The 144,179-nt window shown below is 33.1% G+C and overlaps 1 long non-coding RNA gene and 1 pseudogene across 2 annotated transcripts; one reads left to right on the top strand and one right to left on the bottom strand.

Annotated features, from left to right (window-relative positions):
- Positions 1-47,155: 47,155 nt before the first annotated feature.
- LOC309628741 lies at positions 47,156-130,400 on the bottom strand. The gene is made up of 3 exons (XR_014244689.1): positions 129,493-130,400; positions 110,000-110,091; positions 47,156-47,166 (listed from the first exon to the last, which is right to left on the bottom strand). It is a non-coding gene; the product is annotated as an uncharacterized lncRNA (long non-coding RNA).
- Positions 130,401-130,503: 103 nt separating this feature from the next.
- On the top strand, positions 130,504-134,706 carry LOC309628701 (serine/threonine/tyrosine-interacting protein pseudogene; annotated as a pseudogene). Its single transcript has one exon. The product of its transcript is annotated as a serine/threonine/tyrosine-interacting protein pseudogene (transcript).
- The last annotated feature ends 9,473 nt before the right edge of the window (positions 134,707-144,179 follow it).

Genomic DNA, 144,179 nt, shown 5'->3' with positions numbered 1-144,179 from the left:
TAAGGCATGCTGATGCATAGATAGTGGTGCATAGATAGTGGTGCATAGATAGTGGTGCATAGATAGTGATGCATAGATAGTGGCGCATAGATAATGGCGCATAGATAGTGGCGCATAGATAGTGGCGACAGAATTATGTGGAAATACAAGGTTTGCTGATTTGTTGTCTGGTATTCGTTCCGTACTAAACCTATATATACATTCATGCTCTTTGAATAAACTAGCCTTGCAACCATCAGTTGTCTTGGCCCTTCTGACCCCATACTGGTGCTTTTCAGTTCCTTACCCCTCACCGCCAGGAACTTCTAGCTTTCTGCAGCCGGTCTGCGGCACAAAACTTTTTATAGCATTCATGTGTAGTACATGTGTTTACCAAAGTATGGAAAGTGCCCTATAAGAAGTGTCACCATCTTCATGACAGTGGTTAATTCTAGGGACTCAGCAAGAGGAATGACAGTTTGAATAGAGATCACAGGAGTCCAAACTTATATATAATATTGTATAAATATATATATATATATAAATTATATTGTATAATATTGTATTTATTATGGAAAGTTGCATGCAGATATGACATTAACAATTATCTACTCCATATGGTAGAAAGTCAAGTGATCTCTTGTTTCTCTGTACTGTGTATTATATTTATCTTTGAATATTAGTCTATAATGTCCATAAACGTTGAGAGTTCCTGGAATAACTATATAAATAGATTGTAATAGGGTCCAAGTATTAATTTGGTTCAGTTTTCTAAAAGTCTCATAATTACTAGGAACAACTTTTCACATTTCTCAAAATTATCTTAAATAGTGGAATAAACATTCAAAATCTATTGAATTTTCATTTTAAATGTCTCATTGATGATTTTTTAGCAAAATTGAAAGGAATTACTGGTAGTCTGAAAGGGATGAATTACCTCAAAAAAAATAATGGATTGATGGATTACAGAATAACTTATTTTTAATACTGTAGGGAATCGGCTCTCTTAACGGCTGTGAAAAGTTATTCAATTTGTTTTATAAATAGTATCTGACTTTATCCAGTTCAAAATATAGACAAGAATTCAAAAAAAATTACTTTTAAAAGTCATCAATTATTTTGTCATATTAATGTAAAATTAGTGTGATACTCTAATTAAATGCTCTATGTCAAATCAGAAAATCTGACAAGACAAACTTAAATGTATCTTTGATTGGCATGGTTGAAAAACATTAGTACCACAGCTGGTTTCAAGATAAGAGAGAGAGGGAGAGAGGAAAAATATAGTGATGAACAGGAGCGAAGAACACAGAAGTAGGAGCTCTTTTACAAGAACTGGAATCATTACTGTCTGTGACAATACCTGAAACAGTGAGTAGGAGTGAACTCATTGACTGATTCCTTGTCTCTGCCATTCAGTCTCCCAATCAGACCTCCCATGGACTAAATTTCATCAAAAGTCTGATGGATAGAAGGCTTAAGAAAGAAAGAGAAGGATAGGAGAGGGAATGAAACATATCAGAAAGCAAAAAGGCAAGTAATTACAACAGAAGTAATAATAATAAACCCTGATATTAGAGAATAATGTCAGAAGATTGAAAATAATAATAAACAATTATAAAATACAGTGTAAACAACAAAAAAGATTATTTACAAAGAAACAAAATTCAGAATGACATCAACAACACTGGAAACAAGAAGACAAGGAAATAATAATATCAAAATATTGATGGGGAATTATTTGAAGCTAGAAACTCTTACACATTAAAATCATATTGAAGACTGTTGCTTTTGCTCATGACAGAATAACTGATGCTGAACTTGCCCTCACACTTTACACTAGAAACCTGGGGAAAAAAATGAGTCAATTGTTTTCAGACAGCGTTGGAGAGTGATCAACAAGAGAAAGGAAACAAATGAGTTGAGCACTATGATCACCCTGGCTTTCAGTCTCAAAGCACTTTCCAGGATGAAGAACAAGGAGGGGAACCCAAAAAAATCATAGCAGTCTCACTGATTTGTGGGGAAAGATGGGAGTCAGGCTGAGATGGCTAGAAGCTGTGGGGCATGGTACCGAAGAGAAGAGAAATCTGCAGATGGAGAGACATACAAATCTGTACAGGGCTCCTTGAGTTTTTACAGAATGCTAAATTGCACATGCAAATGGGAATCTCATGAGGCAAAGAAGTAACCACTACTAAGGCACCATAAGGTGAATAAATCCCAGAGCTCACGCAGAGTGGGGAAACATCCTAGTTCCAACTGATGTGAGTGGAAAGACTTTACTGAATACCTCAGGCATTCAGCAAGGACTCCATAAGTATCCTGCTTTAATACCAAGGGACAATGTTGATCTGCCAAATAAAGCTTAAAAAGGAGGTCCCAAAAGAATCAACATGATCTGCAAGTAACTCTAGTGCATAGCAAATGATAATAATAATTATTATTATTATTATAGTTATAATAACTTTATTTTAAAAAACCACAAAGTCTAGACATTCAAAAATATAACAATCAAAATACCCAGCATCAAACAAAAATTACCATAAGTGCAAGGAATCAGAAAAATGTGCCCCATAATGAGGAGGAATATCATTCAACAGAAACAAACCCAGAAATGACAAGAGATAGTGTAATTAGAAAGCAAGAACTCTAATATCACCATTATAAATATGATCGATAATTTAAAGGAAAGGATGAATATAATGAGGAGAGAAAAGTTAGATATGAAAAAGAATCAAGTAAGACCTCTTGTGTTGAAAAACAATACTGTAATTCTCAAATAAAAAGATCCATAGCATTGGAAAACTTTAACAGTAGATTAGACAAAGCAGAAGAAAAATCAGTGAACTTGGAAACATGACAACAGGAACTATCTAAACTCTAAAGAAAGACTCACGAAGAAGGAATGATTATTGTGGAATTCTTCCCAGGTTCATAAATGTTAATATGTGGGGGAAAATGTGTGTGTTACAATTGATGAAAGAAGGTTAAAAGGGACTGGATGGTGAAAGTGTGGTTAAAAAGCTAGATTTTATTTATAGACAATTGACTGAGTATCCTTGAGCGGGGAGTACTGTGATCAGAGCTGAGCTTTATGTCTTACAACATCTTTCTTCCTCCAGGAATGGAAAAGTCAGTGCAAAAGACAGGCTGGCTGGATTTAGGAATGATACTGCTAAAACATAAACTGTATAAAAACATAAACACATCTATTTAAGTAATCCACAGTATTTTGCCCAGTTACTATTCAGCTATTCACTTCTCCAATAAATATTAACTCCCAGTCAAAGTGCTATGTTAATAGCCCCCCACTGTAATATACACATTGGGACAAAACTGAGACATTTTCAGAAAACAAACATTAAGGAGATCTTGAAACCATGAATTTCAAAGCTCAAGATCATTATCTCGTCTCATAGTGTGCTGTTCCATGGATTTGCTTGTATTCTGGACCCAAAGATTGAATAATGAATATAATTATGCCAATAGGGAATCTGACAAGACAATCAGAAACAAGCTCACAATTAGGGATATTAGTTGAACAGAGTGACAGTTACTTACCTACAAACAAAAAGATGTATTTCTAAAAATGAGTTTCCTGCTTCAGGAAAACCTGGAAGAATCATTTAAATTAGAATTTTCTGTTTGTTGCAACTGAATTTGTTGAGTGCTTAAAATTAGGAAGGTGAAAAGACCCAGTTTATAGGGGGTAATTCTGTTTTATTCCTATTGTTTTTGCTTAATTATTAATACTACACCTTTTCACTCTCAAAACTGCCCTTGATGGAGTTTGAAAACACTTGTTTAATTAACATGTTGTAAAAGGACAGTTGGGTGTTTGTATCACATTAATTCCAATAAAAATATAAGGGGAGAGACGTTTAAGATTTGTTTTTCACACAATAGCTTTCAAATTTTCCTTTATTAGTTCTCATAATTCACATATAGCATAAGTTCCTCTTAATAGTTTTACTTGCCTGATTGGATGAGGAAATATGGGATGCTGCAGAATTCTCTGCAGCATTTGAAGAAGTACATAACCACTACCAATATAGACTAGTTAGGACTATGGACTCTGCAGCCTGGGTGTAAACTCTGGTTCTGCCAAGAACTTCCTGAATGACCTTGGAGAGGTCCCTTAAACTCTATAGGGTTGTAGTCTTATTATCTGCAAAAGAAGGTCAAATGGTTAATGCAGGGATTAAATGAGTGAATAGTTGTAAAGGTAGCAGATAATAGTTGGCACATTGTCAGAACTATGTAATTGTTTACTGCTATAAGATACTCTTTAGAAAATTAAAAAAAGATTTTTTAAAATTTATATTTGTTACCAAACTCCCAATCAAGCATAAATTCTGTTGGGAGGAAAAGGTGGATAGAGCTGGGTTCTCATACATGCTGGGAGGAATGTGTAAAAATTCTAAAACTATCCTTTACCAAGTGTCAGTTAATTGATCTTTAACCTCTTCAGGACTAAAGACATAGCAAAAAAAAAAAAAAAAAAAATGGAGATAATTTGTAAGAATGCAATATCAGGCACTACTGCACAAAGAGAGTATTGCAAAAAAGAGCTGACTACTGGAAAAATTATGTATGATCATAAGGCTTTAAGTTGATAGTACTGTTTGGCTAATCATATACCTATTCCAAAATTCTGTGTTGTCTGTCTATCTGAAAGAGTTTAAGTGCCTTTTTTTTTTTTTTAGTTTCCACAATGTAGCAGATGCAAACAATGAAATTTACACAGAAATTTCCTGGGGTGGGGGACAAATTTCTTAGAAAAACTTCTGTTTCTTTTCACTTTTTCCTGCTTTGAAAGAGAAAGTGAAGTCCAGAACTTCAGTAGAAATTCTTCAACCATGCAAATGATAGGCCAGTCTACTAAATATGTACAGTGGAAAAGAAAGAAAGAAGGGTATTGCTGAACCATTGCACAAGTCTTAGCTGTTACCTCTTGATTTCTTGGTATGTGAAGAAAAAAAAAAATCTACTCACTGAAGCTATTATCAGTTGGGTTTTCTGAATTTTTTGCCCTTCAAATGCATTTCCAAATGATTCAGGAACTTATGAGGGCAACAGCTCTACTCTAGACATCATACTGGGTTTTGTATTTATTAATGCTCTTTCAATTTTATAGTAGCTTTGGAGAGGAGTTTGCTTCTACTCCAAGTACTGCATAAAGGAAACTTATAAGGAATGCAAAGAAGGGCCATCAAGTACAACTGATTGGATACTAAACATTATAAGTAGGCAATTTAAAAAAATCTTTAAGAAACCATAGCTAACAAACAGTACAATTCCAAACACAGTGTCAGAATGCATTATGCTTTAAACATGTCTGTTACTCTTTTCCATTGCAATGTGAGAGGAATCCAATTGTCAGTAGGAATGTCATACCCTATTGCCTATATAAAATAAAGAGTAAGCACATAGGTGGATATAGTTGGTTTTTCACTAAAGTATCATCTTGAAGAAAGAAGCAATTTTATTTCAGTGAAACTTTACCTGTACGCACAGAACCCTGAGTGGAGCTCAAGTTATAGAGACCTTAAAATTAAATTCAGATAAATTTAGGTATATTTATGAAACCACTAGGTGGCGTTTTGGGGGGCTCCGAGGAGCTCCAGTTCTGTAAGTCTCAGAAAGAATTCAGTGAGAGGGAAAATGATAGATAAGAAGTGATTTATTAGTATAGGACACTTGTGAGGCTTACAACTGGGCAGGTGAATGAGAGGGTGCCACACCCCAAGAACTTAGTGGGCTATAGTTTTATAATCAAGGAAAAGTGGGGAAAAGGAAAAGACCACCTTCTTCCTCATTCTTGAGTAGGCATCAAGTTTCCATCATCAGGTCCTCCTCCAGGTTGGGCAGGGGAGTTTTCTTGTCCCTACATGGTCAAGCTAGGACTGTCATGGAACTATGGAAAAATTATTTCTGGTCTCACTACAATGAGGGTCTTTCACTTTGAAATGTCACCTTTCCATAAATTATTGTTTCTTTATGTGTGCAAAGAGCATGTCCTAGGGGTCATTAACTTACTGAGCTCACTGGGCAGAATGTGGGTCTCATGCCACCATTGTTTTATTGTTTTGGGGCATGTCTCATTTGTCTGTTGCATGGTTTTGTTGCTAAGCAAGCCTGCTTGGTTTTGTGGTTAACCAAACCTGCTTTCTGTTTTTTTGTGATCATTAACTTACAGGGGTCTCCCATACTTTTTTTCTTTACTTACAGTCCCCTAGTGGGACTAACTATTTAATTACCTATTTTGTCCCTTTACTCTGTCCCTATCATTTATATCTACTTTACAAAATAGATGTAGGGCCTACTCAAATAAAAATACAAACACAAAATATTGAGAGAAATTTTTAAAAAGTCACAGTAATATAGAAGGTTAGAACATATTTGTTGATTGGAACAATTAGCATAATAAAGATTTCATTTTTCCCCAAATCCATACCTAGATTCAATGCAGTCGTTTCCAAAATTGCAGAAGTCTTTTTGTTTGGGGGTAAGAGGGGTTGATACATTGACTCACTGATAGTCAAGAAAACATGAAAGAATATAAGAACAAAGTAGGAGGATATATTCTACTAAATATTTTGACTTACTATAAAGATATATTAATTAAGATGGTGTACAATTTGTGAAAGAGAAGTAGACAATGGAATAGAAGGGACTGTCCAGAAACCCTACTAAACTTACCAGTGCTTTAGAAGGTTTCCTGTTGCTATCATTTTCAGAATAGCAGCACTGGAAAAAATATCCAGTGTCATCGAATCCAATATGTCAAATATTTTGGTTCCACTTTGTTCTCCTGCCTATTATGGCCATCGTGCCCAACTTGTCACTAGTGGTTCAATGGCCTCTGCCACTCCAGGATCCCATCACCTACACTAATAACTGGGAGCTCAGGCAGAAGCCCCCATCCCGTATTTAACTAATGTTATGTGTCAATGTTTTTGTAAAGGACATGCACTTTGGGACCTCTTGAAATATATAGGGGCAGGAAGGAATAAATGTGAAGTTCTCATCTGATTAATTCAATCTAATATTCTTACATTTTTGAATACCTTCGTTTACATGATACCAAGGGAGTTATAACATCTTATCCTCCCTGAGAGCAGGCCAAGTTGAATTAAATTTTAGTCAGTCAACCAATCAAACTACTAGAGCCCAATTCCACTGGCTCGAGCTAACACAAGCAGCAGGAACAAAGTTGGAAATATTTTCGTCTGTGGAACATTTTCTTCACTTGGATTTCCTTTACTGATTCCCTCATATCCTCTAATTCCTAATATTGTGCTATCATTGGTTTCAGCTATCAGGTATCTTTATCTAGACATACTCCCTTTGGTCTTCTCATAGTTTTAAGACTTTATTTTTCTTCATATTATTTATGATTCTCTATCATCTCTATTATTCTTTTTTTAATAATTCCATCTCCCAAATTTATATTCCTAGTCTAAATATCTTCTGGTCATCTCCCCCCAGCCATTGTATCTGCCCCAGTTTTATTATCATTCCAGTTGCTCAAGGCAAAACAACATGGTGTCATTCTTGTATTTTCTTTTTCTTACTTCATATCATATCTGTTTGCAAATCCTGTTTGTTTTTTCATTAAAACAAAACAAAACACATATCCAGCTGCACCAACTTCTCACACCTTTCACCTCTTCCACGCTGGCCCAAGTCTCTATCAACTCTCACTAGAGTTATTTCAAAAACCTTCCAACTTATCTCATTATTCTGACTTTTCCTTCCTTCCCTTTTTTCTCTCCCAGCAGCAAGAATGATCCAGTTAACACTTAAGGTCAATTTCATCACTCAGATCACTCTAGTAATTTCCCATTTCACTCAGAGTAAATTTGTTATAATGAACTGCAAGGTGCTACAAGGTGCTACCTGACCTAACTCTGGAACTTCTTTGCCTCTAATATTCTTTTTTTTTTTTTTTTTTTTTAATTTTTTAATTTATTATTTATTTATTATTTTTATTTTTGGCTGTGTTGGGTCTTCGTTTCTGTGCGAGGGCTTTCTCCAGTTGCGGCGAGTGGGGGCCACTCTTCATCACGGTGCATGGGCCTCTCACTATCGCGGCCTCTCTTGTTGCGGAGCACAGCCTCCAGACGCGCAGGCTCAGTAGTTGTGGCTCACGGGCCCAGTTGCTCCGCGGCATGTGGGATCCTCCCAGACCAGGGCTCGAACCCGTGTCCCCTGCATTGGCAGGCAGATTCTCAACCACTGCGCCACCAGGGAAGCCCTCTAATATTCTTTTTTTCCTCTTAGCCCACCGAAATTGTCCTTGTCTCCATGTTATCACATAAAGCCAACAAACACGTCTTTCTCAAGACTGTTACCCTTGCTGTACCCTCTGACTGAAATATCTTTCCCAAGATAGTCAAATGCCTTTCATGCATTTGCTCAAAAACTCCATGACCATCCTATTTAAAATTTACCTGCTTAACACTCTATTAACTCCCTATTCACATTTCCCACAAATGAAAATTAAACTACCCTCTCTTTCATATTTGATAAATTTGATGTGTTACATTTTGTAAATTTAAGGTGCTCAGGGTATTACTTTGATAGATTTAATATTGTAATATGATTGCCATTGAAGCAATATTTATCAGATTACATTATTATAGTACAGTATTTTTGTCTATATTCATTATACTGTGCATTAGATCTCCATGGCTTATTTTTGGTTTTGTTTTTTGTGCTTTTGGCATTACTCTCAAAAATATTATTGCCAAGACCAATATGGATACACTTCTTCCCTATGTTTTCTTTTAGAGGTTTTATGGTATCAGGTCTTACATTTAGTCTGATCCATTTGGAGTTAATTTTTGAGAGTGATATGAATCAAGGGTGTAATTTCATTGTTCTGTATGTTCTTCTCCAGTTTTCCCAGAACCATTTGTTAAAGAGACTCTCCTTCCCCCATTGAGTATTCATGGCTCCTTGTTAAATATTAGTTGACCTGACATGCTAAATTTATTTCTGGGCTCTCTATTTTGTTCCAATTGTCTAGTGTCTATTTTTGTTCCAGTATCGCACTATTTTCATTACTATAGCTTTGTAGTGTAGTTTGAAGTCAGGAAATGTGGTGCCTCTGGATTTGTTCTTTTTTTCTCAGGATTGCTTTGGCAATTCAAGGTTTTCTGAGATTCCACACATATTTTGTAATTATTTCTTCTTTTTCTGTGAAGAATGACATTGATGTTTTGATGGGGACTGTGTTGAATCTGTAGATGGTTTTGGGTAGTACGGCCATCTTAACAATACTTAAAGACACAGATATCTTTCCATTTGTTTGTGTCTTCTTTGATTTCCTTCATCAAAGTCTTGTAGTTTTTATTGTACAGATCTTTCATTTCCCTGGTTAAATTTAATTCCCAGGTATTTTATTATGTTTCATGCTATTGTGGTTGTGACAGTTTTATTTATTTCTCTTTTTGATGCTTCATCATTAGGGTAAAGGAATGCCACAGATTTCTGTAAGTTGATTTTTTAACCTGCCACTTTACTGAAATTATTTATTAATTCCAACAGTGTTTTGATCGCCTCTTTTGGATTTTCTGTGTATAAGATCATATCATCAGCGAATAGTGACACTTTTACTTCTTACTTCCTAATTTGGAGGCCTTTTATTTCTTTGTCTTACCTAATTGCTTTACCTAGGACTTCCAATACTATATTAATAGGAGTGGTGAGAGTGGGCAACTGTGTTTTATTTCTGATTTCAGAGGAAACCCTTTTCTTTTTTCTCTGCCAAGTATAATGTTGGCTGTGAATTTGTTGTATATGTTATTAAATTGAAGTATGTTCCTTCTAATCCCAATTTATTAAGAGTTTTTAATCATGAAAGGATGTTGTATTTTTTCAAATGCTTTTTCTGCATCTATTAAAATAATCATGTGATTTTTACCTTTCATTTTATTGATGAGGTGAATTGCATGTATTGATTTACATATGTTGAATCATGGAGCTAGCTACTTTTTGATATACAAATATAGCCTATATATCTTAAGAATGTCAGTAGTGAATTGGCATAAGGGCCAGGTTCTCATTTCAAACTGATTTCTAGTATCAAATCTGTTTTCACTTAACTCATGGTGCTAAAATATAATGGCAGAAATATGGAAAACAGAATAGAAATGCCAATATTATCCTGGCATTTAATATATATTAGCACTTCTTCATAAGCTAATTATCATAAGAATAATGTGGGGGCGGTTCTATGTATCTTTATCAGTTCTTGACTAGTAAAATGCTTTGTTAACTGCTAGTGAAAAACAAGTAGTTAATTATAAAGTGACAGCCACTGAGCTGCAAATTTTAGTGCTGCAAATTTTAGCAACTGATTGTTATGATCTTAGAATCTTTAATGGCCCTGCAAGTCACAATCTGTAAAGCAAGTATAAAACATGTTTCCACTATTTTGATTGAGTATAAAAATGGTTGTCTGTTAAAATATTGTATTCATTATATCCAATTCAAATTTTTTTATCCACCAATGCTTCTAATGCAAGGATCTTCTTGCTTGCTGAGTACCCACTGATGGGAACAGGAATTGCCCAACAATGACAGTTTTTTTCCTGGGGACCTTTCACAAAGGACACCAACAATCCCTAAGCACGGTTTTATTCCTCCCAGAAAATTCTTTCTCCAAATACAGCTACTTAATGCCTTGATTTCACCTGCTAAATAAAAGGAAGGAAAAGACCTATATAAATCCATTAATTTTTACCTATTTTGGAATATATCAATTTTGGTTTTTTTGGCCTTCTGTATATTTTGGTGTTCTGTTTCCCTGGATAATTCTCACTATAAAAATGATTAGTGACTTGCTGTCTGAAACTATTATCAAACTACTAAGGGAAGTTGCTATGAAAAAATATCTTACAGGACGACAGTCAACCCTCCAGTGATAGCACCATGCATCAGTTGCTTTGATACTGAATTTTCTGTATTTGCATAAGATAAAAAGACACTGATAATGACATTTAAATGTTAACAACCATTTTAGAATGACCATTTCTATCTGTACAATTTAGAGGTTTTGTAACTTGTGCTTCTTTGTCTTAAAAGATTTCCATACAAATATATTATTCAACATCTACTCTGGTTAGAATATAAACAACTGAATGCAATCTGAATTCAACTACTTCATTCATCTTTCAGAACCATTCTCAGTGTTCTTTGATTCTAACTTTCTTCATTTCTGAAATGAAGTTCAATAAACCCAAGAAGCACTTTCTCTTCCAAAAGTGATATGTTCGAAAATTCCTCTGTTGGATTTAATTAGTTGAGATGTCTACAGGTGGGTAATTAGTTCATTCAGCAGATGAATTCAGAAATGTTTCTCAGAAGGCAGCTTTATTATATTTTAACCTTGAGGTAACAGGGAGGAACATTTATTAAAAAATAAGTACTTCTAATGAAAGTGTTCTATTTCCAAATTAACATCTCATCAGATAAAATGCATCATATTTTATCAGTAATTTAAGCTTCAATAAAAATTCTGTTATTGGAATTTTAAAAAAAACAGTTTTTAATAGAAGATACCTAATTTAAGTAGCTGTTACTTAGAAATAGCATATGTATACATATATATAATTTTACCTTAAGGAAGAATACTGAATAAATGACATTAGGCATATTTGTTAAGAGTGAATTTTGCTTGCTATCCTTATAGAGCTAATGTTTTTTCCCTTAAAAGTGTTTTAAATAATTACAGTAACTGGGGAATTTAATTCTCAGCATTTATTGCTGAGATTACTGAGATAGATCCACAGATTCCTATTACAACATGTATATTGTATCACTGAGAGATTAACTTGATATGTCTCAAATTAATCAGGCCACAAAGCAAACCCAATTCCATTGTAAATAATCAGCCATCTATATAATTGATCTAAATTCAATGTGTTCATAAACTTATGGAAGGGTTTATATCAATTTCAAATTTCCCACAGTGAGGCAAATAAATATTTTATTTTGTTTCTACATTCTAGATTAGTGTATTGCTCATAGAAAATGATTTCTGTAATTTGTATTTGCACAAAGGCATTTGAGACATGAGCCTTTGCTTTTCTTGAGATTTCACTGATACTACAAATCATGTAGTTTTCACTATAACAGATGATGTCCTTGTATGTTTATGGGTCTAATACAGGCAATGCATATTTGCAAATATTATTTTATATACTCAAGTGCATCTACAGTTCCATGTGATACCTACCCCATATAAAATATTTATTACACTTTTTAAAGCACAATTATACATTAGTATTTTTCACTAAATTATAAACAGAATTTTCACAAGCAAAACAGAATATTTTTCAATCTGGAAGAGAAAATTTCATGATGAAATATTTGTGTTTCCTTTATTTGGATAATATAACTTTCACTTCTTCACACATACACACACACACGTGCACACATACACCCACTTTTAAATAACTAAAACCATTCTTTATCACTCCATATGGTATCACTTTTCCTGGAAACAATTCAACTGAGAATTTACACTTACCACTCACAATATCCAGGTCTTGCTATGCTTATTCAATGGAGGTTGACTATCAGACACCCATTTTCATTCACAGTGTTGTTGCATAACCAAATTTGAAAATAACAATTTTGCTCTTCTAGATTTTTTTCTCCTAGATTTTTCATGCCTTGTCATTTAATTATAAGGAGAAGGGTCTATTATAAGCAATGAGGCAACTAGAATATATGTGTCAAATAGTTGTATTATCAAGGGGCTATTTAGTGTAGATAGGGGAGATTTTTCTAGATGTCTGTTTATTTCATTGAAGAGTACAGGGGTTACTTTTTGCAAGCTATTCTTGAGATATAGTATAAGCACTTGTTACAAATTAGAAATTAATTTGGTAAATGCACTGAACTAAGAAGCAGTTTACACTATGGATGATTATGAATATAATCACATCATCTATCAACATACACTATTTTTGTTTTCAATTTTAGTTCTTATACTTATAGGTCTATTATGTTTCCGTGTTGTGCTGGTTCAGTCTTCTAGTTCAACGCTTTATATGGAAGATAATGGTAGGCATACTTACCTCGTTCCTCAACTTAAAGGGGAATAAAAGTTTTACTATTATGTACAGCATTTGCTGTAGGTTTCCTGTCAATTGCTTTTAACAAGCTAGAGAGTCCCTTTCTATTCTTAATTTGCTGAGAGCTGTTATCGTGAATGGATAGTTCAATTTTATCAAATTTTTCCTGCATCAGTTTATCAATTTGATAATCATTTTATTATTTATTATCTCTTTATTTTATTTTTCACTTCTCCATATCTCACAAATATAATGTTCATGTTGCTGGTCCAAGGACAACACTTTGAGTACCACTGCTTAGATTTTGGTGATTTTTTCTTTTCTTTTTTTTGTGGTAAACTCATTTGAGTTTGCTTTACCTGAATATATTGCTGCTTTGCTCTCATTCTTGAATGACACATTCACTGGATTCACAATTCTGGGTTGACAGATGTTTCTTTCAGATCTTTGAGTGTATTATTTCATATACATCTGAATTCCATTAATGCTTCTATGTAAATGTCAGGCCAATCATGTTTTCTTTTTGAAAGCTGTCTTTTTTCCTCTGAATGTTTTCAGAAATATCTCTTTGTATGTGTATTAGTTTTCTTTTGCTGCTGTACCATATTACCACAAACTTAATGGCTTAAAACAACACGCATTGTCTTACACTTCTGTAGACTGGTCTACACAGGTCCAACACAGGTCTCACTCAACCAAAATCAAGGTCAGAAGGGCTGTTTTCTTTCTGAAGGCTCTATGGGAAGAGTCTATTTCTGTGCCTTTTCTACCTTCTAGAGGCCGTTTGCATTTCTTTGATCCTGAACTTCTTCCTTCATCTTCAGAGACAGAAATGTCACACATCTCTCTGATTGCAGACTGGAAATGTGTTCAGATTTTCAGGATTTATTTGATTAGATTGGGCACTCCTGGATAATCAAAAATAATGTATCCACGTCCAGGTTCTTAACATTAATCATATTTGCAAAGTACCTTTGTCACATAAGGGGATGTATTCACAGGTTCCAAGGATTAAGACATAGACAGCTTTGGGAAGGCCATTAGACTGCTTACCACAATACGGTTCTGCACTTTTGGTATGGATTTATTCTCATTTACCCTAATTGTGAATTTTGGACTCCTACAAATGATTATTTATATTGTTAGTTCAGTCTAGAAACTTCTCAATCAATTCTTTTTTTTTTTTTTTTTTTTAATTTTCCTATGGGGACTTCTCTGGTGGTCCAGTGGCTAAGACTTCATGCTCCCAATGCAGGGGGCCCGGGTTCGATCCCTGGTCAGGGAATTAGATCCCACATGCCACAACTAAGAGTTTGCATGTGGCAGCTAAAAGAGATCCCGCACGATACAATGAAGATCCCACACACTGTAACAAAGATCCCACGTGCCGCAACTAAGACCCTGTGCAGCCAAATAAATAAATAAACAAATATTGAAAAAATTCCCTATGGAATTCCATTCCAATTCTCAATTTTTTCTTCCATGTCTCTTACCCTCTCTTTAATATTTAATATTTCCTTTGTCTTCTTTTTTTGTTTTGGTATGTTCTGAATGTCTTTTTACCTTTCTTTTTGTTTCCTAATTCTCTCTTCTGCTGTACCTATTCTATTATTTAAACTGTTTATGCAGGTTTTTATAAATTTCAATTCATTTCCAGGTTTAAAATACTATTTTTTTAAATCTTTTTACTATTTTTGATTTCAAAAATAGCAATATTACTATCTTTAGAATATGAATTTTAACTTAATATTTGAAATCTCACTTTTAATTTCTTTAAACAGGTGAAATATTTATTTATTATTTAAAAAATAATCTTAATAAGTGGCATATTTTGGGGTCTGATTGACTTGGCTTCTGTTTCTACTGATTCTAACTCATAATGCCATCTGTGTGCACACATGTATGCCCGTGGTGCATGTCATGGGTTTTGTTTATTTTTTTTTTTACTAAGAGCTCATAAACCTTGACCTGTGGTTTGAAGGTATATTCAGCCAGAGGATTTAAATTTGCTTATCTCTGTGCTTGGCAGTGCTCTTAACACTGGACTACTTTAAAATATATTCTTCGGCTGGGTTTTTGTTTTGTTTAATTTGGTAAAGTTTGGTTTATCAATTTGGCAGCTATAAATTCAGCTATAAACCCAAATAAGATTTAGTTGTTAATAACAAAGTGTCAGAGGTGAGCTTTTTAACATATTTATTTATTTACTTACAGTTTCATACATACATAATAATGATCTAAGTTTTTGTTCCTCTGACTTTGTTAGGAACTGGCATCAGAATAATACTAGCTTCATTTTCTGCTTTAAGCTGCTTTCTGTAATGCAATTACATATTTTTTAAAGATTTAACAAAACTAGCTTAAAGACTGGGAATGCTAATACCTTCCCCCCTGGCGACTTTAAATTTCTTCAGCCAAAATTAGAACTCAAAATACCAATAATTCAAATAGTAAATCAGACAAATGCAAACTACTCTTTCAAATAAAAATAATGAATAATACTTAGTAACAACAAAAATAATTCAAAAATAATATATTAAAATTTACCCCAACTTCATTCTTGCCAATTTTAGTATGGAAATCAAGCTTTATAAGATTTTGACCAATCTAGCTGGTGTAGCCACTGGAGCCAGGGACCACAAGTTACCATTTGTAAAATCGTGAGGTTGAGAGAATACAGTATGGTTAGTAGATAATTATCTTAACAATGAAAGCAGTGACTCTATTGAGTTATATTTCTTTCCAGATTACATAGCAAAATCCAAAAGTGGGGAAAAAATCTACTTGACCTTATTCATATGTTGAGTTAGTGCTCAACATATGGAATCCATAAGGAATTGGATGCTCACTAATGTTAAATATTGCCTTTTAAATGTCTTTCAGATTATCTTAATATCCTCACAGCTATTCAAAGTAAAAATAGAAAATTATTTCTGCCCACATATTCTTTAGGTAATTTTATGCTTAGATGATCTGTTATATTTAGTACTTTTCTTCTTTAAATTAATGTTACAGTCATTTAAAATTAAATGTGTCATTTAAAATTAAATGGCCACTATGTGCCATTAATTACACCAGATTTATAACACTTGAAAATGTACAACTTAAGCTAATTTGATTTGTTTAATTAGATATGATATTTTATATATCTTAGAATATGTGTTTTGATTTCACTCTATGCTATTTTTAATCCATGTATATGTACGTAAGTAGAGGTGTTTTAGTGAGATGGGAGAAAGTCTTTTGCAGGAGCCGGCAAAAACAATTTCAATTCCTGACCCTCTCACTTACTAAATTTATGTGTCCTTTGGCAGGTCACTTAATCTCTTAATATATGTGTTTCATCTTTTTTTTGTAAACTGTATTTTTTTGTTCTTTGTGTTATTACAAATGTTCTATCACATAATATGTGCACTTTTTCTGAAAAGTTTTGAGCCCCTCTACATGTAATTATCACATCGAATTATTCCTGATAAAATATTCCTTTAGAATCACAGTACCTTCATTTTGTCTTCATTTAGATGAATGTAAAGAAAGAGCTTTCCCCTTACTAATTTATGCCCCAACTTTTTATAGTGAAGATAATTGTGCCATATGGAGACAATCCATAAAATAAAAATTAGGCTGCAACATAATATTTGCACTATTGATATGACTGGATATTTCCAGTCTATTCTATTCTGGTTTGGAAAAAGAAATGACGAAATTAGTTAACAAAGACAGATACTGTGTTTCAGTATGGCTCAATTGCTGAAACATTATAACAATAAAGGGAGTTGAGAGTAGGACTCTTTACCAATAGACTTTCTTTGCCCTTATATTTATGCTTTCCAGAAGGTATAAAGTCATTCAAATTTTATTCCGGACCTCAGATACATTTGCAACAATTTTATTATCTGTAACAGACAACAAGTAGTTTTAAATGGATAATATACAGGAAAAAACTTTTGAGGTAAAATTAAAAAAAAAAATTTAAATATATTGGGATGACCTTGGAAAGTTTCTAAATCCCATTTTTATCAACAATAAGTGAATATTGATTAAACTTATGTCAGAGTTAAATGAGTGTCTAGCACACTAATGAGCAGGGAAATTCTGACACCTGCCAGGTTCGGCTTCAGTTCACCTACGATTCCAGTCCTTCTGAAGGAAAGTCCCAGAATCTGGAAGATGCCAAGGATTTTATTTTTTTAGCAATGACACCCCCTGATACCTCATGGGTTTTTGTTTGTTTGTTTGAGTTCATGTTTCACTGTGATTTTATGCGCAATTTAACAACTTTCTTTCCTTAAATCCTGGATCTATAGTTGAACATTTCATTCTGTTTTACCAAATTTTTGGCAACCTTTATGTACTGGTTCTTTTTTTCTTTTTAGTTCTTTTTAACAGTTTTATGACTGCAAATTACATACATAAAATGAATCAATTTAAAGTAATTTAATAATATTTCTCTGAGGTTCTCTTCATTTTTCTTCATGTTTTCTTCTCTGTTCTTCAAAGTGTTCAATCTTTGTCAGTCTACCTTTAAGTCCACTGATACACTGTTTTGCCTGCTCAAGCTCAGGCTGAGCTCTCGTAGTGAATTTTCCATTTTGTCCTTGTACTTTTCAACTCCAGAATTTCCATTTAGTTCTTTTTTAAAATAATTTATTTATTTTCATTGGTACTTCCTATTTTATAAAACATTGTCTTTTGTACTTCCTTTATTTCTTAAATCATAAGTTCCTTTAGATCTTTGAATATATTTATAATAGCTACCACATTAGCTCTAATAGCTACTTTTTGTATTAATCCCAATATTTGGACTCCCTCATATAAATTTTTCTCTTGCTTGCTTTTTTTCCCTATGTATGGGTCACACTTTCCTGGTTTTTTGTATGTTTCATATATTTTTGTTGTAAACTGGATATTTTGGATATTATATTGTGACAACTCTGAATACTGAGCCCCAACCTCCTCTGCCACAGAAGTCTCAAGGGCTTGTTATTATTGTTGTCTCTTTATTGTCTGTTTGTTTAATTGTTGATCTCTCCATAGTTTTTGTCTCTGATATCCACTTCTCAGAAGGCACAGCATTGTGGTTCCATACAGTATCCTGACCACCCAAGATAACTAGGTTTTAACTGTCTTTTTTTTTTTTTTTTTAAACTCTCTCCTTCTCTTATCTCCTCCACTGAATTTGACTGGTTAGTCTCTTTTTCTACTACACCAGCTGTTAGCTTCCACTCATATTACCCCAGTGCTCTATTGTCTTTAAATAGCACTCTGGAGTATAAATCAATGTTCAGTCCTAAGTCCAACAAATAAGTCAAGCCCCTTGGCAAGAACCAAATGTCACTGTCTTTGAGGTTTTCTAGGACCCTCTCTTTGACAAAAATCCTGAGCTATGGAACAGGAGCAAGGTGATGAAGAAGGACTAGTTCTTCGTCGGCTGCTCTAACCAGTTCTTCCCAAAGGAGCAGGGCTTGGATCTGTGTGTAGAGAGAATGGGGTGAGAACTGTTTTTATCATCCGGTTGCTAACACTGTCCTATATGGATATTCTGTAGCCCAGAGCCAAAGATGATGGAATCATCTGTCAAGGTTCACTGCCTGACCAATCCATCTAGAATAAGTCTTCTTCTCTAGGAAGCTGGGGTTGATATGAGCCACCATTCATCGCCCACACCCACCAGAGAAGCTCTCCCTCAACACATATTTGTAGGAAAAGAGAGGACAGCTCTCTTCACAAAACCACCCACTTGCATCCTTCCTGTGTAGTAGGATTTGGGGGTGGGGTGGGAAGTGCGTACCACCTAGTTGACTTTAGCCACTCAATAAAAACCTTATACAGCACAAAGCTGTGAAAAATGTGTCTTGCCAATGTTCATAAGCTGCTGAGATCACATGAAGTAGCTCTTCTCTTAAGGATCTTGGAAAAATGCAAGCTGCTACTCATCTGCTGAGTCTACTGGGACAGCTTTTCAACAAGACTGAGTGGTAGGGGCGTGGGTGTAATCCTTAGCTCAAATGCTACAGCCTCCCAATTTTCTTACTGAGTTTTTATAATTTTGTTGAATAAATGTTTCTTAATTTGTTGTAAATCATTGATCAAACTCCAGAAACTTGGATACTTGTCTGTTCAAATTTTGCCCAGCTTAAAAGTATCTCTTTAGGAGAGAGGTTTCTCCAAGCTCCTCACGCCACCATTATTAAAAACAAACAAAGAAACAAAACACACACATACATACACACAAACTCTCCTTACATAAGCACAGGTTCTCAAGCTTTGAAGTGCATTAAAAGAACTGGAGTTGGTTATTAAAAGTGAAAATGACTAACCTCAACTCAGACCTCTGTAACAAAATCTCTAATGGTGATTCGTAGGCATCTGCAGTTTTAATAAACTCCCGCAGTTTATTCTCATACAAGAGCAAGTTTGAGAGCTATCTAGCTGAATGTATTACTGAACAATGCCACACATGAGCAGTTTTATCTCGCATATAGATTTTGAACATGACTTAAAATGTGTGGTCTCCCTTTCTCCAACTTCTACCAGAATCCTTTTTAAATCATCTAAAAAACTGAATAGTTTTAAAATACTAGCAGATTTAGTTTTTAAAGTTATCTTTATTTCATCATAGTCTTGTAATTACCCAATAATTCTTGAGTTAATTTCCTTTTTCTCATTATATAAGTTTTAAATATATATATTCAAGTATAAGAGATTGACTATCTTAGGCAATCAAGCCACAAATATCTTCTATTTTTCTAATGCTCTGTATTAGTCCTTAAAATATCAACTTTTTATTTCATCATCTTAATTTTTGTTTAATTTAGGTACTAACTCAATACCTATTATTCAATTTTTAAGAGATTTTTTGTATGCTGATATACATAAACACAAGCAAATACTTATCCACCAAGCATCACAAGCTGCATTCTTCCGTAACCACAATACTCCAAATCACCCTCCCTCTGAAGTTTTATAATATCAGGATTTCCTTTTCATCATGTTTTATTCAGAATGTCTCAGCACTTTCTGAAAGCTTGAGCAAGTCATCTTATAGCTTAGAAGTTAATGGGGTATAGAATGCAGTGAGATATTTTGCTGGTCTTCAGTGAATCTGGAGGTTTCCACCAGGGGGAGGAAAATGACAGTAATGAGAATGGATGGTGGTGCATGGGGATGCAGTGGGGTTGTTAATATTATTGTTATTAGTATTATGATTGTACTTAGTTTTAAAAGATAGGTGACTGATAATCTAGAAGTGACTTTAGGGAAAAAGGAAAACAGTGAGTGACTTCAACACCAGAAATTTGAATCACAGGAATGAATAATGATAAGAGGAATATAGGAAATCAGGCTGCTTGATGAACAGGTAGTTTCCAATCATGGCAAGCAATGGAAAAAAACTGAAAAAGTACTAAGGATAAAGAGTAATTTGCTGACTGGGAGTGCCTTAGTGTATACAGGGAAGCTTTGAGGAGATGAGTTGCCTTAGGTGAGGGGAATGACAGACCTCAATGGGGATCAAAGATAACTGAATATATTCAGCCAACATTCTACAAGGCAATGCAAACTAAACCAGACATGGAAGATAGACTGTACTTTGAAAATTGTCTGTCGCCACACTGATGACAACAAATATGGAATAACGTTGAGCAAGTACTGGTGGGGACTTGAGGGAATAGGGAAAAAGTAATATTTTTTCTAATTCTATGTTTTTTCTAGTTGCTAAGTTTTAAAGTGTGAGTATGTGTGTGTGTGTAATCCACCAGTATTCAATAAAAACAGAGACAATCATAAAGATCTTGCATGTTTTACATGATGTGCTTACATTTTTGGTATATGAGAAAGAAGGGGAAAAATCTGCTGTGAATAAGTATATATAGATGTATACATACGTGTATATATATATGTATATACATATATATAATGATTACATCAAAATACCAAATGAAGTTGCTTATACCTACAATAGTTTATATAAATTCACAATTGTGAATAATTAGATTAGTTAAAATCTCTGCAGTCTACTCTTTTCCAGTTGAAGTTGCTATATTGGCAATTTTGTAGGCAAGGTAAGTTAAAAAATTTCACACAATTAATTAATGATTTATGTACTTACAAATATAATGTTGTTTTAGTAAAACACACTTATAGACAAGTGCATACATACAGATGGAAATTACAGACAAAACCCTATCTGCAGATTACAACACTATCAATTTGTACATTGTTAAATAGTATATAAAAGTGACTAAAAGAGTTAGTGAATGTTACTTAGCAATATACTGACCATTTTTTTTCTATTCTTGAGAATGGGACAAAAATCCTCATGATGGATTAGAATAGTGCCACTTAGTGAATGGACACTTATGATCGTAATACAATGTTCTCTTGTAGAATACAGTACATATTAATTATCTATGATACAATAAAACTACAACAAACATAACATTGAAAATAATCACAATGCAGAGAAGGTAAATCTTAAAAATAATTTTGCTTTTATTTCAATATCAAATAAGCGCAAAACACAATGAAAAATGCTCTGGATCTAAAAGTTGTCTTGATTATTCTTTTAGAGAATAAATTAAATTGGTTATTACCAGCTTTATAGATAGTTCCTATTATTAATTATATTTTTCTGTTTGAACAATTGGTTGTCTCTATAATATAATAAACTGCTATATTTAACTTAAATTTTAAAGAAAGGTTATATGTGCAGGCAGACACAGAGAAAAAATAATAAAGTCTATTAAAGTAAATTCAACTAAACATATGTTTTCAAATGATTTAAATTAATAAAGTAGCAGAAAAGTCTCATTAAATTTCTTGATAATAATATATTTATTTATCTTTTACTAATTTACGACCGACTTTAGCTTTGCAATGCTAATTAATTCCTTTGGGGAAGTAATATACATAATCTTTCCTCACTTTATTTTTTCAGTAATTTTAAACAATAGATTTAAATTCAAAGATAATAAAAGAGCAAATAGTAAAACTGATAAGACATTTATCACCCTGAACTCTAATTATTTGTTTATTTTAGTTTGTCTCCCATTAGTCTGGAAAAACCTTAAAGGCTAGGGTCATAGTTATTCATCTTTGCATCCTTAATATATAATACAGTGTTGGAATAGCAGAAAAACTCTACAAATATTTGTGAAAAGAATAAACTAATAATGGGACATAATTTTAAAACGGAAACTTGTGATTTGGTATTTTCAAAGTACAAATGTCTTGATAAAAGGTGTATAGTTTAATCATTGCACCAATGTCCTTCTAATACTTTATAAGAATCTGAAGTGTTTTTAACATTGTTCAGACTAAGTTACCATCTGGCTTTCTACCCAAAATAGACAAGGACATGTGTTAAAATTCTTAAAGGATGCCTGTGTTTTACAAAAAAAGCATAAGCAAGTGGCCACACCGTCTAGAACTTTGCTCATTGATGCAAGTCACAACCTTAATTCCATCTATAAACTTAATTCTCTTTTTGTCTTGTAACAGAATATATTCACAAGTTCCCCAAATCAGTATTTGGACATTACTATTGTGTGTGTGTGTGGTGGAGTGGTGTAAAAAGGAACATTAGTTTGCTTATCCCAGTATCATATTCCTCATAGTACTTCTAATTTTAAAACTAATATTTAAAACAAAAATAGGCCTATTTCCATATATTTTTGCATAACTTTAGAAATATACTGTGACCATATGCCTGTTCCCAAGTGTTCCCAAAGCGTTCATGAAAATATGAATATCCCATTTAAATTTATTCTCCAAAAGAATAACCAGGAATGCATTACATCAAAAATTGTAAATTCAGAGGCCAGTTAACAACATCTTGAAAATGCTGTTTTTTCCCTACAGCAACCCCAAATACTCAATATTTTAAAAATAGCTAAAATTATGTCTTTTTCATGAAAATAATAGATTGAATTTATTAACCTTAAGGGAATTATCTGTATTTATACTCGACATTTGTGTAAGATAAAAATTAAAATTTCCATGTTATAAAATGGTGCTCAGTGATGGGTATTCTTTCAGCTGAGTCACAAAATTAACTATAAATCAATTATTATAGAAACAGAATATAGCTTATATTACTGAAAAAGCAAAAACAAACAAACAAAAGCTGAAAAAAAAATTACAAACCAGGCACTAAGTTAAAAGGAGAATACTAAGTAGACCTCTGCCTTTTGCAAATGTTAATTTCCAGTATCATATATAAATATAACATTTCTGGAGTTTGTCATTTTACTTTGGATTATACAATCTATTTTATTTTGAGAAAAATGATCTTCAAGATACAGGCAGTGAAGTTGAAAAGTTATCTTCTGGTCTAAGGCAATGTTTCAGAAAGTACTGTTGACCCTTGAAAAAAACAGATTTGAACTGTGCAGGTCCACTTACACATTGAATTTTTTCAATAAATACATTGGAAAAATTTTTGGAGATTTGTGACAGTTTGAAAAAACTCATGTATGTACCACATAGCCTAGATACATAAAGAAAATTAAGAAAAAAATATGTCATGAATGCATAAAATATATGTAGATACTTACATAGGCATAAGTGCTACTTAATCTAAAATTAATAATGTGTTAGTTTACCTTAAGCATGCCTCTCCCTCAGCCTATCATCACGGGTAACAATGTTTCCAATATTATGTTATGAATATGACTGTAGTACTGTATGCCACAACAATTTTATAATGATTTATTTATTAATGTATATGCTAGGCTACCATGAAACAATCATATTGATTGCACTAAGCTACCATAAAACAGTCATATTTCTGCTTCTTCATTATCAATACATTAATTATTATACTGGTAAGTAAATATGAATTTCTTTTTCACATCATCTTTCCATTTTTGATATCTAATGCTAGTAGCTAGTAATTTGTATAACATCTACAGTGTTTTGTATCAAATAAGACAATATTGATGTAGGTACTGACAGACATTTCATCTTGTAAACAGACAACATAAACTTACGGTATTGATAAATATAGTACAGTACTGTAACCGTATTTCCTCTTCCTTAAGATTTTCTTAGTAACATTTTCTTTATTGTCAGAATACAGTATATAATACATATATAAAGTATGTGTTAATTGACTATTTTTGTTGTTGGTAAGGCTTCTGGTTGACGGTAGGCTCTTAGTAGTTAAGTTTGGGGGAGGTCAAAAGTTATATGTGGTTTAGCACCCTAACCCCCTCCGTATTTATGGGTCAAATGTATTTCTGAACCAAAAGCATTAAGGTCACTTGAGAACTTGTTGGAAATGACAATATTCAGGCTCCACTCCAAACCTAGTACATCAGAAACACCTGGCGTAGGGCCCAGAAATCTGTTTAAAGTGTTCAAGGTGATTCTGGTGTTCTCTAAAGCTTGAGAATCATCCCCAAACACTCTGCGCAAAAGAAAAAAAGGCAGACTCTGAGCAGCAATTGTAATGGTAAAAGTTACAGTGTTAATAAAGAGAAAACATTTCATTCAGTCCATTTCTTCCATACAGTTGTGTGTGTGTGTGCATGTGAAAAAACTTTAGCAAGATTATTAACGTTGAGGTTTTGCCAAAATATGTAAGTACCTAACTGAAACTACAACTGATGACAGAGCACTAAAGGATAATGTGGTAGAAAAGAGAAATAAGAGATGCCTGCTTTTATTATTTAATCAAATCTAGCCAGAATTTCAATTTCTTGATGTCACATTACGAACTGTGCATTTTTACAGCATATGTTACCATAGAAGTTAAGCAACACATATCTTCAGAATATATACATGCATATTAGAGTACACCAAATACAATATATTTTTCAAACAGTTTTCTTTAAATTAACACAGTGGCCCCAGCTCAGCCATATTAAGAGCAATCTTTGCCCTGAGGGCCTGTTTGATAGATAATAAAAAATGTTATTTCCTTCTTCTTTATAAAATGAAATGCATTATCTTTCATTTAATTCACAGGACACTTCATTTTCATAAATATTCTTCATTCTGAATTACTTTTCTCTACCAATATACATGAGTAATTTTTGTAACTTGAGGGAACATATTTCTCTTTCAAATACATTTATTAAAAATGTCCAACCAGGAGAGAAAAATAATCTAATGACATTTAAAAGTAGATAAAGTTCAATAGATTTGTGGCAGCTCTACTAACTTACATGTGAGAGACAGTAATAATCAGCCAATTTTTATTCAGCATCAGCTATTTAAGAAAATTCTGTGGTGGATTTTAAGAATGAACAAGTGGGCTCTAATCATTCTCTTTGAGCAGAGTATCAGTTTGAAATATTTTTTCAGTACATTACCTTGAAACTGTAAGGGACTGGATTTTAGAATTTGATACACATTACTAAACCTCATTATAAAATAGTATCCTTAGTATTTGAGCAAGGATATCCTCTGCCTTATTTACTTCTAAAACTGTGCACTTATAACCACAAAGAACAGCATAGTAAATGTTCAATAACTATTTCTTGAATGGTGAATTCGCCCTTGCAGTAGTTTATGACATTTCTTAAAACACTAGATTGAACCATTAATTTGTCTTCTATATCTATAGTCAAAATTTATACTTCATAGTGGTCTACTTTTATTTAAAATTTGTTTTATTTAAAAGATACATACCCTCACTTGATGTGCTATTTGCCTTCAAAATTAATAACACCTAACATTCATTAATATGGACTAAATATAAAAATGGTTTAATTATTTAAATGGCAATATCTGTATTTTCACATATAATGCAACATAAAGTTACTGGTGATAAGAAACTATAATTTTGCTATGTACTCATTATAATTCATGTCTATAATTCTCTTTATATCAAATGCAAAGTCATACAGACTGAGTAGCCACATTTAAAAGCCTGAATTGTCAAACATCATGTAATTCAGCAGTTAAAAATACTTTTTCAAATGCCAACACTCACTGTAGGACTTGAGAAGAAATGCATGATATAATTATTTTTGGATTACCTAATGAAGCTAGTCAGACTTTCCCAGTGACATTGCTCTAGATCCTTGTATATCAGAGAGTATGTGAAACAGAAATTCAAGGTCAGTAAGCAGGTTCATTTGAGAGCCATAGCCTGCAAGTATTAGCATATAACATGTTGCTCTGATTGAGAAGGTTATTATATCATTTTGTTAGTCAAGACTTCCTTATTACTTTGAATCTAGATGGTTCATTTTTCTTGGCCCCTTTAGCTCCCTTCTCACTTTCTAGAAATTACTGCCCTAAACTAAAGGGTCAGCAAATATTTTCTGTATAGAGCTAGATAGTAAATATTTTAGGCTTTTGAGCAATGCCCTCTCTCATAACTACTAAAGTTGGCTATTGAAGTGGGAAAACAGCCATAGACAATATGTTAATGAATGATCATGCTGTGTTTCAGTAAAATTTTATTTACAAAGAGGTGATGGGCAGGTCTTAGGTAATGACAGCTATTCTAAACTAAATCCTCATATCACTTTTCTTAAGAAATCTTTAGAAACCCTTCTAAAGATGCAGAGCCCCCTTCTGCATACAAACTGGAGGAATATTTACTCACCTTGTACAGATGTGTTTGTTCTCATTTTCTCACACTAGAGCAATCCTTGTTCCCATGAAGCCCAGGGCAAGAGGGGGTAAATGCTCACTGAGTGAAGTGTGTAAACATGCTTTTCTATTATATGTAGCTATAAAATAATAGCAATAATGATGCATCTTTTGTTATATGGTTATAATTACAAATACATATAGATGACACTATATTATATGATCTTTTAGTAAACTTTGATAGATCAAAGTTATACTGATTGTTATACTTGCAAATTACACTAATATAAAAATAAGCTGAATGCCATTTTCATTCTTGTTTCCACACATATAAAAAATGGTTCCGGGATGGTTTTCTGAAGTATTTGTCCACAAAAAAATGAGGAAGGGTATACTCATTTTTCTTAAAAGAAAAAAATCTGTATCTCTTTTTAAAAAATAATATTTAAAAAGTTACTTCCTGTATCAATGCCTTCCTATATTTTCATACCACTTTTGCTATTTGAATGCATTTTCCTTTGGAAATTGACTACTACAAAGAACCATAGATTATCTGAAAAGATATATAATTTTCTTATTTATTTTATATATTTCCTCTAATTTCCAATAGACTATAAGGTGCTGTAGAGTAGGATTTTTTATCAGCTTTGTTAACTCTTTCATCTCCTGGCTAGAAGAGGCTTGGCTGATAGCAAATATGAATGCATAGTGGAATAGAATAATGTTAGCAATATTACTTGGATACAGATTGTTACATATTTAGCTTTTTAATCAAATTTTCATTTATTTTTTCTATTTTTAATAAGAAATTCACAAAAGTTTCATATAATTTTAGAAAATGTCCTTGATACTTGAGTGGGTAAGAAATAGAATTAACTAAGGAAGACAAGCTTATATTTGCCTTCTCGTTATTCTTATATATTATGTATATTATTTTACTGAATTTTTGTGTGTTATCTTACTAAATTTTTTAACAATCCTATGACAGGTGAATAGTATCCCCATTTTACTGAGGAGGAATCTGAGAATCTGAAATATTAAGTGATTTCTCCATAATTACATTGCTAATGTGTAATTGAGCTGAGGTTCAGACATGTAGTTCTGCCATCCCAATTCTCACTGTGCAACTCACTTCCACCAGGGACACTGTTCATGATCCCATTGCACATGGACATAGAGCAAAAGCCTGACTGACATCTACAGAACAGTTAACTTTGTCTACCTGGTAATTCAGATCGTCTCTGCTAAGGTGACTCTTCTTTGAGTTTCTGTGCAGTGTCTATACATATCTTTCCATTCTATGCTCATTCTAAATGTCTATTTGAATACCTCCTCATCCCCACAACCACTTGGCACCAATTTCCTAATCATGTTCTTTCCAAGGTCCTAACCACCCACCTAATCCATAAGCCAAAATCTAATATTCACTGTAGAACCTTATCTCTGACTCGTTCTAGGCAAAATTAATGGTCAGGTATACTGCAACTGCCTATTGAAAGGATTTTCCTTCACCAGAGCCTTCCTTCTGGGCAATGCCTGAGTGGGGCTATAGTGCAGCAATTGTCCACTTTCTGGTAGTACAAGCATATTACATATAGTATGCACAACTATCTGTAAATCAGGGCTAAAGTTTTGCTTTCTTTATCATCTGGTCATAGAGAAATCCCAAGAAGCCATAAATGTGGGTTGAGGGAGAGGAGATGGTATAGCAGGAATAAGATCCATGAGAGTCTAAGCATCTTGCTTATGGAACTTGCTTATTGTTTCAGGAGTTACTTGAGCTTGATCTTGTTTATACCACTACCATGTAGTGATGGAGTCCTTCTGTCACTGTGTACCTCAACTTTATAGAGTGATGGATCAGGAAAATCCTACTTCATGATGGAGAAATCAGGTCACATGGTAACTTGGTGGGCCTCCAGTCTCTACTAAGGTCAGTAGTAAGCTAGATGCTTTTTCTAAAAATGAAGTACTTACCTGCAGATGATGGAATTGACTTGTCCCCCAAACCTTGACATTTACATTGTATTTTACCAAAAGGGTCTGACAAAGACTCCATGTAGCATTACTATCTGCTACAGACACTCAACCATCATTGTATCTTTTCATAGAATCTCATTGGCAGAGTAACTTTCATGGCAGGCCAGACTTTAATGGGGTCTTACTTGCTCTAGACAAGTAAGACCTTTTAGACTAGTAGCCTTTTAGGTTAGTCAATAACTAGCATCTGGTGGTTCAAAACTGGTAGCCTTTTAGGTTAGTCAATAACTAGCATCTCAGATTAATTATACATTGTTTCCCAAATTCAAAGAGTTCTACTTATAGTGTTTCTTGTTGTTAGGAGAGGCCAGATGCAATAAAAAATTTCTCTGTCTTAGAAGAATAACCTTGAAATACTTCATATTTCTAAACAGCTAAAAATTTTATTGAACTTCACCAGTTCCTGAAATAGTTTTCCAGGTTTTTGTGTTATACATTCATGCCCAAATGCAATGCTTAATATTAATTATGCCCCTAATTTATTCCAGAAACTACAATATATTTTGGGTTTATAATAGTGCACAAAACAAATGAGATTCCTACCCTCACTGCAGATGTAAGTGCTACTCATAAGATGGGTATAAGATGTGTAATTAACTTGCAGCAAAACATAAATCAATTGCTGCTTCTTTCTTTGGAGAAGTCTTACCATGAAAAAAATAATAATATAATTTGAAATAAACAGTGCCTTTAAAAGACAGTTGATTTACATTCTGGTTCATTCTCCTAATCTCAGTGAGGATAGCACTCTGAGGAGCACTTGTTTAGTTTATATACAATATGAACTAGTAGTAAGATAACCACTGCTGTCAAAATTTTAATATCAGATAGAATTACAATGCAAATCTTCCTCTCACCTCAGTCTTTGCACATGTTGTTACTCTGCCTGTTTGTAACATCTTTTCAATTTCATCACTTTAGTTAAACTCCACTCATCTTTTAAGACCCACCTTTACAAGGGGTTCTCTCATAACATCATAGATGATGATGCCATGACCCTATTATGTTACAAAATCTCTTATCATTCAGCAACTGTCTTTCTGATCACATTTTATAAATTCATTTAAAAATGATAAAATGGATTATTTGTGGGATTATATAATTAAAGTTTTAATTGTTGATTATTAATTGTTCCAAAAGAATAATAACCAATATTTATAAAATAACAATACCATGTCTGACATTGTGATCAAATAGTTTATGAGTATGTGTATATATACCTATATATCGATATAATTTTCTCTATATATATACATACACACATACATTATATACATACAATCATATATAGCTATATTAATCTCTATATGCATAAACATACAAAACTATCATATACACATACATATGTACATATACATACCCATAATTTCATTTGATACAATAACATAACGTTAATGAATGGTGGATTTAGAGTTTTGAACAAGCCATAGAAAATCCAGAAACCACCAATCTACATTTCTGATGTTTGTTTCTCTCTTTGAAAACATGTGTTAACCCCTTCCCCCTGCCTGATGACTGTTAATGAGTCTAGAGGAAGAGAATAGGAGTATCATTTAGGGGCTCTTGATACTACATTAGAATATCTAATAATTCTCTATATTAATAGATCAAAAGACTTCAAAAAGCAACATGGTAATCTCAGTAGATTAAAAAAATATTGACTAAAATTTAATGCACAGGCAATTCTTTAAAAAAATTATGAACAATGAATATTGGAGATGATTCTTTCTTTTGCAAGCTTGAAAAAAATTATATTAGCAAAATCCTACATTAAACATCAAATTATGGGCAAAATGTGATAGGCATTTCCATTAAAGTCATAAATAAGCAAAATATCCATTATGAAATATACTGTTCATTATTCTAAAGCTCTGAACCAATGAAGTAAAAAAATGGATAAATCAGGTGCACAAGTTGGATACAAAGTGACAAATCCTTATTATTTTCAGACAATATTATTTTCCAGCTGAAAATTCTAAAGAACCAACTGGTGAATTGTAAGTACTAATAAAATATTTAGAAAGATCTATATATGATTTATTTAGTAACCCCAGAGCTTTTCCATATATCAGCATTACTCTATTAGAGAAATCATAAAATAATTTGAAAAAATTTTACAATATTATTAAATACATCTGGCAAGATATTTAAGAAATTGTTTTATAGGGCATCATCATAACTAACAATTATTGTGAGTTCATTTTGCATGATGCACTGTTGTATGTTTTACATAGCACATTTAACCCCTACTAAAACCGTACACATTTAGAAAAAGACTTAGTTACTGAAAAGTCAGAATTTGTAATAAAAGGATGACTTTGGGCCCATGTTTTTAACAAAATATGCTATGTTGCCTTGCAACATGGGAGACATAAAATTAATACTGAAATAACAGAAAAATAGAACTTGATTTTATTTTGGAAGATTCAGTCATGTAAAGATGCCGGTGCTTACAAAATCAATTTAAGATTTCAATACAGTCCCAGACAATCTGATTAGAATTTTTATTCTAAAACTTAAAATTCTTCTTAAAAATTCATACCAAAAAATAAATATGAAAAAATTACTAACAAATGTTAGAAAAAGAAAAATGTGCAGATATATTTCCTAAAATATTCAAATATGTTATAAAAGTGTGGTAATTATAGTGATAGTATGTCAGACAGAAATAAAAGGTAGATAAAAACAAGTAGATAGAAAGTCTGAAACCTAGAAAGAGCTATATTTATATATGAAAATATATTAATGAAGATGACAATTAATTATGGAAAACATTAACTAATTAATGAATAATGTTAGTTTGATTTTCCATTTTGAAAAAAGGTCATGCCTTATCTTACATATTCATACAAATGAGTTTCAAATTATTAAGGGCAAAAATATAAAACAAAATTTTAAAATGTTTTTAAGACCATACTAATATTCAGAAAGAATGAAACTGAATATGATTCATCCTTGATGTACAGAAGTCTTAAAAAATACTCAAAAAGCAAAATTCACAAATAAGATTGATAAATTTGGATATATTGAAATTTTAAATTATTTCTGTTAATAAACCCCATTGACCAAGGTTAAGACAAATAAAAGAGACTGCAGAAAATGTTTGTATTATATGTAAACAGTATTTACTACCCAAAAGTTATAATCCATCTTTATAAAGTGAGAATAGAGCAACCCAAAATAAAATAGATGAATTAATGAATATTATTTTCCCAGAAATATGAAGCCATTATTCATTTGAAGGGTATCTAATCTAACTAGTAATTAGGAAATATAAATCATATTAATAATAACTCATTTTTGACTCATTACAATAAAAAACATTAAATAGAATGATAGAATCAAATGCGGACTAGGATTTTTAATCATTTATGCAACATTAATCTGCAACAACTTTGAAGAGCATTTTGAAAGGTTCACGTAAATGTCAGAAGCACGTATCCTGTAACCCAACGATTCTACTTTCCTCATATTTGTAAGCAAATGAATGAAATAGGCACAAGGTGGATGTTTCTTGAATAATTATTTGTACTGATAAAAAAAAAGATTTAAAAAATCATTAACAAAAGGGAAAAGTTAATAAACTGAGGAAGCTTAATACCCTGATCTGAAATGCTATCGAAGAACTAAATAAATAAGGATACATTTTATGTTTATATAGGAATAATCAACATTGTCAAGATATCAGTTTCTTCCAACTTGATATATCCAGTGAAGGCAATCTCAGTCAAAAATCCAGCAAGATATTTTGTGGCTATATCACAAAGATTAACACAAATTGGAGCACAGCCCTAAATGTTAAATGCAAAAGTATAAAACTCAGAGAGCATAACACAGAAAACCTAGATGACTTTGGGTATGGTGATGCTCTTTTAGATACAACCTAAAGACACAATCTATAATAGAAATAATTGATAATGTGAACTTCATTAAACTTAAAACTTTCTGCTCTGTGAAAGACAGTGTCAGTACAATAAGAAAATAAGCTACAGACTGGGAGAAAATATTTGCCAAAGGCACATCTGATAAACTGTTATCCAAAATATGCAAGAACTCTTAAAACTCAGTAGTAAGAAACCAAACAACCTGATTAAAAATGAGCCAAAGAACTCAACAGATATCTCAACAAGAAGATATAGAGATGACAAATAAGAATATGAAAAGATGCTCTATAACATGTCATCAGGAAAATACAAATGAAAACAACGATGAGATACCATTATACACTTATTAGAATGAACAAAATGGGGAATACTGGTAACACCATATACTGACCAGGATGTGAGGCAACAGGGATTCTCATACATTGCTGGTGGGAGTTCAAAATCATTGAACCACTTTGGAAGACAGTTTGGCCACTTTTTCCAAAACTAAATATACCCTTACCATATGATTTGACAATTGCACTTCTTGGTATCTGTATCTATCTATCTAAAGGAGTTGAAAACTTATGTCCACATAAAGACCTTCAAGTGGATGTTTATAGAAACTTTATTCATAATTGCCAAAGCCTGGAAGTAACCAACATATCCTTCAGTAGATGAATGAATAAATGAACTGTGGTACATCCAGACAATAGAATATTGTTCAGTGTTAAAAAAATGGAGGTATCAAGCTATAAAAAGACATAGAGTAATCGTAAATGCATATTACCAAGTGAAAAAGGCCGATTTGATAAGGTTACATGCTGTATAATTCCAACTATATGCCATTATGTGAAAGTCAAAACTATGGAGAAAATAAAACAATCAGTGTTTGCTAGGGTTGGCAGCAGGGATCGGATGAATAGACAGAGAACAGGATTTCTAGGGCAGTGTTAATACTATTACACCATAATGATGAGGACATGCCATTATACATTTATCCAAACTCATAGAATGTGCAAGAGTGAACCCTAATGTAACGTATGAACTTAGGTGATTAAGATGTGTCAGTGAGGTTCATCCTTGTTAACAAAGGAAATATTTTGATGGGGGATGTTGATAATGGGGAAGATATGCATGATTGCGGTTAGAGGGTATATTGGAAAGCTCTGTACCTTCCTCTTAAATTGTTATAAACCTAAAACTGCTCTTAAAAAATAGTCTTAAAAAGCACACCAATATATATTGTTTTCATAATTAAATTGTTTTCATAATTCAAAATTAAAATGGAAAAATCCCTCAAATGTATTAGGTAAAGCATTCATTTTCTTACAAAATGTAATTTAATTTTATAAGAAAAATATTTCTACCTCTATATAGGTCATTTTGACAAAGTCAATGACATTAGTTTTTCGTTTTTTGTTTTTTTAGAAAACACAGTTTCAAGCATCTATTGAAAAAGTAGAAAAACCCCTAATTTTAAACAAAATAGGAGAAAATAGGACAGAAATCCTAGTCTAGTAAAATGAAATGAAAAGAAACAAAAATCCACCCTTCAACTCACAATTCCTGTTTCTACAATAACACTTTTATAGCCAGGTTCTTCCAAGTATATATGAATGAAAAATCTTTATGTTCTCTACAGAGATATTAATCATAGAAGACATAACTCACAAAAATTTGCATTTGTAATCTAACACCAATACCTAAAATTTACAAAAATAGTATAATAAAATGTAGAGAATGGCCTTTTTAAGTAAAATATGTGCAAAGCATGCTAAGGTAAACATAAGTAAAATATGTGTAAGCATGCTACACTGAGGTAAACATACGTTTAAAGACTAATCTACCTGACAAGTGGAATTTATTCTAGGAGTGGAAAGATGATTTACTATAAGAAAATATAAAAATAAAATAATTCCTTAATAAATTTAGTGAGGCCGAGCCCACTTTATAGTAGTGAAGCCTTCATTTTAATACAGGTACTAGAAACTCAACTGGTTAGCACAGTTGACTAAATTCAGACACCACTTGCTAGTGAGCATATTTTTTTGCCAGAATTATTTTTCACATATTTGTGATTTCATGGGAATAAGAATGGTGACTCTGGGTCTTTATAAAATGCATAAAGAAAGCAGAAACTGATATTTTGTGGGGAAATCAGAGAATTTAGAGTCAGTTAATATTTGTATATATCCTTTTGTAATAAAAAATTCCTTGTAGTCCACCTAGAAATTTCATGGATTAATCGATAACAAGCCATTTCATTACTTCATAATTCATTGGTATCTCAACAAAGAAATTAACATTTAAAGAAAGCTTTTAGAACCACTTGAAGAAACTCATAAATAGTCCATTCTGGAAGAAATCAAATCCAAATGTTAAATCCTAAAGTCAAATAAAATATCAATAGCAAGATAATTACTTATATAATAGCCTAGCTGGAGTCAAAATCCCTAGCAATTTAGAAAGGCTTTAGATGCATCATTTATATGTGATTTCTTCTTGGGACCTTTAGCGTACTCATAACACACTGGAAAATCTTACAGAAATAACAACAATCACCATCCAAATAAGTCTTTGTTCTGCTGCAGTCACAATCTTGTCTTTTAAGGAATATTATCTCAGAATTAATAAATAATTATTTGTCACATTTTATGGTGATAATAAAAAAGCTTGAACATAGAATTCTAAATTTAGATGGACTTTAAAGTATTTATTTTTTATTGAATTAATTTTTATTGAATAAATTTGATGTGTAACATTGCCGAAGTTTAAGGGGTACAATGTGTTACTTTGTACATTTATATATTGTAATATGACTGCCATTGTAGCAAGATTTATCACATTACATAATTACAGCATAATATTATTGTCCATATTGATTTTACCTTGAAGTACTTATTTTTTAGTCTTAATTTAGTGTACACCAAATACACAGTAAAACCTGTATACATTATTATTTTCTAGAAAGATAGAAAGAACTGCATGTTTTCAAATTTTGTATTAAAAATACAATCTAAATTTCTTAGCAGAATACATATATGTATATATATACAATTCTTTTCCAGCTATCCCCTGAAAAAACACTCCCCTCTATTCCAAGTCTATGATGCATTTCATTGTGACTCTTTGCAGATATTCAAAAGTGTATGAGGAAAAAAAAAAAAAAAAAGTGTATGAGGAATTAATTAATATTTGAAGAAAGGATTGACAGAGTACATTACTTTGGTCACCAAATGATTCAGATCAAACATCATTATCACTGAAAAAATATTGAGTTGTACAAGTTTACTACTATTATTTACTACTACTATTTTTAGTAATTTACTACTATATGTTAGTAATAAATATGTATTTATTATTGTTATTACTATTTTATTACTATTACTATTACTATTGTTATTACTATCATTGTTATAATATGTTAATTATTGTTATTTACCACTACTATTATTATAATTTACTACTATTATTAGTAATAAATATGTATTTATTGTTATTGCTATTTTAACAATAAAAAGAGATATAATCATCAAAGTTTAAAAATAATGATAGATAAAATAAATTATTTAAATATTGTAATATCCATAAATAAAATTGAATGAGCTGTGGTTACATATTCACATTCATCTTTAAAATTCTTAGTTTAAGACAATGAAATACTGATTTCAAGAGGTGGTTTTCATTTAAGATTATTTCAAAATTTGTTTTCTAAAAAAATTACAATAAAAAAATACCTCCCAAGTAAAACTATAAGTAAATGGAACAATAGCCTCTTTGGCTATGCTTGCTAAAAATGGTCTCATTCATCTTCCAGTTCCAATCAACTGCTTTACAAAAAGTTTAAAAATATTAGCTAGTATATTTAGTTTTTAAATATAAGCTAGTAAATTTCCACCTTTCCCAATGTCAGTTAGACATTTGGGGGAAAATTCTTACCCAAACTCTTATTTAATAAATTCCATTTATCGGATTAGAAATTACTATTTTGCATATTTAAACATTGAGACCTGAGAGTGTTTCCAAGTTTTACAATTTCTTTTCCATGGTACAACTAGTAAATTTCTGCGTGGTACATATTAATTTTAATCTCCTTCTCCATGTTTTTACATTGCATTTTAGATAGTCTACTATTTAAATGTCTTTTTAAAAACTAATATGACAACATCTATGTCAATCTGTAGCACAAAAACTGCAATGAATTGCAGTATCTGAAAATAGTATGCATCTGAGGGAGAGGATCTCAAGCTCTCCTGACTGTGGTGCTCTCATTTTTCCTTTATCACCTAACATACACATAAGTGAGGATAACAGTGTCAACTCTGAATTGTGATGCTTAATTTTTAAAACTATTGCTTAAAATGATATATTCTAGTACTTCCTTCCAGAGCTCAATGAGAGTTTTTGGAAGGATGTTTCCCAGTAGTAAACATGATTACCTCTGGGTAATGAATTTTTGCCAATAGTTTTGCTATTTTACTTATATAATGCCTAACACTGTAAGAATAGTATAATGCCTTTATAATTTAAAAAAAACCTACTTTCCTTTTGAACCTGAGACTTGGCTTTAATTATGTGAAATATTGCTGAAAGATTCAACAGATTTTAAAGCACTTTCATAAGCATTATTTCATTTAAATCTCACATTACAGAATGAAGTAAACTACATTGTATTTATCCAAAATTCATATAATTAGAAAATTACTGAACTACAAAGGGTTGTTATTGCCAGAGGTATTTGCATATCATTTCTTCTTTAGTTTAATAAGTTAGGGTACTCAAGAAATACATGGAGAGGTCATGGGCACTGATAGGACAAGAGCTAAAAATCCATCCTCCACGGAGTTGCCTTTTCCAGACTTTAACTCTGAACTCGTCGAAAGTTCTTTTTACTTCATCTTCCTTGATTTCCTACATTTGTTTTTAAGCACCATATCCTCAGACTAAATATGAGAAAACATAAATACAATTGGACTTTGTCTCAAAACTGTGAAAATTGGTTAAAATTGGTTTCAAACACTTTGGTGAGTGAAACATTAATTTGTAGAAGTGAAGTGTCCTTAACAAACTATATAAACTCAGGAAGTAAGCTTGAATTGAATGTGTAGAGATGAAGGCAATATAAATATTATAAAACAGTTAATTATTAAATTACTATGCAAACTCTTTTATTTAAGACAGTAAATGCCAAGTTTAACTAAATTAAAGATGGCATCTTTCCTATTTCAGAAAAACTAAAATGTGAATCTGTGATATACAGTAAAACATCTCACATTTCTGGCTTAATATATCATGTTGTTGTTGAACTCATATTTTATTATAAAGTAGTAAGTGTTGTGACAGCATTGGAGAATTAAATAAAATCTCAAACGCCTTCTCGTGGACTAATATCTCACTAGGGAGATGGCTTGGCTCTGAACTCTAGGATATCGTTGCCCAAAATGTATCCAGAAACTCAACAGCATTAGAATTCTTGAACACTTCTTAAGTTATTAATTAGTGTCCTGCCTCAGATCTAATGAATTGGAAACTTAGGGGATTTGAGGTCTAGAAACCTGAATTTTGAAAGAAACTTCCAAGTGATTTTTAAAACAACTAAATTTGAGATGTATTCATGACTTGTTGAATCAGTGCACCTTTTATCACAAACTTTTTTGAAGTAATCTTATATTAATTCAGAGTACATAACATTTGTATTTCTTGGTGAGCTTAGAGTTTGTTATCATAGGAAAACAACTTTTTATTAACTAGAATAATAGTAGGATTTAATTACCAGGCATTTGGGGAGAAATCATCACTCTGCCCAAATATTTACTTTTGTAGTTTTCATCAGACACTTCATAGTTCATACTTAGATTCAGGAAGAAAATTAAAGGCAATGCTAAGTTTCAATATAATCAATTTATAAAACCTATTTAATGACATTAAAGTCTTGAAAATGCTAAAGTAGTACCTCCAAGTTGTCAGACTAAATAACCTTTGTCACTGTTGAATTCAATATGTTCTACTTACCTCCCACTAAATTAATAATCTTAAAACACTCTTTCCATCATCACCTTCACCAAGCTTCAATGCTTAGATAGCAGTTTCATCTTTCTAATCATCTAATACAGGATCTTCCATATTCAGATAATATTTACCCAAATTTAACCTCATTATTGACAATATAAGTCACCATATGCAAGCAGGTATGATCTTGGCATAGTCATTCTCAAATTTAATCCTTTTGTTATGTCCTCTTCCAATTTTTCTCTTTTTGTGTTACTGTCTTGAAATTCCAGTCCAATTTTTAAAATTAGCATTTCTCCCCTTCATCTTTAAGAATCCTTTTCACTGATCTAGAAACATTTTTTCCTATTGTTTCTGGAATGTGTATCTTTTGTACTATTCAATTTTCTACTTAAATTTGCATTGAACATGTTTATTTTTAGTTAACTTATGAATACATACTGATGATGATAACATTATCAGCACAATGATAAGTGTTGGATCCATACTAAGTGGCAAATAATTGCTATGGCTTTTACCTACATTATATCATTTAATCATAATGACATTCTTTTAAGTGATATATTGTCTTGCAATATGATAATTTAATTTCAGGGCGGTTACTTGATGTCATAATTTACATACCTAGAATGAGCCAGAATGAAACCATAGGAATCTGGGGCTCCAAAATTCTTTCTATATCCCATCTACCAAGCTGCTTCCTTCAAAAATAATTGTAAGCTCTTGGCATCAGGAACTCTGTCAATTGTCATGTCTCCCAGTGAATATAAGGAGTAAAATCATATTGTTTTTCAAGAATTATAATTAAATTAACTTGACATGTATGAGGATGTAATGTACAACATGGCGACTATAGTTAATAATACTGCATTGCATATTTGAAAGTTCCTGAGAGAGTAGATCTTAAAGTTTTTCATCACAAGAAAAAAAGCTTTGTAACTGCGTATGGCGATGGATGTTTACTAGACTTATTGTGGTGATCATTTTGCAATTTTTACAAATATAAAATCATTATACTGTACACCTAAATTAACATCATAATGTTGTATGTCAATTGTAATTCAATTTAAAAATTAAACAACCTGGCAATCATATGATTTAGAATATTAAAAAATAAATAAAGGGAAAATAGTACAATGTGAATTTTTAATAAAATGCCATTTCTTAGACTCCAAGCTTGTCAACGCTTAAAATAATCTTATTTAAAGTAGATATCAGCCTCACAAAGGGCAGTTTGTATTGTTGGCCTGGATCAAACTTATTTACACATTTACTCAGTATTCTTATTGTATGGTGTAAGAAAATAAAAATAAGCCATAGAAATATATTGCATTGTCTGATCCACTTTAAAATGTAAAACAAACAAAACAAAACAAAACAAAACTCGTGTACACAGTCAAAATATGGATATCTTTGCACATGTAGCAATTGTTTTCACAAGTCTAATACATTTTTTAAAACTATTTGACATTTTATTAAAACAATTTTTAGTAAATATATTTTCTAAGTTATCATATTATACTCTGATATCTAAATTTTATAATTCATGCCTAGAAGAAAATTAGACTTTCATCATAAGGAAGAATATTTATCAGAGATATAAGAAAATACTTTTGGATTAAAGTGGATAAAGCAATAATTTTTGCTCTTTCATATATAAAATTTTCATAAAAGATGAGTGCATGTTATTGGGAACTTGAAAGCTATGTAGGATTTGTAACAAGAAGAGGAATGGCATTTGAGATTAAGAACACAGTGTAAGCAGAGATACAAAGAAGCTTGATACCTTTTGGCAGAATTTTTAATCTGGGAGGTGGAGCTTTGATAAAAAAGCAGGATAGCAGGATATTAAGTTGGACAAATTATTTATTCAATAATCCCTTCTTTCATACTAAAAGTCTTAATTTACTGTTCACCCCATGCCAAATATTTTGGTAGAGATTAAGAATGCACAGGTAAAGCCATTCAGTTCTGGGATTTTCTTTGTTAAGAGGTTTTAATTACAGGTTCAATCTCCGTACCAGGTATATATCTGTTTCAATTTTCTATTTATTCATAATTTATCTTTAGTAGGTTTATCATTTAAGGAATTTATCAATTTCTTCAAGGTTTTCCAATTTGTTGGCATAGTACTTTCTTATGATCCTTTTTACTTCTTTAATATCAGTTGTAATGTCTCCTTTTTCATTCCTGATTTTGAGTCCTGTCTTTTTTCTTTGTGTGGTTGATAATACTGTATTGTACACTTAAAAGTTTGTTTATGAGGGTAGATCTCATGTACATGTTCTTACCATGATAAAATATAACTAATAAAATATAAATATAGAAAAATAATGCACAAGTGAAACTAGCAACTGTGATTTTCCTTATTTAGATAAGGCAGTGAGAAAAGAATAAAAATAATGACTGCAGAAAAAATGATAAAGGATTATGAGTTAACTAGACTTAGTGATTGATTGAGGCAGTGCCTAGAGATGGAGTATGTTTGACGTATACAAAGAACGTCTTGGAGATCAGTCTGCTTGGAGCCAAGAAAGCAACGGGGGAGCAGTGGGAGAGAAAGTCAGAAAAGGCCATCGAAAGAACTTGACATTTAGTTTAAGAGAAATGCGGAGTCTTCCCAGAGATGCAAGCGGACTAACTGATATAATGACAAGTAGAAAAGGATCATATTTTGAGTCCTTTAGAAGGTGCGTCTAACAGAATTTTCCGCTGAATTGGATATAAAATGAAGCGGAGATGTAAAGTTTTCCTTTAACTAAGGTGGGGAATATTGCAGTGCAGCACCCAGTCAAATGGATTGTCTAGGACAAGTTTCATGAAAGAATTACCAAGTTTCTAATAGGGAAAACGTCCAACTTGCTTACTTCTCCTGAATTGCTCAAGTTTGTCTGTCATCCTGGAATTTACCAGTAATAGTGCTCCCTTTCAATTTCAAAGGTGAGTTGAATAGGGAAATACATTATGTGATCACCCTATTCATTGAGACCTATTGGATTGTATTAAATAGATCCTGGATGCCAGACATATACATACAAATGTCTTTTTAATAATGTAAACATCTTTATAATTTTCATTTTAAGATATTCAAAACTTAGATCCTGTGATCCCTCAAAAAAAAGAGAGACTCTGTTACATTTTCATATTTTGGTGACAACTAACTTAATACTTAGAGCATATGGAGATTTGGCCCCAAAATTTGCATTTTTAGCTAATTATCTGGGTAATTCTTTCTTAAAGTAAAATGTTAGAAACATTGGTCTGTGACATCCAGTAAATATCAGTCAAAATTTATATAGTAATTCAGATGTGTTGTCTATATAAGAATCTATATATGTAGAAATAGTTGGAAAGAAGTGTTCACTATCCCATTAGGAATTTTCAATAGAAATTGATAACCAAAATATATTTTGTCAACTATTGTTTACAGTATTTAATTTATATAATTTATTAGGTATGTATTTTATTTTCAAAAGTAAATTTAAGGTGACATAGACACAAAAAAGTGGAGATTAGGAAACAGTTCCATTGCAGGGAATAGGAGGGAAATATGCTAATCCTAAGAGTATGCAATACAGATATAGAAGATCAAATTTAGTTCTAAACTTTACAATAGCCAGAGAAATGGATATATTAAATATTTATCATTATCACAAATCATAAAATATGTAATCTTCATTGATAATTCTGATAATGTTGCATCTACTTGGACTTCAACTAAGCTATTTCATTGAATCAATTGTAGCTACACTTTTAAATTCATTAAAAACTTTAAGCTTGATTATTTAAACAAATAACTCATTGAGAAAAACATAGTTTATTGTTGGCTTACAATAAATGATGACAGTAATTATTTTAAATACCTCTCAAATGCAATGTTTTGTATAGAATAGAAATATATCAGACTTACAAAATCTATAATAAGGATTAAAAATGTATACTAAATTATCATTTATTGATGAATTAAATACAAACTAGGCTGGTCTAGGAATTCAAGTTTTATTTATTTTTTCATGATACAGTTTCAAACAATGTTTTTTTCTGGTGTGTGATTGAGTGTGAGTGTGTGTGAGTGTGTTTTAATATATAAAGATATATTAGAATCTATTGTTTGCACTGTGACTTTCCTTTTGCCTCTGGATTATTTTTACAAACCAAGTATTCCCTAGTCTCTTTGAGTTTATACTGTGATACATAGTATTCAGTGACTTGGAAAGCACCAACCTATTTCATAACGCTTTGGGGCAGAAACATTTAGAATAGGAAAAAATTATAATTACAAGTAATGTATAACAAAAGTAGGCCTTTTCATGCTTCATCTGATTCTATACACAAAGAAATATGTGAATTCAATTTGTAAACTACATAAGCAGTTTAATAAATTGTCCTTTGGCCTCATAATTTTCTAAATTGGTTGATCTCAGTCTCTTGATCTGCATTTAAGTTCTGTGCAAATATCCTTATTTAAGTTTAAATGTTCTTTGCCTGGGGAACCAAAATAAGGATTGTCAATTTTTCTTTCATAAAATAGGTGATAGAAAAGCAATTGCTATACATTAAACTTCTTAGTAATGAGTAATTCTTAATATAGGGAAAACACTGTAGGGAGGAAATTTGAGTTTACTCAAAGGATGAGTGATTTCTTTTTAATTGTATCACTGCAGATAATAGGTCTTCTGTCCTTTTAAAGTTGACATCATTTCAAGTTCACATTACAAAACAAGGACTTCAGAAAAAGAGAAGCACTTAAAATAATTGCTGAACACTCACACAACTTGAAAGCACAAAAGAAATTCAAGACCTTAAATTTTCATGTCTGTAATTCAAAATTAACATTGTAAATGATCATTTCTGGAAAATCATTTTGAATATTACAAAAAAGTTAATACAGTTACACTTATGTTCTTGACAAGATAGAGTTATACTATGTGAAAAATTCAACTCCTCACCAATAATTTTTTATTAAGCATCTGCATAAAGCCAAGTATGTTACTAATTAACAGTGGGCAACAAGAATGTGCCACGATAGTGATATTCATGAATACCTTGACAAAGAAACATCGAAAAGAGCCATAGACTAGTCTTAGTGGAGACAGGGGAAGAGAAGAGTCAGTTTGATGGCCCATTCTGAAGCGCAGAGTGGGTTTAAGCATACTCCTTGTATAGGATCTTTTAGAAATACCCCAAAACTGTAATTTTTTTATATTTGTCAAAAATTCATTTAAACTGTTTAAAAAATTTATTTTCATTAATTGTTTCCAAAGATATATGGTTAAAAAAAGAAAAAAACACCTAAGCAGTTAAGAATTGTAAATACAGCATAGGGAAAGGAAGTGCTGTAACATCAGAATCAAAAAAAAAAGAGACTCTTAGGCATAAAATGAAGTGACAGTACCTTAGCCACCACATCCTGTAAAGAAAATTTTTAGCATTTAGAGGGTAACAGGAAGAAAGGAGTGTCAGCAGAGTAGCTACATCATATCACCTTTTCCTCTTCATCTTAAAGAGAAGAAAGGCATATTAGAGCTGTAGAAAAGAGGCATTAACTAGAAATTGTGAGTTAATGAGAAATGAGTATCCAATCATAAGAAGTACCTCCCTGCCATCTGTGACTTTTAATCACAGAGCTAAAAATAACACCTAGTTGTGAAAAGAAGAGCTCAAGAGAGAAAAACTCTAGTATCTTTAAAAATAAAATTATGTTAATCCCCAAAATGTCTAATACAAACTATTAAACTGAACCTACAATCCTGAAGATGAAGATTAACAAAAATCTCAGGCCAGTAAGGGGGTGAGCAAAGTGTTATTCAAGAATTGGTGAAGCAGGACAAATAGCATCTTGCATTTATAGAAGGGGCCTATTTGAATTTTTCACATTGTTATCTCCTCCTTATCTCTAAAGTTATTTATATCTTATTGAGAGGAGTTAGTACTGATCAAAAGAAATATTTCTGAATAGCTAAAAAAAAGATAATTCAAGTATTGACATAGCTATAGATATTCAGAAGACCATGGATGGAGAATAGAAAGAGGTCAAAATTAGAAGTTATTCAAAATATCTAGCAGAAACTATTGAACCACTTGTATCAACTTTCTAACAAAAAAAATTAACCCCAAATTTGCTTTAGATATTTATATAAAATTTAATGTCCATTATTTTAATCCACTTACATCCCAATCCAGGAAATGATTACAGCCTAAGAAAACAAACAGCTTTACTCTTATTGTATAAGCATAAATACTGTATGTAATTAACTATATAATCATGTGATTGTATAGTCAAAAGAGCTCCTAGCTTTCTGAAAGCCAAGGCAGAAATGTAAAAATGGATGAGTTTAGTGGTCCACATAAGAAAGGAAGAGGCATAAACATTTTTAAAAACAATTAAGATAATCTCTGTTGATTCACAACTTAGAATTTGTCTGTATTTCTCACAGGCAACAGGAGAAAAACGATGTAGCTTAGTGAAAAGATTTTAGCAAGTTTAACCAATACTTTTACTTTGCATCTACTCTTAAACCTTGTCCTTTGATCCAGCCTTCTTATTTTCTCTTTCTTCTTTCCACCATCATCAAAACAATGCAAGGTTAGTGTTAACCTTCCTCTGAAAATGATGGAGGAAGTGATGCCTGAACCCTAATAGCCGAGCTTCTAAATCACGCTCAGCAGTGGGGATGGGGGCAGTGGGAGAGTGGGAAAATGGGTGAAGGTAGTCAAAGAATACAAACTTCCAGTTATAGGATGACTAAGTTCTCGGAATGTAATGCACAGCATGGTGATTTTAGTTAGCAATATTTTGTAGTATACTTGAAAGTTGCTAAGAGAATAAATTTTAAAAGTTCTCATCACAAAAAAAATAAATAAATGTGAGGTGATGGATGTGTTAACTAACTCTATGTGGTAATCATTTTGCAATATATACATGTATATCAAATAACCACCTTAAACTTATACAGTGTTACATGTAATTATATCTCAATAAAGGTGAAAAGACAAAGAAAGCATCCAGACCGGATGCATAGTATTGTGGTCTAATTGTGACCACTGGGCTTCATCTGATTGAACTGCTACCATTTTGCTGCAATTATGGGTTTCCTGACCTGAGTGTCTGGGTTCAAGAACTTCTGTGGGCCTTAATTTAAGAAACAAAGCTTAAAGTGCCTGCTGCTTCCTTGACTCTGCCAAATACCTAATCCCCTCCTAGCTTTGGATATTGTGCTATACTTATTTCCTGGTTGCTGTAATGTTGGTCTTCAATGTTAGCCTGAACCTGGGTTTCTACTGTTCATATATAGGACTAAAGGATCTCAAGGGCATCCTGCCTGGATGCCTAAATATGGGCTGCTCCATGTGCATCCCTGAATCTTGTTTTCTGCCTGCAAGTTGGTATCTGCTGCTGAATCAACTCGGCCCTTAAAGGTTTCTTGGGCTGTGATGTTAAAAGTGAGGCAACCTTGGACTCTAATATTCTTCATTTGGCTTCCAGCTGGATTCAGTCAACTGACTTTTATAGTTGATAAAGCTCTCATCTCTCCTGCCACATTTTAGTCCTTATTTTAGCTTAGGTAACCTATAGTATCTGATTGCCTGATCTTGAGACTTAAAAAACATTAAATAAGATGATAGGATGTTTTATAGATATTAAAGATCACTTGATTTTACAAGTATCTAGAGATCAATGAATAAATAAAAGAATAAATAATTGAATGTCATAGAGTCATCATAACATGTGTTTCATTAAAGATGTGAAGTACCATAAAATTGATTTAATATACCACTGTTCTCATACACTGAAGATGTAAAGACATGATTATATTTGTTTAAAAGAAGCAAAGCTTTTTCTTTTAAAATGTCATAGCTTAGATTTCAATAACATTATTCAACTTTGCACACAAAAGACTACATGCACACAAGCTTTTGTGTTCATTCTCAGAAGTAATTAAAGTATTTATATATGTTATATGTACATTTATATACATACACAGATACACACACATATATATAAATAACTTTCTAAAAATAAGTTTCTAAAAATAAAAATTATTTCTAACATTAGATAAAGGAAGGCTCATTCTAGGTAACATTCAATGCTTATGAGGAACGGAAAAAAAAGTGATCTAAAATAAGACCTAATATTTAGAGGAAATACAATCTTATATGCATTAATTTATTGCTTATTTAAAAAATATCATCATATAAATAATCTTTTTGGGAGAATTTTGTCATAGTTTGTGGTATAAATGGGATAATAAACAGGCACTAGTGAAGAATATATATTTTATTATCACAAAGATGTAATTCAACTTTCTGCACAAAGGTAGAGTCCAAGGGGGAGGGGCCAGCCTCCCTTACCTTATAGTCCCCAAAAAGACACCAGTGCTGTAGATAACAGTATTTTCAATGTAAAGATCATGGAAATCCTTCCAGAAACTCCACTTACCATTCTCAGGAGATATGTATATCCTCCTAGCACTCCCCAATTGTTCATAGACTGTGCCTCCATGTGTATTAGTCCAAGCAGAAGGCATCCCTTGTGTATTTTCTCCCAGAATGAATAAGCCCTAAGATAATTTCCCAGGTCTACCATCTTGCTAACAGACTCCAGCCACATGTCAGTCTGAGTTGCATTCCTAAATATGGGATAAATTAGGAACATACACATGTGCAAAAGCAAACATGAAAAGTGACCTATTCAGCCTTAAGAGAGTTCATTTATGAATGTGGAACTTCTTGGTTATTTGAATAAATAACTTTACTATGTAAGATATGTAAATTCAGAAGTAAATATAAAATGACTTAAAATCAACATTCAATCTTTTTTGAAAAATATTTCTTCCAGATTTACTGCTTACCAATAATAGAAGTAGAATGTGCCTATATGTATTGATTACCTTTTGCTGCTATAACACAGTCTCAGAAATCTAGTGACTTACAACAAAAGTTTATTCTCTTACAGTTCTGGAGGTCAGAAGTCCAAAATCACTGAGCTAAAGTCAAGGTGTCAGCAGGACTGTTTCCTTCTGTAAACTTGGGAGGGAGACTCTGTCTTCAAGCATTTTTGGTTTCTAGTGGTTGCCTATATTCTTTAGTTGGTGGTCTCTTCCTCCATCTTCAAAGGGCATTGCTCCAATCTCTGCTTCAGTCATCCGTTCCCCTTTCCCTTGACTCTGATTCCATGTGCATTGCTCTTATAAGTACCACTGTGATTCGTTGGACCAATCTGGATAATCTCTCCCGTCTTAATGTCCTTAATCTTATCTGCAAAGACAACTTTTGCATATTTGGTAACATTCACAGGTTTTAAGGATTAAGGCATTTTGGGGGGCTATTTTTCCTACCATGACAGTTGTATAGTTTATAATTATAAATGGACACCATGACATCAATAACAGCTCTACTCATAATATTTAAGAAAGTTAAATAGAATATGACTAAAAAGAAAATAATTTAAAAGTAATATTCACACTATTATCTGAGGAAACATATAAATGATATTATTTTCAGATCATAGTGATAACTTACTAAAATCCTAAAAGTATATCTATCTTACAACAAAATATCAAAATTGAGAAATTATAATATGGAGAAATTATCTAAATGATACTAATATCAGGTAATTACTTCTTAATTTTAGTATATTTCAATATAATTTGAAAGCAGATCCACAGGTTCTCCTTAATGAAAGCAACACAGTGAACCTACTAGACAGATGTTTTAAACTGACTAAAGTTCTTAAAGCTTGAGAAATGTGTTAATAGAAGTAATTATTAATTGAATTCTAGCATTTAGTTTCCCTAGCTCCCAATATTACATTCTAAGTGAGAGATTCTCACACGTCTTGATATTAAATTTAGCAGCTAAGACCCTGAAATATAATTTAGCTTATTAGAAAATTTGCCCTTTGAAAAAGTAGGGTAAGAAGGAAAGGGAGAGGGAGGTGGAGAGAGAGAGGGAACTTATTGATAAGGTAAAGTTTTAATCTTGCTAGGGATTTTGTATCTTCATATCAATGGCTCTTGGCCCAGATCCACTCAATAAATGAGTGAATTTATTTTTCTATAGCCATGAGTACAGATTTGTTTTTTCTTGTCTTGTTTCAATTTCAAGCAGAAAGAGTTAATAGAACACTATCTCAGGCTGTGTGTAAGTGTATCCTTGAGTGCTTATGAAGTACTGATTGTTTGAAATATTACTAATTAAATTGAATTGAAAAGGAGACCTAGTGCCTATTCTAACTGATTTTAAAAGTTATCAAATATATTTTTATATAGAATTGTTAGAATAAAGGTAAACTAAGAATATAAGTGCAACTTTTATTTAATTATTAATGTATCAATAGTGGAAAGCTGGTTAAAAAAATTTTGTTTAATAACAAAATAGTCAATTCTTGAATATGCTTGCTCTTTCACTGTCCTTCGTTTCTCCTTTTTAGAATATGCATCTGTTTAAGAGCTTATCCTTTAGATGTTACATTTTAGGAAAACGTTTGTAAAACAGATTGTGATGAAGAGTTAATTGTTATTCATGTAAAAGGGATATTTCTTGTTGTAAAGAGTGTTTACTACAACTGAATTATCAGATGATACCTGAAATGCTGTGTAGAGATATTTTTTAATATTTTAGGGAATCTAAAAGTTTTCACTGAAACTAGAAAGCTTAACCATCTTTGCAATACTCTTTCATTAGTCCTTTCCTCCAAAACAGGCCCCACAACATATTTCCTAATGTCTGAAACCTAATAACATGGCTACAAAAACCTTTCTAAAAGAACAACTCTAAATAACTATAAAAATAACTGGATTAACCTTCACCACTTCCACACTGTTACTCTGAGAGCTATAATTGCCTCCTATTCGTTGCCACTGCCTTAAATATTTTTGGAATATGACATGGAATAAAAATGCATCTGCATTCATATTCATGAGAAAATACCCACTAACTAAAACAATATATGTATGTAATATGACCCACTGCCAAGTTCTTTTCATTTAGGTGAGATTGATATTATTATGTGCATATTTGTAACCAGAATGTTCTGAGTGGTTCAGTGAAAACATGATTTTTCAGTCCTGAAGTCATTTTTTTCCATCCCTCTTGCCACCTCATAAATAACTAGTTCCTCTCTTTTTAATTTGAGGAGGTAGTATCCTTACCCTACACTCAGTCCCATAAATCAGGAAGTGAGGGTCAAACTTGCCTTCTTCTTCTCTCTCATTCCCTAGATTTAATTGGCTGCCAAATCTTATCATTTCCTTATCTTTAATATTTCTCTATTTCATCTACACCTGCTGGTACTCATTTAGTTTCATCCCTTATCATCTCTTACTGTTCTTCTTATTTTTTGATTAGACATCTACATGGTTTTGTTCTATTTCTGTATCTATTCCAAGTTATTGCTCTGTTGGTCTTCATGTTTTCACCTTGCTTTAAACACTTCTTTTGTTCTCAATCATATGTACTAGTATTATCTAAATTGCTGATTTTAGTCCAAAAGTGGATTATAAAATTTGTTTCGTGTTTCTCAACCAACTTTTTAATGAACTATAAAATAATAAAATTTAACAGAAGAGAAAAAGAAATAGAGTAAGAATAATTTTGTGAATACACACTTCCACATTCATCTGTTTAAACATGTAAAAAATATTTTTCAATGTGCTTACCATTCAAAAGTATTAAAGCCATGGACTTGTACCAATCATTAAAGCTTCTTACCACAACATAAAGACCCTTCATGGTGAAGCCTGTGACCAAATGCTCAACTTCATTTCTTGTAACTGTGCCTCCTTGTACTGTCCTGAAATCCTGTACTAATCATAATTCCTTAACCAATTGTGATTTATAGACTGATTCCATACTCTTTTTAATGTCTTAGCAAGGACACTATCTCTATCAAGATAATATTCTATGCATTGGTTTTCAAACTTGAGTCTGCATTAGAATTACTTAAAGTTTGTTCAAATGCAGATTATTGAGCCCAAATTCCCAGAAAGTTAAACTGAGTATATCTGAGGTTGGGCCTGAGAATTTGCAGGTGATGCTATCATTGCAGTTCCAGGCACCACAGTTTTAGTCTCACTGTTCTGTAGCCAACATCTTAGTCACGAAACAGGACAGGTGTCTCTTGTCTGGAGTCTGACTTTGAGCATGTTTTTATTATAGATATATCATGTTTCACAGAGTCATTTGTTATAGTGAAATTGTATTTATTTTTATGACTCCCTATAGATAGCAGAAATAAGATGAATTCTATTTTGGAGCAGGCAATATAAATTTTCCTTTATCTGGACCACCTAATTAATGCAGAGCATATAGTAGGTGCTAAAAGTTCTTTATTTAAAGAATGCCTTAATGAAAAACTTAATTTTGAAGGCTTTCACCATATTTATGTTTTTAAACTTTTACTTTTCATACATTTAAAATATTCAGCAGAAAAAAGTCATGATGGTATGCTGAATGCAGTTATAGTGTCCAAACATGTCAGGTAGTAATGAAATGTCTCAGAGATAAAGAGACATTTAACTCCGAGCACAGAGAATTATTTCTTGGTCCCATTACTTATATATTTATAATAATGAGAGATATCATTAAGACACTTTGAGAAGATACTCTGAAAGTCAGTTTAAATGTCAAACAAAATTTTTAAAAATCTAAGGTTAAAGAGGTGAAAACATATTTGTAATGAAATTTAAGTTAATGTCATAATACTTTTCAACAGTGTTACAAAGTTCAGTCAAATGTCTGTACAAATAATATTTTGAAAGAAAGAACAGTATGAATCAAGTATACTTTTAAGAAATTGAAAGGGGCTGTGTGTTTTACTTTTATAAATTGGACTTCATTGACAGATTCTTTGCAGTATGAACAAACCATCCTTGCCATTATATCTCCTACTATCATTATCATAACTTCAGATATGTAGCTACAGATCAAACGAAAGGTATAAAACATATGCAAAAACCATTTAGACCTCATCAACTCACACCTGTCAAAATGACTATCATCAAAAAGACAAGCAATAACAAGGGTTGGGGAAGATGTGGAGAAAAGGAAACCCTTGTGCACTATTAATCGGAATGTAAATTGGTGCAGCAAATGTGGAAAAGAGTATGCGGATCCTTCAAAAAACACTACCACACGATCCAGAAGTTCCACTCCTGGGTGTTTACCCAAAGAAAATAAAAACACTATTTGGAAAAGATATATGCACCCCAGTGTTTGTAGCAGCATTGTTTGCAATAGCCAAGATATAGAAGCAACATAAGGACACATGGACAGATGAATGTATAAAGAAGATATGAGATTATCTATCTATCTATCATCTATCTATCTATCTATCTATCTATCTATCTATCTAATGGAATTTTACTCAGCCATAAAAAGGAATGAAATCTGGCCATTGGCACAATATGGATGGACCTGGAAGGTATAATGCTTAGTGAAATAAGTTAGACAGAGAAAGACAAATATTGTATGTTTTCTGTTATATGTGGAATCTACAAAACAAAACAAATAAATATAATGAAACAGAAACAGACTCACAAATACAGAGAACATACCAGTGGTTACTGGAGGGGACAGGGGTGGAGTAGGGGGGCAAGATAAGTGAATGAGGTTAGAGGTACAAACTACCAGTTATAAAATAAATTAGTTACAAGTATGTAATGAACAACACAGGGAACATTGACAATATTTTACAATAACTTTATATGGTGCATAATCTTTAAAAATATCAAATTGCTCTGCTGTACACCTGAAACTAATATATATTGTAAGTCAACTATACTTCAATTGAAAAAAAATCCAATTGGGCCTCATTTGAATATAAGTAGGAATTATAGTCTTTAGATTATGAAGATTATGAAAAATCCAAAAATTAAATTAGACAACTTAGTGGAAGAGAAATTTATAATTCTTTATGCCTAAACGAGGGGTGAAAACTGAAATAATTAAAGAATTCTGTAAGGTTATGAATTGGAAAAAAGTTTTAATTGTGGATATCATAATCCACTCTAGTCATTTAAGATATAAATTAATTTACTAAGATGTATGAAAGCAATGGGAGATCCCAAGCATTTCCAGGAAAATGGAAGTATGCAGCCGCACCATATCACCAACAGAACCAGTGTGTCTGCTCTGATAGTGAAGTAGCAGAATTTGAAAGCTGCAAGCGGAGTTGTTGGACTCAATCCACACTGCCTCTGCTATAAAAAAAAAAAATTGCTGAATCTGAAAGTCTGCTGCTAAATAAGGAGCAACATACCTGATCATAAGCAATCACCTGATTTGTAATCAAGGAGAACACCTACTGTAATTCAGTGGGTGATGGATTTATTTTCAATAACTAGTACACAGCCAAGTAGACATCTACACTGAAACATATGTAAATAAACTGTAATCCCTTCTTCACACCATACAAAATTATTGATATCAGATGTATAATAGACGTGAACATGAAAGCTAAAAATAAAAAAAGAAAAGGAAAGGAAATAAATCAACCTGCTTGAAGAAACCATGAGTTTACATCACCTGTTAATAAGATTTTTAAAACAAGATAAAATGTCCAAAATAAAAAGACAGATAAAATGGATTTCATTAAAATTAAGAACAAATTTACATCAATGGATTACATTAAAAGACTGAAAGGCAACCCACAGAACTAGAGAAATATTTTCAATTGATAAAACTGAAGAAGGCTTGTATACAGACAATATCAAATATGGCTACACATGAACAAGAAAAGGCTATAAACACAGCTTCGTAAAGGATAAATTTATTGAATGGACACTTTAAAAGAGAGGAAAATAAATGACCTATAAATGTTTTTTGAAAGGTACTCAACATCATATCTTATCATTATTCATAAGATAAATTCAAGCTAAACCCACAATGAGATACTAATACACACCACACTAGCAAGCATTTAAAAAAGACAATTAATAACAAATGTCATTGAAAGTATGAAGCAATAGGAACTTTTACATTGATGGTGGAAGTATAAATTGGTATAAACCACTAAGATAAATATTTATACACTTTATGACTCTACAATTCCACTTCAGTCTTTTAAGGATCCAGGAGACTTGGAATAATTACTATTCTATCTGGAAGAAAATAACATCATCACACTCTCTGAATCTTGGACCCTGAAAATTCATGCTTGCTTTTGAACTCTTGATTGCTTTCAAACTTACTCTTTTTTTTTTTTTTTCTCCTCAGCATTTATGTTTTTTTCTCAGCATAAGGTTTGGTCCAAAATGACCTAGGCTATCACTGAGAGAAGGTTTAAATACCTTTTCATACTGCGAAAATTTAGAATTAAACAAAGAAATCAAACTCATGTTGTAATGCTTTGTATTCACTTCTGACAAAGTGCATGCTTTATACTTCACATGGTTGTAATGTCTAGGGGAATTATGTCTAATTGAGAATCTGACACATAAGCCTACACTTAAGGGGTAGGAAATATCCCTGTGCTACTAGGAGGCGGGATCACTGGGGCCTTCTTACAGGCTGCCTACCACACATGAAATATAATACTTCTCAGGGAAAACACAGAAGACAATTTCTTCCCCAAGCATACAGAATTATCTGCACATTATGGCAAACAAATGGATTAAAAACAACAGCAAAATATCCTCTAATAAACATTGCAAAAATTGCAAATCAATCAATATGATATACCACATTAACAAAAGGAAGGATAAAAATTACATGATCATCTTAATAGACACGGAAAAAGCATCTGATAAAATTAAACATCAGTTCATGATAAAAACTCGCATCAAATTTGGTGTAGAGGGAAGATATCTCAACACAATAAAGATCATTTATGACAAACCCACAGCCAATATCATACTCAAAAGTGAAGAGCTGAAAGCATTTCCTCTAAAATCAGGGACAAGACAAGGATGCCCACTCTCACCACTTATTTAACATAGTATTGGAAGACCTAGAAAAGAAAAAGAAATAAAAGACATCCAAATGGGAAGGGAAGAAGTAAAACCATCACTATTTGCAGATGACTAACTATATATAGAAAACCCTAAAGTCTTCCCCAAAAAACCCCCAAAAAACAGAAAACAAACTATTAGTACTAATAAAAGAACTCAGCAAAGTTCCAGGATACAAGATTAATGTACATAAATCTGTTGCTTTTCCATTCACTAATAATGAACTTTCAGAAAGAGAAAGCAAAACGTATCATTTAAGTTGTATCAAAAAGAATAAAATACCTAGGAATAAACTTGACCAAGGAGGCAAAAGACCTATACTCTGAAAGCTATAAAACATTGATCAAGGAAATTGAAATGATACAAAGAAATGGAAAGATATTCCATATTCTTGGGTTGGAAGAATTAATATTGTTAATATTTCCATACTACGCAAAGCAATCTGAAGGTATAATGAAATCTCTATCAAAATGCCCATGATATTTTTCACAGAACTAGAACAAATAATACTAAAATTTATACAGGCCCACAAAATACTCCAAATCACCAAAGCAATCTTGAGAAAACAAAACAAACAAAAATCTTAAGGTATCATGCTCCCTGACTTCAGACTCTACTACAAAGCCAAAGTAATCAAAACAGCATGATACTGACACAAATACAGACACATAAATAAATGGCACAGAATAGGAAGCCCAGAAATATACCCACTCACCTATAGTCAATCTATGACAAAGGAGCCAAAAATATACAATGGAGAAAAGACCACAAAAACTGATGTTGGGAAAACTGGACAGCTATATATAGTACAATGAGATTAGAACATTTTCTAACACCATATACAAAAATAAACTCAAAATGGATTGAAGACCTAAAAGTAAGACCCGAAACCATAAAACTGCTAGAAGAGAACAGCAAAACACTCTTTGACATAAATCATAGCAATATATTTTTGGAATTGTCTCCTAAGGCAAAAGAAATAAAAGCAAAAGTAAACAAATGGAACCTAATTCAACTTAAAATCTTTTGCACAGCAAAGGAAACCATTCACAAAAGGAAAGACAACCTACTGAATGGGAGAAGATATTTGCAAATGATGTGACTGATTCAGGGTTAATATCCAAAATATGTAAATAACTCATAAACTCAATATCAAGAAAACAAACGACCCAGTTGAAAATGGGAAGAAGATCTGAATACCCATTTTTCCAAAGAAGACATAGAAATGGCTAACATGCACATGAAAGGATGCTCAACATTGCTAATCATCAGAGAGATGCAAAGCAAACTATACCATAGTATATACCACAATGAAGTATCATCTCACACTTGTCAGAATGGCTATCATCAAAAAGATCACAAATAGCAAATATTGGCAAGAATGTGGAGAAAAGGGTGCCCTTGTACACTGTTGGTGGGAATGTAAATTGGTGTAACCACTATGGAAAACAGTATAGACAGTCCTCAAAAACTAAAATTAGAGCTACCATATGATCCATCAATTCCACTCCTGGGTATATCTGAAAAACTAATTTGAAAAGATACATGCACCCCAATGTTCACAGCAACATTATTTATAATAGGCAAGATATTGAAGCAACCCAAGTGTCCATCAACAGGAAAATTTATAAAGAAGGTGTGATATATATATATATACAAATGAATGTTACTCAGACATAAATAAAGAAAAAATTCTACCATTTGCAACAATGTGGATGGATCTAGTTAGTATTATGCTTAGTGAAATAAGTCAAAGACAAATACTGTATGTGTTATCACTTATATGTGGAATCTAATACATAAAGCAAACAAATGTATATAACAAAACAGAAACAGACTCACAGACACAGAAAACAAACTAGTGGTTACCAGTGGCGAGAGGGAAGGGGGAGGGACAAGGTAGATGTGTGAGATTAGAAGATACAAACTATTATGTATAAAATGGTTAAGCAACAAGAATATATTGTATAGTACAGGGAAATATAACCATTAACTTGTAATAACTTTAAATGGAGTATAATCTATAAGTATATTTAAACACCATGCTGAATACTTGAAACTAATATAATATTGTAAATCAACAATATTTCAATACAAAAAAAAACCTTGGCAGAGATATTTGATAAATTTGATTATTACTGTCCTCCTAGGTTTACTGTGATGGGCGCATGATAGTCATAACTTTATAGGTGTCAAATAAATAGGGAAACCACTTGTAAGACACTCAAGTACATTGCCAGTTTGTTGCCTGAACTCACTGTATTGAATAGAAGATATGCCTGCATGGATTGAATAAAAGAGAGAAAGACAGATGGAGTCCACGTGATATTTCTGCCATCTCACTCTCCAAATAGTTTATGATTTTTCCACATCATTATGGTGTGACCATAAGTCTTTTTTCTTCTGCCCCATTCTGATAGTTTCCGAGACTGGCAGGGAACTTTGAGACATTTACATTCCAAAGGCACACAACTGTAGATTAATCTTTAATTGTGACATGTTTGTCTTGAGAATTGTTCTGGCACAATATCTTTTTCCTCCCCTATTCCCATGTTCCATTCCCACCCAAGCATCCATCTATCCTTTTGCTAACCTACACTGCTCTATGCCTCCATCTGTGGTTATAAGAATTTCCCCTAGTGAAACATATTTTCAGTTTTTCTGTACCTTTCTTTGTATAAATGGAGATTGCCTAACTCATTCACCCAAGTTTGGGTCTAAGATTAATAAGGACCAGGTTTATAATTAACTAGTCAAGATGCCTGCTGTTTGTGAACCACAAACTCTAGTACTTCAACCCAAACACTCTGCAACACATGTAGGGACCTTGAGTATTTTAAGAATCCCACAAATAGCAAGACATTTGGCAAACATCCAAAACTATAAGATCAGCTATGAATAAGCTGAATGGGGATGAAAAATGTAAGAGGAGAGTAGAAAAAGTTGGGTTTTCAGCTTTGTTTGATACATGTTTTATAACATTTTCCTTTGTTAAGAGGAGAAATAAGTATTTTGAATGAGAATATTTAAACAACATGTCAGTATATTCTACATGTAAAGTCAAATGTTAAACACAGGATTGACATACATTTTAATTCTGTCACAATGGAAATTTTTTCATCCGAATAATAAGTATTAAATATCTCTCTAATAATTGACTAGTCAACAAATACTCAGTGTATATCTGCTATGTGACAGATCTTGTATTAAGTATTGGCAACACAAGGATCACAAGAAAGAAATCTGTACTTACCTGGCTTATATTTTAATGCAATTCGAATCTACTAAGTCAAGGTGTATAAATAATTATTGAGCGTGCTACTTCAATAAGTAGAGACCCATAGTTTTGAGAAAGAAAATCACAAATGCTGGACAGGAAATATTTAAAATGTTTTGTCATGTTATGAAGTATCAAGAACACCAGAGGAGCCATACTATAATAAATACAAACTTAATATACAGTCACATTTTAAAATATATGTATTAAAACCAAAATAGATATTCTGACATCTGAAATGTAAATCAAAGGTTTTGCATGGAAAGAGCTTAGGAGTTGCCTACTACCCTAACAACAACTAAAAAGGTGAATAGCCTGAAAAATAGACACTCTTCTTTTCTATAAGAAAGGGGAAGACACAAATCAGACAGCTGTCCCCATAATAGCAGAGACAGATAGCTGAATACAAGGAGTCATGGCTTACCAGGCACAGGACCCATTACCACAGTAGGAAATCCTCTGAGAGTTAAAAATTCCAGGGAGACACACTCATTAGGCAGTCTCCTCAATTTTGTGAGAGGGATCTCCACAGGCATTACAAGGTTCTCACAGTAAATATTTGAGGGAAAATCCCCTTGTACTTGAGGCAGTGGTAGAGGAAAAAGAACCATTTGTAAATATACCACAGCTCTTTGTTCTTCTTGACAAAGCCTGCCCTAAAGGGAAACTAGTTAATCAGTGCCTAAACTACTGGAGAAATATCAGAGACCTATTGATCTGGGGAAGGGAAATATCCACTTCCTGCCCACTCTAGACATCATGTTCAACTTAACGGGGGAGAAAAAAGAAATTGAGAAACACCTGTGAAGTTCACAGTCCAGGAGCATAAGCTCACTAAAAGACAGAGATCTAAACATAGGACCACAGAACACTTTCTCTCCCCTCATAGCTTACCACCACAGTGCTAAAGGTCTGCTTATAGAAGTTTATTTTTTAAATCTACTACATCATGTCTAACCAACAAGAAAAAAATTATAAGGCATGCAAAAGGCAAAAAACACAATTTGAAGAGATAGAGCAACCATCAGAACCACATACGGCAGGGATGTTGGTTATCAGACCAAAAACTTGAAACAATCATAATTAATATGCTAAAGCCTCCAATGGATAAAGCAGACCGCATGCAAGATGGGCAATATAAGAAGAGAGACAGAAATTCTAACAAAAACAATAAAAGAAAAGAATGTTAGAGATTTAAAAAACTGTAACAGAAATGAAGGATGCCTTTCATGGGCTTGTATTAGTAGACTGTACACAACAGAGGAAATAATCTCTGAGCTAGAGGTTATATTCATAGAAACTTCTAAAATTAAAAAGAAAAAAAACAAACAAAGACTAAAAATAAAGGAACAAATATACAAAGACTGTGGTATAACTAAAAAAGTTATTACATATGTGTAATGTGAATGCCAGAGGAGAAGCAAGAAAGAAACAAGTAATATTTGAAACAATAATAACTGAAAATTTCCCCAATTAATGTAAGATGCCAAACCACAGATCAAGGAAACTGAGAGAATACCAAGCAGTATGGATGCCATAAAAACTACACCTTGGTATATTATTTTCAAACCACATGAATTCAAAGATAAAGAATAAATCCTGAAAGAATCAGAGAAAAATAGCACCATTCATATAGAGGAATATATAAGAACTACATCTGGCTTATCTTTAGAAAACATGCAAGAAGAGCATGCAGTAAAATCTTTAAAGTGTTGAGAGAAAAAGAAAAAATCCAACCTAGAATTCTGTACCTTCTGAAATTATCATTTAAGGGCAAAAGAGAATTAGAGACTTTCTCAGACAAAAAAAAAAATTAAAGAAATCTGTTAGGAAGATCCATCTTGCAAGAAATGGTAAAAGAATTTCTTTAAAGAGAGGGAAATAATATAGGTAACAAACTCAGAGCAACATAAAGAAAGAAAGAGCATCAAAGAAATCAAAGAAAGAATAAGTAAAGGTAAAATAAAAACTTTATTTTTTCTTATTCTTAATGTATGTAACAGATAACAACTATGTTCAAAATAATAATGTCAACATGGGTTCAATTATATATATACTGGTGCATGGTCCTATATAAGTGAAATGCATGACATCAATGATAAAAGACAGTAAAGAGGAATTAGTATTTTTTTCTTGTTATTATAAGATAGTCATGCTACTGTGAAGTGGTATAGTGTTATGAACGCATATTGAAAACTCTAGGTCAACCACTAAAAAACAGTTTAAAAAGTACAGTATATTATGTCAAAAAAGGAGAAAAAATGGAATCATACAAAATGTTAAATTAAAACCACAAAAAGCGGGACTTCCCTGGTGGCACAGTGGTTAAGAATCTGCCTGCCAATGCAGGGGACATGGGTTCGAGCCCTAGTCTGGGAAGATCCCACATGCCGTGAAGCAACTAAGCCTGTGTGCCACAACTACTGAGCCTGCATGCCACAACTACTGAAGCCTGCACACCTAGAGCCCATGCTCCGCAACAAGAGAAGTCACCGCAATGAAGAGTAGCCCCCGCTCGCCACAACTAGAGGAAGCATGTGCACAGCAACGAATACCCAGTGCAGCCAAAAATAAATAAATTAATTAAAAAAGAAAAAACACAAAAAGCAGAAAAGGAGTGGAAGACAAATATAGGAAGAAAGAACAAGGGCAATCAATACAAAACAGTACTGAATATGGTAGATATTCATCCAACTATACCAATAATTGTTTTGAAATTCAATGGTCTAAATGTATCAATTAAAAGACAGGGATCATCACTGTGGATCAAAAATCAATAGCCAGCTATACATTATCTTCAAAAAAATCAACTTTAAACATAAAGACACATGTAAACTAAAAATAAATGGTTGGAGGAAAATATACCATGTTTACACAAACTGAAAGAAAGCCAGAGTAACTATATTAATTTCAGACCAAGTCCATTTCAAGGTAAGGAAACTTATCAGGGATAAAGAAGGGCATTGTATAATGATAAAGGGTCAAATATTCAAGAAGATAAAAAATGTTAAAAATATGTGAAGAAAAAGCTAATACAATTGAAAAGAGAAATAAATGAATCCACTATCATAGTTAGAGACTTCAATGACCCTCTCTCAGAAATTGACAGGTCCAGTAGTCAGAAAATCAGTTAGGACAGAGTTGAATTCAATAATACCATCAATCAACTGGATATAATTAACATCTATAGACTACTTCATCTTATAGCAGCAGAATACACAGCTTCTTCTCAAGTTCATATGGAACATTCACCAAGATAGAACATATTCTGGGCTTTAAAGCACACGTTAACAAATTTAAAAGAATGGAAATCATACTATGACTGCTCTCACCTGTAATGGGATTAAGCTACAAATCAGTAACAGAAAGATAACTGGAAAATCTCACTATATGTAAGATTAAACAACACTTCAAAGTAACAAATGAGTTAAAGAAAAAAAGTCTCCAGAGAAAATTAAAGATATTTTGGACTAAATGAAAATGAACACACAACTTATCAAAATCTGTGGGATGTAGCAAAAGCAGTGCTTAGAGGGAAATTTATACCATTAAATGCATATATTAAAAAGAAGGAATATCTAAAATCAATAATCTACTTTCTGTCTTAGGACATAAGAAAAGAAGAGCTAATTAAATCCAAAGAAGGTAAAAGAAAAATAATAAGAATTAGAGCAGAAATCAATGAAGTTGAAAACAGAAAATCAGTAGAGAAAATTAATGATATTAAAATCTGGTTCTTTGAAAAGATCAATAAAACTGATAAGCCTCTAGGTTAGATAACTGTTAAAAAAAGAGAGAGGGCATAAATCACTAATATCAAAAATGAAAGAAGGGACTACACTACAAATCTCTTGGACATTAGAAGGATAATAAATGATTCTATAAACAATTCTATGCCCACAAATTAGTTAACCCTAGATAAAATATACCAATTCCTTGAAATATACATTCTGCCAAAATTCACACAAGGAGAAATAGAAAATCTAAATAAGCCTGTATCTATTAAAGAAATTGAACCAATAATTAATAACTTTCCAAAACAGAAACCACAGGCCCTGACGAGTTCATTGGTGAAATCTACCAAACATTTAAGGAAGAAAATATATCACTCCTCTATAGTCCATCACAGAAGCCAGAAACAGAATGAATACTTCCAAACTCATTTTATGAGGTCAGCACTACCCAAATAGCAAAACCAGACAGGCATTACAAGAAGAGAAAACTACAGACTGATATCTCTCATAAACACATCCTCAACAAAATGTTAACAGGTGGAAAGCAAAAATAAAAGAATTATACAACATTACCAAGTGGGATTTTTTTCTAGATATGCAAGGCTGATTCAACATTTGAAAATCAATTAATGTAATCAATCATATCAAGAAGCTAAAAGAGGAAATTCACTTTATCATATCACTAGATGTAGAAAAAGCATTTGACAAAATCTAACACCTACTCATTATGAAAATTCTCAGTAAACTAGGGTAGAGAAGATCTTCCTCAGCTTAAAAAGAATATCTACAAAAAAAAAAAATACTCCACAAGTATCATCATATTTAATAGTGAGAAACTCAAATCTTTCCCACTAAGATCAGATACAAGGCAAGGAAGTCCCCACTCACCACTCATTTTCAACATCATACTGGAAATCCTCCTAATGCAAGAAGACAAGAAAACAAAAGTTATACAGATTGGGAAACAAAATAAATAAAAATGTTTTTATTTTATTTGTCAAAACAGAGATAATTTTGTTCATAGATGACATTATCATGTATGTAGAAAATCCTAAAAAATTGATTTTAAAAACTCCTGGAACTAATAAGTGACTATAGCAAGGTTGCAAAATATACGGGTAATATATAAAAATCAACCCCTTTCTTATATACCAGCAATGACAAATGGAGTTTAAAATTTAAAAAAAGCATGAATGCATTTACATTAGCACCCTCCAAAAAGAAATGCTTATGTATAAACATAACAAAATATGCACAAGATGTATATGAAGAAAACTACAAAACTCTGATGAAAAAAAATCAAAGAAGAACTAAGAAAATGGAGAAATATTCCATGTTCATGGATAGGAGGACTCATTACTGTCAATATGTCAGTTTTGTCCAGCTTGATCTATTGTCAAGTTATTCCCCAAATCCCAGCACGTTATTTTTGGATATTTACAAACCAATTCTAAAGTTTATTTATAGAGGGAAAAGACCCAGAATAACCATTTCAATATTGAAGAATGCTGCCAGACATCAAGACCTACTCTAACACCACGAACATTAACACAGTGGTTTTGATCTGTTTTACTATTCTTTCCGTATTGGTGAAAGAATAGTAAAACAGATCAATGGAACAAAATAGAAAGCACAAAAATAGACGCATAAAAGTGTAGTCAGCTGATCTTTGACAGGAGCAAAGGCAATACAATGGAACAAAGATAGTCTCTTCAACAAATGGTGCTGGAACAACTGGACATCCACCTGCAAAAGAGTAAATGTAGGCACAGACCTCACATCCCTTACAGAAATCCACTTAAAATGGATCATAGACATAAACGTAAAATGCAAAATTATAAAACTAGAATATAACACATAAGAGTATGTAGATGACTTTAGTGTAGCAATGAATTTTTAGATACAACACCAAATGCACAATCCATGAAAGTAATAAGGGATAACCTGTACTTCATTAAAATCACAAACCTCTGCTCTGTGAAAGATAATGTCAAGGAATGAAAGACAAGCCTCACACTAGGAGAAAATATGTGCAAAAGACACATCTGATAAAGGACTGTTATCTAAAATATATGAAGAATTTTTAAACTCAACAATAAGAAAAAAAAATTGATTTAAAATGGGTCAAATACCTTAATAGGCACCTCTCCAAAGAAGACATGAGAATGGCAAATAAGCACATGAATGGATGCTCCACATCACATGTCATCAGGAAATGCAAATGAAACAATGAAAAGCTAACACTACATACCTATGAGAATGGCCAAAATCTGGAATACTGATGACACCAAATGCTGGTGAGGTTGTGGAGCAACAAGAACTTTTGTTTGTCGCTGATGGCAATGCAAAATTGTGCAGCCCTTTTGGGAGACTGGGGGTTTCTTTGAAAAACATGTGTACTTTACCATATGATCCAGCAATCTTCCTCCTTAGTTTTTACCCAAAGAAGTTGAAAACTTATATCACACAACAACCTGCATATGGATGTTTATAGCAGCTTTATTCATAATTGCTCAAACTTGGAAGCAACCAAGATGTCCTTCAGTAGGTGAATGGATAAATAAACTGTGGTACATCTAGGCAATGAAATATTACTCAGCACTAGAATAAAATGAGCTTTCAAGTCATGAAAAGTTATGGAAAAAACCTTAAATGTATATTACTGAGCGAAAGAGGCCATTCCAAAAAGGCAGCATACTGTAAAATTCCAACTGTATAACATTCAGAAAAAGGCAAAACTACAGAGACATTAAAAAAATTTGTGGTTGCCAGGGATTGGAAGGGGAACAGAGGAGTGACTAGGCGAAGCAGAAAGGATTTTTAGGGCAGTGAAAGTACTCCATATGATAATATAATGATGAATACATGTCAATATACTTTTGCCCAAACCCATAGAATTTATGATACCACAAATGAACTGTAATGTAAACTATGGACTTTGGGTGATTATGATGTGTATCTGTGTAGGTTCATCAATTTTATCCAATGTACTACCTTGATCAGGATGTTCATAAAGGGGGAGGCTATGCATGTGTGAGGATGGGGTGTATGGGAAATCTTTCTTCTTCCTCTCAACTTTTCTGTGAACCTGAAACTGTTCTAAAAAATAAAGTCATTAAAAAATGTCCAGTGTGAAAAAAATTTTGTTCTGTTTCTTTAATCTTATAAAAAATCAAAAATATTTTTTCCCGAATACTCAAGATCATGTTTGTTCAGTTTTAAGGAACAGTTTATGATGAGGATATTTTTAAAAATTAAATAATTTACTTTGTAGTTAAAATATATACTCAATTCTGCAACACAAAACTGCTGAATATTATTTGGTCCATGACTATATTGTGGAGAGAAATAAGGTATTTACATATATTATTGGTATATGGTTACCATAGATAGAATATAACATCAAGCCATCAAAAGGAGGGTACGGATGTTGGAATGGGAAGAGCTCAGGTCGGACATTCCACACGTGAAGTTCACAATATTTCTGAAGAGCTCTGAACTATTATACCTGGTAAATAAAACAATGAGACATACTACTACTCAGTATATCTGCCCTTGATCCTAGTAGCATTGCACAGACACTTAAAGAAAAAAATATCATGAGATGCTAACCCCACAGAAGTATAGTAAATGAAGGGATGTTTTAAAAGTCTGATGTGTATGACTGCAATTAACGTCTGAAGTATGCGGCAAGCTTATTTGGTTCTGCTTCTTTTACAAGAGAAATATCTTACTCTTCTCAGAGACAGCAAGAGTGTAAAAATGATGATTAATTTAGGGAAATTATTAATTTTAGGGAAATCTCAATAAAATGTAGTTGGGAGGCCAGAAGAAGGAGCTCTCATGTAGGTACCACTTGAGGTCAATACAGATCCCAAGAGGAAAAGACTTACAGTGCATCTCTGGCAGGAAATGACACTACTTTACTACCGCCAGCAGCGGGAAGAAAGATATTCTCCAGCTCAGCCAATGAGAGACTGTCAAACTCAACCAGTGAAAAGCCACTGTACCTTGAACTCCTAGTTTTCTCCAATGGACTTTTTGTGTATAACAGCCCCTCCCAACTTCTTCTCTATGAGTTTTCTCTCCTTTGTTTTATGGAACTTGCATGTGGCTCACCATAGCTGCATGTTCTGAACTGCAATTCTTCTCTGCTCCCAAATAAACCTGTTGCCTGTTATACTGGTAAGAAAACAAACAAACAAATAAAAACTGGCTATTTTAGGTTAACAATTTCCACTTGTAGATCCCATGAAAATAATTCTACCGGCGTGTGTGTTGTCATTAAGATGCGCAAGATATGGCTCATCCACTATGCCTCTTTTGGTGTCAAACTTTAAAAAATACTTTAAAAACACACACCGACCCCCTGACACTGCCCATCTCCAGTGCACACACATTTAAAGGAGGGACTTGAGAACAAGAAAAGAACTTGAAATCATTTGATATTAGAAAGAAAGAAGAAACTAGTCCTATTTTTGATTGCGAGAGAAATGATTTAAGGTGTCCTGAATGCTCTCATCCAACATAAAAGTCCTCTGTTTTGGAACATGGATTAGCCTTAGGTATTTGCTTCAATATGTAGTCTGGTCCCAATTATTGACAGATGCAGAGGCATAGATTTGGGTAAAATATAAACTTCATAAAAAGAGGTCCCCAAAGATGGATTGAGGCATTTTAGGACCTAGAATTCTTGATCACTGGTGAGCACTGGCCCTGTCTTCACACTCACAGCTAGAGTAACAGGCTGGAGTTAGGCTGGGCAGCTGTCCTTGGATTCCATGGCTGAGCTGCTTTGTAGGTGAAAGAAAATAGGGCATGAAACTACTTAGACAAAACTCAGAAAATAAACATTAACCCACTTTTGTGTTTAGAAATATATGGATTAAAATTCATTGCCTGAAGAAATTCCTTTACTACTTCCCTTTCAACCTTCTTGTTTGCCAAGTCTTTGTCATACAAAGATTATGTTTGCTGCCTTTCTTCGTCAGCTGGGGGCTGTATTCCTTTCCATGTGATTACACCTTGAGAATAAAAAAAACGTCCAAGGAAATAGAGTGATTGTTCCTATCAGGGTTGGCTTCTTATACTTAGGAACCAGTTAAAGCTTGAGAGCTTGAGTCTCCATTGCGTCTGTTGTTAAATATCTATAATGTAACATCAAAACTGTAAAAAAAAAAAAAAATCACTCTGCTCCTAGCACAGTACCTTTCTCTCATTTAATACCAAATTTCTATTCAGCTGATCGTTAACAAATATAATAACTCAAGTTTACTCACTTAGATCCTTAGTCTATGTGTAATATGATGTACAAACATAAGTCAGAGAATACTTTGGTAGTACTATATGACAGTAAATTAACAAATTGGATAAATGGGCTCTAATTTTCCTTTCAAATCTGAATGCTTGAGAGCTCAGTGGTTGAGTTCATCTTTTACCCTTCCCTCCAGTCAAAGACAGTTAAGTCCTGAGTCCCAGTTTTCTTTCTCTTACCCTTCCATTTTTTAGCATCTAGTGCTTCCAATATTTTTACCTACTCAGGGAGAAATAGATTTGGAAAAAATATTGCTAACACAATGACATTTTAGTTAAACAATGTTATAAATGTAACTTGTTAGGGTTAAACGAAAACCATCAATCTTGTAGAACTAGTGGGTAAAGAATGTGATAAAATAATTCTAAAGCTCAAATAATGTAAGGTGACTTTCAAAACTCATACATTAAGAATATCACTTAAGTTTGTTCTCTAAGTCTGTGAGTCTGTTTCTGTTTTGTAAATAAGTTCATTTGTATCATTTTTTTTAAGATTCTGCAGATAAGTGATATCATATGATATTTCTCTTTCTCTGACTTCACTCAGTATGACAATCTCTTTGCTGTACACCTGAAACTAACACAACATTGTTAGTCAACTATATTCTAATATAAAATAAAAAGTTAAAAAAAAGAATATCATTTAAAAATTTCCATCTCTTGGTAACTCTTTTGTGTGAAATGATATAAAGGTCATACAGCATTTTATTTGAAAGTTTAGAAAAATGATTGTTTAAAATTTGCTTCTATTTTGGTGATTCAATCTTTATTGCCCCCTCTCCTTATCATATAGTCACTCATTAACTCCCAATACTTCACTCTAAGATATCACTTAAAAAGTAGTCTTCCATCTTCTCTTCACTACAATATAATACCGTCTTCTGCGTTCTCATTCAGCTCAGTCCTTTGCAGCATTTGAGACTATTCACCACCATCTTCTCCTTGAACATTTGTTTTTCTTTTGACTTTTGTGATAGACTCTCCATGGTTACACTTTCATTTCTGATCATTTTTGCTACGACTTCCAAATTCAGCTCCTGCCAACACCATTTCTATTTTACAACCTTTTAAAAATCAGCATCTTATCTCTTATCAGATGTTCTTGATTTGCTTGAGATGTATATTGTTCCTTATTTACCACTATATTCACCTCAATTATCTTGTTTCTATTTAACCCTTAAGATTTAGGTGACGAGATTTCTTTCCTTGAAGTATTCCTTTACTTTCATTGGTATATTTAAAGCACAGGACCTTTAACCTGTCTACATTCCCCAGGACACAGAAATGACTCTGGCACATTTAATCATTCAATCTCTACAGTAGAACAATCGAGAGATTTAGATTCACTTCGTTGTATAGCAGAAACTAACACAACATTGTAAAGCAACTATACTCCAATCAAAAAAAAAAGAAGTCCTAGATTTAAATCTCAGCTTTCGTATTCATACATATGCTTACATTTTCAACAATTTAATTAGTCTCTGGTAGACTTAGTTTCCTCATTTGAAAAAAAGTTAACAATAACTACCCTATGAGATATTTATGAGAATTAGAAGATATGCTATATGAATGTTCAGAGAGTAATTTATAGGATTTAGTAGAAGCTCTCTAAATGGCCTATTCCATCTACATGGACGTGATTACCTATGCAGATTGTTATAAGTTTTATTATTATTGATATTTATTCCATTCTTCTCCACATTTTAATAATAATTAGTTTAATGAATGGATTCCCTAACCAGGAAATGTAGTTTTATAATTTAATCTTGAGTTAGAGTGTTCCTTCAGTGTAGAGATAAACCTGAAAATCTCAATCTTTGTGAAGAAATTCACATGCCAATCAGGATTAATCACGCCGTGGCTCCATAATGAATTATGTGACCTCTACTTAGATGTTGATTCTGTCCTATAGTTTGTGGTTTACGTGATTACCCACATCTGAAATCTGAAACCAAAAAGACATAGTAAACTTTTCCCATAATTAATCATGTCTTCCCTATGCACATAAATCTCCATCTTTGCCAAAGACTTCCAAATCAGATCTTATATTGGTAACTTAGTTCATATTACAAAATATGCAAAATCATTACAAGGGTACATGAGAAAGATAATTTACGTGTTTGTCCCTTTTTTTTTAAAATTCTATATATTTCCTAATTCACACGAAGCCTGATTAGACTGTTAAAATATAGGTACTTCTACCATTACTGACCTCCAATTATCTAGAAAATATTTGACTATTTTCCTTTCACAATGGCCCCAGCCATGTTAAACCACATAAAAGTTTGTATAGGAGTTAAGGAAAAATCAATATATACCTTCAATCACCAATGTTCGCTAAAGCTTCCTTTATTACGTAAGGGGAAAAGTAGGATACGTGATAGTCTATGCTTCTTACTGGGATCTAAGCAGGAAACAAAGGAACCTAGGAAAGTTTTGGTGAGAACAAAAGGAGAAAAAAAGACTACTAGGGTTTAGGAAGAAAGTAGGCTCTGGTTAGGATAAAATGAAGAAGAGAATCTTGCTATTTACAGAGCTCCCAACCCTTAGCACAACGTGACTAATTCTGTTCCAATAATAGCCCTTTGCAATAATCTTTATCTATTTATTGATCCATAAACTTTCAGTGCTTCAGCAGAAAAATCCAACACACTCTCAGAATTTTTAAAATTATATTTATGCTTTCATCAGTAATCAGCAAATTACATGTAAGAACTGTATCTAGGTTTTAAAGCTATCTGAGGAGAACTTAGCAATTTAAATCATATTCTAGATAACTAAAAAAAATGATGAAAAAAATTCCAAACCCTTGTATACATGTGAACATCCACTCTGTAACAATTTTAAGATAACACTGAATAAACTAATTTCAAAGATGTAGGCACTACATACTTAGTAAGAAATAAATTTTACTCTCCCAATGAATCTTTAAGGACTTAGTCTTTACCAGCATTCTCAGCAATTGATACTAAGTGCTTTTGTAAGACTAATTGATGTTAATATAGATATCACTGAACTACTCTCTGTGCTTTTCCTCTATCAAGAAACATAAATCCGCTGTAACTCACACTGGAGTAAAGCCACTGTACCCTCCTGCGAATTGCTGGTGGACAGTATTGCACAATCATTGATCCAGAAGGACCTGGGCCAGGCTGATCTGGCAGTGGAGTCCAGTGAAGGGCCACAGAGATTGTTGCACAAACTATATTAGATTTGGAATAAAATATTCATCCCAGCAAAGGTCCTGAGATTTTGTTTAGACTCACAGTTATCAACAAGATTACGGAGCCTCTCTCAACATTCATTTCAGGCAAGCTAATTTTCTTAGAAAGTCTACAAAGTCAAACAATGATAGAAAAACATTGGGGAAGATAATTAAATCAAAATAAAGAAGCCCATTCTGAACTCTGAATCCTTCTTTTATGTATATACACACAATCTAATAGTCAATAAAATTTGCTGCCTGTATATACAGATATAAACTTAATTAATTTTGGTAATTTTAAAAACTGAAATGCTAGTCATTTGTACTATTTCTTGTGAAGAATCTCATCTTCTTTGTTGGTTACAAATTTCTTGCAGGTATATTCTGCAATTCATTCTTCTTTTTCTCACTTGTAGTAGCAAGTGGATTTTTGTGGTGATTATTATTTTTAAAATTCTCAACTCAGGTCCATATAAGATAACTAGGAGAGCATATAAATAAGTGATTCAGGAACAGTATACCGGATGCATTATTTTTCGTAATTAGTAGTATTTATTTCACAGTCAAGGGTCTTATCTTCTAATTAAACATCATTTGGTCAGCCTTTGCTTGGCTGGCTTGAAATGATGTTTTGTATGGTTTTCCTTTTGAACGTGAAAGAACGCTACAACCATGCAAAACTATAAAGATAGCATCAGATAAAATTTCTGCCAGCTTTTGTGGATAAAGCTGGCAAGATAGAAAACATAAAATGATTCGTTGTCTCTATGTTCAAAACAAGGATGATGAACATAGACACTTAAACGTCAGTCTTAGGTACTAGGGCTTTTAATCTGGTTTAATGTGAGGTAATAAGTTCTATAATTGTGATAGTTTTTGTCTTATCTGCTTTTTAACGTGTTTAAATTTCTTAGAATCTGATATATTAGAATTTTTAATTTGTTAAAATATTTCCATCTGAATAAATGAATTCATAATGAATAAGTATATGAATATTAATGTATTAAATTAATAAATTACATTTTAGTGATATAAGTAGTATTTGAATGGAAATATTGGTTTCTTGGTGTTTAAAGAATGCTGAATTTAATAGAGTCACAAATTAGGTAAATTGGAAAATTTCCAAATTACTGTTTTATCTTACGAATTACACAAAAGCCATCAACATTTTAAATGTTAAATGTATATAGTGCTCTGTTATTGTTAAAAAAGACTTGAGACTTAAATCTATAGTCAATAAAATATAAGTAAGAAAAAAACTTCTCATTTAAACAAAAAGTAATGATCATTTCTAATCAATGATAAGGATAACACTGCCAATGCAAGAATCATATTCCTGTTTTCTAATTAGTTTAGCTTAAGCCTTCAAAATTTGGAAATGGCTGTGGTGATTAATATAAATATAATTATTATAATAACAAAGCAAAATGAAAAAAAGAATCATAAAACAAGGTAGTTACTTGTTCATTATAACCCACGTTGCAGCAAAAATTCTTTTTCAGTGACAATGTTGAGTTTCTTTGTTTAATTAACTGATAGAAAACATGCAGCTTTTAATGGAATGTTCTCAGTCATCTGTTTTAACCATTAATCCTCATTTTTGATGTGTTTCTAAAATTTAGTTTCTAAAATGAGGCAGTGGCTCTGTCAAATTATTAGGTATATGGGAAGATATTAAATCATGATCTCACAAAGATAGTACAGGATTAGAAGATAAGTTTCTCAGTTTTTTAAAAAAAAACTTTTTTATAGTAACCATGCATTCAACCTTAAATCATCACCTTACAGTGCTACACCTACGTTTTCTCACCACTAGAAAGGAGTATATATTTACATCTATCATGTCAACTCTCAGGGGTGTTATGAAATTTAAACAAGATTTCAAGAAATTTTGAAAGAACTTTTAAGTTATAAAATGTTACAGAGGTATAATATTGTGCATTGCATGTCCTCAACAAAAGAAAAAAGATTTAAGCTTTGAAATAATGAAAAATATCACTCAGGCAGATTTCTAAAGAAACACATTTCTATTTTCTGCTTAACTCTACAAATATTTTTCTTTAAAACCAGTTCCTACAGAAGATGTTGCTATATGTCACATAGCACTGATTAGTGGACTTTTGACTTACGATTTTATCTTATTTTACTTTTTTTAACAACTTTATTGGAGTATAACTGTTTTACAATGGTGTGTTACTTTCTGCTGTATAACAAAGTGAAACACCTATACATATACATATATCCCCATATCTCCTCCCTCTTGCGCCTTCCTCCCACCATCCCTTTCCCACCCCTCTAGGTGGACACAAAGGACAAAGCTGCTCTCCCTCTGCTATGCATCTGCTTCCCACTAGCTATCTATTTTACATTTGGTAGTGTATATATGTCAATGCCACTCTCTCACTTCGTCCCAACTTACCATTCCCCTCCCAGTGTCCTCAAGTCCATTCTCTACGTCAGCCTTTTTTTCCTGTCCTGCCGCTAGGTTCTTCAGAACCTTTTTTTTTTTTTTTAGATTCCATATATATATGTTAGCATACGGTGTTTGTTTTTCTCTTTCTGACTTACTTCACTCTGTAGGACAGTCTCTACAAATAATTCAGTTTCGTTTCTTTTTATGACTGAATAATATTCATATGTGCCACATCTTCTTTACCTGTTCATCTGATGATGGACACTTAGGTTGCTTCCATGTCCTGGCTATTGTAAATAGAGCTGCAATGAACATTGTGATAGATGACTATTTTTGAATTATGGTTTTCTCAGGGTATATGCCCAGTAGTGGGATTGCTGGGTCGTATGGTAGTTCTATTTTTAGTTTTATAAGGAAACTTCATACTGTTCTCCATAGTGGCTGTATCAGTTTAAATTCCCACCAACAGTGCAAGAGGGTTCCCATTTCTCCAAACCATCTCCAGCATTTATTGTTTGTAGATTTTTCGATGATGGCCATTCTGACCAGTGTGAGGTGATACCTCATTGTATTTTTGATTTGTATTTCTCTCATGATTGGTGATGTTGAGCATTCTTTCATGTGTTTGTTGGCAATTTCTATATCTTCTTCGGAGAAAAGTCTATTTAGGTCTTCTGCCCATTTTTGGATTGGGTTGTTTGTTTTTTCATATTGAGCTGCATGAGCTGCTTGTATATTTTGGAGATTAACCCTTTGTCAGTTGCTTCATTTGCAAATATTTTCTCCCACTCAGAGAGTTGTCTTTTTGTCTTGTTTATGGTTTCCTTTGCTGTGCAAAGGCTTTTAAGTTTCATTAGGTCCCATTTGTTTATTTTTGTTTTTATTTCCATTTCTCTAGGAGGTGGGTCAAGCAGGATCTTGCTTTGATGTATGTCATAGAGGGTTCTGCCTATGTTTTCCTCTAAGAGTTTTATGGTGTCTGGCCTTACATTTAAGTCTTTAATCCAATTTGAGTTTATTTTTGTGTATGGTGTTAGGGAGAATTCTAATTTCATTCTTTTACATGTAGCTGTCCAGTTTTCTTAGTACCACTTATTGAAGAAGCTGTCTTTTCTCCATTGTATATTCTTGCCTCCTTTATCAAAGATCAGGTGGCCATATGTGCCTGGGTTTATCTCTGGGCTTTCTATCCTGTTCCATTGATCTATATTTCTGTTTTTGTGCCAGTACCATACTGTCTTGATTACTGTAGCTTTGTAGTATAGTTTGAAGCCAGGGAGCCTGATTCATCCAGCTCCACTTTTCTTCCTCAAGATTGCTTTGGCTATTTGGGGTCCTTTGTGTTTCCATACAAATTGTGAAAATTTTTGTTTTAGTTCTGTGAAAAATGCCATCGGTAGTTTGACAGGGATTGCACTGAATCTGTATATTGCTTTGGGTAGTATAGTCATTTTCACAATGTTGATTCTTCCAATCCAAGAGCCATCTGTTTGTATCATCTTTAATTTCTTTCATCAGTGTCTTATAATTTTCTGCATACAGGTATTTTTTCTCCTTAGGTCAGTTTATTCCTAGGTATTTTATTATTTTTGTTACAATGGTAAATGGAGTGTTTCTTTACTTTCTCTTTCAGATTTTTCAACATTAGTGTAAAGGAATGCAAGAGATTTCTGCGCATTAATTTTGTATCCTGCTACTTTCGTAAATTAATTGATTACCTCTAAAAGTTTCCTGGTAGTATGTTTAGAATTCTCTATGTATAGTATCATGTCATCTACAAACAGTGACAGTTTTACATCTTCTTTTCCAAATTGAGTTCCTTTTCTTTCTTTTTCTTCTCTGATTGCTGTGGCTAAGACTTTAAAAACTATGTTAAATAACAGTGCTGAGAGTGGGCACCCTTGTCTTTTTCCTGATCTTAGAGGAAATGGTTTCAGTTTTCACCATTGAGAACGATGTTGGCTGTGGGTTTGTCATATATGGCCTTTATTAGGTTGAGGTAAGTCCCCTCTATGCCTACCTTCTGGAGGGTTTTTTTCATAAAGGGGTATGGAATTTTGTTGAAAGCTTTTCTGCATGTATTAAGATGATCATTTGGTTTTTCTCTTTCAATTTGTTAATATGGTTTATCACACTGATTGATTTGTGTATATTGAAGAATCCTTGCATTCCTGGGATAAACCCCACTTGATCATGGCGTATGATCCTTTTAATGTGCTGTTGGATTCTGTTTGCGAGTATTTTGTTGAGGATTTTTGCATCTATGTTCATCAGTGATATTGGCCTGTAGTTTTCTTTCTTTGTGACATCTTTGTCTGGTTTTGGTATCAGGGTGATGGTGGCCTCGTAGAATGAGTTTGGGAGTGTTTCTCCCTCTGCAATATTTTGGAAGAGTTTGAGAAGGATAGGTGTTAGCTGTTCTCTAAATGTTTGATAGAATTCGCCTGTGAAGCCCCCTGGTCCTGGGCTTTGTTTTGTTGGACGATTTTTAATCACAGTCTTAATTTCAGTGCTTGTGATTGCTCTGTTTATATTTTCTATTTCTTCCTGGGTCAGTCTTGGAGGTTGTGCTTTTCTAAGAATGTGTCTATTTCTTTCAGGTTGTCCATTTTATTGGCATATAGTTGCTTGTAGTAATCTCTCATGATTCTTTGTATTTCTGCAGTGTCGGTTGTTACTTCTCCTTTTTCATTTCTAATTCTGTTGATTTGATTCTTCTCCCTTTTTTTCTTGATATTTCTGGCCAGTGGTTTATCAGTTTTGTTTATCTTCTCAAAGAATCAGCTTTTAGTATTATTGATATTTGCTATCATTTACTTCATTTCTTTTTCATTGATTTCTGATCTGACATTTATGATTTCTTTCCTTCGGCTAACTCGGGGTTTTTTTAAATTCTTCTTTCCCTAATTGCTTTAGGTATAAGATTAGGTTATTTATTTGATGTTTTTCTTGTTTCTTGAGGTAGGATTGTGTTGCTATAAACTTCTCTCTTAGAACTGCTTTTGCTGCCTCCCATAGGTTTTGGGTCATCGCGTTTTCATTGTCATTTGTTTCTAGGTATTTTTTGATTTCCTCTTTGATTTCTTTAGTGATATCTTGGTTATTTAGTAATGTATTGTTTAGCCTCTATGTGTTTGTATTTTTTACAGATTTTTTTCCTGTAAGTGATATCTAGTCTCATAGCATTGTGGTCCAAAAAGATACTTGATACAATTTCAGTTTTCTTAAATTTACCAATGTTTGATTTGTGACCCAAGATGTGATCTATCCTGGAGAACGTTCCATGAGCACTTGAGAAGAATGTGTATTCTGTTGTTTTTGGATGGAATGTCCTATAAATATCAATTAAATCCATCTTGTTTAATGTATCATTTAAAGCTTGTGTTTCCTTTTTTATTTTCATTTTGTATGATCTGTCCATCGGTGAAAGTGAGGTGTTAAAGGCCCCTACTATTTTTGTGGTACTGTCGATTTCCCCTTTTATGGCTGTTAGCATTTGCCTTATGCATTATGGTGCTCCTATGTTGGGTGCATAAATATTTACAATTGTTATATCTTCTTCTTGATTGATACCTTGATCATTATGTAGTGTCCTTTTTTGTCTCTTGTAATTATCTTTATTTTAAAGTCCATTTTGTCTGATATGAGAATTGCTACTGCAGCTTTCTTTTGATTTTGATTTGCATGGATTATCTTTTTCTATCCCCTCACTTTCAGCCTGTATGCGTCCCTGCGTCTGAATTGGGTCTCTTATAGACAGCATATATGCGGGTCTTGTTTTTGCATCCATTCAGCCAGTCTGTGTCTTTGGACATAGTTAAGGTAGTTATCGATATGTATGTTCCTATTACCATTTTCTTAATTGTTTTGGGTTTGTTATTGTAGGTCTTTTCCTTCTCTTGTGTTTCCTGCCTAGAGAAGTTCCTTTAACATTTGTTGTAAAGCTGGTTTGGTGCTTCTGAATTCTCTTAGCTTGTCTGTAAAGTTTTTAATTTCTCCGTCAAATCTGAATGAGATCCTTGCTGGATAGAGCAATCTTGGTTGTAGGTTTTCCCCTTTCATTACTTTAAATATGTCCTGCCACACCCTCTGGCTTGCAGAGTTTCTGCTGAAAGGTTCACTGTTAACCTAATGGGGATTCCCTTGTATGTTATTTGTTGCTCTTCCCTTGCTGCTTTTAATATTTTTTCTTTGAATTTAATTTTTGTTAGTTTGATTAATATGTGTCTTGTCATGTTTCTCCTTGGATTTATACTGTATGGGACTCTCTGCCCTTCCTGGACTTGATTGACTATTTCCTTTCCCATATTAGGGAAGTTTTCAACTATAATCTCTTCAAATATTTTCTCAGTACCTTTTTTTCCTCTTCTTCTTCTGCGACCTTATAATTCAAATGTTGGTGTGTTTAATATTGTCTTAGAAGTTTCTGAGAGTGTCCTCAATTCTTTTCAATCTTTTTTCTTTATTCTGCTCTGCAGTAGTTATTTCCTCTATTTTTTCTCCATGTCACTTATCCATTCTTCTGCGTCAGTTATTCTACTATTGATTCCTCCTAGAGAATTTTTAATCTCCTTTATTGTATTGTTCATCATTGTTTGTTTGCTCTTTAGTTCTTCTAGGTCCTTGTTAAACGTTTCTTGTATTTTCTCCAATCTATTTCCAAGATTTTGGGTCATCTTTACTATCATTACTCTGAATTCTTTTTTAGGTAGACTGCCTATTTCCTCTTCATTTGTTTGGTCTGCAGTGTTTTTATCTTGCTCCTTCATCTGCTGTGTGTTTCTCTGTCTTCTCATTTTGCTTAACTTACTGTGTTTGTGGTCTCCTTTTCATAGGCTGCAGGTTCATAGTTCAAGTTGCTTTTGGTGTCTGCCCCCAGTGGGTAAAGCTTGTTCAGTGGGTTGTGTAGGCTTCCTGGTGGAGGGGACTGCTGCCTGTGTTCTGGTGGATGAGGCTGGATCTTGTCTTTATGCTGGGCAGGACAGCATCCAGTGGCGTGTTTTAGGGTGTCTGTGAACTTATTATGATTTTATGCAGCCTCTCTGCTAATGTGTGGGGTTGTGTTCCTGTCTTGCTAATTGTTTGCCATAGGGTGTCCAGCACTGTAGCTTGCTGGTCATTGAGTAGAGCTGGGTCTTAGCATTGAGATAGAGATCTCTGGGACAGCTTTTGCTGTTTGATATTGCATGGGACTGGGAGGTCTCTGGTGGACCAATGTCCTTAACTTCGTTCTCCCACCTAAGAGGCTCAGGCCTGACACCCAGCCTGAGCACCAAGACACTCTCAGCCATGCGGCTCAGAAGAAAAGGGAGAAGAAAGAAAGAGAGAAAGAAATAATAATAAAATAAAAGTTATTAAAATAAAAAATAGTATTAAAAGTATTTTAAAAAAAGATAGAAGAGAGCAACCAAACCAAAAACTAATCCACCAATGATAACAAGCACTAAAAACTATACTAAAAAAAAAAAAAAAAGGACAGAGAGACCCCTAGGACAACTGGTAAAAGCAAAGCTATACAGACAAAATCACACAAATAATCATACGCATACACACTCACAAAAAGAGAAAATGGATAAAAGTATATATATATGTAAAAAAAAATAAAAGGAAGAGAGCAACCAAATCAATAAACAAATCTACCAATGATAATAAACTCTAAATACTAAACTAAGATAAACATAAAACCAGAGACAAATTAGATGCAGAAAGCAAACCCCAAGTTTACAGTTGCTCCCAAAGTCCACTGCCTCAATTTTGGGATAATTCGTTGTCTATTCAAGTATTCCACAGATGCAGGGTACATCAAGTTGATTGTGGATATTTAATCCTCTGCTCCTGAGGCTGCTGGGAGAAATTTCCCTTTCTCTTCTTTGTTCGCACAGCTCCTGGGGTTCAACTTCGGATTTGGCCCCACCTCTGCATGTAGGTCGCCTGAGGGCATCTGTTCTTCGCTCAGACAGGACGAGTTAAAGTAGCAGCTGATTAGGGGGCTATGGCTCACTCAGGCTGGTGGGGGGGATGGAAGGGAGTGATACCAAATGCGGTGTGTGCCTGCAGAGGCAGAGGCCAGTGTGACATTGCAACAGCCTGAGGAGCGCCATGTGTTATCCTGTGGAAGTTGTCCCTGGATCACAGGACCCTGGCAGTGGAGGGCTGCACAGGTTCCTGGGGGGTGCAGGGGTGTGGATAGTGACCTGTGCTGGCACACAGGCTTCTTTGTGGCAGTGGTAGCACAGAATTTATTTTTTTAATTTAATCTACCTTTATCAAATGTTCACTGTATATTAGAAAAATGGATTATGCCTTATTACAACCTTAGTTTCAAACAACGTCCTTTATTTACAATCTTTAAGTTTTTACATATTTAAATATTTAAATTAAATTTAAATATTAATATACTAAAAAAATAATTATCTACAAAGCAGGTGAAGTGAATCTTAAAACAGAATAGTAAATAGAAGAGTGATTTGTATGTTTTCTTTCTTTTGATATGCCCATAAATCTCAGTAAATGCAGTGAATAATAAATATTCACTGAATAGATGATTGTAAAATAATACCTTTAGATGATGTATAAAGCAGTTTTGATATATTTTATATTAAAACAAAAACAGCTAGTTCTTCATAATTTTGTATCATATACATTCTAGGCAGTTTATATAAGATATCAAATATGGTATCATTTTATTTCTCTTGTCTCACTGCCAATCCATTAGAGAAAAAAATCTCAGGAACAATGCCAGTATCTGTCAACTTTTCTGATGTTTGTTGCTGGAAACAGCCTCACATACCATCGTGTCCCAGAGGGCATCCAAAACAGGCTTGAGTGTCTTATGAACAGTTGGCACTTGATTCTGAGATTGTTTTCCAAGTTCCCAATCCTTGTTAGAGAAGAAAGAGGGTCAGGAAAACAGATGATCAGTTGAGCAGAAAGAAGAGAAAACAGACATACCCATGAATCAAAATGGGTATTTACTAGAAAACAAAGTAAACTTTTCTGTTTCTATTTTATCCCGATTTAACACAATATTCTAATCAAACATTAACACGTTAGTCAAAATTACACAGATTACTTCTTTTCAGCCATGGTATAACCTGACACCTGATAGGATGTTAAAATATTAAAGCATTAAAAAATTATAATTACAAACAGTCATGTATTTTCAACTTAACTGACTCTGGGAAAATTGGTGGAAATGTTTAATAACCTGATAATTTTTATTCCTTCATCGTTTATGTAATGTTTTTTTATTAGTCTACACATGGTTATAAATCACTGCTATGTTTAGCTTTCTTTCTCCACTTTGCCAACCAAAAAAACATAATGCTTTCATGAAGCCTCCTTAAAACCATTTCCTCTTCTGGAAATCAACAATGCTATTTGGGTTTCCAAATAGCATCTTATGGGACATCTTATGGAAAAAACCCGAACGAACTTTTTGGCCAGTCCTTATTTCCAAGTCTATGTTTGTGATAACCACACAATTACCCCACTCCTGAAAATATTCCATTTTAAGATAAATTTGGCAGGTGGCATGCATTGTATCTCTCTTTGAAGATCAGCAATGAAGTGTGGCTTATTAAAGCTTTGCAATTTCCTGAAGTATATAAAATAATTTATCTTTGAAGCAAACATTTTAATTATGCTCTTTACAGCATTTAAGAAAAATTAATTCGTGGTTAATATTCTACTTTAGAATTTTTTTTAAAAAATTGCTGATTTCAGTCCAGTGAATATTTTTGTTTGACTTTATAAATGTTTTTGTGTTATCCATCAAATTGGGCTATGAATTTTTCTTGATTACATATATATATGTAATTTCATATATGTATGAAATTACATATATGTTTGTAATTTCTCTCAAAATACATATAAATAACTGAGGTTAAGTACTCAACAAGTGTTCTGATTTGGTTTGACTTACTAAATTACTTTTATCAAAATATGAAGTGGAAAAATATGTAAATAATTTTGAATAAAAATATCAAAGAAGCTACAAATAGAAACAGAAGCCAACATTTAGCCACTTAATATATACTAAATTATTTCTAATAAAGTTATAACAAGTAATGTATAAAACTTAACAAAACTTAAAAAATAAAGCATTTAAAAAAACTGTGCTTTCTTTCCTGATGGAATCCCATCCAGAGGAAATCACTATTCTAGGATTGTTGCTCATCATTTTCATATATTAATTTAAACTCTGTGTATTTACATATCTATAAACAATATATAGTATTGCTCTTGATATTTTAATATCTTATATAAATCTTATGGTGTTTTCAATAATACCCCTTATGTACACTGCATCATTGCTTTTAAAATGTATATGTTTAGTCTCTTGCTCTTGGACATTTAAGTTACTTCTAATTCTTGGCTATTGTAAGCATTGCATCTATTAATATTCTTGGGCAGGTCTACATGAGCACATATATGTAAGTTTCACTAGGGTGTATGTCTGGTAGTAGAATTGCTGCATCTTATTTTAGGTACTTCTTCATATTGAGTGAGTAATGTGAAATAATACCAGTGCATATTAATACCAGAAGTAAAAAAGATATTTATTTTCAACCTTTCTGCTATTTGATATTACCAGATTAAAAAAATTTTGTTCACTTCAAGTTTGTGAAATTATATCTAATTGTATTTCTATTTTGAATTTTCCTGAAAATTTGGTATTTTCACATCATTTCATATGTTTACAAATGTTTCCTATTTTGTTAGCTATCTTTTCGTATATATTCTTCTCCTTTTTCTTTTTCTTTTCCTCCTTTCGCCTTCTCCTCCTTCTACCTTCCTCCTCCTCTTCCTCCTCCTTCTTCCTACTCTTTCTCCTTCTTTTCCTCCTTCTCTTCTTCTTTCCTATCCCTTCCTTCTCTTCTTTCTCTCTTATTCTCTAATTTCAAAAGTTTGCTATTTGTGGCAATTGGTTTTTCAGAATAAAATAAAAAGATAATCAATTATGTCAGACCCAATAGAACCCTTATTATAAATGTGATTGATATCATGTTGAATTTTTGTTTTTTTCTGGAAGAACTGTTATATTTGGTCTTTCTTTGCATGAATTCAGTGTAGATCTTTGTATATTTAGTTATTTAATTTTTAAAAATGTATCATTTACTTTAATTTTTCTCCCTATAGGTCTTGTACATGTCTTTTATTTCTCTCCTAAAATATATATATATGCATATATTTTAGATAAAAATGCTTAATTTTGCCATTCAAAGCATCACTAAATGTTTTTCTGATTGTGCTAGAAGAGATGTTTCTTAAAACTACTAGAGTCATTTTGGAACTGTCAACTTATATTTCATTTCTATTAGTTATTTGCCTTGTGAAATTTGGAGCTATGTTATTAGTACCTGTAAGTTTAATAACTTTATATTTTGGGGTGGTGAATAAATTGTGCTTCATTGTGTACATCCTCTATAAATATAACAATATATTTTGTCTTAATGTCTATTTTGCCTGGTATTACTTGGTGTCAGCTTACCTTGGTGTTAGTGTAAATTTAATATTAATATTAAATTTATAGTATTTTGATATCATTTTATTTCTCTCTCTGATAAAATCATTACTTGCTTTTTAAATGGTTTTCATTTAAAATTCTAATATCCAAGTTTTCTGCACTTATTTCTGCTGTTTTTTTCTTTTCACCAATCTTCCCATGTTTTTGAAATAATTTTTGTGCATATGTTGGCTAATCTCAGTTCTAATTATCCCTAAACCTAACACTGTGTTTTCTTAAAACACAAGAATTTTATTACTGAATTTTAGAAGGCATTCTAGAGCAGCCCATGCTTGAGGTTATGTTTGTTTTCTTTTTTCCAGAATATCTCAATTTTTCAAATGAGATTTTTTTTCCAGAATAGCAAATGCCTTATGTTGCTGAAAACAGCAATACCAGGCAATTCTCAAAAGTATTTTTATAAATTCCCTATTGAACCTTGGCATGGTAGAATTTTCTATGTTGAAACTAGTAATAACAGATTTTATTATTCACAATTATGTGAACTGGCAAAGTACAATAATATGACTGAGCATGTTTTGCCCTTCAGTAAATAATTTAAAATTGTGTCTATGTGATTTAGAACTAGAATAAAAATTTCACATAGTGTTTAATTAAGCACATTTTGGAAAAAAAAAAATAAACTCAGATGTTAAACTAAACAAATTGCAATACAGAAGTTAATTTTATTCGTATTTTAACATTCTAGGAGCTAATAAAATACATCTAGTTTCTTTCTCAATTAACGAGATTACCATGGGTTAATTTTTTAAAATAAAATTCCTTAAAGGATAAATAAAAAAGGAACTCTCACTAGAAAACTGTATTTGCATAATTACAGTAAAATGTCAATTTTATATGAAAAACAGGAGCCAGAAATATTTCAAAATGTCATTTGAATTAGACATGCAAATGTACTGGTTCTGCATGGCTAAGCCAAGAGCCACAGTAGTGAAAATATTTATCTTGCAATGTTAACAATAGAAATAACAATTTTCAGTATGAAAACAGAAGCACTAGTATAAAATACACCATATCTTCAGATAGATCTAACCTTCTACTATCACTGTTAGGTAAAATAATACATTTATGAAAATAATTACAGTTATTAATTATAATTATAATTAAGTATCAGTGGCCCACAAATTTTTAAAGTCTAAATAATGTCTAGTCCTTTACATTAAACTTAGGTATATACATGTATATCTCATGAAATAAATTATTTTTATTAAGACACAGACCTTAAATCTTCAGTTTGACGAGTTTTGACAATTACAGAAACCTGTTATCATCACCCAAAACAAGATTTAGAGCAGTTATTTAACCCTAAAAATTTACCTCATGTCCCTTTCCAGTCAATTCTCAATTTGAAATAAGCTCTTACCATAAATTCATTTTGGCTGTCTTTGTTATTTGTATAAATGGCATCATATACTATGTACTCTTAATCTAAATTTTCTCACTCATGATGCATTTGAGATTCATCTGCATTGTTGCATGTACTTTGAATTATTTTTATTGATGAGTAGAATTCACTGCATCAATACACCAAAATTTGTTTATTCTTCCATTAAAGGACTTTGGGTTGTCAACATCTTTGCTCCTTTTTTTTTTAACTTGTATTTATTTTTTATTAATTTTTATTGGAGTATAGTTGCTTTACAATGTTGTGTTAGTTTCTACTGTACAGCAAAGTGAATCAGCTATACATATACATATATCCCCTCTTTTTTGGATTTCCTTCCCATTTAGGTCATCGCAGAGCATTGAGTAGAGTTCCCTGTGTTATACAATAGCTTCTCATTAGTTATCTATTTTATACATAGTATCAATAATGTATGTCAATCCCAATCTCCCAATTCATCCCACTATTAAATTCAATTTAATAGTAATATATTATTTGTGATTTTTGAATATGAAGGTTTTAACATGCTTTTATCCAGAGCTTTTACCTATTTTTCACTTATTCCTTCCTTCCTTCCTTTCTTTTTCATCATTTCTTTTATTTTATTTAATTCACCAATCCTATTCTCTTCCCCTTTAACAGGCAACTAATCTAATGTGTTTAATTCCTTCATTCATATATTTATTTTTATTCAAATATATATGTATTTTTAACTTTCAGGAATGGCATTATGCCATAGTTGTAATTTTCCATTTTAGTCCTTTTACTCAATGCTTTAAAAAAAAAAAAACTATGTTGCTGTGTGCACACTGCTACTCAATGCTCTGCTTATGCAATAATGTGCATTCATCATATTGTACATATTTAATTTCACATTGATGGAAGCATAAATTGTATCTGATGCTTTGCTGTCACAATCTATGATTAATAATTTTACACTTCCTCCTTATGAATATGAATAAAGATTTCTCTGGACATATGAAAAGATGCTCAACATCGCTAATCATTGGCCAGTGATTTATTTCATTTATTTTATTTGGCTAGAAAGGCACGACTACTTAAAGTCTAGGTACACGAATATAAATACATGAAGCTACACTGCTGCCCAACCACAGCTGATATAATTTTTTTTGAGACATAAACTTTGTTCTTCTAAATTGTGATAATATTGAGGTTGTTTGTTACTATGGCATAAAATTATGAAAGTTGAATTCACTCATGCTTTGTTCCATATGATTGTTTTTCTTTGAAATGAATGCTAATTTTTGAGTTATAACAGTGTTACCTCAGCTATAATTCTGTGCTTATATTTGCCCAATACAGTTATATACTATATCAGTATATATATACATATAGTATCAAGTGTACAAAATTAGATTACTCATAATCCTATGTAGCAGATTTCTAATTTTTCATGCCCTGCCCACGTTTTAATTTACTTATTTAACTAATACCTTTTTGACTTTTTAAAGTAAATTTTTTAGATTTCAAGAATAATTGTAAAGATATTATGGAAAATGTCCCTATACTCACAATTAGTTTCCCTTGTTATAAATACATTATTATGGTACACTTGTTATAATTAATGAACCATATTGATATGTTATTATTAGCCAAAGCCTATTCCTTATTCAGATATCCTCAGTTTTTAACCTAATGTCATTTTCCTGTTCCAGGTTCCCATCCAGGATACCATATTGCATTTAGTAGCCATATCTCCTTAGGCTTTTTGGGGTTACGTTGATTTCTCAGAGTTTCCTTGTTAATGATGACTTTGAGAAGCTTGATGAGTATGGGTCAGATATTTTGTAGAATATCTCTCTGTTGGTATTTATCTAATATCTTTCTTATTATTAGAATGTAATATTGGTTTTTGAGACTAAGATCAGAGGGATACAATATCTTGCATCACATCATATCAAGGGTGCCTATTATCAATGTAATTTATCACTGTTGATGTTAATATTGATCACCTGGCTGAGGTAGAGTTTGTGAGGTATTTCCACTGCAAAGTTGCTCTTTATTACCCCATTTCCAGATTATATTCTTTGCAAAGAAGTAACTACACACAGCCCACACATAAGAAGTGGGAATTCATACTACACCTCCTCTAAGGCATAGTAGTTACATACATTATTTGGAATTTTGCATGGGAGATTTGTCTTTTCCCTTTCATTTAATTATTTATATCAGCATTGAGTTACAAATAATTATTTTTTATTTTAGTTTATAATCCAGTGTACTTTATTTATCTTCTTGCTCAAATTGTTTCACCTTTAGCTTTTGGGAGCTCTTTAAGTTGGCTCCTATGGACCTGTCTTTTTAACATACGCCCATCAATGAGAGTATCTCTCTTTTTTTCCTTCCCCGCTCCTTCCTTCTTTCCTTCCTTCCTTCCTTCCTCCCTCCCTCCCTCCCTCCCTCAGGTCAACATGACTTCCCTGACCCCCTTCAGTGAGATTTTTCATACATTTGTAATACAGTTAGGATGTTTTGTCACATTTTATTCTGGAATTCCTTAGCTGTCTTAAATGATGCATTTTAAAATTTCATGCATTAAAGTTCGTTCTTTGTGCCATAAAGTTTAACGAATTTTGACAAAGTCATAATGCCATGTATCTGCAGTTACAATATCATACAGAAAAGTTTCACCATAGTAAAAAAATTCCTCTGTGCTTCATCTACTAATCTTTACCCTATTCCACTGAACCCTTGGAAACCAATGATGTGTTTAACATCTGTATATTTTGGCTTTTTCAGAATATCATAAAATTGGAATTGCACAATATGTAACTCTTTCAGACTATCTTTCACTTAGCAACATACATTTAAGATTCAACCATGTCTTTTGTGGCTTGATAACTTATTTCTATTAATAATTAGATACTATTCAATCTTATGGATGCACATAGTTTGTTTATCCATTTACCTATTGAAAGGCATCTTTGTTGTTTCCAGATTTTGATGATTATGAGTAAAGCTGCTGTAAATATTTTTGTGCATACTTTTGTGTGGATATCATTTTTTCCAATTAGTTTTCTAAATATCTAGGAGATGACTGAGTACAGTAAAACTATTTTTATCTTTGTAAGAAATTGCCCAACTGTCTTCCAAAGTTGTTGTGGTAGACTGAATAATGGCCATCAAAGCTATTATATTCATAGAAATGTAAATATTTTTCTTGTATCATTAAATTACATTATTGTAAGAAAATGAGTGCCTTACCTCATAAATTTAAGGAACTTTACATAGTTTTAATTATGAAAGCAACATAATATATATTTGTGGGTGTTTTAAAGATTATTTTTGGAGTAGTTTTAGGTTCACAACAAAATTGAGAGGAAGTGCAAAGATTTTCAGTGTATCAGTTACCCCAACTTTTGCATAGCCTCCCTCATTATCTACATCCCCCACCAAAAAAGCCCATCTGTTATCAAGGATGAACCTACACTGAGACATCATAATCACCCAAATGCATAATTTACCTTAGGGTTCCCTCTTGGTGTTGTACATTCTATGAGTTTGAACAAATGTATAGAGACATGTATCCAATATTATGATAATACTGAATATTTTCACAGTGCCAAGAATCTTCTGTTCTCCATCTATTCATTCCCTGTCCTGTAAACACTTATCTTTTTACTGTTGCAGCAGTTCTGCCTTTCCAGAATGTTAGTTGGATTATATAGTATGTAGCTTTCTAGGATAGGCTTTTTTCACTTAGTAATATGTATTTAAGGTTCTTCCATTTCTTTTTATGGATTTATAGCCCATTTCTTTTCAACACTGATTAATATTCCATTGTCTATGTCTACCACAGTTTATTGACCCATTCAATACTAAAGGACATCTTCCAAGTTTGGGTAATTATGAATAAAGCTGCTGTAAATATCTGTATGTAGGTTTTTGCATGGGCATAAGTTTTCAACTCCTTTGGTAAATACCAGGGAATGTGAGTGCCAGTTGGTTTGTTAGAAGTATATTTAGTTTTGGAAGAAAGCACCAAACTGTCTTCCAAAATGGCTGCATGATTTTGCATTACCACCAGCAGTGAATGACAGCTTCTGTTCCATATCCTCACCAGTACTTGGTGTTATCAGTGTTCCAGATTTTGGACATTCGAATAGATGTGTAGTGGCATCTCACTGTTGTTTTAATTTGTATTTCCCTGATGACATAGGATGTGGAGCATCTTTTTATGTGGTTATTTGCCATCAGTATATCTTCTTTGTTGCAGTGACTCTTAAGGTCTTTGACTTATTTTTTAAATAGATGGTTTGTTTTCTTACTGTTGGGTTTTAAGAGCTCTTTGTATATTTTGGATAGTAGTCCTTTATCATATGTGCCTTTTGCAAATATTTTCTCCCAGTCTTTTGCATAGCGGAAGATTTTAATTTTAATGAAGTCCTAGTTATCCATTATTTCTTTAATAAATCATGCCTTTGGTGCTGTATCTAAAAGGACATCATCATACTCAAGATCATCTAGATTTTCTCCCATGCTATCTTCTAGGACTTTTATAGTTTTGCATTTTACATTTAGATCTATGATCTATTTTTAGTTAAATTTGTGAAGTAGGTAAGGTTTTTGTTAGATTCATTGTTTTGCATGTGGATGTCCAGTTATTTCAGCACCAATTGTTGAAGAGAATATCTTTGCTCCATTGTATTGCCTTTGCTCCTTTGTCAAAGATCAGTTGACTATATTTATGCGAGTCCATTTGTGAGCTCTCTTTTCCATTCAGTTGATCTGTTTGTCCATTATTTTACCAATACCACACTGTTTTGATACCTATAGCTTTATAGTATTCCTTGAGGTCTGGTAGTGTCAGTCTGGATAGAGACAGCCCTGGAGAGAATCCCCCAGCAGACAGGTTGTCAGTTGTCATTAACTCCTTGCTTTTCTTTTTTTTTTAACATCATTATTGGAGTATGATTGCTTCACAATGGTGTGTTAGTTTCTGCTTCATAACAAAGTGAATCAGCTATACATATACATATATCCCCATATCTCCTCCCTCCTGCATCTCCCTCCCACCCTCCCTATCCCGCCCCTCTAGGTGGACACAAAGCACCAAGCTGATCTCCCTGTGCTATGTGGCTGCTTCTCACTAGCTATCTCTTTTACATTTGGTAGTGTATATATGTCCATGCCACTCTCTCACTTTGTCCCAACTCCTTACTTTTATAGGACTTTGGGGCTGTTCAGGTATTTTCCTGTAAGGCTGGTGGTGCTAAAATATATTTCAGCATGCTATTGAGATTAATGATGTGGCATTGATTCTCTTACTGCACCCCATGAAGGAGGACAAAGCAATGAAGTTCCTCCACTTCCACCTATTTTTCTCACCACTGCACCTGCTACCACAGATTCAGGCTTCTGCAGCCGTTTTACAATTTAAAACAGATTTCAATCTGCCTGGATTTTGTCATCATTCGTTTTAAGTGTTGGTCATCTGTCCCTTTCTCTTTGTTTCTACACAGTTGATTTTAAGAAGAAAGACAGAAATTTTACTATTTTTTTTCATTATGTTACACTCTAGAACTCTTAATATTCATTTCAAAACCTTTTTTCTTTCTTATTAATAATTCTTTATTTTGGAATTTATAAAAATTAAAAGCTCCTGAATTTGTCAGTCTCACATATTGCTCCTACACTCATTTTCAAACAAGTAAAAAATAAACTAAACATATAAGCAAATAAATACATAAAAGTGAAGCCTTGTACTTTTGATTAATTTTTGGTTGTATCATCTGCTAATAGCAGTATAATGTTGAATGGTACCTTTTCTTTTAGCTACCTTATAGAATACTGCTGATGTGTCTATAGGTATTAACAATTCAATCTCAAAGTAGACAATAAAAAAATACTCCCAACTAATGTATTGGTGTATATGAATACGGTTGTGAAACAAAACTTCATTTAATATGTTACACTCAGACTAAATTATTATTAGACCTAGTTTTTAATATAGAATATTTAGAGAACTAAAATTCTTTGGTAAAGAAGTGCCTTTGCAGTCTAACATAAAGAACTGTCAAAATGTATGTTTGTGTTTTTCTTATATTTTGATAAGAAAAGTTTATCTTAATAAAAACAAAATATGATTAAATTTGAAGAAAAGTGAAGAAAAAAATGCAATCATTCATCTTCACAGTTATATTTCTTGCCATTTCCATAAGAATTAGATTTCATTTGTCAATGTTAAACCTTATAAAACCTATGTAATGGGCATCAAGCCATATTTAGAGTGAGTTTTCATTTTAATTATGTTTGTACAGTATGAATATTCAGGAAATATAATGAATATGTACATTTCTCTTATTATATCTTTATTTTTCTACAGTTATAAATTATGTAGATCACTCATTTGTTTTGCAAATTTTTGACCTGCTTTGACTATTTTCTTCTAACTCAAAATCATCACAGTTGAAGTTACTATTGAAGATGAAGGTTTGAGGCAAAGTTAGAATTAGAGATAAGTAATTTGTTTGATTTTAGAACTTGAAAACAAACTCTGGCCCTTTGGCTTTAGAAACTGAAACACTAAAATTTGCATTAAATCAAAGAGTAAAACATCCTTATGACAGATTATGTAAAGCATAAGAAAAATATGTTTGGCAATATCCAGAAATTACTGTTTTCTTAAAATTAGGAGATATTTAACATTTTATGATTAAAAACTAAATATTTAGGTACAGATTAATAATAATCATTTATGATAATTATTAAAACTGAAAAAATAGAATATTGTAGCTTAAATTTACATAAAACAAAGAAAATATTAGTATCAAAGTCCATCCTGTGCTGGATTAAAGGATCTCTTAGCAGCATAAACATTGATGTAACTCTCACATAAGATTTAGCAGAAATTAGGCAACAATATATACAAAATAAAATATTTTCAGAAAAAGTTTAAGTGATTTCACAATGCTTATTATGCCTTTGCATATGGTACCTAATATGTTATATGTCCTTCCAATTAGAAATAAACATTAGAACATTTGTGTAAAAGAATGTAAAAGCTACAAATAAAGCGCAAATTGCCATCTGACTAATGTGTTTCCATGATATTTCAATAAAGTAGTGGGTAAATTTAAATATGCACAATGGCCTAGATTATACATAGTAACCAATGTTATGAATAATCATTAATAACCACTAACACACACACAAAAATATTTAGCAGATGTCACTTTTCTAATTAAAATTTTAAAGTTTAAATCCGAATTGCTTTGGCTACTTAAGATTTTAACAATGCCACCTTGAATTAAAGTTTGTATTTTACTCATTTCCTTATAAGTAGAGGTAATGATTTCATGGTTACAAGTAAGTATCAGAAAAAAAAGATGAAATGATCTTTAATTTACTTTTATAGAAAGAACTGCATGCATCATATACATATTTATTGTGAAGTTCTGTTTTACCCCTTTAAAGCAAATTACTTCAGGTAATTTGTAAGAACACTGTTGGTCTTGAACAATAAAGTTATCAGTTATCTGCTTTAAAAAGCTCTCAAATATCAGTTCTGCAATTGTTGGTTGTTCATTTGCCAATTGTACAGTATTCACAATTACATATACTCTCTGACACTATATCCTATCATTATAGAATTACTTTAATTTGAAGCTATGATCTCCACTGAAATATCTTTACCATTTACCCCCCAAATTGACTACATTTGAAAGCTTATCCTTTAAAATTTAAATTAATCATTTTGAAAATAAAATTAAATGGCACAAATTAATCTTCATTTTCTAAATGTCTTTAAATCATTGTAACATGTAGAACCATGGAACATTATATATATTATATATATACATATTATATACAAATGCACAAATTACATAGACATATATATTCCTCTATATTAAATCCTTCTCCCTATAGTACAGAGATATATATTTTAGCTATTTTTTAAAGTTATTGTTTTAATTATACTAGGTTGATTTTGTTTTATTAAAATGGAATTAAAAACAAATTCATCAATAGTTTAAAGTAACCAAAAGCAGTTATTCTGGGGGTATAGCTCAGTGGTAGAGCATTTTACTGCAAAAGCAGTTATTCTATGCTTCATACAACCTGAAAATATCAGTGCCAATTCAGCATAAGAATACAGCATTTTTTCATATTATTATTATAATAATTTATGTTTAAGACAAATTAATATTTTGATAGAAGGACTTTGAAACAAAACACATGAACACAGTACTAATTTATAGAAGTATATAAATTTCTTAAATACTATAAGAAGCATATTTTTCATCACTATATTTAGTATTTTAATCTCATATTTCCTGGAACTTCTAGTGAGTTTTAATGAATTTTATGAATCCTTTAAAAATGATTGACATTTGACAATTTATAGTAAAATGTGATATACTTAAAATGATTAACATCAAATGGAGATGGCTACAGAACAATGACAAGGTCATTGGGCATCATTAATTTTCAAATATTTGATTTCAGCTGAATGGTTGGATATATCACTTTTTATTTTAATCATGAAGTACACCTGTCAAAGAAATACTTTTCTATACAGTATTTTGAATGAGGCTATGCACAGAGCTTCCTTCGATTGTTTCTACTCAGTGATCAGTAGGTGAAGTGGATGGCTTGCTATTATCTTCCCATGATGTATAGCCAGAGTCCAAATTAATATCACTGGATAAAGTGATAAACCTAAGATGGTGTATAGCAGAAATTGAGTGGCCTTTGATTAGATATATGGAAGCTATAAATATGAATATATATTCCCAAATTATCTTATTTAATAAATAATTTTAAAAAAATTATAGAAGTGGTGTAACTCTAAGGAAAATTTTATATGTGTATGTATGGAGGTGAAAGCAATATGCTTTTCACTTAAATTCCTTTTAATTCCATTTAATACATGTATAGTCACTGTTCTAAAAGTGTGTGGTGGACTAGCCTCCAGAAAGCACATAGATGAAGAAGACACAAACCTGGTTTGAGTAACTTAGAGTCCAGAAATGAAAATAAGGCATGTGTTAATCTGGGGAAAAGAAGGAGCCAAGACACTAAACCATGTGGTTTTTATGATGCTTATTTCTTAACAGGATCCTACTATATTATCTCTATAGGTACCTTTCAGTGCTTACATTTTTATGATATCATCGTCATAGAAACATGAAAACTTTTATTATTCCTGAATGATTTAGAAAAAGTAACAGTTTCTTATTCATGTTATGTGGCAAACATAAAATCAATTCCGAATACTGGAAAAAAGTAAGTGAAAGAGAGCAAACAACAACAAAATTGTAGACCAATCTTACTACGTCAACAATCATGAAGATTCTTAATAAAATAATAGTATTGATAAATGCAAATAAATAATGCACAGGAAGAATAGTACAGGCATGCCTTGGAGATAATGCAGATTTGGATACAGACCGCCACAATAAAGGGAATGTTGCGATGAAGTGAGTCACGCATTTTTTTTGGTGTCCCAGTGCACATAAAAGTTATATTTACACCATTTTGTAGTGTACTAAGTGTGCAATAGCATTATGCCTAAAAAATCAGTGTACAGACCTCAATTAAAAATACTTTATTGATAAAAGTACTGAACATCATCAGAGACTTCAGCAAATCATATTTTTTTTTTTTGCTGGTGGAGGGTCTTGCCTCAAAGTTGATGCAGCTGACTGATCAGGGTGGAGGTTGCTGGAGGGTGGGGTGGCGGTGGCGATTTCTTAAAATAAGACAACAGCGAAATTTGCTGCATTGACTGACTCCTCCTTTCACAAATTATTTCAAATTATTTGAGTCAGTTCTCTTAAACTCTAGCATATAGTAACAACTAAGTATATGTAATATTCTAAATCCTTTGTTGTGATCTTAACAATCTACAAAGCATCTTCACCAGCAATAGATTCCATCTCCAGAAACCACTTTCTTTGCTCATCCGTAAGAAGTAACGTCTCATTTGTTAAAATTGTATGAGACTGCAGCAGTTTAGTCATATCATCAGGCTTCACCTTCCATTTTAGTTCTCTTGCTATTTCCACCGCATTTGCAGTTACTTCATCCACTGAAGTCTTATATTCGTCAAAGTCATCCATGAGGGTTGGAATCAACTTCTTCCAAACTCCTGTTAATGTTCTTTTGGTATTTTGACCTCTTCCTCTGAATCATGAATGTTCTAATAGCATCTAGAATGGTGAATCCTTTTCAGAAGGTCTTCAGATCCATAAGAGGAATCACTCTCTATGGCAGCTACAGCCTTACAATATATATATATATATTTAAATAATAAGACGTGACAGTAAAACTTATTCTTTGATCCATCGACTGCAGTATGGATACTGTGCTAGCATGCATAAAAGAAACATTAATATGGGTATCCATCTCCATCAGAGCTCTTGGGTGACCAGGTGCATAATGAATGAGCAATATTATTTTGAAAGAAATCTTTTTTTCTGAGCAGTAGGTCTCAACACTGGGCTTAAAATATTCAGTAAGCCATTGTGTAAACAGAGGTGTGGTCAGCCAGGTTTTGTTTTCCATAGAGCACAGGCAGAATAGATTTAACATAATTTTTAAAGGCCCTAGGATTTCCAAAATGGGGAATGAGCACTGGTTTTAACTTAAAGCCACCAGATGCATAAGCCCTTAACAAGAGAGTCAGCCTGTCCATTGAAGCTTTAAGGCCAGGCATTGTTTTCTCATTTCTAGCTATAAAAGTCCTAGATGGCACCTTCCAGTATAAGGCTGTTTTATCCACATTGAGAATCTCTTGTTTAAAGTAGCCACCTTCATTAATTGTCTTACATAGATCTTCTGAATAACTTGCTGTAGCTTCTACATCAGCCCTTGCTGCTTCACTTCGCATTTTGATGTTATGGATACAAATTCTTTCCTTAAACCTCATGAATCAACCTCTGCTATCTTCAAATGTTTCTTTTGCAGCTTCCTCACCTCTGTAAACCTTCACAGAATTGAAGAAAGTTAGGGCCTTGCTCTGGATTAGGCTTTGGCTTATGGGAATGTGTGGTTGGTTTGATCTTCTATCCAGACCATTAAAACATCCTCCATATCAGCCATAAGGCTGTTTCCCATTCTTATCATTTGTGTGTTCACTGGAGTAGCACTTTTAATTTTCTTCAAGAACTTTTCATTTCCATTCACAACTTGAACTAACTGTTTGGTGCAAGAGGCCTAACTTTTGGCATATCTCAGCTTTCAACATGCCTTCTTCACTAAGCAAATCATTTTTAGCTTTTGGTTTCAAGTGAGAGACCTGTGACTCTCGCTGTCGCTTGAACACTTAGAGGCCATTGTAGGGTTATTAATTGGCCTCATTTCAATATTGTTGTGTCTTAGGGAATAGGGAGGCCTGAGGAGATGGAGAGGGACTGGGAAGGGATGGTCATTGCAGCAGTTAGAGAACACGCAACTTTTATTGATTAAGTTTGCCAACTTATACGGTCCCTGTTAGTGGTACTTCAAAACAGTTACAATAGTAACATCAAAGGTCAGTAATCACAGATCACTGTACCAAATATTATACTAGTGAAAAAGCTTAAGATATTGAAAGAATTACCAAAATATGGCACAGACACAGGATGTATGCAAATACTGTTGGAAAGATGGCGCTGATAAACTTGCTCAACACAGAGCTGCTACAAACTTCGATTTTAAAAAAATGCAATTATATTTTGTGGTACATATATACAATGGAATATTACTCAGCCATAAAAAGGGACAAAATTGTGCCATTTGCAGAGACATGGATGGACCTAGAGACTGTCATACAGAGTGAAGTAAGTCAGAAAGAGAAAAACAAATATCGTATAATATTGCTTATATGTGTAATCTAGAAAAATGATACAGATGAACTTATTTGCAAAGCAGAAATAGAGACACAGACATAGAGAACAAATGTATGGATACTAAGGGGGAAGGGGGTGGGATGAACTGGGAGATTGGGATTGACATATACACACTACCATGTATAAAATAGATAACTAATGAGCACTTACTGTATAGAACAGGAAACTCTATTTAGTGCTCTGTGGTGACGTAAATGGGAAGGACATCCAAAAAAGAGGGGATATATATACATATACGTATAGCTGATTCACTTCACTGTACAGTAGAAACTAACACAACATTGTAAAGCAACTATACTCCAGTAAAAATTAATTTAAAAATTGCAATATCTTCAAAGTACAATAAAGTGAAACATGGTAAAATGAAGTATGCCTCTACATCTTAGTAAAACAGAATTTATGTTAGGAATTAAAAATGATATACCAAAATGAATCACATAACATAAGGCACCATGTGGATAGGTAATTTTAATGACTAGTTAAAAAGTTATTAATTAATAAATCCTATAGACATTTTAATAAAACATTTCAAATAAAAATAGAATAAATTTTGTCTAGAAATTTTTGCTATGCGATTGTACCAGTTTACACACACATTCAGCAATACATGTGTGTTGCCAATATTCCACATCCTTATTAAACTTCATATTGCTGTTCTTTTAAAATCTTAGTTGTCCTAGTATACGTGTAGTAGTATACCAATGTGCTTTTTTTGTTTTCCTTTTTTTGATAAAAGTCACTATTTCATAAATATATATTGGCTATTAGTATATGATTTTTTTGAAAAACCTCCTTAAGCATTTTGCCTGTTTTTATTGCATTGTCTGTCTTTTTCTTATTGATGTCATTTAGTAACCTTATATATTCTGTATCCTAATCTTTTCTCAGGTATATGTGTTGCAAGTATTTTATTCTATTTGGTGGGTTTTATTTTCATTCTCCTAATGGTGTCTTGGCATCTTTTTATAATAACTTCTTAATTTTGAGTCCAATTTATAAATCTTTTTATTTTTGATTTGTACTTTTTATCTGTATCAAGTTTAGGGATATATTTAATAATCTATGTGAAATTAATTTTTGTGTATAGAATGAGATGAGTTAAGATGTTTTCTTTCATAATTTAACCCATTGAATTAATTCAATTGATTGAAAAGAACACCTCTCTTCCACTATATTAAATATCACCTCTGTGTAAAAAGTCTAGTGATGAAATAGGTTTGGGTCAGTTTATTAACTCTCTGCAATGCTCCAGTGGTCTACTTGTGTCTCCTGGTTCTGATAACACGCTGTGGGTTAATTACTATAACTTTACAATAAGCCTTGATAGGTGGTAACAAAAGTCCTCCATATTGCTGCTTCTTCATGATTGTTTGTGGTACAAATTACCTGATAAATTAATAATATAAAGCATGGCTTTACTTATGTGTATAATGTTTAATAGAAATGATTCAAGGGTACTTTCTCATATTTTAGTGAGTATTTGAGAAACTATAACAGCTCATTTATGATTTTTAAAAATCTTAGCAAGCTAGATATAAAAAAACATTTTAGATTATGTCAAATTTAATCTACAGAAAACTTCCAGTTCGCATAACACTTACTGAAAGATTTCTTGTTTTCTCAAATACTTTTGGAGTGAAATAATATAACTTTCTACGTTATTCAGTAGATGGTTAATTTCTTTTAATTAGTTGTTAAATATTACACCATCCTTGAATTAAAAAAAACATTTTATGTCCTTTTATTTTCATTAATTTCTGAAAATTATTTGATAATATTGTATTTCCTTTCTTACAGTAATTGATGTATGAATAATGTCATTTCTCCCTTATATGTTTACAAAATTTTACTAATTAAATATAGTGAACAAAGCAGTTTGCTCTTTCTGGAAGGAGTTTTACTTGTATGTTCAATAAATTTAATAGATACAGGTCAGAATCTCTATTTTTTATCAGTTTTTATAAGCAGTGTTTTACTTTGGAAATTTATGCATTTTGTCTAAATTTATAAATGTATGTATGTAAAGCTATTAATAGTATCCTATTACATTTATCTTATCAATAGGATCTTTAGTATACCATCTTATTCATTCCTGATATTTGAATATTGCGCAGTCTCTATTTTTTTTAAGAAGTCTAATTTTGTATCCTTTTTATTTGTCTTTTCCTCAAATAACAAGATTTTAAAATTTTCTTTGCTGTTCATTTAAAAATTTTTTTATTGATTTCTGTGTTTAACTTTACTATGTTATTTCTTTATTCTTTAGGATTAATTTGCTACTCTTTTCCTGGTATCTTGAAATGGGAAATCAAAACATTAATTATAAGCTTTTCTTCTTTTATAATAAATGCATTTAAGACTGCAATCTCTTCTAAATACACTTTATCCATATGTCATACTTTTTATTTGTCATATTTTTATGATTATGGTATCATACTGCTCTCTATCCTTAATTCTTAAATTGTAAAAAAATGTCCAATTTCTTTTTCTTTTTAACATCTTTTTATGAAGCGTTTGAAAAGTGGAGATTTCAGTTAAACCCATTGAGCTTAAAAAAAGATTGTGTGATAATTACCTAAGGGCATGCATTATGTCAAAAGAATGTAACAAATATGAATTCAATATAGGCAACAATTTATTGAAAAGTTTGATCAAATTGATTGGCCAATTTAAACAACCATTAAAATCCAGCAACCAGTTTGATTTTCTTTTCTACCTGAACCAGTTGATGACCTTCTGAGTTTGTTGATTATTACCCTTTCTGTTGATTTATGTTAGTTCCAGTGTAAACTAGTCCTGCAATTTGATTCTTTCAATTTACTTTACTAGAAAAATCAGCAAAATAGTTGATTTCTATATAGCTAAAATGCAAGCATAAAGAAAACAACCAGAAAACATTTCTCTAATCTTTAAAAAATTTTCAGTATTTTCTTTTAAATTCCAAATTGAGCTTTAATGATTTAGTACTATGGTTAAAGCTTGTAGTGTACTTAACCTTTAAAATGTGCATAAAACCCTTACCCTAGAAAGGGATACAACAAATTTAAAATAATTACATTAGGCAAGATTTGTTTATATTGAATTTCTAATTCTTACTGTTTAAAACTGTCAGGTGGTTTATTAATTGATACTTTCACAAAATGAGAAACGAGTAATTTCTTTGATGGAAAAGCATTACTGCTATGTGGTGCAAATCACCTGATAATTTAATAATGTAAGGCATGGCTTCTATCAAGTTACATTTCAGTAGAGGAATAACATGTTTACAAATTTTTTTTTATAATAAGTATTTATATACACACATACTTTATAAATATACTGAGTTACATTATGTCTGGAATAAAACAGTGAATCAAAAGGATCTATAGTGCAGTTTTCTGCCATATATGGTATTAGATATATATTCCAAAGCAAAATAACTAAAAGTATTTTATTAAGTATGTTAACTTGTCATGTACTGTTTCTTTGGAATTTACTCCATATATTTACTCTCAGTTTATAAAAAACTGGTGTAGTGTTTTGCTATTAGTGAAAGGTTTATAAACGTGTCATTGCTCTTAATAACTATCCCATACTGTCTATAAACAAAGCAGTAATTCTTTTAATAAATGAAGAATTCAAAAAAGGATGAACAGACGCTATTCCATAGTGCACTCTGACATTAAATATTCCCAACTATTAACTCCAGTGACATGATAACACATTACGGCAGCAGCCCTTCATGGAACTAAATATTCTTATGTGGTGGACTTTTGCTATTGATTACTATGCATTCATTTAGAAGAGAAAAAATGTAGTTACGTAGCAACAAACAAAAGATTAAATTCAAGAATTAAGTTAATGGAAAGAGATAAACACAAGTGTACAAGAATACAAGCTCCATAGAATATCTGTCAGAAACAGAAAACTGAAAATTAAAGGAAAAGACTCCTACTGGCCTGAAGTTGTTGATGGAATGCACATCTATCTCTACTTGCCCTCCATTCCCCAATTTACAAATACCCTTTAGGAATAGGAGCTCCTCACCAAGATGGGAAACAATAGCAAGTGGAAAAGCATCTAAGAAACACATTTGAAGCTCTGCCAAGATATTCTGTTAGCTTCATTTCTGATAATCAGTAAATTGAAAGAAATCTGACTTTAATTGATCTTGTAAGGTACTAATAATTGTATATTTTATAAATTGAAAAATTAATTGAGCTTTAAAGTTTGTTTTAGCCACTCAAAAAGGACATTGAAAAATGCACATGACATTTATAATTGGTGGATATAAAAATGAGCATTATGTTAACAATAGAGTGACCAAATTAAAAATTTTAAAAATACAGGATTTAAAATAGGATGAGCACAAACCAATACTAAGTGGCAGATGATCCAGTGGTTTTAACATCTTCTATGTAATGATTTATTTTTAATCATAACATAAAATAGGAAGTGGAAGAATTTTTTTGTGATAGAAATCTCAGCTTTATCTATTAGAATCTCTAATTTAGCATCAGGAGATTATCTTGGATAAAAAGTACCCATGATTTGTCACTTAAATATGTATGTATGTCTGAGAGCAAGCTCTGTTTTGCCTATGTCCTCTCATTTCTGCATCTTATATATTTTAGAAAAATAGGTAGTGTTAGGGATCAGCATATAAGCATTCTTCCCACTTGTGATTAAACCTTTACTTTTGACTCAGGTAATGACAAAGAAAGATTAGTGAAGGGATCTTGTTTCATTGTTGATATCATTATAGACAATTTTATACATTTAGAAAGCCTAATAACAATAGTTTTTGGAAGATATAAAGAAAGGCAAAACAGAAATTCAGGCAAATATATGGCTATGTTAAAAGATAATACCCCCCTAAGTATTAAAATTAAATTAGAAACAATTATTGAGACCTTGCAAAAATTTATTAACTTTTTTATCCTTGGTTTCTTGTTCAACCACAAGGTCATCTTGTAAGGATTAAATAAATTAATATGTAATGGACATTGAAAATTAGAAAGTGATAAAGATAGAGAAATAAATAGAACTAGAGACAGAGAAGGACAAGAAGAAAGGAAAAAAAGGATGGGGAGATAGAGACAGAAACAGAGAGAAACTGATTTTAAAAGAAGACTTCAAAACAGAGTTTCAAGACACCACCTTAACCGCTTATAATAGAATTTGTGTTACTAAGAGGATCTGGGAAACCAGGAATAGAGGAGCAAGATCAGGGCAAAATTTGGAGAAAATTATGGAGTTGTTCAAATTACAGGTCCATTTCTACTCATCAGTCAGCAGAGTATCCAGTGCATGGTACTCTTCTCTGAGGAGGAAGCAGAGGCTGCAGCACGATTGGTTGAGGTCTAGTTGTAGATCCTGCTGGCAGAGCAATTCAGTCAGCACGCTGTAGATTGTGAAGGCCCAGGAAAAGGAATTCCTGGTATTTTTGGTTGAGACACTTTTTGCTAGACATTACTGCCAAATTTTGCTCTAGGTGATAGTTGAAAGTGAAAGTAGGACTTCATTTTTGGTAATGGAGTTTACAGAACAGAAGCCTGGAACACCTGTAAAATAAGGTAATTACTCAGCTGATCCCAGGTTCATGTGACTAAAATTTCCCCATGGTGCAAGAAGTGGTACAAAGAAAGCAAAATGGATTTAAGTTTATCTTAAACTTTAACTAAAGAAACTTTTATTTAATTGTTTTTAACTATGAAAATTTATAGTATTTGTCTTTCTCTGTCTGACTTATTTCACTAAGCATAACATATTCCAGGTCTATCCATGTTGTTGCAAATTGCAAAATTCCACTTTTTTTAACAGCAGAGTAATATTCCATTGTATGTGTACAAATCTTCTTCATCAATTTATATGTTGATGGGCACTTAGTTTGTTCCATATCTTGGCTACTGTAAATAATGCTGCTATGAACATTGGGGTGCATATATATTTTTGAATTAGTGTTTTTGTTTTCCTCAGATATATACCACAGGGTGGAATTGCTGGCTCACATGGTAGTTCTGTTTTAGTTTTTTGAGGAACTCCATACTGTTTTTCACAGTGGCTGCCCCAATTTACAGTTCCACCACCAGTGTACTAGGGTTCCCTTTTATCCACATCCTGGTCAACATTTGATAATTGTAGTCTTTTTTACGATAACCTTTATGACGTGTGAGGTGATATCTCATTGTGGTATTGTTTTGCATTTCTCTGATGATTAGTGATGTTGAGCATCTTTTCATACACCAGTTGGCCAGCTATATGTCTTTTTGTGGAAAAATGTCTATTCAGATCTTCTGCACATTTTGTAATCAGTTTTTTTTTTTATATTGAATTGTATGAGCTGTTTATATATATTGGATATTAACCCCTTATGAGACATATCATTTGAAAAAAAATTCTCACATTCAGTAGGTTGTCTTTTCCTTTTGTCCATGCTTTCCTTTGTTGTGCAAAAGCTTTTAAGTTTAATTAGGTCCTATTTGTTTCCTTTGCCTGAGGAGACAGATCTAAAAAATATTGCTACAAATTACATCAAAGAGTCTTGTGCCTATGTTCTGTTCTAGGAGTTTTATGGTTTCAGGTTTTACATTCAGGTTTTTAATTCATTTTGAGTTTATTTTTGTATATGGTGTGAAAAAATTGTTCTAATTTCATTCTTTTACTTGTAACTGTCCGTTTTCCCAGCACCACTTTTAAAAGAGACTTCTCTTCATTGTATATTCTTGCTTCCTTTGTCATATATTAATTTCTATTGAAATTAATTGCATTAAATCTGTAGATTGCTATGAGTAGCATGCACATTTTAACAATCTTAATTTTTAAAATCCATGAACACCGAGTATGTTCCATTTCTATATATCATTTTTAATTTCCTTCATCAATGTTTTATAGTTTTTAGAGTATAGGTCTTTCACTTCCTTGGGTAAGTTTATTCTGAGGTATTTATTTTTTTAATATGATTTTTAAACTGGATAGTTTTCTTGCTTTCTCTTTCTGATAGTTTGTTATTACTGTATAGAAAAGCAACATGCTTCTGTATATTAATCCCATATCCTCCAATTTACTAAATTCATTTATTAATTCTAATAGTTTTCTGGTAGAGACTTTAGTGTTTTCCATATATAGTATCATGTCATCTGCAAATAGTGACAGTTTTACTTCTTCCCTTCCAAACTGGATGCTTTTTATTTCTACGTTCTAACAATTAAACAAAACAAATTCCATTTATGTAGTAACTTTTATGAGATTTATATGATAACATGATTAGAAAAAATCATGATTCTTTACGATTTTGACAATCTGTAATTTTTCTCAGTAAGTGCATTTTGGAGTTACAAACACCTCTATAATTCCTCAACCTGTAAAACAGTGATTTCCAATACTGAACAATGAAATCACCTGTGAGTTTATAATAATGGCAAATGCTAATGTCTAGGATACTTACTAGCTGAGATAAATTAGTAAATTAGCATATCTCAGAGTAAGGCTCTATACACATATTTTTAAAGAACTCAAAGTTGACAACACTGCTGCAAATATATTTAGAAAAGTGTGAAAGTTATGCTCCATAATTTTTTAAACAGTGATTTGGAAAATTCTAGATATAGTTTCATTTCTGAAATTTCCATGTCTACACTTTACTAATTTATTGGAATAAAAATAATTGATTCCAATGGTTTTTTTTCACATGATCTATCCACATATGGTAAGAAAACACCCTGAGGATGTAGATAGAGAAAATCATGTCTGATATTTTGATAATTTCCATGTTTGAAGATGAAAGAAATGTGTAATTCAGAAGCTTCTGCAAATACTTTGCTAAGTATGGAGAAGTAGAAAGTAGAGAGACTACCTTTTTAACAGCAAAATATCACAACGATTTTTTCTTGCGTTTTTGTTTCATTTTGTTTTGTTTTTTGTCTATCCAGATACAGGGTCAGTGCAAGGAAGTTATTATACTGTGGACACAAAAATAGAGGAATCTGGAGTTTTCAGAAGATGGCTCAAGAAAGCATAAGGAACTAGAATTGAGATAATTGAAGAGAGAAGAGAGCTCTGAGGTAAAAGGAGGAAATATAAACTGTGGCAACAGGCCTGATAAGTTCATATTTCCTGTTGAGGAATAATGAATAATTTTCAATTAACAAGAATATTATTAGGATAGTTTAATTTTCATTTAGCTTTCATTTGTTTTTTATTCTTTGACAAAATAAATCATATTGTTCATATAATTTTTAATAAGTATGTGATACATATGTCTATATATTCATAAATTTTGAATCAAAATGATTTTGGGGTAGGGGACAGCTATCAAAGCATGTATTATTCATATATATAAAGCACATATATTTATATATTCATATACATATTCATATATATAAGATAAAGCATATGTATATAATTTATGCTTATACATGCAACAAAAATCACTGAGCAAAGTTTGGGAATGAAGCTGAGCTGAAAGGCATCAAGAGAAGGGGAGAAAAGTTTGACAATCTTCAGAAATATCAGAGTTTGTTCTGGATTTACCACAGAAGGTGGGATGATCACTTGGGCCTTTTTTGTTTAGAGATCAAATTGAATCATAATTTTAGCTGACTGTAGCATTTTGGGGCTCTTAGTTACACTGAGTACTTACTGAAAGGAATAAAACTCATTTGAAAACCAAATATGGAAATTAGAGATAAAGATAAAAATAATATGAAATAAAAATGGGCAGCCTGCAGTCCTCCCTGCTTCCACGCCAAGCTGCCTTGAAAGAGTCATAGGACCTGGAACTGCCAAGACGTTGGGGAAGAGTGTAAGAACATTCCCAAGTCACCTCAGGCTCAGTCAAGATTCTCTGTCAACTAAAGACATTTTCTCACCAAATGCATTCATCGAAAATGGGTTTATAGTCATTTTCTCTTATCGAAAAATAATTTAGATCTTGACAAAAGGTAGAAGAAATGGGAAATCAATGAAAATTAAAAGCTCTGTACTACAAACGACCTCGAGATCAGAAATAAGAAAAATATCTCTATGTCAGAATCTAGACATGTCACACTTAATGTAAAAAAAAGTAAAAAGGACAAAACTAACTGCCATGAACAACAGAGCAACAGAAACTTGACAGGATTACCCATTCTTCCCAATAGAACTTCAGAGAAAGCAAAAGCGGAGAACATCCTGGGCAGTTGGATGATTATCAGTGTAATTAATTAAAAGATTGAGCAATATCTGGGTCAGATCATCAAAATTTATTTAGGTTCAGATTGCATTTTCTTTTACACTAATTCTCTTATTTAGGTAATACTTATTAATAATTGCATTAATATTAAAATATTAACATCTGGACAATAATTATTTTTTAAAAAGGTAAAATCCAGCAGGTTAGCATGATATGTAGAGAATGCTCAAAAATAAGCAGCAAGGGCTCCCCTGGTGGTGCAGTGGTTGAGAGTCTGCCTGCCAATGCAGGGGACATGGGTTCGAGCCCTGGTCTGGGAGGATCCCACATGCCACGGAGCAGCTGGGCCCGTGAGCCACAATTACTGAGCCTGCGCGTCTGGAGCCTGTGCTCCGCAACAAGAGAGGCCGTGACAGTGAGAGGCCCGCGCACCGCGATGAGGAGTGGCCCCCGCTCGCCGCAACTAGAGAAAGCCCTCGCACAGAAACGAAGACCCAACACAGCCAAAAATAAATAAATTAATTAATTAATTAATTTAAAAAAAAAAGTATTTGCAAGGCAACTAAAAATAAAACACTAAAAAAAAAAGCAGCAAAATATGTATAGTTAAAACTGTTATGAACACAAGAAAATGTATGAAACTAATGATCTTTATCAGATAAAATAACATATAAGATTTTATATTAATATATTTACATTTCTCATTGTAATTTTACTATTCTTTATTTCTCTGTTGTTTAGGAAAATATCACTTTGTTTAATTACTGGAGATTAATTTGTTTTTATTTTTAAAATATGCTTTCTCACAAGGATCTCTTAGAGTTTTATTGAGATATAACTCAAGCTTCATAAAATTCATCCATTGAAGTGTATGATGCAATTTTATTTTTAGTATCCTCCCTGGATTGTGCAACCATTACCACAATCTAAGTGGAAGAATATGTTAGAACATTTTCATAATTATAAAAAGAAACCTTGTACTCATTAATAATAGTCTCCATGCCCCAGGCCCAAAGAACTGCGCAAAAATTAATGTACATTCTGTTTCTACAGATTTACCAGTTCTGGACATTTCATTCTGATGAAATCATGCAGTAGGTGGTTTTTTATGATTGGCTTCTTTCACTCAGCATAGCATTTCAAAATCATTCAGGCTGTAACATAGTTAAATACTTGATTAATTTTATTGCTGAATAATATTTCATTGTATGTATACCTAGGAGTGGAATTGATGGGTCATATGGTAAATCTTTTACCTACTGTGGAAATAACACACTATTTTTTCCAAAAAAAAAAAAAAAAGGCAAAAAAAAAAAAAAACTACATCATTTTACACTTCTGCCAGCAATGTATAAGGATTACAATTCATTCACTGTTATTGATCTGTTTTTTTTATTATGTCACCTTAGGGGGTGGGACATAGTTTTTGTGGTTTTGATTTTCATTCCCCTGGTTGGATAAGAATGTTGAGACTCTTGTTATGTGTTTATTGGAGATTTTTATATCTCCTTTATACAAATGTCTATTCATAATCTTTATCCATTGTTTCATTTATGTGTTTTTATTTGTCTTTTTTTGCTGAGTTTTAATAATTCATTATATATTCTTGGTACAAGTACCTTATCGTATTTGTGATTTGCAAATATTTCATCCATTCAGTGGTGGTCTTTTCACTTTATTGATGTTATTATATGCAACATAAAAGTTTTCAATTGTGATGATGTCAAAGTTATCTCTTTTTTGGTCACTTGTACCTTTGTTGTGATAGCTAAGAAATCATTGTCTATGTATTCTCCTAATGTTTTGTAGTTTTAGATCTTAAATTTAGGTTTATGATGCATTTTCAGTTAATTTCTGTGTAAGGTGTGAGGTAGGGAGATCATTCTTTTGCATGCAAGTAGGCGGTTGTCTCAGTATCATACTTGTTGAAAATAATTTAAGCTGGGCATTCTTGTAAACAACTTCGAGTATAGTGGTTTACTTCTGTATTCTTGATTGTGTTCTCTTGGTCTATATTATCTGTCCTTATGCCAGTGCCACATAAAGTTGGTCCTGGGCTTTTCCTTGTGAATAGCCTTTTGATTACCAACTCAATCTCTTTACTTGGTATAGGTCTATTCATGCTCTTATTTCTTACTGAGTCAGGTTTCGTTGTTTGTGTTTCTTGTGATTTTCTAGGAACTTGTCTATTTCATCTCATCTAATTATCTAATTTGTGGGTATACAATTGTTCATAACATTCCCTTAAAATCCTTTTTATTTCTGTAAGGTTGGTAGTCATGTTAACTCTTTAATTTTTTATTTTAGTAATCTGAATACTTTCCTTTTTTGTCTTGAACAGTCTAGCTCAAATATGCTAATGTTGTTGATCTTTACAAAGAAACATTTGTGTTTTTGTTGAATATCTATTTTAATTTTAATATTATCAGTTTCATAATTTCAGTGCTAATTTTATTATTTTTCCTTTGAAATAGGTTCAGTTTGCTCTTCTTCTTTTAGTGTCTTAGGATGGCAGTGACAGTTATTGAGTTGAGATTTCTTTTTTCTTTTTTCTTTATTTTTCAGATATATAATTATAACTGAATCATAATATAGTTTTCCCTACTTCTTTCTTTTTTTTGTAAATTAATTTTTTTTTTTGGCTGCGTTGGGTCTTTGTTGCTGTGAGCGGGCTTTCTCTAGTTGTGGTGAGCAGGGGCTACTCTTCATTGCAGTATGCAAGCTTCTCATTGCGGTGGCTTCTCTTTTGCAGAGCCCGGGCTCTAGGCACACGGGCTTCAGTAATGGTGGCACGTGGGCTCAGTGGTTGTGGCTCATGGGCTCTAGAGTGCAGGCTCAGTAGTTGTGGTGCACAGGTTTAGTTGCTCTATGGCATGTGGGATCTTCTCGGGTGAGGGCTCGAACCCGTGAGCCCTGCATTGGCAGGTGGATTCTTAACCACTGTGCCACCAGGGAAGCCCCCCTACTTCTTTCAATTCTTATGCCTTTAACTGTCGTGTTAATTGCTTTGACAACTGTCTCCAACATAATGTTAAATAGCAGTAAAAATACTGAGCATTATTATATTGTTCCTGCCTTTAATAGCAAAGCCTCTAGTGTTGCCCAATTAACTAAAATGTTAGTTTTGGGCCTGAAGTATTTTATCATGTTGGGAAATGTCCATCAGTTCTTATTTTTTTTATTAATTTTTATTGGAGTATAGTTGCTTTACAATGGAATATTACTTAACCATATAAAGGAATGAAATGTGCCATTTGCAGAGACGTGGATGGATCTAGAGACTGTCATACAGAGTGAAGTAAGTCAGAAAGGGAAAAACAAATATCGTATAATATCGCTTATATGTGTAATCTAGAAAAATGATACGGATGAACTTATTTGTAACGCAGAAATAGAGACACAGACACAGAGAACAAATATATGGATACCAAGGGTGGAAGGGCAGGGTGGGATGAATTGGAAGATTGGGATTGACATATATACACTACTATGTATAAAATAGATAACTAATGAGAACCTACTGTATAGCACAGGGAACTCTACTCAGTGCTCTGTGGTGACCTAAATGGGAAGGAAATCCAAATAAAGGGGGGATACCGGTATATGCATAGCTGATTTACTTTGCTGTACAGCAGAGATTTTTTTTTTTTTTAAATATAGTAATTTCAGCCAGAAGGTACCTCTTAACACATAATTCATGGTAATATGGCTCAGGGCCCTTTTCAATACTTCAACCACAGTAGTTCTGCTTTTATGTGATTTATAAATTGATATGTAAGCAAGATTTTGTTTCAAAGATAGGCTTTTGTGCTTGTGCATATGTGTGTGTCAATGATTTAAAACCAATTCCAGAGAAAAAAACTCTTACAGAGAACCTTAGTTGGAGCAGAAAACATGTAGAAATAACAAGAAATTGGAATTAGTGAATCATAATTCAACATAAGATGTGCAAATGGTGCCAGATATTACTTTATCCATTTCATAATTTTGCCTGACACTTATAATGGTAACTTTTTTATGCAACTTAAAATTATTGGAAATGCTTATGTAGCAACCCATGATTTTAAAACACACAAAGAAACAAATAATAGCTGCTAAACCCATGTTTCAAAGATACATCAGGTATGCACTTGATTAGGTGTATCCACTCTTACAGCATTATTTTGTACATTTCTCCATCTGTAAATTTCTTTTCATGTAATATAATATAAAATAATAGTATCCTAAATGCTTTAGGTGAAGCATACTATGGTGAGATTTGTGTACTTGTAGAGTGAGCTGTTAAGAAAAGAAAATACAGAGACACACTCTGATGATCATTTAGCTGCCTTCCAATTATAAAACTACAACAACAAATGGCAGAGAAAATCTACCTAGCATATTTAAACATAATGGTTTTTGCTCCTAATTCTAGTGGTAAACATTCCATCTGGAAATTTTGGAAAACCTAAAATATTTAAAGAAGAAAATAAAGATTGTTTATAATTTTGTTTGGTCAAGAATAAATGATAACTTTTCTCAGGTATCTACTTTTTTTCTTTAATTTATTTATTTTATTTATTTATTTTTGGCTGCATTGGGTCTTCGTTGCTGCAAGCGGGCTTTCTCTAGTTGTGGCGAGCGGGGGCTACTGTTCGTTGCAGTGTGTGGGCTTCTCATTGTGGTGGCTTCTCTTGTTTAGGAGCACGGGCTCTAGGAGTGTGGGCTTCAGTAGTTGTGGCTCATGGGCTCAGTAGTTGTGGCTTGCGGGCTCTAGAGTGCAGGCTCAGTAGTTGTGGCGCACGGGCTTAGTTGCTCCGCAGCATGTGGAATCTTCCTGGACCAGGGTTCGAACACGTGTTCCCTGCATTGGCAGGCAGATTCTTAACCACTGTGCCACCAGGGAAGCCCCTCTACTTCTTTACTTCTAAATTGGCATTATACAACCATAAATTGTTTCAAAACATTCTTTATTCATAGAAACATACATTATGAACTAATTTAAAATTTTCTAGTAGTACAAAAACACCTAAGGGATTCATGATACAGAAGGTCCTCCTTTTCCCATACTATTTCACTTTCCATAATAAATATCAACATCCCTGGCACAGGGGAAGAAAATCCTCCCTCTACAACTCAGGGTACATTTTCAAATTAAAATAAATGTAATCCTCATGAAAGAAGTAGGTCCCACAATATTAGAATTAACTTGAATATTATGTAGACATAAATTATTTTATTTAAGTGTTCATTATAACAAGAAAATTAATAGTTGCATTTTAGTTGGCACATATTTTTAATTCATGGGTTTGTGTTCCATTTGTATGTTTAGTAACATTTCCAAGCATGGTTTTCTAAAACCAATGTTTTTCATTAATAATTTTTGTTAGAATATTCATGGGGCAAGGCCAGATAAAAGTGCATATAAATGAGGATGAATAATCATATCTCAAGAATAATGAAACATTTAAATGAACCAGTGTTTAAAAGGATTTTATCAAAAAGAGGAAGGGGGAGAAAGCACCAAATATATCAGGATGTATAATCCGTGTTGGGAAGAAACCTGAAGACATTCCTGAGGGATAATGATTTCCACAGCTGGCATGTATTGGTTCATAGGCTGTACACTATACAACTTAAGACCAATTCTATAATTTGACTTTCTTTTCTTACCTTATCCCATGAAGTTTGGGTCCCATTGCTACTCATTTAATATTCAGTTCCACTGAAACAAGCCATGCTTTTTAGTTCAACTTGTTGCCATTCTACATCATGGAAGGAAAAAAGGGATGATTTTTGTCTTGGTATATTGTATGTACCATCAGGAATCATAGTAATGGGGCAATTTCATCATGCTATGCAATGATATTATGTGTCAGCACTTGAAATAGTTACATAACTAATGATGAAAGGATTTTAATTAATGAGAAATTGATAGTACAATCGTTAGATCAAATTTTATTCACACTATCAGATAACTTAATCTAGACCTCATCCTTTTCTCCAAAAATAACCTGAATCAATAAAATATTACATGTACATTCAACATGTTCTTGGGGAGGTTTATGTAGCACCAAGAGGAAGAGATTCGTCAGTATTTCAGTATTAAAAAAAAAAAAATTTTGACTTCTGTTTTCCAGTCCAGAAGTAAGTAGCTTAGAAGTTGACACTTAATCCTAACAACAAATAAAAAGATGAATAAACTAAAAAATCAACATCTCTTTATAGACCATCAGAGAAATGAAATCAAGGGCAAACTACTGCTCCAAAAATTGGAGACAGATGAACCTATACAGAGAATCACAATTTACCAGAGCAAAAACTTATAAACAGTAACCTCTTAGGTGCCGGTAGTGTGGTAGGAAACCTTGAACAGTAATTGACAAATTGATGGGGGCTCAATGTGGACAAGCCTGAAAAAGAACAGAACAACTTCAGAGGGACTCAGTAATAGGGAATTTGTACCTGCAAGAGCTCTATCAGGTCCTCATAATGGTGAATATCAGAGAAACGTCTCTTTGTGCTTCTGGCAGGGGGTGGGGAAACCAACACTTTGATATATGCCAGTGTTCTATTCTACTTATGAAGCCTACCCTCAGAGAAACTATCTTTCCAGACCCTAACTTATTCGGATTTTATCAGAGCCCAACTGACCTGGGAGGAGGAAAATAGCCAACTCTAGATCATTCTAGCCAGCCTATACCACCTAAGGGGGTGAAAGAAAGAAAAAAAGAAAAAGCCAAAAAGCATTTGTGAAGTTAACAGCCCAACAGCAGAGGCTCAATAAAAGACTGAGACCTGTTCATTGAACTATAGAACATTCCCCCTCTCCCAAGACATTACCACAAAAATATAGATTCAACACAATCCCAATCAAAATCACAGCAAGTTATTATTTTTTTATTATAATTTTATTTTTAGAGCAGTTTTGTGTCACAGCAAAATTCAAGGAAAGGTACAGATATTTCCCATATATCACCTGTCCCCACACATTCATAGCCTCCCCATTGTCAACATTCCCCCGCCAGAGTGGTACAACTGTTAAAATTGATAAACTTACATTGATGCGTTATAATCACTCGAAGTCCCTATTTTATCTTAGGATTTTTTCCTGGTTTTGTACATGTTACCTGTTTAGACAAATGTATAATGATATGCACCCATCATTATAGTATCATACGAAGTTATTTGCACTACCCTGAAAATCCTGTGTTCTATTTATTCCACCCCCAGCAACACATGACAGCCACTGATCTTTTTACTGTCTCTATAGTTTTACGTTTTTCTGAATGTCACATGCTTGGAACCATATAATATACAACCTTTACAGATTGTCTTCTTTCACTTAGTAATATGGATTTAAGTTTCCTCCAAATCTTTTAATTGTTTGAAAGCTCATTTTTATTTAGCACTGAACAATATTCTATTGTTGGGATGTACCACAGTTTATATATCCATTCGTTCACCTATTGAAGCACATCTTAGTGGTTTCCAAGTTTTGACAGTTTTGAATATAGCTGCCATAAGCATCTATGTACGGGTTTTGTGTAGACATAAATTTTCAATTCCTTTGATAAATACCAATGAGTGGGATGGCTGGATCTTATGGTAAGAGTATGTTTAGTTTTGTAAGAAAAGTTATTTTTCAAATAACAACAAACCTATTCTAAAATTCATATGAAGAGACAAAGACCCAGAATAACCAACACAATACTGAAGAAGAACAAAGTCTGACTGGTATTACTCTACTTCCAGTATTAAGATAAAGTTGTAGTAATCAATACAGTGTGGTTGGTATTGGCAAAAGAAAATATAAAGAGACGGATGGAACAAAATAGAAAATCCAGAAATAGTCCCACATAAATATAATCAACTCATCTTTGACAAAGGGGCAAAGGCAATAAATTGGAGAAAAAATAATCTGTTCAACAAATGGTGCTGGTAAGATTGAACATGCCCATTCAAAGAAAAAAAAAATGTCTCAAGACATGGATTCATTTTGTACCTTCTTCACAAAAATTAACTCACAATGGATCATAGACCTAAATGTGGAGGACTTTGGGTATCTGTGGGGGCTGTTTTGCTGTGAAACTAGAACTTCTCTAAAAAATAAAGTCTATTATGGTTACCAAGGGATAAGGAGGGATAAATTGGGAATTGGGGACTGACATATACACACTACTATATATAAAAGAGATAACTAATAAGAACCTGCTGTATAGCACAGGCAGCACTACTCAGTACTCTGTAATGGCCTATATGAGAAAAGAATCTAAAAAAGAGTAAATATATGTGTAACTGATTCACTTTGCTGTACACCTGAAACTAACACAACATCATAAATAAAGAATACTCCAATAAAAATTTTAAAAAAATAAAGTCTATTTATAAAAACAGTCTGTACCAACACCATAAATGTAGTTATTTGAAGTATGAAAGTGTATTATTTGCATTTTGCATTGTTTACTTTATCACAGGAATTTTCTTAGATTTGGGGCTAATTACTGATGCTGAGGTCATGATTCATCTAGAGTTTTGTCCTATAAAAACCTGTACATATTACAGAAGAGTCTTGTGGGAAGGGAGAAATATCAGGAACTAAATAACTTCAATTCATCCTGACATTCCTCATTTCAAACTGGCAACACATCAGCTCTGTCCCTCATTCTGAGCCATTTGCTGGCAGTCAGGACTTTTTCCACTCATGTAAACCCTGTAAGAAAGAAAGTAAGAGACATTTCCTTATGCCTATGTATATGCATCTTATGCATTCATATTCATAAAATTTAAGTATGACTATTTTTTAAACTGCAGATATCTATAGTTTCAACAGTGTTTGGAAGATAGCTTTATAAATGTGAGAGTATTTACTTGGAGGTCATGTCTAGAGCAGACTAACTTTAAGATTTTTTTTTTTTTTTTTTGGTAACAATACCAAATCAACACCAGAAAAATATCCTAAGCACAGGAGGCACTTTAACTCAATTATCTGTATGAATCTATCTAATATATTTTTAGTCATCATAGCTGTTGTATTTGGCATTTTTATTCTTCAATGTCACTTCTCATTAATGCACTGGCTCTATTACTGTCATTTGAAGACTTTTCCGTTGTCATTTTACTTCATTAACTGATTATTTTCTAATTGCTATTTTATTCCCCTGTTTGATTCATCAGCTTTTAATGTTCCACTTAATCGACTTCTTTGTCTACATGATGTGAGAGAAAATGTGGCTGAATTAATCATTTAGCCTCTGAAGACTGATATAGTGAGAGCTTACTTTGATTGTTCCATTTTCTAGATAGAAAAACTAAGGAAATATATCTGCAGTCTATTCAAACACCTCCTATTAAAAATATTCTTACTCCTCGCCTTTTCCAATCTCTTTTAAAAGTCAAGTAGCTACAAGGACACTTATATGTACACTACATCTTGCTGATTTTAAACTATATATCTTTCATTTTTTTCTATAATATTTCCCATGACAGGATATTAAATCATAACTTGAATTGTGTTTTATACAAATTAAAAAAAAAATTTAAACTAACACAACATTGTAAATCAACTATACCTCAATTAAAAACAAAATGTTTAAATCAGAAACTGTGGATCAAAGAAATTGGTGATTAAAGAGAGTGTGTTGAGGCCTTTATCAATCAACTAAGGGTTACCAAATAGGAATTTTAAGGAAAATTAGAATAATAATCATAAAAATTCTAAAGTTCAATTTATTTTCCTGTTGAACATTTTCTTATTACAGTTCATACTGAGAAGGAATTTCATGCAGCAAAGAAGTAATAGAGTTGAAATTCAAAGCAAGTTGTGCCAAACGCAAAGACCTGAGTTCTACATAGTCTCAGGTAATGAATGTGTGTGCTCTGAAGTCAGGTAGTGTATATGGTGTCGGTAAAAGAGAAAGGCTGTTACCCTTCACTCCATTATGATCATCTCTGATACCCTCATTGGCAAAACCCTAGGAGATTCCAAAGCTTTTTGTTTTTTGGCCAAGCACGAGGCATGGGGATCCTAGTCAAAGTTAGGAGTCTACTGCATGGGGTACAAACCCTCAGGCAGAGCATGTATGACTCGTCTTGGGTTCTCACCACTTCCTTGGAAGACTACACAGCTCCAATTATCACATGATCCACAAAACTATCTCCCCTATAAAAAGAGGGTTAAGTATTACTTCTTAACCTCAAAAGCTTTCCCTCCCTCCTCTTCCTGTTGAAGACATGTCTGCAATTAGCTTGGGCTTCTAAATGCCTGAGGCAACGCATCAGAAAAAGGGAAGGATAGACAGTTTGATTCAGTTTAAGCCAAAGAAAGAAAAATACTGTGATAAATTCTAATTATTCAAGAAACGATTCTCTCATTTAAGAAAACAAGTAATTACCATACAGTGTTATACATGTTGTAGTGTTATACAATGAGCACAAAAATCTTGAGATCAATTTATTTGGGGAGAGGACATCATGGTATTTATGCTGGAATTTTTTAATTTTTTAAATTTTTTTGGCAGCGCAGTGCAGCTTGTGGGATCTTAGTTCCCTGACAAGTGATTGAACACCAGCCTTTGGCAGGGAAAGCACCGAGTGCTAACCACTGGACCACCAGGGAATTCCCTGGAATTTTTTTTTTTTCGAAAATTTTTTAGAGTACTTTAAGGTTCATAGCATAATTGAGGAAAGGTACAGAGATTTTTCATATATTCCCAACACACACATACATATCCTCCCCCAAACTGTATTTTTAACAATAAGTAGGAATATATCTAGGCAAAAAATGAGAAGCTATGCTCCTGAGAAAAAAAAACCTGTAAAAGACATGGGAAGCAGGACCTGTGACACATTGCAAAGGCTCTCGTTAGCTAAGCCAAAGAGATCTGAAAATGAGCAGTAGGAAGGTGAGCTGGGAGATTGACAGCAGCCACAGGGTCATGAATGATCTTATCATGCACAGATGTTTAGAATCATGTTTGAGCATTACTTTGTTCCAATACATCAAAATACCTGAATGATTTTGATGATCATGAACATTTTATTTTTTTTCCAATTAGTAACTCTGAGATGGCTGACTTTCAGGAAATATATGCTAGGAATAATGTTAGGCAAATTCAGGAATTTTAATGTTGGATAACTATGCCCTTAACCTAAGAACACACAATCCAATAAATTGAAAGAGGAGGGATAAGAAAACAGCTCAATATAGCACAGATCAGAATATAATTTAGTCATGATTTTCAGACTAACTTTTGGAAACAGATACTTTGGAGTGTTTTTGTTTGTTTTTTCCAATACCAAGTTGATTATAGCCCTTAAGGTCTGAGGCTTAAACAGAATATAAACAAATTAAAACCCTAAGTTGAAAGGAGGAGATTTTGATGAAGACAATCATTATTTATCTGTTTCTCAGAGAAATAATTTGATATCTCTTCAAAAAGCATTTTACTGTTGCTTAGCTAGTTAAAGAAGTGCTAAAAGAGACAACTACAAAATTATGCTGAATGTTTTTTCTCATACATCAGAATCAAGTTTTGTCCACCATCGATTGTTCAGGAAATAAAACAAAGCTCATTGCCACAGTTAGAGCAATAAGAAATAACTTTTGTTACATAGAGGGTTCAATAACCTTCCTGATAAAGGTCATCTTCCCATTCTGGATCCTTTTCTGTACTGACTCAACAGGAAAAGAAAACAATTACTCAGACAGTAAAATTTCAATAAAGATTCCAAAACTTTATTAGGTCCTTAAGAATGTCTTTCAAGTTCAAATCCAGACTACCCTTCTCACTACTATCGCTCTAATAAAGGCATCCATTACTTCACATGTTGATTGTTGTAACAGTCTTCCAGGTTTTGCTTCAGTGACTGGCCCTCCAAACTCTAAAATATCTTTCAAACTAGTTTTAAGATAATATTCATTAAACATCATACTGAAAACATTATTTGCTAATGTTCAAGAATCAAAAATGGATTCTTCATTTGAAGTAAAATGTAGTGTCAAGTTTGAAAGACTTTTGTATTCACGTCCCATCCAAATTTATTATTTTTATTCTCCAGAATAAGTTCATGTTCCATCCAGGATACACAATGTTTGCTATCACTATACTATGGAGGGAATGTTTTTATCCCCCCACAAATTCATATGTTATAATCCTAAACCGCAATGTGGTGGTGTTTAAAGTTGGGGCCTTTGGAGGTGATTAGGTCCTGAGGGTGGAGCCCTCATGAACAGGATTAGTGCCCTTATCAGAAGAGATTCAAAAGCTTGCTCTAGTCCTCTGATCTCAGCCATGTGAGGATACAATGAGAAGACTGCCAGCTGCCAATCAAGAAGTGGTCTCTCACCAGATACCAATTGGCCAGTGCCTTGTTCTTGGACTTCCCAGTCTCCTGAACTGTAGCAAATAAATTTTCTATTTTTTAAGCCATCCAGTCTATGGTAATTTGTTATAGTACCCTGGAGTAAGAAACAATACCATATATTTATCTACTGCATCAATTTGCTTATAATTTTTGCTAGCAAAGAATGCCCTTATTCTTCTTCTCCTATGAAATTTTATCTACTTTCATGTCTCACATCCTGTACTGTTCTCTTAACCCAAAGCAAACAGGTCTAAGTCTTTGCTTAATCAGCATACATTTATATTTAAAAGTTTTTTTTTTTTTAAGTTTATATTTCTTAAATTCCTTGAAAATAACGGAGCATATGTTTTAATCCTTTGTAATTCTCCATAGTGACTACCATGGTCCTTAGCTTATAGAAAGTAGTCCACCCTCTCCCAATCTCCCATTCCCTCACTGTTCTACTTAGTCTCAGAAGATAAATTTAGATCTTAATTCAGGAAAATGAAGAAGATACAAGAAGACGTTTCTCTCATCTGTCTACTACAAAATACACAAATCTACTAAAAAAGAGCTGACTCATTTAAGGCCAATAACTTATGCTATGGTTCTCATCCACATATGCTAAGACTATCATCCACACGTCTTCTCAGCTATGAATGGTCACATTTCTTCTTTAATATTAATATTTTCCACAATTAAATACCTCTCCTCAGCCTAAAATAAAATGTCTTTTTCCACACCATTTGGTTCTGACCCATGCTGCTTTTTCTCTTCTCTAGTCTTTGGTTTCAATTAGCATCTGTGTACTATTTCTGAAAATATCCTTAGCCAGGCTTCTTTTTCTGAGCATCAGACAACTTATCCAATGGCTTATTAAAGTAATCAACAGTTGGCTGACTCAGACATGTCAAAACCAGATTCATAATTCCCCCCCCAAACCTAGTCCTCTCTCAGAGAATATTAATGTCATCAAGCCAAAAATCTAAAAGTCATCTGTTGTAGAGAATGGACATATGGACACCAAGGGGGGAAAACTGCGGTGGGGTGGGGATGGCGGTGTGCTGAATTGGGCGATTGGGATTGACATGTATACACTGATGTGTATAAAACTGATGCCTAATAAGAACCTGCAGTATAAAAAAACAAACAAAACAACTAATACTAAACTTTCATTGGGTTATTTGTATGGAAACATGTTAATATAAATGTTTCAGACATTACATGTAATTTCTAAAAATCTTATATTTGTATTTGTATGGAAATATGTATGGAAATATGTTAATATAAATGTTTCAGACATTACATGAAATTTCTAAAAATCATATTTGTATTTGTATGGAAATATGTATGGAAATATGTTAATATAAATGTTTCAGACATTACATGAAATTTCTAAAAATCTTATATTTGTACTTGTATGGAAATATGTATGGAAATATGTTAATATAAATGTTTCAGACATTACATGAAATTTCTAAAAATCTTATATGTTCTGGTATAATGTTATAAGTAATAATCCTAGTTATTACTTTAAAATGTATATCTCAGAAATAACTAATTTTCTTGTCAACTGCATTATTATGAACTGTCATCAAATCTTTAACCGTGGTCATTTTTAAGTCTTTTGTCATTTACAGACAGTTCTGGGTGTACTCTGATGATTTTGCAAATATGTTCCTATAAAAGGGTTTCATCTTCAAGAAATACATGGAAAAGACTCTGACAAGTACAGGTTTCTGGTAACGGACTGTACTGCTGAACTGAATGAATAAGCATTTTCAGAACTCTAATGAAAAACTGATGAACTCATAAAAGTGCTAACAAAAGATCAAAATGAAAAAAAAAAATTAATTATATGGGACTGAGTGAACTGATGAGGATGAGTATAATTTTTGTGACTTTCTGTCTGAATTAAAAAAAAAAAAAAAAATTCCACAAGGACTCAGAGGCAAAGAATATACAAATCAATTTTCACTGCAAAGTAAAGGAGCTGTTACAGTGGAGGATTACTGGACTGAATGTCAATACTATGACATAGTATGAGTGTGTTTCATGTTTGGTAATTGCAATCATTGTTGCTTTTGTTGTGGTCATCCATGTACAATGCTTGGTGTCAGTCGATTTATCTCTTGTAAAAATAAAATACAGTGTGTGTGTGTGAAAAAAAAAAAAAAAAAAGTCATCTGTGACAATCTTCTTTTACTTACCCCCTCCACCAAAGAAAACTAATCATAAAATCTAGTCATTTTTACCTTCTAAATACCATTTAAAGGCATCAGCTTTTGTTCTATAGCCATCCTTTTACTTCTACTAATTTCTTAATAAATTCTATCCTGGCTTTTATTTGCCCCATTTCAATAAAACTATTCACTATTATTGTCATGTTTCTAAATAAATGGAAATGTCCTTTCTTATCTTACCTGTCCTTATAGCAGATTCAATAACTCTCTTCTTTGATATCCACTCCTTTAGAAATACTCTCCTTTATCAGATGGCATGGCATAACTACCTTCCATTCATTCTTCTTCTATCCTGTTCTCTGGCTCATCAATCTTAATTGGATGATTAAATATTTGAGTTTCACAAGGCTACATTATAGTCCCTCTTCTTTCTCTTAAAAGGTGACTTTATTAATGCTTGAGCCTTCCATCTTTGCATACATATGTGCTATCTTAACCTACTTTTATTAAGAAAATCTTTTCCCAAACCTTCCTGTTGATGTTGTCTTTTATTAATGTTCTCATATTCCATGTAACTTTCCTTCATTGCCCTTATCACTGGCCTAGTTTCATACATAACTATGTGATTCTTCTTTCAATTTATTTCCCTGCCATTAGACCCCTGGCTATGAGAGCTACAATTATAACATTTATTTTATTTTTCTTACTTGTAATATGCAGGTATTTAATATATCTATGTTGAATTAATGAATTATTAAAATAATTACTTAAATATTACACATTTAGTGGCATCATCTTGAGAACAGGAGTTAAATATACCAAGAAGCAGATTAACGATTTCACCCTAAACCTTGTCTTCTCCCAACTTTTCCTCACTCAGTGAATGTTATCAACCATCAAGCCAGAAAGGACTATTTTATTATTTTTATCATATCTATAGAATTATCCAGTAGAATTATTTAACAGTATATTAGTCATAGTACTCCAGAGAAACACACCCATTAGAAGATATATGTATGTATATGCACATGCACAGAGAGAGAGAGAGAGAAATCCAGTCTGCTGTCTGCAAGCTGGAGACCCAGGAAAAATGGTGGTATAATTCATTCCAAGTCTGAAGGCCTGAGAAACGAAGGAGTTAATACTGTAAATCCCAGTCTAACGGCAGAAGAAGATGAATTGTTCCAGCTCACTTAGCCTTTTTTTAGATTCAGATTATCAATGAGTTGGATGAAGCTTACCCACACTGAGGAGGGCAATCTTATATTTATATTCTATACGAGAATATGTCCTATACTTGTTTATGATCAGATATCATATATTTTTATTTCAAAGCAATTTCCATCTGTTAAAGCATTTAGCCTCTGGAAATTTTAATGAATCATATATCACATGAACATTATAAATATGTATATTTTATACAGAAGTAAATTAATTTCTATTTGAAGCTAAAAGAGTTATGCATTTGAGCTTTTATTTCCAATGACACAACTTTTTTTTTTCCTTTTCTTTCACCCTAAAGTTTCACTGTGTTAAATATGTTTTTGTTTAAGTCATGCGATGTCATAGCATAAGGCAACACAGGACTGATATCAACAAAGGGATAGTTTTTCAGCCATTCAGAAGACCAGCAACAAAAAGCCCCATATAATTTAGTTCCTTTTGAAATACAGTCATTCAAAGTGAAAGCATGAATCAAGATATTACTCTTTACAGAGTAAAGTAAAATATAGTTTAAAAAAATTTGTGGCTACTTTTTAAATCAAGTTTTGTTTTTTTTTTTAACATCTTTATTGGAGTATAATTGTTTTACAATGGTGTGTTAGTTTCTGCTTTATATCAAAGTGAATCAGCTATACATATACGTATATCCCCATATAAATCAAGTTTTGAATTGATAGTTTCTTGTGTCTTACATTGCTGAAAAATCCAATAGTAAAGCATTCAATCATATTTTGAAGTGAAATTTAGTATATTATTAAATACTATTATTTAGTTTGATATTTAGTATATTATTTTATGGCTATAACTCTAATTTCCTAAAAATTAAATTTGTTATAATATTACTAATATAATTTGAGAGACAAATGCAACTAAAGTTATAGAGAACTATATGCATAAGGAGCACATACAAGCACATAGACAATATACTTGCCTTTCTTAACATTTTTAAACAGTTTTTCAATGATACCATACAGACTATTATGGGTTGTATTGTGTCCCACCTCCCAAACAATATGTTGAAGCCCTAACCCCAAGTACCTCAGAATGTGCCCTTATTTAGAAATGGAGCCGTTGCAGATGTAATCAGTTAAGATGAGGTCATACTGAAGTAGAGTGAGACTCTAATTCAATATGACTGGTGTCCTTATCAAATAGCCATGTGAAGACACAGAGACACTGGGAGAATGTCATGTAAAGATGGAGGTAGAGATTAGAGTAATGTGTCTACAAGTCAAGGAATGCCAAAGAATGCTGGCTGTCACCAGAAACTGGGAGAGGGGCATGGAAAAGGTTCTTGCTCAGAGCTCTCAGATGGAGCCAACTCTGCTGACACCTTGATTTCAGACTTCTAGCCTCCAGAACTGAGACTAAATGTCTGTTGTTTTAAGCTACCAGCAGGTAGTAATTTTTATGGCAGTACTAGAGAGCGAATACACTGAGTAAACTAGACTAGCAGCTGTGTGTGTGCATACACACATACACATACATAAACACATAGGTACATGCATGTATGTAGGTAGCTTAGTTCAGCCAAAGTTCTGTTACTTTTTATCCCTATCTTTAAGACTTAAATTATATTTTTATTTAGAAAACTATATTATTCAGTATGTCAAAAACTAACCGATTTGAACTTAACATGCAAAATTTTATTTGTGTGAACATTTGAAATCAGCACATATTGGAGGTAGGTGAGTTCTACAGGTCTCCTCAATCACAACCTCACTTCTATGTAGAAAAGCAGTGACCATGACACTTGCAAAACAGTCTCACCTGTGTCCTTTTAGGGTCTCTGTCTACACCTTAAAAGAAATATTCCCTCAATGCAATAAGACAAATTATAGGGGTAAGGCCATTTATTATTATAAATCAACAGTAGGCAACCAGAATTCTCCAAATCTGTATCTGTACATAAGAATACAATCTAATCAACTGTCAAAGATCGTTCTAAAGAGTGAAGGATAAAGATCTTGCTGTATGGCTTATATCCTGCTCATCCAATTTGTAGTGTATCTCTATAATATCATAGAAAATCCACATAGCTTAAACACTTCCATAATTAAAGATAATAGTAATTTTAATCATAATCTAATTAACAAGTGACTAATTTTAAAGTGAATAGTCCTTCAAAATTCATTATTAAGAAAAAATAAAACCTCTAAACCTTTACCTATACGCGTTTATTAGTTAGAAGTACAGATCGCAGAAATGTTGACCAGCTGTTTCTGGAGTGTGGCCTTTTATGTAAATCACAGCTAACAAAACCCAGAGAGTGTTTTCTCAATTACAGACACTAATTTACAGATAAATTACTGCACACTTGACTTCTGTTTCCAGCTATGGCAGACTAGGTTGTTTGAGAGCAAATCTCCCACCAAGAACAAAAGGAAATATACATCTGTTTGAAGGCATCAGAGTACTAATGAGACAATAAAAACTGGAGGATATAAGATTTTAGACTGGAGAAAAGTGCTAAGAAGAAAATCTTAGAATTAGCTCTGTCTTCCCCCTGAGATATTTTCCATTTTTTAAGTGGCAAACTGGATGTTGAGAAGGTGAGGGAGCTTTCAGCAGTCTCGCGAGGCTGGGAGACCACAACTGGAGTCCATAGTCCACCAAGAAGGAGAAGCCCTGGCGAACATGTGTTTTTCTGTTGGGAACTGTGAAGGGCTGGTTACTTCTTAGAAGTGAGGGTACAATGGAAATAGATAATCCTGCACAAAGTTTTAAATTCAAGATTAAATGTCTCTACCGGTATGCCTCCCAAGAATATTCTCTCTAGAGCAAGACAGACTCATTCATAGCCTAGCGTTTTCAAACACACTACTGTGTTTCTTTCTTTTAAATCTGCCAAAAAGAAGACAAAATAAAATTGACAAAGATGAAGAACTATCTATCTGTCTATCTAGATCTATCTATGTATCTAGATGTATCTAGATCTATGTGTATATATCTAGATCTATGTGTATATATATGTATGTATATATTATATATATATATATATATATATAGAAAGAGAGAGAGAGAGAAAAGGATTCAGATATTTCATAAAACAAAGTTTTCAACTAAATAGTGATTAATATATATATTCAAGGAAATATATAATAATAAATATATATGTATATCTAAAAAAATAATCATTAAATGAACAAATTAAAACAGATTATTGTAAAGTGATAATTTCTGTATAGTTTAGAATCATTGAACATTTAGTACATATGACTTATTTTATATTTTTTATGAAGTTGTGTTTCCAATATGGTAGCCACATTTGATATTGAGCATGTGAAATTGCAGCTAGTCTAAATACCATGTGCTGTAAATGTAACATACATAGCAGCTTGCAAAATTTAGTATGAAAAAATAATGTAAAATACCCTATTAATAATTTTTATATTTATTGCATATTAGTATTATAATATTTTATGTATTTATTCAATTAAATATATTACTAAATATTCTCTCTTGTATTTTAAACTTTCAATTATGGCTACTAGGAAATGTTAAATTACATATGTGGCTTGCATTATATTTTTATTAGCACTGCATAAGGAGTACAAAATTAAAACTTTACAAATTTTTTCCCTTCCTAGAATTAGTAGAAATTCAATATTTGTGTGTTGGAGAAATAATTTTATAGCAAAGATAAGTTTCCCTCTAAATGAAGCAGTATGGAATATAAGAATTTGAAAACATAACTTAATAAGGTGGCATGTTAATATCTGATGTACAAAATATATACTTGTGGTGGTCTTCAAGATGCAAAACATATGATATATATTGAGTAACAGTAAACAAAAAGACTATAATAGCAAAGAAGCATTAAAAAACAGTGGGAGATGAGAAAAAGTTGCATTATGAAAGGCCATATGTTCCATGAATATGATTTTTGAAATGGCCTAAAGGGCAGTGTGAATTATAAACAGTTGTTGAGTCAAGACATTTAAATATCTGCATTCCACACTAGATCTAAAGTTGAGATCTGTCAAGTAACTGATAAGCATAATTAATTCCACTATTATTTACATTCCATAAAATCATTTTCCAATATTGTTCATCATTATAAAGACAAGTAAATGATGAGTGAGAATCTCTGGGCTCTCACTATTTCCTCTCCAACAAGTGATCTTCATTTAAAGCACTATAGAAGCAATAGTTTGGAGTTATTCATCTGCACTTTTGCTCCTCTAAAATAATGGTCCCTGGAAAATTTTAATTAGTCTGAGATCATAAATCTTTCCAATTCTCCTTGGCATATTTTTATCACTAGAAAAGTCAGTGTATATTATTTACTTCTTTTGTATATGTGTTAATGCCTATGATGATATGTATTGGTCAAGTTATCTCAAAATTTAGAGACCTATTCTTCTAACACAATAATCTTTTCAGTAGCACAGATATGTGCAATTTACAATTGTGTAATGGAAGTTAATCTCTAAACACCTCTATTATTATCTCTAACATTATTGCTCTCTAATTAGAGCACAACCTGCATTGTTATTGGTTTAACTGAAGATCAATTTCTCAATCACTGAATTGCATAAAGCCCTGAGAGGGATAATACTTACTATTTCTGTCTTCGATTTGCTAGACGTTTCTGACCTGTCAGTACATCTGATTTAGAATAAATGTTAATGCAGTAGCTTATCTTTAATCTGTGAGGAGATCTGACAGCTGAGATTTTGCGATGATGAGCATCTTTGCCATCTCTGCTCATGGATTTTTGTGAATGGAGCTCATTCTGCAACTTTCCCTTCTATAACCCGCTCGCTCCAGTCTCCTGTGATGGGGGCTAGTTGCTCTTACTGCTGCATGCCTCTTTCTTTCAAATGTCATAAACAAGACATATTCTTTCTCTCTACGTCTGTTATTGTAAAGTCGGGGGCGGGAAGGGAGGGTGTCTTTTTGGTTTGCTCTAGAAGCCAATTAATTTTTGCTTTGACAACAGAAACAAAAACTCAAAGTCCCTACACCATTGCCATAATGTTGACCTATAAACAACAAAGTAAAAGGTCCAATAAACTAGCAATAGAAACACCAAGAGCAAAAGTTCTTCCTTACAAAGAATATAAAAATCTCATAAGATACCATCTTTAGTTGTTGGTTGGCCTTCTTAGGCCTGTGGTAGCCATGAAGGTGTGCCCCTGGATCTTCTTACTGGGAACAGTTTCCCATCCATCTGCGTAGACTTAGCTGAGAGACCCCCAGCATCACTCTCTTCAGAACCCACCTCAGCTTTCGTGTTGGCCCCTGCTATTTCTAGGCATCTTTCAGCCAATGGCAGTGCACAGTCAGGGTACTAATGACTGGGTATTTCTGTCCAAAGTGACTCCTTTAACAGGCAAATTTTGCTTCCAGACTTTGTCCCCTATGCAACCCAGTCTGACACTTTCTCTATCCAATCCTTTCTATTCACAGGTATCAGATCTGTTTCATTGTCGAAGGCCGAGCCTGCTCAATGCTTCCCCTATATATCTTTATATATATGTTATCCTTCAATAAAACTCTTACTCTGTGGTGATCCCAGTTTCCTGAAAGAGTGAGTTGACAGACTGAAAGGGCCAGGAAATTTTTCCTCAGTGCCAAATGCCACAGTTGGCATAATTATCAATTATTAAATATAATATCAATTTACTTTAATTTTACATGTAAAAGTTAAACCAGAACTATTTGTCCAAGTACCACTGAATTTTACTAGGATTTATTTTAAAAAAACTAACTTCAAAAATATTTATGACTTGTATCCATATGGTACATCAGTCCTAACTCCTACTTGCTTTTCTTTTAAAATATTTACTATCTTACAAATGGGGCAGCTTGATAGAATGAGGGAAAGTCCACCAAGAGCTATATAGTCACATTTTCAAAATTTATAAATCTTATTTTTTTTGAGAAATATTGTATGGGACTAGAATTATAGAAAATTGGGGTTTTTTTGTGAATGCTAATTTATGAAATTTAGTGTTACTAAACCCTTACATATAGTAAAAGCACACTTGTATTTACAGTATTATTACAATAATAGGGAAGCATTCAGGAGGCTGCCAGGATGTTAGTAATTTAGAGTGTTATTATTGAAAGTCATAGGAGAAGACACCAAAATTGCAAGCATGAGAAGTCTCCCCAATGTCTCCTTTCTGGGTTCTAGATTTATATTATCGAGCATGGAATTTTATGTTTTATGATCACAGGAAGTGATGGAATTAGGAAAACACTAAATAAAATAGTAACATGGTCAGCATTTTATATATATATGTATATACATGTATATATGTATAAAAATTAAATTTATGTGTTAGAGTGTCTCTCTCCCTAGTCCACACCTCCCCTTATAATGCAGGAGAGCAAGAATTTCATTTTTCAATGTATACAAAATTGATAGCAATGCTTGATGCTCAATAGTCATTGAATGAAAGAATAAATGCAATAAAGAATCCAACATCATAATCCAATTAAAAGTTTATCTATCGATAAATTAGTTTCTTTTTAATATTTCAGTAAAATTTTTTTGGTTTGCTTGTTTGTTTTTTACTTCAAAGAAAGTTCCAAGGTGATTATATACAGGGAAAATATATTAATTCACTTGCTACCACCATTTGAGGTATACTTCAAAGAAGGAGGACAAATAAGTCAGTTCCATCAGAATTTGAAAATAATAGGAAACTATAAAGTCAGAGAATAAGAGATTTTCAGTAAAACTATGGTCATTTGTATTTAAAATTATTCTGTAGTAGTAGTCCTGCCTGGGTTGGGTAGTTGTAGCTTTCCATTGACCTTAATCACGGGCCTATGTAATATTAAGAGATACTCTATGGGAGCTCCTGTATTCCAGATGTACTTTTCCTTATCTCTGTTGTGACGTAGCAGTCCAGTTTCCTCTGAATATTAAGGATCAGTCACCCCGGCCAACACAGTAGCTCTCTTCCTTGCCTATTTAAGAGGCAAAAGGAGTCCAAAATGTCTGGATGACAGTCTCCATGACCAGTTCATGGAATTAACGGAATCAGTGGAATTAATGTTGTGTTTCCACGTGAAAACATTCTTTCCTTTGGAAGTAAGATCCCTAGGCCAGTAGAATATAAGGTCATGAGGACAGAAAGGAAAAACTTTGTTAGTGAGTAACAAGAGGTAATGAGGGTGGTGCCTAACACTGACCACAGGCCATGAATCAGTATATATTCACCTGTCCAGTTAATTTTCCTTCAAGCAAAGTGAATAGCCAGGTGCGTTGCTCAAAGTTCTGCCAGATGGGTGGAGTTCCTTCACCACTGTCCTCCAGGGATGTCCCAGAAAGGGGCTGTAGTGCCGAAGCTGTCCACTTTCTGGTGGTGACTGCATATTGTGCAGAACCATCTGTAAACCAGGCTCTACTCTTCTCTCCTTCTGTCAACTGAACTCCCCATGAGGACATAAGTGCAAGCTGAGAGAAAGCAGGTAGTGTGGCGAGAGAGGGGACCATGCATATTTGGATCACTTCTTCATGTAACTTACTTGAGCCTCTAGGGATGGATGGAGCCTGATCTCATATAGACCACTTCCATTTGATGATGGAGTGCTGCTGTGCATTCCCAACTTTATGGCTTGGTTGATTAGATAACATTCAGTTCATAACGGGTAGCTCAGGTCACATGTAACTTGGTGACCCATGGTTTAGAGTCCAGTCTCTACCAAGACCCAGTAACAGGTCAAAAGATCTTTCTCAAAAAGAAAGTAGGTATCTGCAGAGGACAGTTGTATTTTGCTCTAATATTCTAAAGTTCTGCACTGTGATTCACCTAAAGGATTCTGCACAAGGCTTCAAGGGATACTCCAATTTGCCACTGACACTTCAAGCACCATTGGATTTACTGGGTCATATGACCCAAGCGGCAGAGCAGTTTGCAAGGCACCCTGGACCTGTTGCAGAACCTTCTCTTGTTCTGGGCTCCACTTAAAAGTAGCACCTTTTCAGGTCACTCAGTAAATGGGCCAAAATAGCAATCAAATGAGGAATATGTTTTCTCAAAAATCCAAAAAGACCCACTAGGTGTTGTGCTTCTGTTTTGGTTGTTGGAGGGTCCAGATGCAATAATTTATCCTTTACCTTATGAGGGATATCTTGATGTGTCCACATACCACTGGACATGTAGAAATTCCACTGAGGTATAAGGTCCCTGAATTTTTTGTCAGTTTTATTGCCTACCTTTTGACATACAAACAACTAACCAATTAGTCTAGGATAGTTGCTACTTTTTGCTTACTAGGTTCAATCAGCATAATGTCATAAATGTAGTGGACCAGTGTGATATTTCGTAGAAGGGTAAAGTAATCAAGATCTCTGTGAACTAAGTTATGTCATAGAACTGGAGATTGATAAATTCCTGAGGTAGGATGCTGAAGGTCGATTGCTCTCCTTACCAGCAAACTGCTTCTGGTAGTCTTTATTAACAGAGATGGAAAAAAAAAAAAAATTTCCATCTTAAGAGTTGCATATCAGGTACAAGGGGATATGTTAATTTGCTCTAGTATTGAAACCACGTCTGGTACAGCAGCTGCAATTTGAAGCAACTATCTGGTTAAGCTTATTATTGTAATCCATTCTCATTCTCCAAGATCCATGCCTTCTGCACAGTCCAAATAGGCAAGTTGAATGTGGATGTACTAGGAATAACCAGCTCTGCATCTTTCAAGTCCTTAAATGGAGACTAATCTCTTCAATCCCTCTAGAAATGCAGTAATGCAATTTTCTAGGTAGAGGCAGTTTTAGTGGCTTCTGCTTGACCTTTTCCAATATAATAGCCTTCACTTCACAAGTCAGGGAGCCAGTGTGGGATCTGCCAGTTACTGAATATGTCTATTCTAATTATGCATTCCAGAACTGGGGAAATCAGGGATCCTCTGGATCCACTGTGAGATGGACCAGAGCTACCATTCCACTGGTGGGGGTGGGGGAGAGAGAGAGAGAGGGAGAGAGAGAGAGATTTTAAGGAATTGGCTCCTACAGTTGTGGAGGCTTGGTAAATCCAAAGTAAGCAGGATAGGCTGGCAGACTGGAGACCCAGGAAAGAGTTGCAGTTCAAGTACAAAGGCAGTCGAATGGCAGAATTCCTTCTTGGTTAGGATGGTCAGTTTTTTTCCTATTAAGACCTTCAACTGATTGGATGAAGCCAATCAGTTTGGTTTTTAATCTTTCTTCTTTTTCGTCTTCCACAGCATGACATGATCTCAGTTTCCACCACCCCCTGTGTTAAGGATAAATTAGCTTCTATGTAGTAATTAATAAACACTGAAATACAAGCAATGGTTCTTTTTCTTGCATAAAAATTCTGATGCAACATCAATATCCAAGCTGCTTTCAGCTTTGGGTTCTGTCTTTTCAACACATGATCTCCATGGTTACCACCAAAGAGGAAGCGAAGAATGGGGAGGCACACTTACCTGTAACTGTTTTAGCCCGTTAGTGTCACGTGACATTTCTGGTCAGTCTATTGGCCAGGACTGGTCACAGGAATGGTTCTGCAAGGGGGGCTGGGAAATATGAGGGAGACAGTGAGAATATTCTGGTAACAAAAATGTCACTTTGTTCATCCTCTTCAACCTGCAAACTACCTAGATTCTTCCAAAGGAATACAAATCAGAGTCCCACCCAGTCATTTCATCAGGTAAAATTTCAGGATCTTTGGGAATTAAGTTCCTTTATCCAGTTCAACTTAATGTGGCTTTTCTTCATCTGGAGATCCATGTTCTAAATAAACACCTCCCAAACCCAAGTTTTAATAGTGGAACAGGGATAAGGTAATTACAATAAGCAGTACAATTCAAAGAAAAAAAAAATAGAAGATACATAATATTCTCTGGTTTATAGTATTTCAGAAATCCCATTGGGTAAACATTGGGAAGTCTCCTATTCCATAGCAGTGGGGAAGTTTCTTGCTAAGCATCTGATTCTCCTACAAGGGAGTACCCTCTTACCTTCTGGTCTCTAGAGCCCTTAGCTCTGCCTTCCAGTAATCTATCCTTATCTCATTATTTTTTTTGCTACTTCTGAACTGAACATTGGGAACTAGGCCCCTCTTTTTAGTTATCTATTGATGCATAATAAAACACTCTAAAACACCTCCCCCGCAATTTATTGATACTATTTACAATAGGAAAAAGGCAACAGTCCAGGACGGTCTTAAGGGTGCGGAGACTCGGGGGTAAGGGAGACGGCAGCAGCATGGCGGCCGGACACCAGCCGCCCAACCCTCGCGGAGTCGCTGGGACCCTTTAGTCTGCGTGTGTTAGTTGTAGCCCGCTGCCTCCCCATCAGTCCTCGGGTCTACCCTCCCTCCTTCCATTCACCGACATTGCCAGCCCGACGGTCGGGTTGGCGGGTAACTCCCACCCCAGCCCATCCCCATTCCCCCCTCATCCCCTTCCCCACCCCACTACCAAGCCTGTGGGCCGGGACCATGGAGGACATGAAGCTGGAGTTCCACTCGCTCCCACAGTGCAAAGAAGACACCGAGGAGTGGGCCTACCCTCTGAGACGAGGGATGCCGGAAGTTTTGCCTAGATTGTTTTTAGGCCTGTATTCTTCTGCCATGAAAAGCAAGCTACCTATACTACAGAAACATGGAATAACTCATATAATATGTATAAGACAAAATATTGAAGCAAACTTATTAAACCCAAATTTCAACAATTATTTAGATATTTAGTCTTGGATATTGCCGATAATCCAATTGAAAATATAATACGTTTGTTCCCCATGACTAAAGAATTTATTGATGGGAGATTAAAAAATAGAGGAAAAGTTCTTTTCCATGGGAATGCAGGGATCTCCAGGAGAGATGCATTTGCTTACGTTCAAGAAAGAAGATTTTTGTATTAATCCTAATGCTGGATTTGTCCATCAACTTCAGGAATGTGAAGCCATCTACCTAGCGAAATGAACAATAGAAATGATGTCGCCCCTTCAGATAGAAAGGTCGTGATCTGTTCATTCTGGCACCACAGGCAGTTTGAAGAGAACACATGAAGAAGAAGATGATTTTGGAAACATGCAAGTGGCGACTGCGCAGAATGGCTGATTCAAGACCAACAGTATAGAGGATGTGAATTTCTATTTGGGAAGGAGAAAATACAACAGACAGTAAGAATGTAAAACAGTAAAAATGCAAGTAGTTTCTTTTCAACTATATGTTGCTTCTAGACGTGTTTCTCTGCAACTTGTTGAGCAACATTTTAAGATGTTGGACTTCTGCAATAGATGGCACTGATGGTTTTATTCCTTTCTTTTTTTTTTTTTTTTAATTCTTTACAGTTTTATTATAAACCAAGAATTTTGGACTTGCAAAGAGGTGTTATTGCAATAATGCACTTTTCATACTTGCAATTTATTTGTATGATATAAAGTTGTTACTTTAAACAAAATGCAAGTTAGGGGGCATTTGTTTATAAAATCTGGGTAGTTTATAACAAAAAAATTTCCTAAAATTTGCTAAAAATTCATTTTGTGTTCTATGTATTATGTTTTAAAAATAATTTTACAGTTCAATTTTATGATGGAGCCTCTTACAGAAACATTAACAAATGCAGGAATCTGCCACATTTCTTTTTGAATATAATTCAGTAGCTTAATTATCTTTTAATTTTTTAAACTTCTTGATCCCTTATTAATAATCTTTAAATCATGACATTAGCCAACTGTTCTTACTTTAACATGATCCAAGAATTGCTTCTTTTCCTATTAGCTTCCTAATTTTATTCTATAGAAAAAAAAGTTTAATGAACAAAGGAAAATGTTTTTTGCTTTATAATACCAGATGCTCAAAAACAAGGAGAGTTTTAAACTTTCAAGTGACTGACTTTCCTTTAGCATTCTTAAAAGCCAGATGTTGTGTTTGTTCTTTTCAGAGCTGTGTAGCCCATTTTTTCTTTGTCCAGAATGGTTCTAAATAGAATATAATAAACCAGTGTAGCACTATTTTGTTTTTTCTAAACAAAGCCCAAGAAAGAAAAGTACCTTGCCTAATTAGAGAATATAAAAAATAAATCTTCATGACCTCTAAATTAGTATGTAGAACAGTGAAAAGTTTTGAATGTTTTTCTGTAATTTCTTTTTTTGAAACCATAAATTAGTTCAAACTGAAAGTCTTAAGGCTTGAAGAAACCTTAGTAAATTATTTGGAATATGGAGAAAAAAAAAAAGGCCACAGTCCAATCTGGCTTTTTGGACCAAGGCATTTTAATTAACTGAGAATTATTATAGGGCATGTGATTCTCAGAGCCTTTTGAAACCCCAACTCTTAGTGCTTGGAGAACAGAATTAGTTGGTTTTCCCAGCTCCAAAAGGCTCCTGATACCTGAGCCATCTCAATTCCCTTTCACTTCTTTTTGCAAACAAGCATCATGAAGCCTGAATTCATGTCTTCCTGATTAACATTTTGCCAAATGAAGTTAAAATTATACAACAGAAAATATCAATATCCAATTTTATGTCCTCTTCCTGTATAGTTACAACTTTATTAGGCACATAGACTGCTTTTCTGGTTGTCTTAGATGATAGCCTATTAAACAAAATTGCAACTGTGTAACATTGTTCTCCATCTAGCAGGCTTTTGACGTCAGTTTCCTCCAGATCTTCTGTTCATCTATGTAGTTTTCTCATATTAGCACAGTTCCCCTGCTGATATTCAAAGATAAGAGTTTGGAGAATGCTCAACTACATACAATTAATTACCTCAAACTGGAAGTAAGACACACATTCCTATTTCTGAAAAGTGAGTCTTAACCAAAGGAGGCTTGGAAATGCAGTCTTTCTGAATGACAAAACTAGTGCGGGAAACATATTGTACATTGTCTTTAGTCTATAATTGCATTCTTTCTTACTTCCCTTTGATAAACTGTATTCTAACTTCATTTTCTTCAAAAGAATCTCTTATATTCAAAATTTTGTACTATCTAAATTTTCTTCTCTCTATACTGTTTTCTTTCAAGTGAATTAAATGTTCATTATCCACATGGTATAGACACATGCCATTTATTTTATTTTATTTATTTATTTTTCCATTTTATTATTTTTTTAACATCTTTATTGGAGTATAATTGCTTTACGACGACGTTGTGTTAGTTTCTGCTGTATAACAAAGTGAATCAGCTATATGTATACATATATCCCTATATCCCCTCCCTCTTGTATCCATTATGGCATTTAGCTTTCACAGCTGTCCTATTATAGAAGTTTACCTAATTATATAAAAGAAAGCAAGTCTAGTATATGATGAAGCAGATAGAAAAATTGTCCAAATTTTTCTATACCAAAAAAAGTATAGTAAAGGGTGTCTGACTCAAAAATAAATGCTCTGTGTATTGTATGATGCTAGTTTAAACATACCCAAGTCTGTGTCTTCAACCCTCATATTGATGGAGGATCAATTTACACAATGAGATTCATACTCTTTCTGACCTTTATAACCACGAGTCTGAACCACCTCACCAGCCTGTCACAATTTTCAGTCCCCTAATTATCTCAACCTCAGTAGTCTCTAACCCAAATACACTGCTTTTTTTTTTTTTTTTTTTTTTTTTTTTTTAATCATTTCTTAAAGAACATCTCCTTTGAGATGCCCTTAATCACGCAAGCTAAGACTCCTGCGCCCGTTTTGGGAGCCCAGACAAAGTGAAGTGGATTGAGAGCACCAGAGTCACAACAAACTTCAGCCTGGATCAAACAAGAAATTAGATTCTGGCATGCAATCCCATCAAAGGGCAAGCACACGTGCTGGAGATACCAGACCAGAGCAAGCAGATATACAAGAAAAGACTCGGAGCAGAGCCTAGGATGTACCTTCTGCATTAGAGTGTAGCAGCTTTAGAAACTGCAGGTGAACGTTTGGACTGTGTTGTGAGGCAAAACTCTACGGGGCTGACCCAGATGTTGACTTCTGTGTTTTAATTAATGGCAGTGACATATTCTGGTTACTCATGATTGTATTCTTGAAACTAGCTTAGAGCCCTAAATCTTTTTTTTTTTTTTTTTTCTGGACCAATTATCATTTCCCTGCAAATTGAAAAGTTTTTATTATCTTGCTCAACCTACTCCTATAACCCTATTATCTTACTTCAACCTACTCCTATCACCCTAGCCCAGACACTTAGCTGTTTTTACTTGGCTTATTGCAATTACCTCTTAGCTCGTCTTTAACTTATTTATACAATCATTGCCAATTTTCTGTCCAGTAGCCTTTCCTGTTCCTATTTTTTCTTCACTAGCAAACACATCTTCAGATCTTTCAAGCTGGAAATCCAAAAACTTGCTCAGAATTGTAAATAAAGCGCGATTTGTACCCCGATCCTTCTTAATGAAAGATGGGGGAGAGAACCAGGAATTCCTAGAAAAGTTGCCCTCCCTTAAACACACACATACACACACACAAATACACAAACACACATGGACCAAAACACCATTTTCTTCTTCACTGGCAGTAATTGATTGCGTTTTCATGAGGCATCTGGGACTGCTAAACAAGCTGACCCTGAGAAGAATATGCTAACACAGCAAGGATGACAGACCAAAAATAGGAAAAATTCTTACATCTTTGGTAATGTTGAACCACTGAAGCAACCCTAGAAATTTTTATCTCCTAAACTTACATCATATATATATATAATTAATGTTATTGTTTAAGCCACTATTGTTTGGGTGTCCTGTTTCTTGCAACAGAAAGTGTCATAAGCGATGAACTTCTGAGTCTTTTTCATTTATTTCTACTTTTCAAGTCAGGCTCGTCATTGCTGTTCAGATGCAGCATACACATTTTAACTTTGCTCTTGCCCTTGTGATACCTCCTCCTGGGCTGTCAGGGCTCTCCACATAGTCACTTAACCAAAATCATTTCCATGTACCAAAGTTCAGTTTAAACAGGATACATTAGCAAGCTTCCCTTTATTGCCCTAACCAGATATAACCATTTTAGTTCTAAAATTTCACACACTCTGAACTTTGAACCCTGAGACACCTGTCAGTATTGGCAGAAAGCAGTTTTGGATTTCCACAGACCTGAGTTATCAAAGTCCCTCTTTTACTTAGCAATTATGTGATCTTAAGAGATTTATTGAATCTCTCTTACTCTCAGATTACTCATTTAAAAAATGGATATAGTGACACTTTTTTGCTGGATTCTTAGGAAGATTAAATCCCAATTCTTCCCTTACAAACCGTGCAATTTTAAGAAAATCCTACTTAAGTTTCCACGTATATAAAATGTGGAGGGTAGTAACAACCACCTTACAGATTTTTATTGAGGATTAAATGGGTTAATAAAAGTCCAACACTTAGAATGGTGTTTGGCACAGAGACAACACTGTCTACATTTTTTTCTATTATTAGTAATGCATTGCCTGACACTGAAATATATTCCTGATAAATGCTAACTATTGTTATTATTATAATCACTATTTTTATATTTTTCTTAATATTTTCATTTGTTTGCTTACCTAGAAAACATGTGCCATGTAGATCCTAGCACTATGCCCATAAATAGATCTCAGCAGATAGTTAAAAATTATACTTATTCTTCAAACACAAAGAAGTGCAAAATATCTACACGAAGTGCAAAATAATTCTAAGAAAAAATCTTTAAGAATTTTTTGCCCCAGATATTAAGAAAAATGAAAGCTGTCACTGAAGTGCTTATAAAAATAACAACAGAATTGAATCAATATCATTGTCCATTGATAAAGGATTGACTAAATAATTAATGCTACACTCAGCCAAAAAAAAAAATCAAAGTTATTAAATAGAAGAGTATTTTAAAATATAGCTTTTTATTATTTTTCAGGTATGGCAAGACCAACAGATCAAGAGATGATTGCCTTTGAAAAGATAGCCTGTTATATTCACAGATTCTAAAAGGAGGAGCATGGGGAGGGGGCCACACAGAAAACACCAGAGTCAATTAAAGGCAGAGAGTGAGGGGAAAGCAAGGACATGAGTCTTTATTGCAGTTTCTAAGGGAAGGAATGGGTGAGGCAGAGAAGGCAGGCTTAGAATTGGCTAGTTTTTAGTAATTTCCACAGACTCTGGGTTATAGGAGGTCTGTCTCTAGTTGCCTGGTACCTGGTCCTGAGATGATTAGGGCAAGGGAATAGTGTGTGAGCACCACAAAGGAGGTAGTTGGGGGTTTGAACTCCGAATTTATTGGTTTGCATACTAAAGACATGCTTGCAATTGGTTTGCCATCATTATGGATTAATTATCTCTGGGAAGAGCAATGTCTCCAGGCAACAAGATCCTAAAATGTCAAAGCATCAAATGCAGAAATTAGAAAATATGGTATTATAAAGAGGTAAATCAGTATGACATGGAAAGAACTCCATAGAATTTTATAACAAACTATTGTGTAAGAATTTGTTTAACCTGCAGCCGATCTGTGGTTGTTCAACAGTTTTCTACTGGGATGTCCAGAAACATGGTACTGACTCTTGCAAATTAGGGATAAAGTGTATTAGCTTGTGGTTTATGATGTGTAAAGTCTAAAACTCACCTTTTGTACTAGCTTGCTTACATTGTTTATTAAATGTGTATAGACGATGGTATGCACCTGGTTTTAGCTAGTTGACCAGTAGAGGATAAAAGACTAGTAAACTTGTTCTTTGGTTCATCTGAGACTAAGGTGTTTCATATCTATTTCAATGATTCACAATCAGAAGATGGGATATCTACTGTGTAACTGAGAAGGGACTCTGAGATCTGCTTCTGGAAAATGAAAACTTCTCTGATCTTTGCTTGGCTTACTTATCTTGGTATACTGTGTATCTTCATCAAAGCCTTTATGAGTGTACCCTATGGAGTTTCCTGAGTTCTCTCAATCACCTGACCCTTTGTAATTGCTGAAACAATATATAATACCACCTGTCTTATTTTTAAAGACAAATATGTGTGTATATATGTTTTATAAATACACACTGCAAAAAATTAATAAACAGAAACCTCAATTAATTAGAATTGGGAGACCAGAGCAGGGAGCTCTGAATGTATAGAGTTTAATAGTGAATGTAAGTAATAAAAGTGAGTTGAAATATTTAAATGTTTAGTACATAACTATTCCCTTTTCCTTAGCTTAGGATAGTATGTAAGCCTCAATTACCTGACTGTCTGGGAGTCTCATATTTTCTGTAGAGCTCCTATACTTACTGAATTAAACGTGTTTTTCTCCTGTTAATCTGTCTTATGTCAATTTAATTATAAGACCAGCTGAAGAGCCTAGAAAGGAAGAAGGGAAAATTTTTCTATCCCTACACCACATAGGATCTTCCAGTTGTAACTTGACTGACCATTACTTTGACTTGCATATGTGTACTTTTATTCAGTCTCATTTTCCAATTTCTTGAATTTTACAGTGCTTTTCTTGTTTTTCCATTTCTAAAGGTAAATTACAAGGGTGACCTATAACTAATTATGAGGTGTATCCTAAGCACTGAGTCTCTAATGTCAGTGTCTTCCTGCCAAAGGCCACCTGGCATACACCTGCAGTTGAAAAAAATTGTTATGCTTATTGCTCAGTGTAACAATGGGGCAGCACAGTGTGGAACCACAAGGTGATATTTCACTAAGGTGATATTTCACTGAGAGCATGTTACAGAGGACTTAATATCGGAGTTGGACTCTAGGTGATCTTGGAATGTACATTAAGTTAAACCATTAACTTTCTAGAAAGTTTTGTTTTTCTCTTTTTTATTAAGTTGTATCCTTCCAATTTTCAGTCTTGGATTATTTTGTCAAAAAGAATAATCGAATGTATGATTTAAAGTAGGTTAAATAAAGACAAGAAACCTGATACCTGAGTTGAGTACGTTATAATATTTATATCTAACCCATACCAATTATTTAACTAATTTCTATTGAACGGAAAAATGAATACCATTTTTTTGTATGTGTGGTAGTGGGTGTGATTGGAGGCTTTAATACTTACTACTTTAACATTTACCTAACATCTTGTCTTTCTAGGAAAAGCTCCACTCAGTGTCAGGAGACTGTAGTGAGGTTATCCACCAGGCAGCTCTGTCAGAACTGGTCACAGACTCCATTCTCCTGGAGACTGTGCTTGATCCAGCCACGGGCACATAAAGGAATCTGGGTAAATCAGAGTGTGCGAAGAGAGTAAGAAGGTGGGGAGACTTGATATTTCTCAGTCCCCGGAATCGTATACACCAGGTGAACTCAATAATCTCATTGAAAAAGACTGTCTGAGAAAGAAACCAAATCATCACGAAGAACCATGAGAGAGAACGGTTATGACTAAGAAACAGTCCTGAAACACTGGATCCATCTGTGCCTGAAAGAAGTATTATTCCTTCAACTTTAGCTACATAAGGCAGTAAAACACCTTTTTTCCTCTTTAACCTAGTTTCCATTGAGTTTCAGTCATTGCAGTGGAAATAACAATAAACAAATTCTAATACAATTATTTGCTTTTCTATATGGGAAAATGCAGACATTCCTATTGGGAACTTTTTTTTCCTCTAGTTAAGATCGAGCAGTTTGGGAGGATTTCAGCCATTTTGGACAGCTATAGAAACATAATTTTATCATGAGATTTTCATGTGAGCATTCTATAGAAGCTGACTGTGTGAAAATAATTCTGACACCAAAAAAGGTAGTTTTTAAGGGGCTATTTTATTCACATTGTAGAAAATATAATGTTGTATGCACTTTAAATAATTCAGGACAGAAGAAATTTAATGATAAGTAATCGAATGAAAGCACATACATCAAAACATTTTATTGGGGATGTATAGCTTCATAAATACTTATTTCTGATGACTTCAATTTTCTTACCTGCATTTCTCAATGAATAGTTTTATTTTAATTCTAATGACAGTTTGAAAAACTACTTTTATTATTTTCAACTGGTAAAAACATTTAGAAAATAATGTCAATGAAACACTGGCTTTCTAATATGATACACTGCAAACTTTTAAGTTTGGTCATCATTTGTTTCAAAAATTCTTGCTGGCTTTGTGAGTAGGTGGAAAGTTTAATGAGGACAGAAAATGAGAAAGGTGTGGAAAGCCTTCCTCTTTGCCTCCTGTCTACCTAGCCTTACCTGGGTGACTCAGATGATCTCATCCCTTATGCTCCATTTCCTGAGCTAGTAATTAAAGGGATTATGACTTCCAGTGGTTTTTGAATTTAGTTACAAATGCCATAGCATTGATAACTGTTAACGGAGAAATAAAGACTAAGTGATATACATGCCTTGTCTTTACAATATCTCCATCTTTCTTCATCATTATCCATAAAAAGTTCATGCAGAGTTTTAACAAACTGTTTCTACCACTCAATTTCAAGTTTCTCAGTTTTAAAACATTTAAAACGACATGCTTATCTTTGCCAAGTCTCAGGAAATATTGTACCTCTGCCATTTTGAGAACTGTGCTAGATGATTAGAAAATCTTCAGCAAGATGACTCTTGGTGAACATTGAATGTATTTAACTATATAGAAAATTAAGAATAAACCAAAGGATAACAAAATAAAGTACAAATTTGTATTTCTAAATTTCAAAAAAATGAGAGCAAATAGATGATATTGTGAATTACATAGTGGGCTATTAAAGAAAATAAATTTTTAGATGAAGTTATAGAACAAAAAACAGTTTTTAAATATGCTTGTATTTAAGGTAGAAACCTGTACCAAATCATGAAATGTCTCTCACCTTGCTTAGGACTACACCACAATAAGATGTAAGGTATATAGGGAAGTGGCTTCTTATTAGTATGTTTTCTAATACGCTGAAGCAGCAGATGGTGGACGTACTTAAGCTTTATAGCTTGTGTTCTAATCAAGAAGCTTATTTATTCCTTTGTTCTAAGTTTCTACAAAATCAAATGCACTAGATAAATTGATGAATGTAACAAAATTGCAGAACATCTTGACTTATTCCAAATATATAATACCCCTACCTCTCTATATATTTCTATAGATCTGTTCAGCTAGAATTCTTTTGGCCATTGGATAAGACCGCATTGCCCTTTCCAGTAGTAAATGCTTTGAAAATCATAATAAAATGTGACTTAAGAGTAAGAACCTTTAGTTCTCATGATTTTACTGTCCCAAATAATTTTAGCTTCTCAAGAAAACAATTTAATAAGCACCATGTATCTAGCACCATCCCTAATTCTAGCTTATAAATTATTGAAAATTATTTTGGTTGTTGTTGGTAAAGGCAGTCTCACACACACAGTCTTTCCACCACCCACTTGGTTGCTTAAGGATGGACCTTGGGTTTGCGATACTTCCTTACCAAGAGATAAAGAGCTCACACAGCCTGTGCTGGGCTTATCATCTTGTGTGGGAATATTTTCCACTGTTTCAAGCTCAGTGAGTATTCTTTTGTTCTACTTAAGTGTGTGATCTTGTATCACCATGCCAACCCCACTGCTATATCTGTCTTCCGTGGACGGAGACCCAATCCTTTTGCTACAGCATAAGAGTGTGGGGCATAGGTGAATTGCCCTGCCAGTAGAGACCCACTGGGCACTGGTACCCAGACCCACCACTGAAGTGTCTCTAAGTAAGTAAAGCGTTGTTCCATCCAGTACTTGACTCTGTTGTGTTTTCCTTGCCAACTCTGATACCAAGATGCAATGAGCAGAAGTGTTTGGATTTCTATTTCTGAAGGTTGACATAGTGATGACCTTTGCTATCCTCCATGTGGCTGGAATCCTCCCCTGGGATTGATAACAGGTATATGATATTCTGCTTAACAGTTTTTTTGGTAGTGATTTGGTCTACAGATCCTCCTAAATGGTGCTCAGTTAGTTGGAGTATATTTGTAATTACTCTGTGGGCCAAGCATCATGCTAGAAGTTAGGGGTAACACCACTGAACGGGAAATATGACCTCTGCTCTCTGGATGATTGCATTCTGTTTGGAAGATAGTCAGAAAGCAAATAATTCTAATTTGTTAAGCAGAGTCTCTTGTGTCACCGGTTCGATAGGGTCATCTCCTTCATTCATCTCCTTCATTTTCCATGAGAACAAACTGGCAGCTTTGATAAGCAGGTATGCCTAAATTCAGTGACCTGGGATCTTAGGTGTTTAGGAGCACAGGTTCCATATTTGCAGTTTTATTTTTAAAATATTTTTTAAAATCTAAGCTAACAAGGGAATTCATTGATAAATTCTGTATACTTTTAAACGGCATAAGCGTTGTCCGATTTACTTGTTTATGTTATTGAATGCTAGTTTTACTACATCTTTTACCAGATTTCCTGATTAGACTCATTCCTATAAGTGAGTGTTCAGACCATAAAAAAGAATATAATAAAAATGTAAACGTGACACCACCAATGGCATTTCTCAAAGATGAGCTCTGATTCCTGTGAGCAGTGTTCACACTGGAAGAGAGGGAGGCTTTTTTCATGTGCTTCAACACCTGAGCTCTTGTCATGTTATCCTGTAATTATGGGTTTGCCTGTAGCCAAGCTCCATTTTCCCATCTCTTAAGGCCATTTCTTGTATCTATTTAATGTATCTAGTGAAGAAATGAGCTAATGGGTTTATTATTTAAAGACTTTTGTATTAAATCACTATATTATATCAATTATATTTTTACAGGGTATGATTATATTATACCAGTGGCTTTTATATTAAAATCTATTCTGGAATTGGCATTCTCATTTCTTTCTTTTTTTTTTTTTTAAAGAAATTCACGTTCTTTTATTTATTTATTTATTTATTTATTTATTTATGGCTGCGTTGGGTCTTGGTTTCTGTGCGAGGGCTTTCTCTAGTTGTGGCAAGCGGGGGCCACTCTTCATCGCGGTGCGCGGGCCTCTCACCATCACGGCCTCTCTTGTTGTGGAGCACAGGCTCCAGACGCGCAGGCTCAGTAATTGTGGCTCACGGGCCCAGTTGCTCCGTGGCATGTGGGATCTTCCCAGACCAGGGCTCGAACCCGTGTCCCCTGCATTGGCAGGCAGATTCTCAACCACTGCGACACCAGGGAAGCCCGGCATTCTCATTTCTAAACACCAAGTTTCTGGCACAAATTAACAGTAGCAACATCCCCTTTCAGAAGTCATGGTTTTAATGATAAATGAAGATAGCAAATAAAAGGATGATTTACTTCATAGAAACTTAGAAAGTATTAACATGGTGTCTGGAGATTATTTATTCTAGGCCCGACATATCCTCATCCTATTCCAAAATGAATATTCTGAGTACAACTTTTAATTTAAGAAAGAGGAAAAATGACCTTTTAATTTTTTTAATTTTATAAACTGTGAACGGTGTGAGGGTTGACTACAGGTGCAGTGTTGTACAGAATATTTCTAGACCTTTTTCACTTTTCTTGACTGGAGCACTATGTCACTTGATTAGTAACATCCCAGAAACAACCTTTTGAATCAAAGCACTCCCTATACCCTTCAAATAGGGAAATTATCAGGGAAGAGACAATCTTGCAATTCAAATGTAATGAGACAGATGTTTTTCTGTGTCAGCTTTCTTTACTCTGTATGAGCTCCCAGTACTTTGTGACTTTCTTCCCTAAATATTGAGGCTTGAGTCACTTCTCACACACCAAGTATACAGCAGTTGGGCAAATAATTAGAATTACAGAGAATTTACATATCAATCAAGGGCAAGTTGAACAAGAGAATGCAGGTTATCACTGGTATGCTTATTTAATGAATAAAAATTCTAAAGTAGTCTTGACTGTACAAGTCCAGGAAATCTGACTTAGCATTGATTGAAATCCTGCTTCACAGAAACATTTTCCATTATTTGTGTAGTTCCCATAGTAAAAAAGTGCCTAATGCCAAATAAATGTAATCATTATCATTTCTAGAATGAGTCGTATGAGAGGTTGTATTACATAGTTTGCTGAGTGTTGAACGTCCAATTTCCTGCTAAATCGTCTTTTAGTGGTAGCTCATTCCCACTTTTGCCTGAAGCTTGCTGTGCTTAAAGACCTAGTTAGATGTGTTCTCACCTCTGGTAGATGAAGGATCAACTTTATAGATTTCAGGATGAAACAATTTATTACCATTTTCTCACCTTCTTCATAACTGTTAATCTAGCTCTTCCAGTCTTCTTAGTGGTCTTAGCATGTGGCCTTGCATAGATACACATTATTTTTGGTTGTTATGCTGTCACTTTCCTTCCATGTGTGGAATGTGTCACTGAAAGAGGACCATGCGCTCGAAGGAGCTGATGTGGCTTTTCCTGCGACTGTGTAATTATCTGACTTCATTTTTCAGTTTAAGTTTTTGTCCTGGCTTTTTCTTTTTCTAAAATGATAACTGCAAAGGAGAACAGAGTGCACCATTTCTAACTGAGATAAAGTTTATCACCCTCTCATTAGCTGAATAGTATTCTTCTTTGACATTCTGGTCCAAACATTAATAATCTGGAGGCTCTGGGGAAAAATCCACTTGCAAGATCATTCAGATTATAGGAAGAATCCAGTTACTTGTGGCTGTAAATCTGAAGTTTCGATTTCCTTGCTAACTCTGATTCAGGCAATGTTCTCAGCTTCTAGAGACCACTTAATTCCTTCTCACTTGGCCCTCTCCATCTTCAGAGCAGCAAGGGCACACACATTCTCTTCACAATTTGAACCTGTCTTACTTCCTCTTCTGCTACAGACCAGAGAAAGCTCTCTTCTTTTAATGGTTCCTGTGATTACAGTAAGCCCACCGAGATGCCATGCAACATAGCATAAGCCTGAGGTGATAGATAGCTTATCGTGTTAACACATTTTCAGGGATTAGGGTGGAATATCTTTAGTTGGGGGGCAGTTTAGAAATTCGGCCTAACACACATGACATGGGAAGTTACTTTGGATACTATAGCATAACAGTTAGATTATGTGCTCTTGAGGTAGATGTTCTCCTGTATTTATACTGCTTGTTGTTCTTTGACATTTTTATCTTTTCCAAACAGTGGTTTCCTCATTTACATATGTGGTGAATAACACCATAGAACTCATAAGGCTGCTGTGAGAATAAAATGAGATGGTGTTTGGGAAGCACCTGACATTCAGCACTCTATAAAAGTTATAATTATTATTTTTTTGCTTTATTTTATCTATAAATGCTATTTCATCTTCAAAAAGTCATTTCCTTATT

Source organism: Balaenoptera borealis (assembly GCF_965194805.1).
Source record: "Balaenoptera borealis genome assembly, chromosome: 5".
In the NCBI taxonomy this organism is placed as follows: domain Eukaryota; kingdom Metazoa; phylum Chordata; class Mammalia; order Artiodactyla; family Balaenopteridae; genus Balaenoptera; species Balaenoptera borealis.
The sequence above is the reverse complement of the archived record's forward strand: the minus strand, read 5'-3'. Positions and strand labels throughout refer to the sequence as shown.